At 36.9% G+C, this 144,179-nt stretch overlaps 1 protein-coding gene across 2 annotated transcripts; it reads left to right on the plus strand.

The window, feature by feature from the left end:
* The first annotated feature begins 15,399 nt into the window (after nucleotides 1-15,399).
* zbbx (zinc finger B-box domain containing) lies at nucleotides 15,400-66,018 on the plus strand. Of its 2 annotated transcripts, XM_023351007.1 has the most exons (19): nucleotides 15,400-15,528; nucleotides 16,497-16,626; nucleotides 17,117-17,230; nucleotides 21,276-21,378; nucleotides 21,620-21,671; nucleotides 22,167-22,282; nucleotides 32,565-32,786; nucleotides 34,493-34,703; nucleotides 36,913-37,066; nucleotides 41,147-41,244; nucleotides 44,510-44,631; nucleotides 44,800-44,858; nucleotides 45,390-45,520; nucleotides 48,572-48,747; nucleotides 51,868-52,036; nucleotides 56,185-56,331; nucleotides 62,951-63,097; nucleotides 63,216-63,288; nucleotides 65,807-66,018. In XM_023351007.1, the coding sequence occupies exons 2-19, from the start codon at nucleotides 16,565-16,567 to the stop codon at nucleotides 65,883-65,885; spliced, it is 2,235 nt and encodes a 744-aa protein (XP_023206775.1). In that variant the 5' UTR covers nucleotides 15,400-15,528; nucleotides 16,497-16,564; the 3' UTR covers nucleotides 65,886-66,018. The 2 variants fall into 2 exon arrangements, with proteins under 2 accessions (XP_023206775.1, XP_023206776.1); XM_023351008.1 differs by lacking the exon at nucleotides 34,493-34,703 and having other exon boundaries at nucleotides 32,565-32,640.
* Nucleotides 66,019-144,179: the final 78,161 nt, after the last annotated feature.

Here is a 144,179-nt window from a genome sequence, read left to right on the forward strand (position 1 = left end):
TTGGGGTGTGTATGCGTACTTGTTTAGCTACTGTTGTTAGGACCATTTCTGGCATATTTACTTTACTTTGAAGACCACAATCTTTATGGGAACGTAAGCCCAGTCCTAATATGGCTGATTCCCTTGTTTAGGGTTAAAAGTTAGGTTTAGAGGTACGATGTGAATTAAGATTAGGGTTAGGAACAGACTAGTAATGGTCAGGGTTAGATAAAATGTCAGGGTTAGCATAAATGCAGTTACTAAAATGAACAAGACAATGCAAACTCCTAATACGGGTAGAAATCTAAATCTGTCGGCGTGTGTGCATGTGTGTGCTGATGGAGATGAGAGGACAAAGAGTGCTCTGTTGCAGAACAGGTATGATCAGAAATATGCAGTGTTCAAAGATTTTAGACGGAATATGAATTTTTTATATCACCAAAATATTGAAAACCTCCACCTGCCTAATGCATGTATGTTTTCCAACCTTTCTGCTCCACCCCTTTCTAATTTTCTTTCCTCAGTAATCTGGAAAGTTCTAGCTTTGTTCTTTATTTAATTCTCACTTTCTTTCTCTATCTTTCATCTCCTCTCCTCTGCTCCATGTCCTTTTATTCCCGCATCGCCTCGCATCCCATCCCATCCTGTCAAAGCTGTCTTTCATCGCTTAAATAATCTCTCTCTTTACTTTGTCCCCTTCTTTCTCTGTTATCTTCCGTCCATCATTTCAATCTGCTCTCTTGGAGCAAATTGTTTCATTCTCTCTGTTTCTGTCAGTCTTTCACCTCCACCGTTTTCCCTTTTCCTGCCTGCACATCTGTTGCCTCCGCTAGTTCCCCCACTTTCTCTCCTCGTTGCTCTCTCTTTTGCAGTCTGTCTGTTCTTCCATGAAATTAAAGCGCTCTAAGCTGCTGTTTAATCAGGACTCTGTTTGGGGAACTGCTGCGATGACAGAAACTGCCCATCCCAAGTACTGTGTCAGTGTATGCATACATGCACTTTACAATGCATGACTGGATGAGTCTGTACATATTGTTCTCGATGATGAGTGTGGATAAAAGAGGAAGGATGTATGTGTCTGGATTTTTCCAGGTGTTTGCTTGCATGTGTGGTTTTTGTTTAGATGCCCATTAATCCATAAATAATCAGTATCCGAGCGGTATCATCTGATGCAGGGGATAAAATCAGGATTGTTTACTCTGTGTGTTGAGTAAATGAACACAGATTAACAAAGCTAATTAAACAGCCGACGATTTCACATCAGACTGCTGTAGTTAAGACTCCAGGGTTTGAAATGGAGGAGTTCAAAGAAGGAAGCTGGTGGTAAAATGGCTTTACTTATGCAGGTGCATCTCTGTAAACGTATATAGTTTAACTGAGAAGTTAAAGTATTTTACTAATTCAGAAAATGAAACTTGAACATTTTACAGATTGATCAAAAACAAAGTGACATATATTTATTTTAGGGTAATTATGATGACTATGGATCACTGCGAATAAAACCTCAAAAAGCAGTTCCTAAGAAAATTTTAATATTACCAGTGAACTGTAAATGCTGTATTCTTACTACAGAAGTGTTGACCTGCTGTAGAGTGTGTCTTTGCTGTCCAGCAAAGGAAAGCAGTACTTGTTCAGGGATCCTTTTGGATCAACTGTTACTGCATCAGTGCAGTAAAATGCTGTATCTACATCTATATATCCTATCTGTATATCCTTTAGCTTTTCTGCATTTCTGGCTTTGGCATTTTTCATTCTTCTCCTGACAATACCACTTTTTAAAAATTATTTGTAGCTTTGTCTAACCAGGAAGTCTCATGGGGTAAAGACATTTCTTTACAAGGAAGACCTAGCCAAGTTAGCAGCCACATAAATCAGAGTTCTATAAAACAAGTATAATACTTGTAGAACTGCAGTATTTGGTTAAATGTATAAATCTGAGTGTGCAGGTGTGTCTCCGTAATTGGTGGATCCAGAAGATGGACAAGAAAGGATTGAAGAAATTACCTTAACAAGAGTCTGGATGAGAAGAAATAAGAAATGTATTTAAGCCTTGCAAGGTGAGAACAGAATACACAACAGAAAGGAGTCTGTCAAGCCTACTCTATCAGTGGATCTCACTTCCTTTTATAAGTTCTTTTCAGAGAAGAGATATTTGATTGGACTGTAGTTGTGAATCCCTGATTGTTATGTACTAGGGATTCCGTGGAGCCCAACACAGGTGGTCTTGCCATTTGTCTGTTGTTAAGGAAAGGGGATTGTTCTTTGATGCTAAAGAGGGCAGATACGTTCTAGGTTGGGGAAGTAACACTTAGATAGTCTCCAGGATCAAGGACCTCTCCCCTGCTGTTATATGACACTGCAGAGGTCTTGAGAACAGCTTGGCCAATCTCATGATAAGACTATGCAGATAACCTAAAGCAGAAGAGGGGTGAGGAGCACATTATAAAATTTTCCATTACATTCACCTAAGAGGAGATGACCTATAAAAAGATGTTGATGGGCTGCCCATCATTCATCCTATGCTCATCCAAATTAATCACACCTTTAAATCTGTATGTTATGTCAAGGAGTTTGCATGGGCGGACTGCCTTTTATTTGCATCTTAATCCACCCCTGTTTGTCTTGGTTTAGGTGGTAAGTTGGCATTAGGTTTGCTTCATTTGAATAGGTATGTTCGGTAAATCTTTTTGATGTTTTTCTTTTGTTTATTGTCTTAGGCAGCAAGTTCATTCTGAAGTTACGTCAGCTCCCTAATAGCATCACAATCTAAAGTAAAATAACAACTTGTACTTAAATTAGTGTAAAATTGTCCAACTACATGCTGTGAGTGCTTGAGTTTGATGTGGATGGATTATTTTCATGTTGTGGTCTGACCACCCATATAAACAGGCCATAACGCCAATAACTCAAACTTACAGTTATCAAAAAATCAGTTATATTATATCCACAGAGCTGTGTGCAGGTTGTTGTTAGTCTCTCTTCTTCCTACTTTCATTACAGGTTGTGACCGGAAGGTGGAGTTTTTGCATCTGGAACTTGTTAAGACCCATTAGGAGGAGCCATGAAGTAGATGCCATATTGTTTTGGTCAGATGAGTTGTAATCAGGTTTTTATCTCCATGTGAGTTGTGACATTTGCCTTTTGTTGTCTCTCTTTGAAAGTAGCTCCTTTCCCTTGTCATGTTTAGTACATAGACCCCAGTGAATGGCTTCCTCATTCCCTGTGTTTGTTGGGCAAGTCTCCCTGAGATTACTGTCTTGAATCTTCTCACAAATCCCTTGATGGCCCTCCTGGAATCTGCTGCCCAGAATCCTTACCATTGTGTTCTTCTCACTCACCTCCATGTCCACCCACCAACATGTCACCATATCTCCACGCTGTCTTGATAGAGAAAGAAAAGGAAGACAATAAACACTAATCACCTGCCAACCACAGCCTCTTTGTTTATACTTGCCTTCTGCTGCTACTCTATTTTCTTCATCACCAGTGAGCTCTATGTTCAACTCCTTGTTAGATCACCCCTTCACTCCATCCAATTATCAAACTATAACTACTTACCTTCCCTCCTAGTCCCTCTGTGGAATGCAGTTCTACAACCAAGAAGAACTTATCACTGCACATGTTTTCCAAATAAACTTAAAACCTCTTCCATTTTGTGTAATTGTTGCTTGGGTTAGTGTCAATGTATATTCTTCCACAGCCATAATGCATGGTAGAAAAAAGCTGTTTTGCCAAAATCTATCAAACTCCTTGGGCAAGTTCCTTTTAGGACCTTGATTTTATACATATTCATCCAGTGAAACTCCTCTTTTTCCTGTTGAAGTTGAAAGTAGGTTAATGTGGTGCATTATGGGATTAATAGTTCCCGTAACAGACTCCTGTAGTCAATCCTTCCTGGCTGGAGGCTGCTCATTCTTCCAAATTTATCCTGCCTTGTTTTTGAACACTAATTCCCTTAATTTTTCCTTTGTTTCCTCACAATGTAAATTATAAAACCAATATTCCATTAGGACTCATGCCTGACCTCATTTGTCAACTTGTCCATCACCACTGCAGACAAGAGGTGGCTCAGATCTGATCTTTGATGTGAATCCACCACCACTTTGACTCCATTTTCACACACATCATCACTGCTTTCTTTATATCCATAAAGAAACACTTACACTGTTTTACACCTTCTCTGTAGAACTCTGCTAATATTTTCAAAACAGAATTTCATCTTTACCTATCTGTTGTAAGAAAACATACGGCTGGTTCACTTTTCTAAGGTAAGCAACATTATCTATTTGTGGGTTATATGTTTTCATCAGTTGTGTTTTTCTGCAATTTCTTCACATCACTTTTGTTCTTGGTATCAGTACATTTCTTCTCCACATTTTCCAGATCCTTTCAGGAGTTTTTGAAAAGACCATTTCCTTCTCTCCTTGACATCTCCACAACTTGACATGTACATCTTTACCAACTCCTTGCTACTCTACAGCCTCTTTGTTATTGGCCTAATTCTTTCTTACAAATCCTCTGCACATCCTGATTCAATAACTTGCTTTTATCTGCTCCCCTTTCTCCAACAATCTTCTCATTCAATTATGCTTGAAAGTGTACCTTCTTTTTTTGCTTTTAGTACATTTCTAATTACGTCCTTAAGATCTAACCTGCTGCCAACACCCTAACTTTATCTCACTGTTGCTACTTTTTACGTTCTCTCATGTCCGACCTTACATCCAGCTCACTATAAAACTTAACCTGTGCATTTTATAGCTCTTTTTTCCACACAACAGGCCTAGCAGTACTATATCTATCTGCCTCTCCCACTACTTCTCTGTATTTGCCTTCACTTTAACTTTCCTTCACCGAGTCAGATTGTCTTTTATAATCTGCCCAAAGGACAAATGATACAGCTTCATAGAAGTTCCCCTCACTATTTCTACTGAACTTTTTCAGCTATCTAGTAGCTTTTCCTTATATTCAAGAGCCTTCACAACCTAAATTATAGATATCCATCTCCTTCCCTCAGTTTTCATCACTAGTGTATGCTGCATTACACACCATCATCCAATGCTATCAACTGTATTCTCCCTAAGAAATCCTATCTTGTTTAGAATGCCTCTTCTGTACAGGATATAGTCTACCTGTGTGCCCTTTTTGCCACTTTTTTGCATCACCCCAGTATTCTTTTTCATTTAAGTATGTACCTTTTCCTGCCACTTACATCCCTGTGGCAAAACCAACAGCATCTGTCCTTTCATATTTCTGTCCTAAGCACCGTGCCTATCTAACACTTGCTCATGACTTCTATGCCTTTCAACACGTCCAATAAAGTTTACCTCAATCACTCTGCCCCCTGGGAACATCACTAACATTTTCTCCTGCTTGTTGCAGTATTTCTCTTCCTCCTCTGAGTTCCAAACTATTGGTCATACATACTGACAACATTTAGATCATTTTCCTTTTCAGCTTCAAACTCATGATTTTCAGACACTTTATTTTGATTATCTATACTTCATTCACTCTGGACCAGCCAAAATTTAAAAGGCTTCAAAAAGCAACTCAGAGGTGAATAGTTTACTGTTCTTGTTTCATAAATGCATTTAAATGTATTTAAATGGAGTGGAGAGAAAGTTAGAACTGAGGGTGTAAAATCCCTCATGTCCTTCAGCCACAATAACAATCATAGATTTTTTTCCACAGAGTAGACACCCTTTGCAGCTCTTAAAATGTTTTTAAAATAAAAAATGGAGAGTCGGTCTCCAAGATATTTGAGGAGATGTAGTCCAAACAAGGACTCTACTTGCCACTTATCTTGTACCTGGTCAATAAAAACAAAATCAGACCGTGGTGAGGGAGATGTATTGTCCTGTGATGGACTGACAATAAAACACATACAAATGGATGACAAATGATGAATGAATATAAGATCATTTAAGAGATACTATTTAACTAAATGTGCATGTCTTTAGACTATGGAATGAAGCTGAAAGGTTGAAGTACCCAGAGAGAACCCAAATATGCACAGGGAGAATATTCAGACCATACAGAAAGGAACTTGTTGTAAGAAAGTCCTGGGTTTCTCTAGATCAAGAGCAATGTAACAATTGCACCAGGGTGCAATCCATTCTGTTTTTAAAATTTTTATATATATATATATATAAACTTGGGGAAAAGAAGGCATTATGTACAGACTTGTTAGCTTCTGAGGCACTGGAAGCTAATGGATTTTGGAAGTCTGATGCCAGCTGGGTAATCCTTTTTCTTCCGCTTTCAGTCTTTATATTAAACGTCACACTATAAGCCTTTCGAGCCTTCTGGGTTCAAATTTGGGTTATGGACTCCTCTATGGTTACTTGTGTTATATTTTTCTGTGTGTTCAACAGCATTTACAATACAAAATGTGTATCATTATGAGGTCTTTGACAAACCCTCCTAAATACCAGGTCACATAAGATTACCAAAAATGCTACTGAAGACTAATCTATTTTAGCCACATGTACATAAACAAACCAGATACAAACAAAATGGAGTTGGTCAAGGGCTGTCAGTTATGCAGTTTGTAGTCCTACTAAGATTTGAAGTACCATACCTAACACATACATGCAAATATTGAGTAAATGGTAAATGGCCTTCATTTGAATAGCACTAGTTCAAGAACTTCAAAATGCTTTACACTCCATTTAGTCATTGACCCATTCACACACACATTCACAATGATGACTTGAGGAAGCTCCACTTTGCCTGATGTAAAGAGTTGGTGTTTTAGCTTGATTATAAAGTAAATTCACTGCTGTTTGTGTTTTCTTAAACATAATTTGTTTTAAATGCATGTCTGTTCTCCATACCATCTTAAACCTCCAGGTAGAAAATCACAAGTGCAAGGTGTTGGATTTATGGCTCTGATCTCTTTTCTGGCTCTGATCTCACAACCTCCAGATGGCAGTGGAGGAACAGTTCAACATCGGTTATGAGCTTTCACAATGGCGCATGTAGGTGTGTATGTTTGTGTCTCTGTGTAGAACTGGTTGTGTGAACAGAGAGATGAACATGGTTAGTAATATATAAGGTAATGTGGACTAATTCTACCTGTGCTATCTCTGAAAATTGTTTCAGCTGTAGAAAAATGGTATTTCTTGTTCCTGCCATTTTTTTTCTCTGTAATCTATGACAAAACAATAAGAGGATGTGATCAAACAGTTTCAGCTTGTTCCCTGGTTATTAAATGTCATGTCTGACCCAGATTTCAGCAGCATTTACTGTCACACTCATGTTTTTCTGGAGTTTTATATTGTAAAACTGAGCTTAAAAAAAGGAATGACATGATTTTGTTTTGATTCAGTCTACCTTGTTGCTGTCAAATGCTGCTTTGAAGCCTGAATTAGCAAATAATCCTTTTCCACTTTTGGACTGTGGTTTACTCCACATTTGCTTTCTTGTTTTTCTAACAACCTTCCTCTCTTCGTGGCAGTTGTGTTTCTAACTCCTGACATCTAAACGCTTTTGATCTTTTTACTATAATTTTCTCTTCTTTCTGAATAGATCACACTTTTTCTTTTACAATACCCCTTCTTTCTTTTCTGTCTTTTCTCTCTTTCATCAGCTCCCTCTGTTTCCTTTGTTACATCATGTGATCGTCAGAATCCCTGCTTGCAACCAGTGAAATTTAATCCTCCCGTTAGCTGTCATCAGATCCTCATCTGAGCTTTGCCTGATGTGTAATCTGTAGGTACACACCTTTTCTTTTTGCTTGCAGCTGCGTGAGAACCCGTCTCGGGCGTGACACAGAGTCATTGGCTCAAGCTACTTCACATGATGGAGAGGCCCTTCTGTGCACTCCACCATTCTCCTCTCCCTCCTCACCCATCTGCACTGTCGTCGTCTCTCCCAGCCATCCGTCTCTCCCACCCTTCCACACTCAACCTCTCAATTTCTCACTTGGCCTTTGCGTCCAGCCCTCTGGCCTCTCTCCGCTCCACCACAGCTCTCATTACCTCTCTGTCTCTTTTCTCAATGACACGCAATGACCGGCCATCAGCTACTGACACCTTGATATCCTCCTTGCTTCTTCACCACCTTTCTTTCCACTCACTGCAAATCTTTCCCTCTTGTTCTCTGTTCTTCTCCCTGATGTCTTTCTTTCTAATTTCCTCTTTCCTTCCTGCTGTCATTTTATCACTGTCAGTTGGTTAGACTTTTGAAAAAAAAAGAAGAAAGGTTTTTCACCTTAATATTTTTTGCTTCCCCACTCGTCTCTTTATACTATTTAAGGTTCATATGTACAATGCCTAGTTCTGCATGGTGCACAGTAGCACTGATGTCTAGTAGCATAAGGTCCTGCTTTTGAATTCCAGACTATCTTGTGTGTTTATATGTTGCTTTCCAATGAACTGGCAGCCTGTCCAGGGTGTACTCCACCTATGACCAATGACAACAGTTAGACACCAAACCACCCAGGCAATGAATGAATGTACAATGTCATACAAACCACAAACATTGATGTATTTTATTGCAATTTCATGTGAAAAGTCAAAATCATGCATGATAACAAAGTGAAAGGAAATTACTTTCATCTTGTGAAAGTAATTTCACAAAGTGAAAACAGTTTACAAAAAAGTTTCAAGTAGCCAGACTGAAATTTCTATTCAGTCCTCCTAAATCAATGCATTGTAGAATCTGTCACGAGTTGCGGTGGTGAGTGGTGAGGCAGACGCTGAGACCCAGGTAGGATGAATAGTGAAGGTTTTAATGTGGAATAATCCCAAAAAACAGAGTACAGCGATGATCAAACTAGTCCAAATCTCTAGCAGCACTGCTGAGCGGAAGCTGAGGCTCAACACAGGTAGCAATAGAGAACACGAATGGACTAACGACACACGGCAGAACAAACGCCAGAGAAGACGAGGACCCGACAAAGACACAGACACACAGGTGACACTAAATACACGAGAGGTAATCAGGGAACGAGACACACCTGGGAATAATCAAGGGGAAGACAGGACAACACGGAGACTCAGAGACAGAAAACTCGTAACACAGAGAAAAACTCAAATCATGACAGAATCACCTTTCTCTGCAATTACTCATGTATTTGGGGCATCCATCCATACTTTGCACATCCCCCAATTTTTCATTGTTATTATTATTTATTTTATTTTATTTTTTTGCAAAATAGCTTATGCTCAGTCATATAGGTTGGAGACCCTCTGTGAAGTTTATAGCTCTTGTCAAACTTTCTAAATTGGAATCAAGTCTGGACTGTGTGATTCGAACACATGCTTTGATTTGCAATATAGTTTGAATTCTGCTTTTGTATTCTTGTCTCAGTGTCTCTCAGTCTTTTGCAGACTCTAACAGGTTTGAGCTCCATCCATCTTTCCATCAAGTTTGACAAGTGTTCCTGTCTCTACTAAAGAAAAGCACTGTCACCCCTTGATGCTATCAGTGCATTGTTTCAACTTGTGAAGGGTGTATTTAAGTTCGTGCGTAGTTTGTTTTCCACTGCTCATTTTGTTTTAGATGTAGCTCAAACCAAGTTCTGTTTTGAACTTCTCTGAACAAGACACTTTCTTTGACATGTTTGTTGTTTCCAAACATGTGGGCAAACCATGAATGCAACATGTGACTTCTTATAGGTTTTTTTTATTTATTTTTTATATTTTGCTTCTCTTCTATAAAGGCAGATATATAGAGTACTGAATTGACAGCTGTCTTGTAAATGAATTATTTTGCCTGACCTGCAGATATCTGCAACTCTTCCAATGTTACTGTCAACCTCTTGTCTTCTTCTCTGATTAATTATGCCTGACCTGTCAGAATATGTGGGCAGACATGCTTTGGAAGGTTTGCGGTATTTGTTTTTGGATGTTCGATCATACAGTGCTCCTTGTAATTTTCCGAAGCTTGGGTATTTATTTATAACTGAACCTTGTCTTAAACGTCTTGATGACTTAATCCCTAATCTCTCTGCTGTATTCCTTGGTCTGTTTGTTCACTAATGTTCTATAACAAATCTCTGAGGCCTCACCTCATATATTTACACTGAGATTAAGTAAGTTGGACCCTATATTACTAATTAGGCACCTTGTGAAGGAAACTTTCTATCAGAGTACAAGGGGATTTATTTATGAGATATTTTCATATTTTAATTGTAATATATTTTGAAATCTATTGAAGATTTTCCAACCACTTTTCTTTATTGATATACGCTGCTCTCAAAATTGCACAAAAGTAATCAAAGGTTCATAGCTGTAAAAATGCTGTCACAAGGCACTTTACATTTCTTGTCACATATTTTACCATACTCCACTTTATGTGTCAGTTTACACCACTTATTCTCCATCTATCTATCCATTATCCAAATACGTTTATCCTTTCATGGTCCCAAGAAGGTCTGGCGCCTATCTCCAGCAGTCTCACTTATTTTCTTAAATATATATCTTTTTGCATCAAGGTCTTCTCCTATCATTGTGTCATGTTTGTGTGTATCCCAGTGCATACTGTACTAACTGCCCCATTCACAAAACCTCTGTGGCATACTGCACTGAACTAAAAGGAGTATAGGGACATCATTAGGAGAGTAACTGCAGTAGACTCTTCTCATTGTGTCAAGGACCTGGACAAGTATCCCTGTCCATGTTTTTCATCCCACTGTGGCATTGATGGTACCAAAACTCTCTACATTTGCTTCTCTGACTTCTCATCATCTACCTACACCGGCACCTTCATAACTATGTCTCCTCACAGTCAAAGTCTAAGAGTGTCTGTTTTTTCCAGACAAAACAATGGAACAAGCTGGATTTTTATCATTTTAAAGGCACTAAACCCACTGCAATGGTAGCCTGTTTTGTGATAACAAAGGAATATAATTTCAGTCATTAAAATTGCATATTCCACTCAAGTCACTCAAGTTCCTATGTGTGTGAAACAAAATATATTGTATTTCCTTTTAATTCCTGTAAAGCACTTTGTATTGCATTGTTGCTGAAAATGTGCTATATAAATAAAATGACCTTTACCTTACCATTACCTTTACCAGTTTAGCATAGAAATCAACATACTGGTCATACTGGTTACATGGTTTACCAATATTGTTTATTAACCCAGTGTACAATCTTAAAAAAGGTATTTGTACAGACATTTGCTGTTGAACTGTCGTACAATCCACATGTACAAACTAAATGTTCTTAATTAACTAAGAACAATGTTTTACTGAAAACATTAATTAGTGACTGGAACCAATTGGGCAAAAGTTGTTAAAATTGCTGAAAAATTGTCCTTAAAATCCACTTAAAAATTCTGTTTTTTTTTTCTTATGATCTTCTTCAGGGTTGCTACAAAATAAGTAATCAAGGTCTTTAAGATAAAACAAACAAACAAAAAAAATCCTGGCTGTTGTGTGAAACTCAAACTCATTAATATATTTCCACAAAGGCATTTCTCTGTATATGTGTCAGTAAATAATTTTGGCAGCCTAAGTTGATGCAGTTCTTATAGCTTTAGGTTTTTCTACCCTCAAGCACAACAGTTAAACCTTTGAGACACAAACATCTAAATGAGTTTTAATTGTAGGAACTATTTATGAAAATCTTGCGTAAAAGACCATTCATACAGTTGCAGAGAAAGATATCTTAGAGTCTAATTATTGCTCCTAATTTTCAGAAGAAGTTTTTTTTAGCTTAATTAGTTGGGCATCCTGCTGGGTGGCACACTAAACCATAATGGTGTCAGCTTCCTTGTTTGAAAAGACAGTTTTGCAGTATAAATGCTATAAATAAGACAAATCTACTTCAAGTTGTTGTTTAATAAGTTTCAGAGTTTCCTAGGGACTACTAGTCATGGGTGTGTTACTGTATTAAGGTATAGGATTTTATAAGGCTTTAATTTTAAAACCACTGAAATACTGTCATATTATCCCTGTGCTATGAAGTACTTTATCTGTGATGCCAGAGATAGTACTGAAGGACAGGATTTTCTTTGACTTTCTTTGAATAACATTGCTGCCCATCGACAACGTCTCATATACTGACAGAAGGATCCTCTTCTATTTTTTCTAACATAAAAAATGTAGCTGTTGGAAATATGTTTTGTCAAAATACTGCAACAAAGATGGTCATAGTTTGGTAACTTAAGAAGTGGCACTCATTATTTCCATTAATGTACAGTTATTTTAAAATAACAGTTGGCAGGTTAAGGTTCAAGCAGGCATGTTTAGTGCCTGAGCTGCTTGCCCAAGGCAACATCAGCATGTTAGACCCCCTGTACTAATTTATAAAGTGCAGAACTTAACTAATTAAACAATTGAAAACTGCTACTATACTTAGTTCATTCTATTCAGTTTTTAATCAATGCATCAAAACTAAAATAAGACTAGATATGCTATAGATACTAGCATTGCACTCAGTAGTTGATTTGCTAGATTAGTTCAACAACAGTGGAAATAGTGGTTGTTTTCCCATTTCAAATATATGCACTTATCATGCTTTAAATTTTCATCACACTGTGAATTTTTAACAGATCCAGCTTTCCATAAACATCCCATGATGTAATCAAACATTGTAAATAAAAGTAAAGCCTCATTATATACAGGCTAAATTTGAACTCTATGTGTAACCTAACTTCAAGCACTTCTAAAAAGCTGTTAAAATTCAATATTTTCAGAGCTAGGTGACTACAAAGTGTTTCAAAAATCAATAATAGAAACTCCTAAAAGCAGAAAAGAGTTGTTTTTCTTCATATTCTTCCCTTAACCTAAGGTAATTTGTTTATGTTTATTTCAGCCTATGTTATTTCTGTTGATCTATGCCGTTCAGTTAATTTGATTTGACAGTTTCACACAAACATGCCATTAGCATTCAGGGAAAGCTGCCTTTAGTCTTTGTTTCACAACAAATAAATAACTCCTGGGCTATCAAAGTCACTTGTAGAAGAAGCCTAAAGACAGCATTTACATGAAATAAAGAAAAACTGAGAAGACATAAAGTATCTTGAATATCAATAACTAAGGACACATGAAACATAATTTATCACTATTTTGATGTGCTATGTTTCTTTGGTTTTGATCCTCATAGATTCTGATGTAGATGAACTATCGACTTCAGACAAAATTGAGTGCCAATTTTTGAAATGCTAAAAAATCTTCATCCTGCATGTTCTTCTGCTCAGGACCGTCTTGAATGAGTCCATCTGGCATCCAAAAAAGTGTAATCAATTAAAAAAAGATCACAAAATAGGAAGGAAATCACAGCTGCCTGAGTAAATACATCTGCCTGACACTGTATGTCAGTATAGACAGCTGGTGTTCTTTCTTCAATTAACAGTTTGTAAGTGCAGTAAATGAATGCATGAAAAAGTCAAAATTTTCCATATTAGTTTCCAATTCTTTTTGTTAAAATGCCTAACATTATCTACTGGGAGGGTTGTAAAATTACTTTGACTACAGCTGGGTGATTACGGTACTTCCTTTCCCTTTTTGGTGCTAGGACTGTGTCTTCTTTAAAATGTTTCCAATAATTTTAAAACAGTTTCTATACAGTGTACCCAGCATTTGGATTGCCTAAAAAATATTTAACCCAACGGATGACATTCAGTGCAGCACCATGATCATTGCCTCCTAATGAATTCAATAGCCCTGACATTTCACAGTACACTGGTTGTCCTTTTCCTGCAACTGCTCAGCTGTTGCATCCTTCCCTTTCATGCATTATGTTGCTCCTTTGTTCTTTTTCTTGTGTCACTCGTTCATGTGCCTTTTGGCCCCTTACAATGCTCGCCCCCCCACACCTCACAGCCCCTTGCACCGTTCTTATACCACCCTTCCCTCTTCTCCGCTCAGTCTTTCACTCATCGGTATGCCACTACACGCCAGGCTGTCTGTTCGAGCAGATTTGACAGAGAACAGGAGAAGGAGGGAGTAACTGTTTAGGAGCACAGACAGAATCCAGCTGGAGGGTCACAACCCTAAATGACCATGCACACTAACAATCTCACAGGCACACTCAATAAGTCATATACCCACACTTCCCTGATGGCAGGAGCAATAGGTCGTATGCCAACAGTGTTGGAAGAGGGAGAGATAGACAAAGGGGAATGGAGAGAAAGCCGGATTCGGGAACGAGGCGGTCATGTGCTTGGTGGACCATTATTGTGCTCTGTTGTGGAAGAATTGTGATAAAAAAATTTCAAGGCTGACAGAAGGTGTTAAGCTTGGGGGACAATTTGACAATGCTTTCGGAATTGCCTGAGTATAACAGAGTATAATGTCCTGGAATGCAAATAAAGCCAAAACTATATATGTGCATCATTGCATGCAAGAGACAAGGCCAAAACCTGAATCATAAGTACATTTCAAATCTAACTCCTGGAATGAAATTAAAAAGTCTCAGAATACTTTTGACAATACTGCAATAGATATGTTGACTACTGCAGCAACATTATTTTTTATGTTGTTGGGTCTTTAATTTGTTGAGGTTTCTTTTTAAGAAACATTTTGAATCTCACAATTAAAATTTCAAAATATTTCAGAATAACGCTGATGAACAACTTTTAACATATCTGAAGAAAAATGACAAAATTCATTTAAAAACCCTTATCTTTTGTTCTATTGCCACAAAAAATTAATCATGTGACATCCATTATTTATAAGAAGCTTTTACAATTTTATTAATTATATATCTGTAATGTGTATAAAAAAAGCTGCTATAGTGGTACTGTGGTGTCAGCAATGACTGTATTGCCATTCTTAAATTGTAATGTAAAACAAACTGTTTCTTTGCTGATTAATAACAACTTGTTCCTTCTGTTTTTTTGTGTTTGTTTTTTAACAAACTGTAGGACAAACGGGGTCAACATTTTTAAATTTTTATCGTAAGCAAAAATGTTGCATAAAACACAAGTACATGAATTGTACCTATTTTAAATTTTATGATATATATTAGTATTGTTTCCCTACACACATACGCATCTATGGATTTCACTTTGGTCTTTTCAAATGAGTTGCTGAACATTTTTATTTGGACTTTTGGGAAATGATCTTTTCTTTGAAGGTTGTCAACACGGACTGTCTAGAGATGTTAATTTTAAATGAGTTAAAGTAACTCCAAAAAAAAAAAAAAAATGCTGAAAAAAAAGTCATGTTGAAAGCTTTAGTCAGTGCTTAAAATTTATCTTGATACTCATAGAAAGCATCATTTACAAGTAAATCCCACTAGTCTGCTCATAATTATTTAGGGAACAGGGGGATAAATGCTTTTGAACTATGTGCTTATTTATGTAACAAAGAAAGTCACGCAGTATTAATCTGTCTGAAGTTGAGGATTAGTCATCAAACACCCGCAGGGAGGTAGAAACTGATATCAACGCGCACACGGAGCGATAATATATTCAACTCCAATTAACTTCCGGCTTCGGTTGCCATAGTGACTCCGTCCCAACAGACACGTCGCTCTTGTAGGCAGCGGTTGTTCGCGAAAATCTTACTCAAATACGGTAAAGCTGTAATGAATGTAGGGAACTAACTAACACCGAGACATGTTGTGAAAAACGACATTAACGCCCGGATTCAGGGTAAGTTTAAGCTCCTCTACGTTGTGTTTGCTCACTTTAAGCGGTGTGACGCAGTGCCAAAGTTTCTTATTAGCTTCGCTTTGAACAGAGCAGCTGTTTTAGGATGTGGTTTAAGCAGTTGTTGGATAAAAGGTAAAAACACACGTGGAATTGATTATATGGTGGATGGGTCACCACAGAGATTGAACACAATTTTGTTAGAAACTACTCCCTTTTTTATTACAAGTTGTAGTACCTATTTGATGCCTTTTAATTTTTTTTTTTTTTTTTTTACAAATAGTTAATAGTCATTTTCCAATTTATCTAACAATATTAACGTCTCTTTGATGAATTTAGTTTATTTAATTTTACGGTTCTGTTTTAAAAAATGTTTTCTATGGTTCTAGCCAGAAGGTGTTGTATAGCAGCCTGCAGCGCGTACTCGGTGTGTTTGGTCAGTATGTACAAATAATATTGAATATAGGGTGGCCTGTTATGATGACAAGTGAAAAGGTAGAGTGTGGTAAAGACTCGGAACTTCTTAAAGAGACAGAGGTCAATTTCAGCATGTCTGTCAAGGATCCGGGTGCAAGCTGACAAACCAAGCAGATAGCCTTGATTGGACTGTTTATTCAGCTAATATCAGCTTGTTAAGAGCAAAATGGCAATAACGTGTATTTTGTGTATTAAGCGCTTCAGCACTAGTACCAGGTGTAGCTGGTGTTTACTTTACATGTTGCTACATATTACTAGCAGGTGTGCCTGTGTTGCTAATATATTGCAGTATTTGCAAATGTACTTTTCAATTTAAATACATAGAAAATGTCCATATCTGTCATACAATTTTTTTGGGCAAAGAACTGAAATAATATATTTTTTTTCATTAAATATTTTTCTATTTTTATTGTGGTCCGGTTTATTTATAGCAGAGTGTTATTTTGTGAGAAATACATGATTGTAAATTTAATGGCATCTCTGTATTGCTGCAGAAGAGTTTCTTTTCAAAAGTGCAGTAGAAGACCTTGGTGAAATACTGCAGCCCCTGGAAATAAGAAGCATGAATTTAAATGACTATGTGGTTCCTAATAACAAGACCAGATCTGTCAAGCTCAATGCCAGGTAAGATGAGATCAATAATGTGATTTAGGGCATTCACTAGAAGCCCACTAGCGTCCCTTCACTACAGTTCTTTTCATCTGCTAGTCATCTATAGGCATTCCAATTTTATCATGAACAAAATTGACTTCTGGCCAATCTATAGACTTTCTTGATTTTGCAGTTTTCTGTGTAGCATCTCTTTTAAGTGACCAAAGATATGTTGTCCAATTTTTGTGAGCACAGTACAAAAATCAGTTCTGTCCCTCACTACTGTTTCTCACATGCCTACAGATAATTGAGTGGGTTGATGCCTTGCTTGGCAGTACACTGATCCAGTAACTAATTGATTGAAGTATTGATTTAGTCATGGGAACAGGGATCTGCTAACGCAGAAGATGAATTGAACATATATCGATGAAAGCCTTGCCATCCAATCTGACAAAACCGGTCATTTGTGTGATTGATTGTTGATACCTGATTGCTGTATGTGCATGTGTTTTTGTTGCTATAGGAACCTGCGCAAGCTGCAACTGGACACCACATCTCTGGCCAGTGAGAGCAAGAATATGGAGGAGAAACTTAAACAGTTGAAAGAAAGCATGAGCAAAGAGAAGGAGGAAAGAAGGTGAGTTTTGGTTATACTCTTTCTAAAGAAAGCAAAGAGCAGTGCTGGGAAAGGATAAGCAAAGGGGATAAGCCAAAAATGTAAGTAAAGTAATAACATTAAATGAAATTGTGCTGTTGAGTAGACATGCCCAGAAAAATTCAGGATAGAAAAAGATAATCATAGGATTTGATAGTTATTAAATGGAATATACACTACAAAGAACAAAAAACAACATTAGCATATTCCTAAAAGTGGAATCTTGTTTTAAATAAAAGGAGATGGTCTTAATGCATTTGAAGTATTGTGTTAAACATTATGACGCTTATCTTAATTGTATGGAAATGACAACTGTGTTCTCTGAACAGTTTTATTATTTGTTTTCCAAAATTATTATTGCAGAAAGGCTTGGTACTCACTGCAGATTATCATTTTTATCATATCCTGCACATATTGATTTAAAATGGTGACTGGTTCTGAGTGGATGACACTGTTGAAACCTGCTTATATCTGGAATTGTATAACAAATAGCCTGAGTGATGTTCTGTTGAAAGAGCTGTACAGTCTTGGCTTGGGAAGAAATTGGGCCTCCATATCTTAATAAAGATATTGGATGAAAAGTAGTTGGGTTATAACCCGACCCTAAACACTATTAGTGTTTAAAAGGGCATGCATAAGGCCGAGATGCAATTGGAGATGCGATACTGGGACTAGAGAAAGTTGGAAAAGTGTGCAGCAACCATAAGACAGTTGCAAACAACATAGAAAAGACAACGAGTAATAGAGACAGAAAGACTATGACTGCAGTCTAAAGTGCAGAGACATGAGGGATTCTTCCATCTGTAAAGGTCAAGCAAAAAATCCACTTTGGAAGGAAGAGATGAGAAAACTGAAGCACCTTTTAAAATTAGGTAGGCTAATACCCATATAGTCATCTATAGTAAAGGTCAAAGGAGCAGAAATGTGGGTGCAGGTTTATGTCTAATTTTACCTGTCATTTTATTTGTGAAGACATTACTCTTGGTTTTTGGTAATTGTGAGTATATTGACAAAGAATTTCATTGGGTTGATCTGTAGAGATATAGTTCATTTATATATATACAGTACAGACCAAAAGTTTGGACACACCTTCTAATTCAATGGATTTTCTTTATTTTCATGACTATTTATAAGGCAAGAAATCCCACTTATTAACCTGACAGGGCACACCTATGAAGTGAAAACCATTTCAGGTGACTACCTCTTGAAGCTCATCAAGAAAATGCAGAGTGTGTGCAAAGCAGTAATCACAGCAAAAGGTTGCTACTTTGAAGAAACTAGAATATAAGGGGTATTTTCAGTTGTTTTACACTTTTTTGTTTAGTGCATATTTTCACATGTGTTATTCATAGTTTTGATGCCTTCAGTGTGAATCTACAATGTCAATAGTCATGAAAATAAAGGAAACTCAGTAAATTAAAAGGTGTGTCCAAACTTTTGGTCTGTACTGTATATATATACAGTATATATACTGTGTATATATATATACATTTATATATATATATATACATACACACAAAATCTTACCAGTATTCTAATCAAATATCTACATTGCTGGTTGTTTGCTTACAGGTGCATCTTAATATTTTATTGTTCATTAATTTCAATAACTAAATTCAACAAATGAAACTCATTATGTTGATCAATAACACAGAGACTGATCTTTTCATGCCTTTGTTCTGTTAATTATGATGATTTCTCAATTACAAAAAAACCATACATTTAATTTCTTAGAAGAAATTAAATGTTGAATTTATGTATTTAGCATAAATCATCGCTGAATACTCAAGTTCCCTCATAGAACCTAGGCTAAATTTTTTAGCCATTACTGTTTAGAACTATTTGTTCTCTCACACATACATGCATATGTGAGTGTAGTTCATTGTGTGTATATTTGGATTAGATGATTGGATTTTCATTAATGCAGTCCACACATAAACCCAAATAGGCATGCACACTGAGGGGGCCTCTGAGGGGACACCCTGTCATCCTGCACTGACAGGTGTGTGCTTCAACTGTCTCCTCTAGCGACAGTCCAGTTGCCGTGATGATGCTGGTAGGATGATTACCTGACGCCTTCCCTCAGTGTCAGTACAGCAAAGCAACAACATTAGGTTTCTGGATTCTCTATGTGTGTATGGATTCTCCATACACACATATTCAGATTCAAAGTCTGACTTCCTGAGCCTTGGCAGGCTGCCAGCTCAATCTAAAATAAACTTTTTCCAAAGAGAGCCCAACATCACAATAGAATAAATGTCATAAATAATTCAGCAACATGAGCATGAACAATATTTTCACCACACTTCTCTCATCCACTTTTAGAAACTTACATTTCTGTGCAGGGTTTGCACATATGCATTTCGCTGGGCATTGGTCCATTACTGACATCAATATATATTGCTTCTCTGAAAGTATAAACCAAAAACCTAAAGTAGCTACCGCTCCCCCACCAGGTGCTACACACCGTGCTTTCAGCTTTCTGAAAGGCAAAGCAATGCAAATTTATTTGCATAGCACATTTTGTGTATAAGTGCTTTACCGAAAAATGTAAAGAGTTTAAATACAGAGTTTAAAAATACAGGTATAAATTAAACATGATTTAAAAAAAATCATTGTCTAATGAAATTAGGAAAAAATAGTAGATCAAATCCTTCCATCTGTCATATGCACAGCTAAAAATAACTATTTTTAACTTGGATTTAAACATTGTCAGAGTCCAGTCCTGGCTCACTTCTCCAGAAAGACTGTTCCAGATTTTAGATTTTGCATAAAACTGTTGTGCTTAGTTCTGACTCTGGGTACCATCAGGAGACCACTACCTGCTGTTCTCAGTGTCTGAGCTGGTTCAAAAGAAGGCTTCCAAACTTTTCTGTTCTCAATAACTATAAATTGAGATGTTTGAAAGTTTTTCCAATAATAAAATATTAACAGCTTTGTTTTGGAAGGAAATTAGTTTCCAAAGTAATTATTTAAATATACAGTTGAACAGCTACAAACATCACCTGAGCAGATAGTCCTGGTAAATATCTACCTATTATCAGTTTGTTTGGCTTGTGTTACTCTGCTAAGAGCAGAATGGCAAAAAAGACTTAGTATTCTGCACAACAAGCACAGTGTTTACTGTACTAAATGTACCAGTTATGAAAAATAACTGGTATATAAACATTGTACCATTGTACCAATGTTTATATATCAATCAAGATGTACAGTAAATGTTACAGATAACATGATTTTAACTAATAAATATGATATACTAGTCGTTGTTGGGATAGTTGTTGCTTTTCTGTTTTTAACTGAATGCAATTAGATAATTTAATACACTTGTTTTAAAATATTGTGTTATTGAGATATCTACTCTTGTGACTACAGTTTAAAAAAATTCCACATTTCTGCACCCTTCTCTAAATTTGCAAAGAAAACAAAAAGCTATTCATCAAAAATGAATCTGTTTTTTCAGTCTTTAATACTCCCAATTATGTATTATATGTACATTCCACCTATCCTGAGAAATGAAATCAGTAATAATCTGTTGCAGTTAAAACCTTGAAAAATTTAATATTCCAGTGAGTTTCATTCATATTAATAGTGCTTATAATACTCAGAGGATTGTTTTTCTTCTACATGAAATGGCGCAATAAATCAAATTAGTTTAAAAACACTAACAACTGTTGCGGTGACTACTGATATAAGCTTGACAAAAGCGCTGAGAGTTGTCTGAATCATCTGAAAATGCTGCTTTGTCAGATGTCATAGTCAGTGCTGTGACAAAGGACTCATGCTGGCATCTTCAACTCCATAGAGTTCTTCACTGTCTAGTTAGTGGGTGTAGGGAAGCATCTCACTAAATCAGACTGGTGTGCCTTAATGATACTGATTTCTTGTTGTATGATCTCATTGGCATGAATGACAGAATGAGTACTTCTTCTGGAAAACTGTGGACTTTTGACAACAATTATAATCAATTATTCATTTAATCATCTTTCTTTAATTTGTAATATTTGTCTTTGTTGGTCTCTTTCTTCAGGCATTTTAGAGACATGAGGTGGAAATTTGGACAATGTATTTCTTCAATCAGTAACCCTCAACCTAACAGCTTCAAGAAAACCAATGACAACAAAGTCCAAAAAGTAAATAAAAAATCAAACTCTGCATCCTATGCCTTTGTTATTTTATGGAATTTATACAGTCACTCTGAGCTTCATTTACTTTTGTTATCAATCCTAAACATTTAATGCCACATAAAAGATGCAGGAGTTGGTATACTGTTATTATTAAAACAAACACAACATTTTGTTTTTACCAGGCTGTTTGTAAATTAAAGAATAAAACATTTTCCTCTTTTATGTGACTTATATTTCATCTTCCCAGCTTACAGCAGGGAAAATAAAGATCAAAGTTTTGAAGGATGAGCCACTGCCAGGTGAGTTAATTAGTACAAGAAAAAATAATTTACTAAGTAAATTGATCAATTAGTCAATAGCTGATTAATTAGTAATTATTCCTATTCCTATAGCACATTGATTTAGAAAGATCCAACATACAATATAAATATGCAATATAATTACAAAATCAAATGCATTCTTCTGTTTATATTCTTTGTTGTTGCAGTAATAGGTTGTATTTGCTCTCACTATGGGATGTATTTTACAACAGAAGTGAAAGACTTCAAATTATTTTTCCAGTTGTGCATTAGAAATATGCTCACTTGTTTGGTATTATTTAAGATTTAAAAATCTGTATTGAAAAACAAGTAAATGTTCAATAATATATTGTTCTGTACATTGTTTATTTATCTAATTAATATGTTCTTTTTGTCTTTTCATTCTGGTTTGATAATGATAAATTCCTATGTCGATAATAGTAATAAATAAAATCCCTGTGTCGGGTTTTAACATCTGCGTGTTTACTCTTTCAGCCTCACCGCAGTCATCATCTTCATCTTCAATCCCTAACGCTGGTCTTGGAATGACAAGAAGAACCAGAGTCAAGGGAACAATCTCCAGAAAATGTGAAGTCAAATCAACTAAATTAGTAAGAAAACAAACACATTTGATATTTACTCTGAAAGTCTTTCGAGATAGTCATTTCTTAAGGATTGTGAGAAGGCAAAGCACCATTTTGTTACTTGTATAACGACATCAGTCTGTTGAGTTTTTTCCAAATTTGTAAAAAAACATTGTCCTGTACATTGATTTAAAAATTTTATCAGATTAATCACATTTTGGCACTGTGATTAGTCATGATTAATCACTATGCCTGACTTTGTAAGCTTGGAATACAAATATGCTTGCAGTTATGCAAGTCCCCCCTGCCTCATTCCAATGGATTAAAATGCAAGCAATTATTAGACCAGAAAGTGGGTAATGTAGTCCCCAAGTACTCAACATCTACTACTAAGAGAAACTTACTCCACTACAGATGCATACGGGAAGTAGCAAACTTTTTCAGGGGACAACTGACAGATATATTTTATTTTTTCCTTATGGTGCCCCAGGCAACTGCCTATATAGATGAGGCGATGAGGTGACAGCCAGTTGACCTCATCCAACCAAGTGAAGGGCGTAATTGGTGCATGTGAAATTTCAAGCTCATACACATACTGTAGATGTGCACATGCGAAGCAACGCAAGAAACTTGAAAATGTTCAACTTTTGTTGCCGTCTGCTGTCGCAGAAAACTTTCACCCTTCACTGTCATTTGTCGCTCCCCGCGTATCAAGTCCATTTCATGCTGCTGTGAACTAGGTGACCCTAGTTAATGCATTATAATTTTCAGATTAATCACGTACATTAACGTGATTAATCTGAAATCACGTTAAGGTTAACACATTCATTTTCTTTGTTTGCAGCCAAAACACAAAGACTTACATTCAACTAAGATGGTAATAATCTCAGCTGTGGGATGTTCTTTACAACAGAAGTGAATAAAAAAATTTTCCACCTGCTCTTTCTCCATTTCTTTTTCAGCCTGGCTGTCACTCTCTATTTGTTCAGCTGTTGATTTCATTTAAACTTATCTTTTCATTGTTCTATTTTATTCCTCTTGATATATTTCTGTTCTTTGTCTCTCCTCTACATCAGCTCCTGGCTTCTGCTGTCATTCAGATACCCATTATCGCCTACTCTTTTCTTCTTGGTCATTTGGTTTATCCGTCTTTTAGTTTCCTTCACACACTTTATCTCATCACTCCTTTCCCTCACTTCCATCTGCTTTATTACAAAGTTGTCTTCACTGTGTCTTGTTTACCTGTTTTTCTTTATCTTCTCTTCTCCTTTACGATGCCTCATCTGTCCTATCCAACAGTCGATCTGAGTGTTTGTGTTTGCACTGATAACTGTTTAGTTGGATCCATTCATCGATATGGAAGACCCCTAAGGGCACCATTGTTTATTTTTTTCTCACTCATCTTCCTACAGCTCAGGAGGTGGGACAGCTACTCCCAAATGTTTGTGAATAAAAAGTGCGAGTGTGTGTAAAATGAGCAGCTTGGTTGCTATCTATCCTTTTTTTCTAATTTTACCTTGAATTTAGCTGATCTTAGGGTCAACCTTATGCTTTCAAGACACAGAGACAGAAAATGTAAGGTGGTTGGTGTGAGAGCCAGGCAGACTGACAGAAGAAATTAAGGAGGAGGAGGGGTTGAATTGGCTGAGTTGACATCCTGCCCTTTATGCTGTGGAATAGGTTATTCAAATCCAGCACACAAAATGCATTCAAATCTGTTGTGGTAATTTGTTTGAAAGTGCATGCGCTGATGATGGCACTGAACTGTCTATTAAAGTGCCCAGTGCCCCCAGTCTTCTATAGTGATGGGTTTAACATCAGCACTTATAGTAGTCTGGACAGACACATAGCCTAAATGCAAGCACAAATATACACAATGCCCTAATGGACACATATTTTAGATTGCTCTTGTACCATATAACGATTGTGATAAAGGAAAGCTTTATAACTGTCTGGACACCTCTGTCTGAAAATGCACTCATTCACACAGTTTCTCTCTACACCTGCAAATGTAAACTTCCAAAGATAAATGTGTTTAACTTTGTCTGAAGTTTTGAGTGAAACTTGGACATTATTTAATATCCTACAGGCACATAACTCTGCACCATCAATTCAATCTAGACAAAAAATGAAGAAAAAAGTGGCAAAAGCTGCTCCTTATTTTCTGCGTAGTTGCATAGCGTGTAGTGATATGCTGCTTGGAACCCAATAGGGAAGTCTCATCCCCAAGGAGAGGCTGTAATTTATCCTCAGGCCTGAGCAGGAAAATGAGGCTGTGTTTTACGGTATACTATCAAGCTACTATGAGGCTTTTGTAAGTATTAGTGTGCATCCAAATGCACATACACATTTTCTGACACGAAGCTGCAAATGAGAAGAAATATGTGCCCTTTTATTATGCATAATATTATTATTATTATTTCTTGGAAATTATAAAAAATTTTAAAAGAGAAACATAAAATGAAGGAGTGTGAAAGGGAGCAAGATTTATTGATGATTTCCAAACTGGTACAGAAAATTCACCAGGTATTCATCAACAGTAATTTTGTTGACTTATGGATTTAGAGCTAATTGTCTTCTACAATTGGCCAGGAAAAAAAAAGTACAACAAAAATTAACCATAATTATGCAATTTAGCAATGAATTGACTTTTGAAAGAAGGCTTCAGTATTTACACTATATTATTGTATATTCTTATTTCAGAGCAACTGTCTCATATAAAAGTAAACTTGTGGACTAAGCAGAATCATTATAGCGGTTTAGATGAAGGCCATTATATTGATTTTACATTGCCTTTTCTGTCAGGCAATTACTGACTTCTCAATACATGTTTCACAGAGGAAGATTCCTCATGGCTTAACCCCTCCTTTCTATAAAAATAATTGCCCAATGTAAACATAGTGGTCACATACATTTCCCCAAAGTTATTAAAACTGCAGCTGTTTTAATAAGGTAGAAGTCCACTTAAACTAGCCACTAGCGTTTGCCTGCAAGACCAACAAATCTGGAATCCTTATTTTTGGCAACATTGCTGTAGGGCTTATTGTGTCCTCAATTTCTCGCAAGATGCCAAATTTTACATTTAAGTATTTTGTACAATTGGATTGCAGAGCTCTCTCTCTCTCTCTCTTTATATATATATATATATATGCAATATATATATATATTGCATATATATATGCAATATACTTGCAATATACTACTTTGGTTTTATCCAAAAGTCCATGGTATGTATACAGTATATATATATATATATATATATATATATATATATATATATATATATATATATATATATATATATATATATATATATATATATATATATATATATATATATATATATATATATATATATATATATATATATATATATACTGTATACATACCATGGACTTTTGGATAAAACCAAAGTAGTATATTGCAAGTATATTGCAATTATGAATTATCCCTCCTCCACAGCACAACCATTTTTTAGTTACTATTTTTAAATTGCATTTGAAACAAAATTACTTCTTTTAAACGCTCCTGAATATGAGTTTGGAAAATATAGATATTTGTTTTGAGACTTTAAAAGATTTTCTTCAGTCAGTGAAAAAAAACATTACAAATAATGGGAAGAAAATGTCGTTTTGTTTAAAAACAAGGTTGTTTTGCCCTATCCTCATTCCTTCATTATGTTAGTATTCACCCTGGCATTGCCTGTGTGGTCTGTCCAGCTAGTCCATGCATATCTTCCAGACCTGCTGACACAAGGGTTTTTATTTCTCCTACAAAGACTTTGATACTTTGAGGTAGCAGTGATAATGACCTCCCTTAAGATGCTTTCAAACACCCACAAATGCATATGCAGTACTACTGCACTGTTGGTGCAATGACATAAGGTACATATACAGTACAAAAAGGCACTTCTATCTTTATCTCAAACCTACCCAAAAAGTAATTTCAGTATTCATTCTGTAAAAGTCTGCCTGGCAAAGATGAGTGTTGAAGACTGTGAGACACTTATTAAAGTTAAACTGGTTTTTACAGGTTTTTTCTGCAGGAATTTAAATGAGCATGAACATTTGCATACTTAGCCCTTTTAAAACATTTTTGGGTCATGTAATTACACAAAAGTTTAATTTTTCTCTGGTGTAGCTTCTCTGACTCTCAGTCATAGTGTACATGTATCCTCATGCACACAAACTAAAGGGACTCTTGGTCTTGAAATGTACACTGATAACTACTGCTCATAAGGTGCTTTGACAGACTTTAACAGAAGGGGGCACTGAAACTCCACAACAGGATCTTAATTTATAGAAGCAATATCACAGGTGCATCACGCCTGTTTCCTCTCTATGTTCAATCTCAGTGTTTCTCGTCTTTACTTTTCTACTTCTGTTCTCCTTTGGATTTGCTCATTCTCTGACTGTTTCTGGCTTAAGTTGAAGTCAGTTATATATCAAAACCTACGTCTACAATAAAGAAATCTGTATCTGTGAGTTGGCATGCTTTAACAATCTTCACGTTCACCTGTACCTACTTTTATGAGACTTGGCTTTTTAGTCAGCAGCTAACAGTTTAATTATGAAATACTGCAGTAAAGTAATGACACTAGTTCTAAGCTGGATAAAAACAGTATGAGGGTTGTACATAAGAAGGAGCTGCTACAAATTCAGTGTAAAATATTTGGACCCTTTGGTGATATTAAGCATACATCGTTAGAATTTTTTTTTTATTATTGTATTTAAATTCTGGCAACCACACAGATTTGTGGTTGCCAACATTTTATACGTTAACATTCTGGCAACCACAGCTGCCAAAATTTTATCTTAAATTAGAGACGGTTTTTTTTGTTACACTGTGCAATAGGTTTGTTCCTTCTAGCGTTTGTAAAAGGTTCCATGACAGTCATTCAGTTGACTTGATGAATCCGGTGGTCTGTGGTCTCTCAACACTTCTTGTTGTTTAATTTGTGATCCTTAGTCTTTTATTCATGAAACAAAAGTCCCCTGAAATCAGTTTATTTTCAAAATCTATGAAGACTATGAAAGTCATTTAGTGTTTCCCCAGCTTGATATAGGAAGTGAGAAAAACAAAACCCTAAATACAAAGACCACCAAGATAATCATGAAGCCAGAACAGAAAATAATTAATATTTTGAAAATAAAACAAAAACAAACTGCTCATATTTAGAAGGATGCAATATTATCATTAAAAGGCATGCTAAAAATGTAAGCATAAAAACCCAAAGAAATTTCTGATCCAAATCAAAACACACAAACCACAAGCATAATTATACTTTGACATTGAATGCTGACGGCTTCAGTGTGTGTGCTGAGCTGAATGGGAGAACGATAAAAAACTGCATTAACTTTACCAGAGTAAGATATCCTTTTTGTGTTTAAACTCTGCTTTGGTAATGTACAATATTCAGCTTTTATATATGCTGAAGCACATTGTTTACTATATTTTCAATACTTCAGTAGAGGTCAGGTTAACACACTAATGTGTCTTTGGGATGCAACATGGATTAAATAAACCATGCACATACATGTTTGTTTAATCAAACCTCAAGAGACCTTAAGAGACAATTGTCATTTTCTCTGTAGATTTTCACTGTTCGTTTGGGCTGTATCCTCACTTTAGCCAGCAGTAATGCAAAACTGTGTATTTTGGCAGAATATAAAGACTGGGGATTATGCTCATGCAGCTGACGCAGGCATATCTCTCTCCCCTATACTAATCCAGTTTGATTTTCTTTGGAAAGAAATTATGCCTCGCCCTTCTGATGAGGGATGAGGCAAAATGAGGTGCAAAAAGAAAGAACAAATCAATATGATAAGTTGAGTTGTTTTTTTTTTTTTACCTCATCAGATATGTCTTGTCTTTCACACACAGAGACCTGGATCAATAACGATGAATTAAGTAATCATTACTTGTAGTTCATTAAGGCAGAACCACATGAAGTGGGTGTGGTAAGCTGTGGTGTAGCAAAATATTGTCAGGTAATTTCAAAGAGCACTATATAAACAAAGCATGTTTAATTGATCTAATTTATGTCATAATGTTGTATTTCTCATTTTGTCTCTGAGATCATCCCCACCCACTTTCTATTCTTTGGTTGTGGTTCAAAGGAAAACATTCTCCAATGCAATTTGTTTTCAGTAGGTCATATTTCTGTAAGCATCCCACTTCTAGCTCCCACAGTTACACAATCTATTAGAGCATAAACAGAAAAATGGAACTGCACGCATTTACTTTGAGGTGCTTATTGTGAGACAAAGATTGATGAAATGAGAAGCACAATGACTTGTTGCAAAAGGGGTTTTTAATTTTTTCTCCATCTTATAATGTAAGTAAAAGATGCTAGTTCCATAGCTGGTTACCATTCTGGAAACTATTTAAGAAAAAGTTGGCCTGTTTTGTTACTGTTCTGCTTGGAATTTGTTTGTTTCTTCAACTAAGGAAATATTTTTGATGTATGTATATACGCATTTTGACGGACGCTGTAATTTTTGTTTAACAATATCTTTATTTTTATCAGTTCTATCAATACTACCCAATTTTAAACTATGTGGTTAAAAAAAATTACATTTATTCGTTTGATAAATTTTAAACTCATTAAACGTCACTTTAATTGGGGAAGAAATGATACTCAGCCAACTTTAAAATAAGATTTTTCATACCAGCCATGTAGTTAAGTTCCCTAAGACTGCGTTAGTCAAATGAATTTATCTTTTAAAATCAGAATTTGAACTCATGTCGTGTGTTATCAGTCATTGTGAGAACTCTACTTTTACTGTATCTGATGCAAACTTTGGTCTAACACAGGAGAGATAAGTTTCTGTTTAAGAATTGTGTTTACTTTCTCCGTTTTCTCTGCATTTGCATTTTTTATCCAACTCAACTAAAACTGTTTTGGAAAAAGTGTTAGTCTTTCTTTGATTATCTGTTCACTTGCATGTTATACAAATGCTTTGCAAATACAGTAATATGTTAGCAGCACATAGTTGTTGAGATGCTTACACTGGAAAAGGGGAAGTATTCTTTGTAGATGGTGTAAAATGGGAGTTATGAGTTTGAATTTCAAAGCTATATTTGTGAAATCCTTTACCTGTAGCTATTGTGTTTTCATTGAATGTTTGTAAGTTGGACCCATTGCTCTACAATTACACCATCACAAAGAGATGCTGATCTGACAAGTCCTTTGTTTCATATGCACTTAGACATTCAGACTCTATCTAAGTGCACCTGTGAACAGAGCTGGAAAGTGGTCAGAAAAAGGAAAAAGAGTAGCTTTAACAACCTTCTGTTTGTTCTCACTGTTTTTGATTTGCTATTAAGGGATCTTGAAAACAGTGTGTTTTGGCCCAACACATGTAAGAACTTTACACAACATTTGAACACTAAGTACAAAGATTTGATACTTGAAGATTTTATTTCCTTCCTCTTAGATTCTAAATTTAACACATAGACAGAATACACCTAAGCTGATTTTGCTTTCTTGTTTATAATGGCAAATTTTAGACAAAAAAAACTCGTGTTCTGTCTTTTCCCAGTTGTAAATGTTCTAGAATAACCATCTTTAAATCAGGATTGGAGTGTGTGAAACGCATTGAACAAATAGAGGAGTGAGTACCAAACATTATTATAGTACTCAAGACATACGGTAATTTAATCTCTGTAGAGTTTTGCTTATTATGTGATATACCAGGATGGCATGTGTCCCACACTGAAAATTAATTTAGTAAATAAAACCAAAACTTCAGTAGGTAAATTGGATATAAAAAAATGTTTAATAGGTAACTTATTAAAAAGTCAAGCCCCTCTGCTTTCTCTCTGTTGTCCTGCAGCCTTCTGCAGAAATACAGGGCTTGGTCAGAAACAATCAGTCAGAAGGAGAAGGGTCTCAGTTCTGTGTACACACTGCTCACATGCTTCTCACATGCATCTTATACACCTCCTATCTCTCTTGTTTGCTACAGATCCTACCCTTCAACAGAGCCTGCTAAGAATGTTCAGGCTTGTTAGCATGGCCTCCGATGACGGCAGATAAATGTTTATCCTATAACAAACTGTAAGTTGTTTATCTGCCATTTGCACTGCTGGCGTGCGCACACGCCATTGCTGAAACCTTCCTCCTAGCTCTTATTGATTATTTTTGACGAAAAACAATTTATTTTGTAAGTGGCAGTAGAACTAGGCTGACCATTGCCTCCTTGCGCAATTCCAAGCGAAAATTTTTTTTGCTTCCAGCACACTCTGGCCTTTTCTCCTCTCGACTCGGATTGTCTCCAGTCCACCGGGCCAATCAGCAAACAGTTTTAAAATTGTAGTCAGCCTGAAGTTTTAGCAGTGGCAGCGGTGGAAGTGAAGGAAGCCATTCAGTCAGTGTTGGTCACGCTTCCAAATATTGAATTAACATTAACAGTCTTCTTGTTCGGATCGGTTCTTCTCTCTTCACAGTGGAGAATGGTTGTTTACAGCGCAGGCTGTGAGCCCAGACCCTGTGTACAAAGCAAATAGCGTAGGACAAGAGGCTGGTTTTTACCAGGCCGCAGTAGAACCATAGGGAGATGGCAGAGAAGTTAACTTTTTCACAGTTTCTGTCTCATGTTATGCTGTCACATCATAGTGACAGTTTTAAGAAATATCCAAAAAACATATTTTTGTGAAAGTTACCTACTAAAGCTTTAATGCAAAGGTCACCCAATTCTTTTTCTTTCTTGCTCAGTTTATTTGATTGGACTCCATAGATAGCTTTAGGCATGATGTATATCTGTAAAGCTGTTACATGTCCAATTTTAGGTGTTTCAGAACTAGTCATTATAACACACTGCAGGGCTTCAAACTGGTTCCATGCTGCCTGGATGAAGTAGATGCTATTTTATCAGATGGTTGAACTTATCAGTGACTAGCTAAACTTTATAAGAGCTACTGAATTATGCCACTTACTAGTTATAATAATGTCATTACTGTCCAGTTGTAAAATCTGCTGATGAAAAGCATCGTCAGCAGGTGTGTGGACATACGATAGAAGGTTATGTGGGATAGCATAGAACTATGCAACAGTAAGAGGTGATGAGTGTGTAAATCTTTTTGTATTAGATTTATGAAGTTATTATTTGATTCACATATATATATATATATATATATATATATACAAAAATGGACTTTTCTGTGTTGGGTTTCAAGGGTAGACTAGGGATGTAAGTGTGAGCACTTAAAATGATTAGGAGTTACCCTCTAAATGGGGTCAAGAGAGCTGTCTGGCATCATCCCTTTTGCTTTATGCCATCAGTGTACTTTAAATAGGGCTTGCTTGGTATTTACTACTTCAATTTGAGTAAAAGTTGTGAGTGCTAAATCTCTTGTCTAAAATTTAACAAAAAGAATGGTTGCAGGTGTTTGGCACATCATGCTGCAGTAGTTATTATGCTTCATGGCAAAAAAAAGTATATATTCACCCTTTGATCTCACTTAATATGTTTTGAGAGGTGACCTTTAACCTGTCAGTGAGGGGACAGGTTAAGGGTCCCCTCACTGACAAGTCAAAGGTCACCTGTCAAAATGTATTAAGTTTGATTGAAAAGTATATACCTTTTTCATTGCACTACCTTAGCTTGTAGCAATATTGTTAACTAATTGGTCATCTGTTGTGATTGTTTAAACACAATTTCTTGTTTTTAAGTTACGTCAGATTCATGTAAATATATACCAGCCTCTTTGCAGTTTTTTTTTAACACAAATAGAAAAGCAGTCAATCACCTGGCATTCAGTGTATTTAGGCATTTCTATGTGTTGAAGACGACTTGCTGAAGTTCAAACTAATCACCAAAATCAGGAAGAAAGGGAAATTAAGTAGCCTTGATAGTGACATAGGTCTTATGTCTTACGTCCTATGAATAACATCAATTAGGGTTTCTGTTAAATAATCAGGATAGGGATTTCTAAATGTTTACTCATGTAGAAAATAGTTCCTTAGTTAGCTGTGTCTGCTGATAGATCCAGAATTATCCATACACCTGGATTTGGATATAAAGTTATATTTTAATTCAACCAACACATTTCTTCTAAATTAAGCCGACTAGCTCAGTTGTAGCAAGGTTCTTTCATGTATTCCTCTCTTCTATAAAGGTTTTCTTACTCATTTGTCACTGCTTGATGGGTTGAAGCGGTCTTCATTTTGGTAATATAAACTCTCAATAGGTGCGTGAGCTTATCGTAATGATGTTTCAATAGAATTTAGATAAGAGCAGTAATTCCAGCCTCTTAAACTAAGCAATACTGATCTGGTGTCATAAACTATGGTCTTCTGTTGCAGACAGACGCACAGCCTCAAGTGATCAGCCAAGGCGTCAGCTGCTTCCAGAGAAAGATTAACCCTGGCTCTTTTCCCGGTATCTATAATCCTGATTCCAGTAGAAGCCCTGATTCCAATCACAGCCTCACATTCAATGCAATAACCACAAGTGAAGATGAGTGGCCAAAGAATGGAACAAAGCTGAAGCAAAAACAAATGAAAGTTTTTCATAATTGCAGCCAGGTATGTGCTGCAATTATCCTGCTTTAAAGTATAATATATAAGTAAATAGAGGACAACTTTATGCTCACTTCAATTCCAACATTATGAATCATAACTATGTGTACACGGCACATTCTGTTTATGACATTTAGATTTCTCTAAAAATAAATATTTGAGAAAGTTTTACTTGGTATTGTTTCATTATCATATGTCAATTCTTTCATTTTAAATTACACTGTTTAAAACTATTCACTATTTCAGCAGTCTTGCTTTATTTCACTTATTGATATTTTGTTCCAGCAAAATATGAAGCCTCTATCCATGAATGGATACAGCATAAAAAATAAATTTGCCAGTGGGTAAAATTACACTCCATTTGCAGTTTACATGATGTGACAATTCACTAAAAAGATATCCAACAAGCGTCTACGTGGTGTGAGTTCTACCTCTGCACCATGTGAGTCAATTGAAGGAACTTCAAACAAACCCTAATTGACGCCAAATCCACAAGCTGTATCTAAAGGCAAACTTGTGAACTGCATGTACCTTTGGACTGAAAGGAGCCCTCCAGCAGCGTGGGTCTGGCAGGAACAGTTAGATTGACATTTCATACTCTTTACACCACAGAGTGCAGTTGACCCCATTCTGACAGTAGTCTTTTCAAACAACTGAGGTCACAAGGTAGAGAAAAAAATTTGCTCCATGTCCAGCTGGTGTACATCTTGCAAATTTGTATTTAGTTACAAGTTTAAAAACAAACAAGATAAAATAATTTGCATGTGCTCGACAACAGAGCTTGCATTAAAGTTTGGATTATGCAGCTATTAATATGATTGATAATTTATTATTAATAAAATTATTAACAGAGTTGAAGTTTCTTTTGGACAGAGTTGGGGCTCCACCAAGGTATCCAGAATAGTCAGTCAACCATCTTTGGTTTCTCATGAAATGAAAATCTCAACGCTACAGGAAACAGGACACACTTCACACATAATACTGGAATAATAACAAACACTTTTTTTTTAATAAAGTTTGAGAATTTATTAACTAAATAGCTCAACCTTACAGTCAAAATATTCAGCCAGCAAGCTTCTATGCCAAACTACATAATAATAAAAAAGAAAAATCAGCAGAAGTAATTATGCAATAATACATTAGAAAAACAAAAATGCATAAATCTCAGAGATGTGAATATATCTATACCAGAACATGCAATACTGGAGGGGGAGTTTTCCTTGTTACCCGAAGCTACTAAGGCACCAGCTACCAGGGAACCAGCTAGCTTAGCTAGGCTTCATAACTTAACTATAGCTTAGCTAGCTTAGCTATGAAACTAAGCTAACTAGCTAGTCAGCCAGTAGTTAGGTAGATAGTGTGACCATGTGGGAAACTGATGCCAAATAAGAACAAAGGAACAATGACTAAAACTAGCTTTAGAACCCAGATAAAGCAGAAAATGAGCTTTAGTGGTTCCTCAAGATTTACACTCGCTACACATCAGTCTTCCAAGAATTGGAACTGAAAGATAAAAGGAAAAAGAAAAAGGAACTGAAACATTTAGTATACATTGTACTGACAAAAGAATCTGTATTCATTACATCAGAAGAGCAGATTTCGAGGTGCAGATCATTAGTAGTGGCCACCTTTAGTAATGAGAATATGTATGGGAACTTACATCACATTTTGACCATCACATAAAAGCTCATGGGATATTCTTTATGTTCTAGGTGCTGGTTGTAAAACATGGACAGGAGAAAGCAGGGGGAGTAATTGAAGATGATAAAAGTGAATTGGCCAACTCCATTTTTACAGGGCAGTATAGTGAGGAGGAGTCTGCAAGATCTTTTCAGGAGGCTCTGATACAGTGGAGGAATGAAAGGAGTGAAGGAAAAGAAAACCTTGATACAACCGATGTACTGGAGACACCCACGACAGCAGGTGAAATATATAGAAATGGTTGGTAGGCATACATACTCATTATTTTTTAAAATGGACAAATGAATTGTTGAGGGTAGCAATTGTAGCAGTTCTGAATACAAAGTGTTTTTTTTTTTTTGTTTGATATGACTGCACGTTCAGCATTCAGGCTATATTATTTCTAGAACTTAGGCTGCCTCAAATGTGCAAATACTTCTTTGAAAAAAAGATTTTGATTTTGGTGCACCGTAAAATTCTTCAAAACCTGTATACAAAGAAACCTCCTTTTTTACGTGAAAAATGACACCAAAAGAAACCTCTCTCTCTTTTATGTCATGACTTTCTGTGTCGTAAGTCATAGAACCAACGACAGAAAATTATTTATTGCATATCAAAAGTCAACAAGTAAAGTGAGAAATTAAAAAAAAATCTTCACTTTGTTTGAAGTGTCAAGAAGACAAATACAAATCCAGCTAAAAACAAAACATTTCACTTTTAAAATGTGACCTCACCACATACCAAATAAGTGTGCTGAAATTAAAAGTGTTCTTTTCTTTAAATTTATTGTTGTAAGATTTTGCTTGTATCTTACAGATACTAAATTTATTTTAAGGCTTTTTACATATCTTAATAGGTGTGTCAATAAATTAAATTTGTGTGGAAGAAGCAGTATATCAAACGGTTCTGAAGGTTACTCATTACATGTTCTGTAGTTCACCTACATCCAAACTCAGCTAAAGTATTTGAACTGTGTTACCAAAATGAATTTTCTATCTCCTCTTAAGGCTCGGGGACATGGCATCCATTATTTAAAAAAAATGCATTTCATATTTTGATTCAGCTGGCCACAGGGCAGTTTTCCACTTTGCCTCAGTCCGTCTTTAATGAGCTCAGTCCCAGAGGCTACAATGTTTCCTGATATTTTCTGATAAAATTTGAATGAGTAGGTATGCTTGGTGTGTATCTTTCGAGGAATGCTGAACTTTTTGCTTTTATAATTGAAGAGTTTGTGTTGAATGGTTTTTATTCTCGTTTCTGAACTGATGCAGAAATTTCCTCCTCAGAACAATTTGTTTTTAATTCTGAATAAACTGACCTTTTCAAATGGAGGCACATCAAAAAATGTGAAAAAAGTTTGTTGCACACTTGCTTTTTTATACATTCCACATTATTTATTAATGTGTTGGCCCTCAGGCCATATGAATGCTCTTAAAAATGCTCTGGTCTGAAACGTCAACAAGTAAAATGGAATTTAAATGAAGATCAACTGTGCACAACAATTTTGAAAAAGCGAGTGTTAATGCTGTAACAATTGCAATATATTGACAATTAAATACATACAATGTATATAAAAATGTTTTTTTTTTATCATCCAGCTATCGGAGCCATTTCTCTCTCCTTATCTCGTTTTCTTTTCCTGCTTTCTTTCTGTTCGTAGTCTGATCAGTTAATTAAGTAAAATCTTCACTATTATTTGAAGATCCAGGGCTGAATATGGTGTTAGTCGAGTATAGCTGTTGCATCATGTCGTAATAAACATGGGATTATAAGGACAGGGATGCACAAAAAAAGCAGCACTGCCTTTCCTGAGACTATGGATAAAACTATGTTAGCTAATTTTTGTGACTTTTCATCAAAACTGTATCTACATTTGTTTAAATTCATATTGTGTGTTTAAGGTTCAAATAAGGTGTGTTATTAGCACAATTTATATTCTGGGTTGTTGTTTGTGTGTGCATCTGACCAGATGTTTGTGTTCATCCTATTTTTTCTGCTCTACTGCTAGGACGAACTCAGGTTCTGTCTATTCATTCTGCTCTGCAAATTGCGGCTAGTCCCTCTGGCGCTAATCATTTCTGCAAGGCCAATGGACCCAAGCCCCAATTTAAAGCTGACACTGTGTGAACTCCCAATGCGAAACAATCACCAAATTTCCTTTACTTCTGTATTTTCTTTTCTCATGTGTGATCACTATGTTTCTGTGTTATTGTTTGAAACTTTATTCTTGCTCTGATATGGTTAGCTTTTGTCTTTCATTGCTTTGGCACTTTTGGCTTGTTTTGGGTGTGTTTTCAGTATTTTTTTATAGAAAGGTGCGTTCAAAAGGCTGCTCAAAATACTATCCTGCCTTATTCTCTGATTTTGATTCACTTTTCTGTTACTTTATGCTGTGTATTTCTTCTCTTATTTCATTGTATTATGCCATGTCCCCCACCCCATATTTTCCCAGTATTGGTGTCAGCCATGTCGACCCAGACTGACATCCCTCCAGGCAGAGAAGCTGATGGACTAAAAAGAGAAGGAGCAGAAGGGAAGCTAAATGTGAAGTTTTCTGAAAACAGCCTCACCTACATGGATAGGTTGCTTCTCAAGAAGCACCGCAGGTACAAATAACAATACAAATGCAAATCACAACAACTATTTTTAAATAGGTCCTAACGATCCAAAATATTCTATAATCATAATTTTCAAACTGTAATACAAATACCACTGTATTTAGTGGTACCACAATTTGGCAAGCTAAATGCTAGTTAATTAACTTTGATAAAAGTAAGTTTTTCAAGGATGTTGATCTTTGATGCTTTAGGGAGTTTTCAAATAAGAAGTACAATGTAAACTGTTTTTAGAACTCTGTATCAGAAGCAGCTAACTTTGTGTCTTCTTCTTTTAAGTCAGATAAGCTGTGTGTTTTCAAAGCCATATCCAAGTTCTAAGTTTCAGAACTTAGATATGGCGTTAAGCAACCAGTAGGATTTAATTTATATAGTCAATGATCAGGCTATTACTAGAAATGCACATGCTGTGTATTTCCCATCGAAAGTTATATGGTATTTTGTATTTAAAAGAGTTAAAGAGGGAGTATTATGTAGAATAAAAATTTTTTAGCATCATGGCATAGTGACAACTTGTTAAGGTCAGTACAGCAGTAGTTAACATAATATAACACATATGCAACTTTCAGGAACACACACATTCTCTTTCCTTCTATGTAAATTAATCATGCAACTCCTTATATGCACCAAAACACATACTTACTGTATGCAAACATTTTTACTGTTAGATCTTTTGTTGCCATAGCATATGTCTCACCTGCATCTCCATAGTCAGCCCTTATAAGGCACTACTGAACAAAGCAATTTCTTTGTACTTATTGTGCAGTTCATTGCCTGCAGGTTGGGCTTTTGCAGGTCCCGTTATTATAACCTTTATTTAAGCAGTTTTTTTTGGCCTTAGTAGTCAGCTTGAGAGCAGGTCAGCAGGAAAGAGAGCTGAGTGGAGTTTTGGGCATTCTCTCTGCTGGAGCAGGAATGCTCTACATCCCAAACTGTAGCAGCCTTTAACTGTGGAATAGACCAGAGAGCCAATCTGGAGTGCAATAACCCTGAAGCAGTGGTGGTAGCAGAGCTTAATGGAGAGACAGAGAGTCTTACCGGCTGGAGGGAAGAAAGAAGGAGAGGTTGAATTTTAACAAGCTTTAATAATAATGGGAAAAGGAGGGGGTAGAGAGCAGGAGAGAGCTTTAAAGAATCAGCTAAAAGTGCTCAGCTATATTAGAGTCGTAAAGTCTATCACCCTAGTAGATTTGTGCGCGGCCTGCAGGTTATAGAAAGCGAGCTTTTGACCGCGCTGACTGAGCTATGTTGCAGGGGTAAGTGAGTGCTCATCCCTCCTCTGAGAACCAGACTTTTAACAGGTCCTGAAAACTAAACTATAATAAACCCACATGGTGATAGTCCTCTACTAGACATGTCCACTTCTACAAAGCAATTTTAGGATGAGGTTTAACAAATATTAGAGAAAATATTTGATTAACATTCCTTTATCTCTGACTATAGAGCATGAAAAAAGCAAATGTGTGACATCTGTGTTAGCTTGAAATATTGTTCATGACTTTTACCAATGAGGTTTACAAGCATCTGAAACAACACATGCTAAAACACAAAGTTAATCTGACATTAAATAATACAGGCCCATGATATGTCTAAAAAACTGCTAGTGTTTTTTGTAGCAATTTGTAGCTCATTTGCTACTTCATTTTTTTTTTACATGCAAGTATTATTTTCCAAAATCTCAGAGATGTTTTGCCTTAAGACAATTCTTCATCATGCACCATATTTACACTTTTTTGCAACCTTTTTCCAGGAATAGTAAGACATCTATTCAACTACCTACAACAGAGGTCAATATGCCTAGGTCAAAAATCAAATATGCTTTCTACAGATGGGCAATCTGGTGTCAAAAAATAATTATTTATAGGAATATAACAAACAAGTACCAGGAAGGATACAAACAAAACAAAAAAACATTAATTAACAAGATGTTGGTAGCACTGGTATCATTAATTTTAATAAATTAGGGTCAGCCATTTTTCTTTTTTTACATACATTTTTTTTAATTAAATGCATTGAATATGCAGATAATCATTTTTGGTAAAAAGAAAGCACACATTTAAAATAAATGGGTTCATGTATTTTGAGTATGTAGGATTTTTAATTGTACTGCTTAATTTCCATATATAGTATCATTCACAGATAATAATAAAATGCTAAAGAATAAAACTAAATTGTTGTAGTTGTTCTAGCACAACTGTTTGTGTTTCTTCATTTCCTTTTTTATGCTGCTTTGTTTTTCTTTTAAAGGTGGATCAAGTTTTTGTTGTTAACCTTTTAGATATTTATATTTTTTTTTACACATTATAACAAAGGGCTCTTTGCACGTCAGCTTCTGTGTTCGGGGAAAAGCGGCTTGGTCGCTTCCGGTCTCTTGAAAGTGGCATTTGGTGCTTGCAGTGCTTGGCCAAGGTAACAATTAATGATGTACATGAATCCGAAGCCCCACCAAGTAAGCTGGAGAAAGGTTTTAAGATGGACGCCTCGTTATACATTCACAGATACGAAGCTGCCTTTTACTTTCTTTAAACTTTGCGGCTAACATTAACTTTAGCTTATGCTAGTAGGCAATATCCTCGGACATTTTTCTTATAAAAATGTTCTATTTAAATATCTAAACATTTTAATCCATTCTAAAGGACAATGGTTTTACCTTATTTTCAAGTATATTTTGTGTTTATGTTGTCGTTAGTGTCAAACAGACACCAAGTAACGGGGGAGATTACGGTTTGGGCTTTTTGCTTTCGATGCATGAGGAAGCACAACAAGCCCCATAGCTTAAAAGTAGGGCAGCAATGGTGTCAGAGTTCGACTTTGACTGTTCAGGTTCAAAGTTGTTGCTTTTAGAAAAATGTGGCCATGTTCTTTAAGGTCTCCGTGTTATTTTGTTTTATTATTTTTGCATGTTTCTTGTGAAGAGCTTAAATAGGACTGTGTTTACAGCAGTGTGTACAGGCGGATCAGTTGCTCAGCGATCTGGCTCTAGTCTGATCACTTGTTCCCATACACTTGGTCTTTCCGGCTGAATACAGAAGTGATTCCATGAAAATAACACAGGGATGGCTCCTTTATTTACCATCCATCTCCCTCGGTAGTTTTAGGCTGAAGAAGCTGATCCGGAGTGAAGTGAAGGCTGCGAACTTTGCTGGTCGGCATTAGCTTTAACTTGTAGCGACAAATATTTACAAGCCACCGTCTTCTTAATTCAAGATTGCTTGGAAATCCATGAAAACGTAAAAGCCCATTATATTTAGAAAATAACTATGTTCATAGTATCGCTTTATTTGGTTCTAATTTGTCCTTTCTAGCTGTCATGGTACTTCAAAGCAGAAGCAAGAATGTGACAGATGTGAGGTCAGCGTCTTAGGGGCAAAGAGCCCATAACAGTTTGTTGGTAGTCTATATTGATTTGTGTTTATGTTCCTAAAGACTTTTCCAGAGGTGAACTTCTTTCTTTAACCCTCACCAAATTTATGTGAGCTTACCAGGACCAAGAAATGTTGGTGACGTTGGACAGGGAATCTTGAGCAAATGAAGCCTTTTTACTTGGTGCACTGGAATATGGCTTTCAATAAATTATGAGAGACAGTTGTCAAATACTGTGTTGTGATTGTTTTCAGTTGTTAAGGCTTGTATTATTGTCTCCAACTGGACTGAAATATAATTTTTTTCTGTGAATTCTTTTTTTTGTGACGTCATAATATTGAGATCCAGTACCACAGATGGTATGATACAGTGGGTATGGAAACACATCATTCTTTGTTTCGTAGCAGTTGTTTGCTAAAATTAAAAAAATAATAGTAAAAATATTAAGTCTCATTAATGTACATTCAGGATTCTATCTTGAAAGAACCCCCCCCCAGAAATGTAGAAATCTTTTTACATTTCTGAATACTTTCTGCTGCATGTCAGCACCCAGAACTCTATACCAGGATATGAAAACTGTCTGTTTGTCCATCTTTCCATCCAGCCATTCATCCAAAGGCAGATAGTTTGAGGGAAATAACAAAAGTACATATTATCTGCTTACATTTATTGTTATGTTTTAATTCAAAGTTGACTTTCTGTTTTCAGAACACCAGTTGAAAGTCCACCGTCACTGGCATTTGGCATGGGTTTAAAACCACCACCTACCACAGACACAGAGGAAGAGATGGCCACCATCCTAACTGGTAACACAAGCACATCCACACATCTATCCTTCTCTGTGTGATATACATCTTTTGACACAGAAAATTAGACTGATACCGTGAGATCTTGATACTTTTGCTGTACATCTAACCTTTCTGATACACACATTTTCAGAACAGGCTCTCAAATTAACCTAACGTCTCTTCAGAAAAGTAGATCGACAGATGACTTACCCAAGCACACATCCACACATATCACATTCAGATATACAAACACACAATTGGAAAATCTCTTTCTCTCAGCGGGTCAGACATATCGGTCCTTGGCCATTCATCCATAACATTGTGACAGGTAATCACTGGCTGTGATTGTACAGGTAGAGTGCTGTTATAGATGGCTCAAGCTTGACAGAGTAAGGGATGGGGCATTCAAGGGGAGGTAGGGTTCAGCCAGTCATCTGCAACTCACTGTCTGTAGCTTATCAGTCAATGAAGTGTTTTCATTTTTTAACTACAACCAAGGGTTAAAAGGAAATGGTAGACCAGCATTACAACCACCCCTCAATACCTTTCGATTCTAGGGCATTCAACTGCTTCTTGTTGCAATAAAGGGCCATCTCTTGTTAATTTTTTAAATGTTATAGGTCAGAAACACTTTCTAGATCACACTGTTTTCTATTAAATAGTCTAAACAAATTGGGAGTCATTTTAGATTGTGCTGACGTAAGGATAACCTTAATTGGACTAATTTAGTTGAGGGTTGAATATAAAAATGAACTCCTGACCAATTTTAGGTCTGTGAGTTTCAGCTAGTGTAAGTATATTTCACACATCCAAATGGTGCTTTTGAGAAAGTTGGTTTTGTCCCTGTTCTCCATGTAACGAAAGCCCTCAATCAAACACAACACAACACCTATTTGGTTAGCTTCAAAATTCCAGGAGATTGGCAGTTTCTGAAATACTCAGATAAGGCCGTCTGACACCAACAACTATGCCATATTCAAAATTCTGGTGATGATGAACTTCAACAAGTTATCTTCACCACTCCTAAATGCTTATGTCCTTTTCTATTTGTTCGGCTAATTCAATATTTGTGTTAACAAGCACAAACAGGCGGCTCTAGCAAAGTGGTCTGTGAAGGTAAATTCCCCTAGTGAGGCTAAACACAAACATGTTAGCACAAACTTTTTTTTGTTATTAGTGACCTTTGACAATAACTTGACAGAACGGAGGTGGGGAGAGGTGGAGGAAGACATGTGGCAAAGAAACTATGGACAGGGAGAGTGCCCGCTCTAACAACTGAGCCAGGCGACGCACAAACTTTGGTGCACTCACAAACTGCTGTCACTCCACCACGTTGGTCTGTCAGCATAAGAAAATTAAAATTTTAGATGAAGGGTTTCTTCCTACATGTAGGAAGTAAACAGCTTCTATTATTCATTGACATACTCATTTCTGCCCCTTTTATATTTAAAGATTGATGAGGGGGAGAGGCTCTGCAACCTGTTGTAACGAGCATGGATTAGAATAAAGGTTTGAAGCAGGTGGTAGGAATAGGTTATCAACCTCTGTACATCTCTACATTTCCAAAAGACACTTCTGTTTTTGTCTTATCTGCATAAAGTTACAAGAAAGAATAATCTATTATTTAATTCTCAGTCATGAAATCAAAGTTGTGGAGTGTATTTTTTTTTAAATAAGCTGCTGAAGAAATTTTGAGCACAGTAAACACTTGAATGTGGATGGTTCACCTCTAAACAGTTTAAAATCCCTAATTTAATGCTAAAATGTGACCCTTTTTGTGGTTATAACAGAAGATAGTTTCTATACCATTTTGATTATATTTTTTTACAAAAATAAAAGATGTATGGTATGGAACAGTGGCAACCTACTTTGGACCATGTTAGGTTTCCACATTAGGAATGCAGACCATAAGACCAATGTCTTAGTTAATGCCATGATAAAATGAAACTTAACAGAACAGTGTGTAAAAAGTGTCTGTTGGAGCAATTTGTTGAAATACATGATTTATTTTCAGCATTTCTAATTTTAAGAATATATTTTTAACTTGAATTGTGCCTGATGTATTATTAGAAAATACATTTTAATTGGGTATGAACACTTTATGGAGGCATTATACAGTATGTGCTGAATTTAGATTTAGTTTGCAAGAAGAATTCTTAACCAAAGTTTATAATGGGAATGCCTACCTCATCATGTAAACTGTTTGAAAACAAAGCACTTCATACTTTTCAAACAACTCTACATGCTCATACTCATATTGCAGGTTCCATCTTTAGTCATCAAGACTTTTAAATCTTTGAAAATATGTTTTAGCATGACATTTTTTTGAGGGCAGCAACAAAAAATACATAATTGCTGTATCTCCACTTTCTCAACTAAATGCTTTTTGTCTATCATGATTATTTACTGCAAAGAGCCTTCAGGTTTAGTATTTACCATGACAAAATGTTAGATTTTGTTAATGCAGGAGTGATGTTGATGAGCAGATTTGCACATTGGGGCATACTGGATTACAATGAAGAATTATTTACAGTGAATATGGATGATAGGAAATACGGAAATAGTGTGTTCTGGAAGTCTGGAGGCTGGCCTGGCTCAGGCTCTGTGAGGAATGGGAAGAAATTAGCTGAGAACCAGAGAAATGGAAACTGAAACACCAATTCTGGTGGAATTCTGAAGGAGAGGCATGGATCCAGGTAAGTGTTGTGGAGGCTCCACAGCCATACTGGAGGTAGAGTGAACAGATTATGGAGTCCAGGGTCAGGTTAGGCGTGGAACAGTCATGGGACAACATGAATCAAATTCTATGGCAAGGCAAGGTGTGATTCCGCTTGACCTGAGAAAGGATAAAACATGGATGAGTCCAGGTCGAACCGTGAAAGACATTCGTAGCATTTGCTTTGCAGAACTTAACAACATGGCATGAAATTGATGCAAGATACTACCAGCAAGTGGGTCCAACCAGCGATGAGTGACTGCTCAGCAGCTTCTTAAGACTCCAACAGCTAATTTCGGGAATCAGTAATCAGTCAGACTCTTTCACAACAATCTTCTCTGCTAGAAGAGCACTCATACGAACACAGAAACTGAATTCTTCCATACTGCCCATTTGATCATTTTGGATTTCTGAACATTTTTGTAAACATTTAAACTTTATACTTGAAATCATTTCAACTTAATTCCCCAAATTTTAAATTTTATTCTGCTAAATCACAAAGAATGCTACATAAATATGGCTCATAGCTTATTTTCTCAAGTCTACTTTGTGTTTTTATATTTTTAGCTGAAGAGGAAGATTTTCGGGAGTACTGTTCTTCACTGCTCAAAGTCCCTGTCAGCAAGGACAGCACTGAGTCACAAGTTTCCACACCTGAATTCTATCTTGAAATAGAAATCTTGGATGAGGTAAAAAAAAAAAAAGGACCACTTTTATCCAAGACCTTTTTTTTATAGTTAACATATCACATCAAGACACAAAAACTTACAAGTGTACTGAGAGGGTTACAATATGAACATGTTGCCTATTAACATTTATGTCTCACTCATCCTCATGTGTTTCTTTTTTCACCACAGGAATCCACAGATATGAAGATGGTGCCTTTGACTGGGCAAAAGTTAGATAGCAACACAGTGTAAGGCTTTGTTTAAAGCATTTCTTAGCATGGCTTATAATATAATAGCCAGGTTTAGATTATTTCTAATAAAATATGCACATGTTTTTACCAGCAGAGCAATATCTGTCAATAACAAAAAGGGAGCAGACATGTAAAAGTTTAAAGAGCCACTCATGACAAATTCTTAGTTGCTGGTAAATAGATGTAGAGCAGATGTTCTCTTGATTGAAAGCATGCGTAGTTTCTTTAAGACAACAGAGAAAAAGGATGATTATTGTCTGTTCACCCTCAGTTCTGATGTGTACATCTAGATGAATAAGCTGCATTGTTGTTAAAGCTGGACTCAGTAGTTAAGTGAGTTGAGATTAATTGCTTTACTTTCAAGTCTTATTCCAATTGATTACATTGAAGAAAAAGGGGTTATAATGAATTAGAATGTATTTATTGTCCCATTTGGCCATCAACAGGCAGATGATTTGAGAAGGTGCTTTATTTTTCACTCAGAGTTTCAGCTGTTCAACTATCCCAAACAGCCTTGTTTGTTCACAGGAGTTCACAAGCTGTTTTCTCCTCTACCCATTCAACTCAACCGTCCACACCATCTAACGCATCAGTTCAACAAAAAGCCAAGGAGCCACATTGCCTTCGTGATCAGATTTTAAAAAATGACTCAGTGAAAGGTAAGCTGTGTTTGACTATAAAACCGGAATAAGGCTTGAGATTAAGTCAATTCTAATTTTTTTTTTTCTTGATGGCAGCAATGCTTCTAAATTAGTCTTTGAAGGGGACATATTATGTAAAATTCACTTTTTGCACATGTTTGTACCTCCATATGAGTCTCTACTTTCTTCTAAAACAGTCCAAGTGCATAAAAAACACCCATCCTTTCCTGGCAATAAGTTAATATCTTTTGGGTCAAAAACTCATAATTATTAAGTAACAATCAGCGGGCACTACCCTGTTTCCTAGCATCCCTAGCCAAGCCCACTCCTTCACTTTGCTCGAGCACTTTTGGTCAGCTGGTTTTACTGCTGTCCAATAGCTGCTAGAAAAGATAAGTGTTTTGTTTGTTGACTTACCATTCATAAACCGCCCCTGCATCCTTGGTGGTTGTGCAGGATGCTCCAATTCCTCTGCTTCAGGGTCAAAAATGTACTGTTGTACAGTTGAGCATCTGTTTTCCATTGTCAAGTGTATTAGTGCAAGTGTAAATGTTGTGTTGAGGGGTGTGCCCAGCAGCTTATGTCAATTTAAAGTGACAAAAGGCTCTAAAACAGCTAATTCTGAAAGGAGCTAAAAATTGGCTGAACTGACCAGGTGAAGTCATATCATCTGACAATAATTTTGTGCAAAATATTTAATGAAGAAGTTTTTATAACCCATAGATCTTTTCTAACCTGTTCAAGGGTGCATAGTAGGACCCTTCTAAAATTGTTCTTGTACAGCTAAACATGAATTTATCTTATTCCTGTCTGTGGATTATTTGACTAGCATAACCTTCAGATTGTAGGGCATCCACTCATTCTTCTGTCAGAACATCTAACATCTGCTAAAACACCAACTTCATGTTAATCAAGAACCATTAACTCTCCTACAGTAAGTAAATCTAACTTGGATCACCACAATGCTTCCCCTTCCTACCAGAATCAAAATTTAAAACTCACAAACCCTCCCAGCCTCCTGTTTTATTTTTAACTGATGTTTCAATTTTGGATGGTGCGACGTCAGTTATCCCAGAGGAGCATCTTTCCCCTTCTTCATCAACATTATTTTCCCCTGAGGTTTATGATCAGTGTCTCTCCATCAGCCTCTACTCAGAGCGTCTTATTGCCAAAGGTTTACCACTCAACCCCACAACAAAATGGTACAGAAAAAGCCCGATCTTGCCAATTATTTGCAGAAGCAATCTCATCTCTGAACCCTTATGAAACACCAAGAGGCAATCTAATCTCCCCACAGCAATTCCAGCTTCCCAGCAGTGACCCAGATTGTCTTCTATTAGACAATCAACTCACACACTCTTTATCACCTGGTACTGTAACACCACAGCTAACGTCTAAGGCCTTGGAAACGATTATTTCAATAGCCAAGCCTGTGCCAAACAATTGTCCTCCATTATGAAAATGCTCCAGTTCTAATGTCATTAGTATGTGGTGACCACAAATTAACACCATCATGTAAAAAGACATATTGTATCTCATCATATCTTGTCTCAAATGACACTGACAATCCTGGGGATATGAATACTTCTGCGCTATTCAGCAGAAAGTCTAATGTAGATCGACTTTTTGGGGAATAGCTTAATTTTGCAGATAACGTTTGATGCAGTCAGAATGATATATGATTTAGATGCCTATCTGCCATAACATTTCTGTCATTCCATTGCATTAATACACTTTATTTTCACATTGAATAATTATAGGGTGTAGTCTTGAAATTAAAAACAGGCCTCCAGAAAACTATTCTCCATTTATGGATGACACATTAAAATTCTTTGCAGTAAAGAAACCTCAAGAAAATAACAATTTCATGCACAGCTTAAACACAGTTAACAGTCAATGGCTTATAAATATCACAGTAATAGTTTATTTTATTCTCTTTGGCTATCAAAACAAATTTAGATCCAACTTTTAAGCATGTTCTATTTTTTTCTTTTTGTTAAAACTGATTAGTTTATTTCTAATTGCACCTCACACTTAAACATGTAACAAACAGAAAGGTAAATTAATGTACTAATGGATAAAACACATTTATTGCTGAATCACCATGGCAGCATTACATAGCACAGTGAAATTTGTGGCCTCTCACTCTAACCTTTGTTTCTATCACAATAGAATGCCCCAAATCAAACCTTAATCCTCTGACCAATTTATATGTAAAATCTTTAAAATTGAAAGGCAGACATGTTTACAGGAGGTGTTGCTAGTTATGTGTAAAATCACATCATGGCACAAAACTCTCACATGCAAACACAGAGAGTTTCTTTTAGCAGTTACATTCAGTAAAAAAGTTAGCATGTTGTCTGGATGTACATTGTGAAGTCTCACTTGATTAGGCCCATGTTTTAAAATGTACAAGAACTGATAAGTGATGGTAAAACTGTAGACAAGGGGAAAGCAGTTAATATTTAGCACCTTTAATGCATTCAGATGAACGAGACCTGATTTGGCTATCCACCACTTACATTAGAAAAGAGAAGTCTGCTACAGTGACAGCTAAAAGGGTCTATTCTTTCACAACTTTCTCAAACCTTTTTTTACTTTAACTTTCCTTCCCTTGCTTCACGTCTACAAATATTTCTGTGTTCATCCATCATCTCTGTGTTCTCCTTCATCTTTTTCATCTTTTATTTCCACTACTTACTTCAGCTCTTTGACCAAGGAGACACTGAATGCCAGCTTTATCAGCTTATTAGAGCTTTAAAGTGTCAAGGACACTTATATCACACATTACCATTTTACTGGAATATTGAATGTAAAAATGTTTTCTCCATCAGTTGAAAACATTACAAACAAGGATAGTCTGTTTTTACTGTTCACCTTGACATTTTACCATGTTCTAAACCACATAAAGACAATTGTATTATGTTTATTAATACTCTTGGAAAACAAGTGTTATTCTTTTTAGCTACAACACATTGGCAACTTTTATTTTAATGTTGGGTGTTTATATGTTTTGTAAAGACAGTGGGGATATAATGACCAGTTACAGTCTTTACCCGACTCCAACAGAAGAAGACTCCTGTGCAGAGAAAGCAAGAATACATGGACAATTACCAAGGGAGAAATCAAGAGAAATGGCCAATAATCTGGAAATGTCTTATCGAGAGGACTTAAGACCTGCAAAGAAAAAAACAGAGAAAGATTTGCAAACTGAAGGCACAAGACAGCGGCCAGAAACACACATGGTAATATATAGTATTTACTTATTATAAAGTTATGCTGAAAAGAATATCTCTTTGTTTTGTACAAATGTTTTCTATGTTGCTATCTTTGTTTAATGAAAGCCCTATGATGGACTGTCACTCAAACCAGTTCCCCTTCCCTCCCTGCAACCCACTTGGAGATGGATGGATAGATGGATACATGCATGCATGAGTGGATTTAAATGACATAGTTTTGTAAAAAGTTAGGGGTAGTTTTATACAAGTTTAGAAACTCAACCTTCAATGCCTAAAATTGAACAGAGGTGGGTAAAGTACCCCAAAATTGTACTCTAATAAGAGTAGTGGTACTTCAGCATATGTTTACTAAGTAAAAGTAAGAATTTACTCAACTAAGAGTAAAAAAAATAAACAAAAAACTATTTGGTAAAATGACAACTCAAGTACCGAGTAACTGATCAGAACATCTGATTTAATATTTACAAAAGTTTTCAGATAAATGGAAAGTAGAAAGCTGTGTGTACGTTTAGTATTTCAAAGACAAATACAAAAATAATTACACAAATAAATAACATAATTACATAATAACAAATTAAGGCAGAGGAATCTAAGTTCAATATAAAACTTATTTAACAGAATGTAATGAATATGTATGTTAGAACAGGGTAAAGTATTTCCACTGTCACTATGGTGTACTGTATTTTTTTTTCTATCAAATGTCTCAGTAGATGGAAACTTTAATGAAAAGTGTAGGCATGTGGCTGTATCTTGGGCATTTTTGGTTAAAACATGTTTATTGTTCATCTAGTGAAGTTACTCACAGTGAGTAAAGTATCTAGAAATTTCATTATAGTAAGAGTTGTGATACTTCATAGAAATATCACTCAAAAAAAGATCAAAAGGATGAGACAGTAAGGCTACTCCTAAAGGTACATCTTTTCCAAAATATTATTCAAGAAAATGTAGATATTTACTACCCACCTCTGGAACCGGCAGGAGGAATGTTCTCTTTTTATCAGGACTAGGACCAACATCAGCTCCCATCCTGTAAAGCAGGGGTCTCAAACTCCAGTCCTCGAGGGCCGCTGTCCTGCAAAATCTGTGAAATTAGCTCACCGTCAAAGCTAAGCAGTCAGTACAGACCATTTCTTTCTATACACACATTTCTAAACACATCCCACAGTGTTAAGTGTTATCACTGTTATTATGAATTTCTTGCCCAGCTTTGTGACCTCTTTGCTGCTATTGTTGTAAGCTACAGTTATCATCCTCTGGTATCAAGGGCTAATTGACGAGCAGGTCCATTATGCACTTAATGCATAAAGCATAATTTGCAAAATGCTCTATAAAAAAAACTGTGGTTCTGTTTATCAGCAGCAGTTGTTAAAGGTGACACTATAAAAGCAACATACAACAGTGAAATGAGAATAAGCCTTGGTAATATGCACAGCACAATTCAGAATTAAGGAGGCAGTGCTTTTGTCAAATGCTTGTGTCAGTGTTTTTGTCAAGTATGAAAAACTGGTACTGACACACTGGAATGTCTTTAGATTACTCTAAGGTTTTTGTGGCCTTTTGTAGAAAATCTCTTGGATGGTAAACTGAGCAGAAAGAGAAAGACATGCAACGGCCAAGGTCACTTGCTGTTGGAGTTGTTTTTAAGAATGATATTGATTTGGTTTGTTGTGATTAGTTGATGTCATGGGTATAAATGCGACTTAAATATTTGTATCCTTGTAAAAAAAAAAATTGTAACCTTGTGTCAGAGAAGATATAAGCTTTAGACGTTTATAATGTTTGATATATTCACTGATTAAAATAAAGGAACTTCAGTGACCCATAGCTAACTAGTTAGTTTTTATAGCTGCTACCGTGTTCTATTAGACAGTGTCAGTATCAATGTAATTAGACTACATCATTTATCTATAACTTAGAGATATACGATTCTGTGGTATTAAAAGTGAAATTCATTGATAAAAAAAACAGAACAGAGTGGATTAAAAAAGACCTATCTGAATGGTCTCAAATGAGTAATCTAACATTTAATGACATGAATCCTTCGTACCGTGGCAAAGGAATGAAAAGAAAAAAAAGAGGAGCAGCCAACGCTTTATTAAAAAGCTTGAATAAAATGATGTTCATGATTGTAAAGATGGTGGTTATCTGGACTCTCTGGACCTAAATCAAACTGCTGCTGGAGTGATTAGATAGTATTTTCTTTTTCTAATTCTCTTTCTCTCTTTGCACAAGACTTTTTCTGGTCTCTTTTCCTGTTAATTTCTTTTACTCTCACTCCTTTTCATGTCTCTTGATAAATCTTTTGTTCATTTTTTATAGGTTTCTTCTTCTATTTCTGTATTTTTTTTCGTACATTTACACTGTACATGAGGCAGCTAGTCATTATTAGAAAATATTCTGCATTAAGAAACATCATTCCTTCCCGGTTGCTCACTATCACTGTTTGGTCTCTTGCCATTTAATTGTTTATCTTTTAGCCTGACTTCCTCCTTTCTTTCCTCATCCCTGCTCCTTTCTTACTCTGAGCATTTCTATTCCCACTTGCCTTTCTCCCTACATTCTCCCAGCCCATCTGCAGTGTCATGCAAGGCTAGCATGCTAATGTATCAGATCTAATCTTAACTAAACAGAGCTTGCTCACTTTACTCCTATCTCACAGGAGGACACTTGCATGGGAGGAACGGCAAACACACCACACAATTGTGAGATGTTCTTGCCAGCTCCAGGGGTTAATTAAAAATCAATTCATCAAGTGGAAACAAAGGAAACGGGGAGAGCTGGGAATAATCTTCATTAAAAGACTTTGTCTTATTAATATGTATTTACATGCTCGACATTGAAAAATACAAATTCAGTTACTTGGGTTCATAAAAGTTACAATGATGGTAGATTTTACTTTAGCCCATACTCTGCTGGGTTATGTGCTATATTTTCATGGTTTGTTTCATTATTGTTGTGTCATCCCTCCTTTTAATAAGCTCCAATATATATTTACTCTTTTTTTTGTCTTGTCTTGCTCTCCTTCTTTGTGTGCCATCTCTCTTTCTCATTCTAACACGAAATGTTTGAAACTATTTCTGTCCCTCATTCTCCTCTGTCTTCCCATCTGTTTTCATATCCCCTTAGGTGATGCAAAACCAGACTGCTGGGTTTGGATCAGAGCAGTTCTGTGATCTGGATGGGTTTTTGCCTTTAGGTTTGGACACGGATACCGGTCACCCAGACTCATCAGAGCAGACACACTGTGACAGACTTCCCACATGCCAATTTTCAGTGCGTGCCTCAGACCCAACAGGTTGGTTAAAAAGGGGAAAGTGTTTTGATATGCATAAGGGGTGTTTTTGAATATTAATGCATCACTTTCAGAGGGTTTCATCAATCTGGATCATGTTTTTTTCTGTGAGCTGCATCAGGAAGTGTCACTGCTGTTTTTGTACTTCAAGAGATTAGATTGTAAAGATTACCTCTGTGTCCAACTTTTGCTTGAAGATACTTTCCAATTTGCAAGCATTATTCATATCACAAAGGCCTCATAATGGGGTTTTCAACAAATATGTAAAATTTGTGGAGCTTACAAGAGAGATGAAAATGAGTTTTAGACCCAAAGGAGTTCTGGCTGCTTGGCGAAACAAGAGAGATGGGTGGGGGAGCAACAGACAATTTACTTCTTGCTGGTCCAAAGGGAGGTTTTCTCAGATGTGCTTTTTATTATGTATGTGAACGTGTGTATGCCAATGCTTCTGAGTCAGTGTGCATCTTTTTACCTGTGTTTAGTTCTTGGTGAAACAGGCACTCACAGACCTAGGCATACTGTAGGTCCTGTGGTTTAACAAACACTTCTGTCCCCCCATTGACACTGAATATCTGCATTCTATAAAAATAACTCCTAGATATGACACATCTTTTCACTCTTGTTTCTCTTTTAGTTGGGAAGTAGATAGTAAAAATGCTGTTCTTAATTTAGATAAAAAAACAATCTATAAATAATTTTTTTCTAGGTACAGTTTATCTAATCATTGTCTTGTTTTCTTCTTTTCTTTTTAGTTTTTTAAATCCATAGCAAAAAAGCTTGTGCTAACAAAATTGCTAATATACAACTGTTACCTCTTGGTCAAATGGTCAAATAACCGTTAAGACAAACAAACAAACAAAAAACCTAACATCTATCTTTGCATTCTTATTTCTTATATTTAGGTGAAATTCTGTTGCATTTGTGAGCCATGGACAAAATCTGTTTTGCAAGGTTGTCTTGACCAGTGACCAATACCTTTATGTATTTTAGTTCAAGTGAACATTTGTACCATGCTTAATAAATATCCTGCGGATATTTATTGAATTTTGCATTCGTGGCATTGCACTATGTAAACAAACAAATTGACGAACAACCTGAGAAGAGTGTGTTTAGACATTTAAAGCTGTAGGGGTGCTGTAGTCTTGTTTTTGGAAATGGATATACTGTGACCTTCACCCCTTATTCTCAGATTGCAACAGATACTTGTGACTGCAAATATCATATCATAATATCACACATTCAAAATAAGGTCTCGAGACCAGGACTGCTATAGAGTACTGCTACACTAGGAGTTCGTTCTGTGGGTTGCCAACTCAAACCCCTACTCCGTCTGTCTCAGTCGTTGTGTCCTCGGGCAAGACACTAAACATGCCTTTCCTTCTGGCGGTGTATGACAGTCTCACATCTGTCATACTGTGAATGTAAGTGTGAGTTGCTGAATATAGTGAGTTTGGAGTCCTCTAGATAACACTACAAGTCATTTACCATTGGTCAGTTATATTAGCTTATGGTCAATGGTCAAACTAATATAACTGACCAATATACAAGTCTCACTTTGGGAATTTGATTTTGTCATATATTGGGATGGGCCTATGTTTATTTATTCCTCAATGTAATTTTATTTAATCTAACCTCGTAGTTTATTTTTTCTCTTCTGGTGGCTCTTTTTAGAGTCAAATTTGGTTTTTATCTACATTGCAGGTGATTTTGCAGCTGGATCATTGTTTGTATGTTTGGTAAACCTTCCTTTGCCTCATTAAGAGCAGATTTCTTGTATTAGTGATATATTTTTTGGAAAATGGTGGCAACGGTGGTAAGAGTTCATCCCCCAGTCGGTTGGTTGCTGCTCCATTTTCCTCTATCGTTGTTTCTTTGGGCCTTTCCTTTCGGTGGAGGGCCTGGTGGAGCCGGTCCATGGCAGCCTCACCTCTGTCAGTGTGCCCCAGGACAGCTATGACTACCATCTGGTAGCTTGCCACCATCGGTACATGAATGGGTAAATGACTGAAAGTAGTGTGAAGTGCTTTGGGGTCCTCTGGACTTCATAAAGTTCTATACAATTTCAGGTCATTTACCATGTATGTACCACTTAGTTATATTCAGAAACTCGCTCACTCCTTAAAAATTATTCTTACTCGATTTGTGCATAGCATGATACCTGAACATATTACATGAGGACTGAATCGTACATAATAATTTAACCAGCCAAATGGTTCATATTAGATGTTTCTTCTTTTGTATGAATCTGTCAATTTTAAAAATATATTTAAATTATTTAAATTCTGAGACAGAAAGAGATGTTTGTTTGTTTGTCTTTTTTTAAGAAGACTTTCTATAGGGCAATTGCTACCCTTGCTGCACAGTGCAGCCAACTACTGATCAAATCTTATACTGTCTCTGCTACCATTGTTACAGCTCCAAAGATAATGGAACAGAAAAGTAACAGGAGAGCAGTATCACCCTGACAACACTTTACGAGTCTTTATAGCCCTCCATCTGTTTTCTTTATTTCTTTTTATTTACTGAGATTTAACACATCTCATGTCTCCAACTCTACCTTTTCTACATTCCTTCTTCCTTAGGGCTCTGGGCTGTCATTGGTTTGGACACAACGTTGTCAGTATGCAGTTTCTTGTTGCATTTAGATCTAGTAAAACAAGAACTAGAGGGAGACAGAAACATAGCACAGAAAAAAATAAAGGTCTCAGAAAAAGCTTTAGAAAATAATTAGATGTAAGTAAAAATATCTATAAGACCATATACACTTTCTGCACATTAAAATATGCTAAATACTAAGACATGAGATGACAAAATTGCCAGCAAGATATGTACAGGTACAGGAAAAACTGCTAGATGTACAAAAAAAAACCCTTAGCTGACCAGAAATGACTGTCTTCTTATATTTTGCTGATTTAGACTAGTTAGAAGCTTCTCGGTGCAGTCAATAACATTAATTAATTGGCTGACCACTAGAGAGAATGAAGGAAAAAGCAGTAATTGCTTTGCAGCTATCGTGATTGGCTGAAAAGTCTTGTTGAGCATTACTGCCTTGGTCCTAATACTGCTGAATGGTGAAATATAATAAACAAATAACTAAATTCACCTGAATGTTTCTATGTAATTATTGACAATATCCTGATCTACAATAATAAAACTGGAAGCTGTTGGTGCATAGAAAAGATACTGTGCAGGATTTGATAATTGACCTTTGTTACTCCTGTTTGTTGTTTTAGTTGGTCGATGCTCTGTCAGCCTGAATGAATGCCTAATATTGCAGAAATCATAGGGGAGCTTTGCTTCTTTTAGTGGTTCAACCATTTTACCCTAAAGCCTTGTTTTATTGATTTGTTGTCAACCCCAGCAAGTAACTATACTGCAATTATCATGTTGACTGATAAAGGAAACCTTAAATATTATGATCTGAAAACATAACCTTTTGGTTAAAATGATTTGTTTTAACTTTGGGATAATTAGTATCCCCAAAGCGTTGCGAGACTCATTTCTGGGATTTTATTTATGTTTTTTTATGCCATTTATGTAAAGGCAAAGTAAAGGCATTGCTACTTGTAATAATATTCTAAAACAGTACATACCGTAAATTTGTCAGATATTTGTCAATTAATTATATTTAATCTTGTCAAAGCTATAGCAAACAAAATAAGTATATTTCATTCCAGAAACGGGTGGATGCCTCAGATTTGATACAGATATTATTATATAGCCTGACTATATAAGATATTGTAGTAAGTTCGGTAGACTGTATCTGGGGGAGAAAAAACGCACAAATACTAGGAGTTACTAACTGAGATTGTAGATTTGTATAGATGAAGATGTTTATGCTTGTTAAAGATAAAGGTATAAGCAATAACCAAATGACTTAAAAGTTTCAAAAAACCTGTTACAGTTGTAAGTGCTTAATGGTAAGTTTGATTATATTAATCATCAAAAAGGTGAATGTATGTTACACGACAAGAACTAAGAGATCTAAATGTTATGTCATTCAAAGCTGCATATTTCAGTCTGAATAATTAACATCGAGTATTTCGAGGTATTTCTTAGCAGATCTGTCATTTATGTCAGATTAATATATGTCTTGGTCGGATTTGTCTTTGCCTCTTTCTTACTTTTTCTATTCATTTTTGTAACTTCAGTGCATCGTTCACACAGCAGCCTTGGATGTCACTCTGAGGAATACCTGCTTTGCGAAGTGATGAAGGACAGATATGAAGAGCCAACGGGAATTCAAATTCATTCAACCCAGAGAGAAGAAATGTCAGCAAATGAACTCGGAACATCTGGTAAACATCTGCACACGTTCTTCTAACACTCTTCTGTGTATTTTTATGTGTATCCTTGAACAGTTTAAGGAAGCTGGTTGCCACCTGTTACTGCTCTGTATTCCTTTACACTGAATTCAATTTTGTACACAATTAATCCACCAGATTCCTCTTATAGACAAAAGTTCATGACAGTGACCATGGAAATTTTTTAAACAGATTATACCTTATCGCTGTTAGACACAAAATGGCGCACCAGCCATGGTTATGCTGCAAGTACTGTTTGAAAATATATGCATGTCTGGACATTAGTCCAACAAAGTATTTTATCACGTGCGAGTCAGATCTGTCCTTATTAAACACTGATATATTCTACCCACCTATATGAACCTACAGTGGTTCATATACAGTACAGACCAAAGGTTTGGACACAACTATGTGTCCAAACTGTTGGTCTGTACTCAATACAGACCAACAGTTTGGACACACTTTCTAATTGAATTCAATGAGAAGGTGTGTCCAAACTTTTGGTCTGTACTGTAGGTCACTCTAAAAAGTGACTGAATTTGCAATCTCTTTTTTTTCCAAAGTGCTTTGAGATTATATTTGTTGCAAATCAGAGCTACGTAGAAATACTGAATGTAACAGAAAAATTGACAAAATTTTTGCTGAATACAAAAACTGCAATCGTTACGCTGCATAATGGGCTCAACACATGGGAGGTGACGTTGCTCTCTTCTCCCGTCATTTTCTGTGGCACTTGTGCGATAAGGTGAAAAGTGCTTGCCTTCCTCCAGCTAAGTGACCCGTGAAATTGGTGCATGTAAAAATTTTGAGCTCATGTATGTAGATGTGCACATGGACCATATATGCCAGCTAACAACGCGACACAAGTAAGTTGAAAAATGTTCTATTTTTGTTGCTGTCACGTCCCATGTTGGATTCACCTGTGGGAGCTTTCGCTGCCATATGTCGCTCCTTATATGTTGAGCCCACACATGTGCAGATATTTAAAGATTTGGTTTTTTTTAAGTACCTTCTGATGTAGCTTCCACATTCAGTTATCTTGAGACCGCAATTATCATCAATTATACAGAATTTGATTAACTTAAAATAAATTTAAACTTTCTCATCAGTTTCCCTGACACTGCTCATTTGCATTCTTAAGTTGACATCATAGTTTGTAGAGAGGGAAACACAAATTAAAAAGTGATAGTTTTACGAAGAAATCAGGTAGCAAAAATTCAACATTGTTGTTTAAATGCAATCAGCAACAATCTGAGAAAATGTAAGGCAAAAGGGACTAAAACTGAATTTTTCCTGAATTGATCAGGTATGAAACTTCCAAGAGACTCACAGCAACACTGAAATTTCTGACAAGTTTCTGATGTGTTCTATGGGACATCAATTGGTATTTTTCATTAACCTGATTAAGAGATAAACTTGAAGGACAGATGCCTGCTCTCCCTGCTGTCAGACTCCAACCAAAGAAGACTAAAACCTGAAATAAAGTCAAAAGGTGTTTGAACAAACAATGCACACTTGTTCATACTGTGTTATTGCACCTTTTTATTTCTATTTTTACTCCATTATCACATTTCAGCTAAATTGTGCAGGATAATTATACGTTTTTAAATTGTCATTCTCTAATTTTTCTATTTCAAAACACTGACATTTTAACAGGGTAGTTTCTTTGACTGATTCAGAGTTTACAGGTTTGTTATTAAATACTTTATGAGGTTAATTTCCAAATGTTAGAATATAATATAAATTTCAAAGATGTATTTTAAAATCTCTGTAATCTTTCTACCTGCAAAATAGTTTGAGTGATGATAAAATTGCAAATTTCCTACACAAGGTAACCATTTTTGTCTTCTAGAAGAATCATTTCAAGTCAGCGAGGCTTCCCTTAGAAAGCATCCATTCTGTGCTTCTAATTTAGGCTTAATAGAGAAGTGAATTCAGCTGCTATACTCATTAACACTTCACTGAGCTAATGATAAAATCATTGCAATAAAGCCAGTAGGTTATTGAAAGAGCTAACATATCGTGTGAAAGAGGTTTTTGTGATTTAGTTCATTAAAATTTTCAATTTTAACTTTGCAATTAACTGCATTCTCTTTGATCACTGATTATAGTTACTATTAAAACAGAGAGGGCAAAACTTCTAATAAAAACAGGATTTCTTTCAGTTTCAATTATATTCTACACAATGGTCATCAAGATTTAATCCCCATACACCAGTGCAGATTTACTGGCCAAAAACACTTTAGCAGCAAAATTTATTAAATTACTTCTCTTCACACTTATGTTTTCAGTCTTTTGTCAATAAACTTAATATGTATAAAATCTTTAAAGTTTCACCCAAGCTAGATATGTCAGAATACTTTGCCATTATGTTGTATCTCTCAAACACTCAATTTATTTGATGACATTGTCAATTTAACAGAAGCCCTTAACATGTTTTTCAAGTTCCTTCATTTGCGCTAACAAAACTATCCATGAATGACTATTTTAAACATTTTTTGAAACTATTTTCGAATGGGGAACTCGTAGATGTTTTCATTTTTTGGTTTACCATTTTTTGAGTCTCTTTTTATGTGTGTAGTTGACACTGATGTTATACCAACATGTAGGTTTATGACAAGAAAAAATATATCAATAGAATGTGACTCAAAGATATAGATATGTACAACTATACTGTTAGGAGGGTATAAATATTGCATTGACTTTCTTTGCCATGGAAGTTTTCAGTACAAAATAAACTTGGTTCAGACTTGCACTACCTTGCAATATCCGTGGAAAGTCTGTCACATTGCAAATATGACTTGTTAAAAAGGTCAGATTTGTAGATTGCATGACTTTTAGATCTTTATGTTCTCTAATGTTATCCAACAAACTTCTAAGGTTAGAGGTTAAATTACATACAGCTTGACATTTTTGTACTAATTAGGTGATTTCTGAATGCAAGTGGTTCCACTGGATTTTATTTCATGAGTGGTTAAATAAGTGCTGAAGGAAAACGCAATGCCGCTTCTCTTTCCACTTACAAATTATCCACTATTTTGAGGTTGTTTATCAAACCGAATACAAATAAAATTCATTCTAGTTTGTGGTCATATCATAACAAAAACCTTGAGAAATGTGGGAAAGTTTAATGGGCGTGACACTCTATCAGCAGCAGGAAACTGAACATTTATTCTAAATTGAAATGAATTTAGTCCAGAAGTATCTATGTTCAGATGCGTTTTCAGCTCTTCATTTTGTGCGTCTTTCCTCTCGTGCCATTTACTCTGACAGTGCAGGCGGCAGTGATGCTTTAAGTGGAGGTTCTAAGCCAGCCTGAAGACAGGAACAACAGCAGAGAGGGAGGAGAGAAGGTGGGGTGAGGAGACAATAGAAGATTGAAAGAGTGAAATCTTTAACACAAGAGCTGAAACTGGTTAGACAGCAAGCGGCATGAGGAATCAGTGTGCTACAGACATACACATGCTCAGCCACACCATCATAGCTTCTCAGTGGGGGCCTCAATGTAATTTACAGTGAGCAGGTGGGGATGGATGTTCAATCTGATTCAATTTGATGTGGCTCGCAGTGGAGTGGGATGAGACACCACTCATTCCACTAACTGTTGTGATCATGTTTGTATCTCTCACTCTTTCTTTGTAGCCAGAGCTACATTCCTTTTACCTTTGCCTTTCTTCCACTACGCCTCCCCTTATCTCTGTCTAACACTCACTCCTTCTGTAGGTATTTTCAAAGAATTCCTTTTGCCACATTCTTACGTTTGTCATTGCATCCGTCAATCAACAGAACATCTACCAAAACAAGAGCTGAAACTCTTGAGTGATCAGAAAAACACTATTTACAAATCATATCAAATCTCCTCTTAAAGGAAAGCTCCCTCAACAGCAGTATAGTATAAGTTGTTATTAAGGCATTTTTGGAACATATGCACTTGAATTTCCATCCAATCATTTAGAAAACAAATCTGTCTTTATCTTTTCCCATTGCATGATTTCAAGCCCCTGCAGTTTTGCTTCTTTGAACTTTCTATGCATGAGTACATACTATTACTCATCTTTGTAGATCATTAAATATAATATCTGTTGTTTATTCCTTCATTGATATGGACCACAAAAACTCCCATGCCTACTTGCTCAAGAAAAAAAGGTTAAGACTACATTTTAACTCTTTGAAGAACCTTGACTTAATCCCACAGGAAAATTAAATATTAGTTGAGGTTCTTCAAATAGTTGTTGTAGACGCTGATGGCTTTGGGCTGAAAGATCTCCTGGAGCATTTTGTATTACAGCAGTTCTGAAGAAGCCTCTGACTAAAAACTCTGTTGTTTCAGTGCAGTCTCTTAAAGAGAATGCTCAGGATTGTTCATAATTTTCTGGATTTTCTGAAGAATTCTTCATTGCATTGTCATCTCCAAAAGTTCCAGAGTCATTCCCATAACAGAACCTGCCTTCTTCACCAGATTGTTTAGCCTTTTTAAGTCCCTGGCTTTGCTTCTACCCCAGCAAATGATGGCAGAAAATATTACACTCTCCACAACAGACTTATAGAGATACAGTATGTAGCATGTTGCGGTTTACACTCCTTCCTTGTAAACTGTTTCACTGTTGTATTTCTTGTTCAGCCTACTGTCCAGATGAACACCAAGGTTTTTTTATTCTCCTCAACCACTTCCACTACACTTTCTCTCCTCCATAAAAAGCCTTGCTGTATTTTAGATTATTTAAGTTATCTGAATCTTCAGTAATGGGGAAGAGATCTCCAGTAAACAACATGATGTCAAAAGCAAACAATAGTCTGGCACAAGAGAGTTTTGGATTTTAGTATATGGGAAAAGTTGCCGTCCGGTGCTACTGTCAAAGACGTGTTGTGTGGGGGAGGGAACTAACATAAAAGCAGAGGGTGTATCGCCATAATATGGGATATTTACAGGAAAATTCTAATACAGCAGCATGGCAGGAAAGGGGGTAAAAAAACAAAATAAAAACGGTAGTTTCCCGGCCAAAACGGGAGACTTGACAGGTCTGCTCCTGTGAAAGAGGTTTGACTGATAGACTGGCCCACCAGGTCATGTCTGCACAGTTGCAGTTAACAATAGTCACCCCACTGTTGCCAACTCAGCAACATTTTTGCTATATTTAGCGACATTTCAGGCAAAAATAATTGGTATAAACCAAAATCTGAACCGGCAGGTCAGACTTTTTTAAAGGTCATCGGCCAACAGGCAGAAAAATGCAGTCAATGCACCCCTAGCTACCACCTGTGTCTTCTGGAGTTTTTGACAAAGTAAATTAGGCTCAGTTGCGTTAAATGCATTGGAGAAATCAAACAATGTGAGCCTCTCAGTGCTGCCTTGTTTGTCCAGAGATGTTTTTCTTGAATGATAAACCAGAGCTCTCAATCCAAGAGAATTTGAGTTAGTAGGGAAACATTGGTCACTATTCTGGGGCAAATAGTAAAAAAGATTTTACTGTACATGTACTTTCCTTTTTCAAAGATTCAAAATCATTAACCAGAAAGCTATAAATATTTTTAATGTTTCATTTGTCAGCATGTTGACTAGAAAGACTAACAAATACTCTGTGTCATAAGCAAAACACTACAATGCCTTTTACAAACACAATGACTGGTTCAGCCAGGAAAAAGCAAGCTGAAAAGTGAAGGAATGTAACAGATAAAATCTGATTTCATACAGTTTAGAAGGTGAGTGTTGTTCTTGCAGCATGTGTGCAGCAGTCACCAACCTGTGTGGGTTTTTTTGTGAGGCAGTGAATGACTAAAATCAGTGTAGTAAATGGGGTAATCAGATTTCTTTCAATTTAGTTTTAATTGAGAAGCCCGCAGCCACCTGATGCCAGTGATTAAGACTGATCTGGTGCATTAACTTATTATGGTGAACAAGCAGTTTCCTTGAAAATATTAAGTAGCTGTCCTTTATTAGGAGATAATAAATGCTCTGCAGCCAGTCAGAGCTCAGTATTAACAAAGACTTTGCTTCCTTTTCTGAGTAAAATAGGCTTTGAACTAACTAACCATGTACATTTTATAGCCATATCATTTTATTTTTGTGTGTACTGTATGTGTGTGTTATTGTTAGCTGTTTATTTTTTCCAGTTGACATATTTGAGTGTGAAATTTGTGCTAATCATGTGGACCAAAACTCTCAAGCAGAAAATGTGCATTTCAATGAAGATTCAAAGTTAAATTAAATGAAGTAACATTTCTTAACATTTCTTAATGAAGTTTTCATTTCTGCCTTCAAATACTTAAAAATGTCCAGATTCTCTTCATATTTCAGCTAGATTTTGTCTTTGAGATTGTGAAATTATGTATGTAAGTTGATAATGGGTGACTAATTAGTAAACTATTGTGTTAGTTATCTCATGACACTATACAGGAAAAGAAGTAGGAGCAGTTCAATCAAAATAGAAAACTAATAATTTTAATTGAAACATCCATATTTCTATCTCAAACTTAAAGATGCATTGGTTTTTCTGGACATTTTATGAGTTTATTTTTAAATAAAGTTTTCATCATTATATCAAACTCATCATGCTTTCTTCTTTCCCCTCACCTCTTCTTCCCACCTGTTTGTCTTTAAAATTTGCTCTGGCAGGTTCTCAACTTTCTCAAGTGATCATGGAGATCTGTGGTGTGGACCAGACTGGCTGTGAGGACCCTGATTTGGACACAGACATGACCGCACGAATGCTGCACATTATGGAGCAGGAACTACAACTTGTGGCAAACACACAGTGCATACGTAAATAAATCTACAAATATATAAAGAAATAAACAATTTATGACCAGCATGTTACCTTATTACAAAATTGACTTGTAAAAATTCAGTAATCTTCTTTAATATCTGTTTTTTTAAAAAGCTTTCCAAGTTTTCAGTTTGGAGTCAGAAGACAGTGGAGGGGAAAACGAAGATGAGAGTCAACACTTGAAATGGTGCATAACATTCAGCTGGTTACTTTTACTGCATAAGCAGGATATGCATCCCTGTGTCCTTGTTTTTACAGTTATTATGTGTATCAGCATGTAACAGTGCAGAGAGATTTGTCATCACAACATTGTGCTTCCTTAAACTCAACCATTCTGATTCCTTAAAGAACCAAGCCACATTGACTGAACATTTTCTGACATTGATTACTAGTGAATATTAGTCTGTTATGTTTAAACACTGATGGAAATCTGATCAAAGCCTCAAAATCAGAGTTTTGCGACCCAGAAGCATTCCTATTTTTCTGGAATGCTGTACATCTTCAGCCAAATTCAACCACAGTACTAAAATTCTTGTCACAATCTTAGTCATAAACTGTAGCAATTAATGAAAAAATTGTTTCATCCTAAAGAGTTAATGAATATTTAAGAAGGTATGTGTGTTTCAATCTAAAAAGAAAAGTTTTTGCCTCTGCCCTGACAGAGGCAAACACATGTACGTGTATTTTTGCTTTTCCAACCTTAAATCTTTCTACTTTTCCTGGTTCTCCCTCCTTGTGGTGCTTGTCAGTCTCTCTCTGTCTGATATATGAAATGTGTAATGGATCATTAGCCAGCACAACGACTTTAGCTCTGACATCCTGTTAGGTACTAAGTCCTAATATGCTGTTCAATGTTTATATGTCTGAAAAAAAGTGAGAGGGCGTGTGTGTGTCAGCATGTTTCCTTGTATTTTAAAAATAATTTTAAGAGTCTAGATACTTCAGTATATAGAGGGTATTTTCTGCTCTAGAGGCCTGGTACTGAAAGGACTCTAAGTTTATTCCACCCATAGATTTGAATTGAACAGAGTAATTCATAAAAACAAGTTTTATGAAATCAGTGATGTTGCTTGATCAGCAATATATCCTCTCCAGTATGTTTTCAGGCTCTTTGGCAACTGGTTAAGGATGTTTCCACCACTTTCATTACAGTGTTTGTTTTTTTATCAGACATTTTCCACATCCTCTCAGTATGCCACTGCAGTCACACTGCTTTGTTTTCTGGCAGAAAAATCCTAAATGCCAGAAACTCTTGTATGTACCATTTTGCAGCCAATGAAACACACAAAAACATGTGTCTCCTAATTGCAGGTTTACATGCTGCATGTGTGCCTTCAGTGGTAAATGATCTATCCTGTTATCAGGGACAAAGATTAGCAGAAAAACAGTGCTGTAGTTGCTAAGATGTAGACAGCCAAATCCATTTCTGCCTAGCAAAACTCTGTTTAGGGCATCCTCACTTGTTCAGGTGGATACTTTGTCAACTGTTAGTCATGCTCTCTCTCCTACCTTAAAAAAATTGCTGTATTTTAGATCATTTAATGCTATCCCAATCTTCAGTGAACAACATGGAGTCAAAAACAAACAGTATTCTGGTTCAGGAGAGGTTGCTGTAACCATTGAATTTGTACAAGCAACGTGGATTTTATGTTGTAATACACAGCTCAGATTGACCCACTAAAAAAAAAATCTAATCTTTGAAAAGCTCAGGATAGAAATCTGTTAACACAACAAAAGTTTTATTATATGAAAATCAACATACTTTTATAAATTCTTGAGACATGTAGCACTCTGTTGTAAAAGGCCTTTGAGTCACCTAAAATATTTAGAGTATTTAAGGGCATTGCTGCAAGTGGTTTACTTAATAACATACTAATTTACAGTACAACTCTTACGCACCACCACTGTTATCTGACATCTACAGAGGAGCTCATTAAGTAACAGTATTATCAGAATGTGTGGGTGAAGTGACATTAATATGCCTGCTGTTTTTTAGTACTTCCAGTTATACTTGGCTGCATAAACACAGTCAAAGATGCTTTCTCAAATCTTTTAGCATGTACGGAGACCAAAGATTAATTCTTGCCCCTGTTCTGTTTCAGTTACATTCAGTGCTTTCTTACTCACAAAATGTATTTTTTCTCCCATTTCCTATTTAAACATTTTAAAACTTTTTGTCAAACCAAATGCTTGTGATCATTTAATAGTTTTCCAATTGCAAATATGTCTGATGACAAAGGGGTCTGCTGGTTTCAAATGTGACCTAATACTCTCTTATGGCACCACTAACAACAGATAAACTGTACCTCCAGCTGGTACACCCTATGGACATTTATCATCAAAGGTCTCTTCAAGGGACAATATTATATAAAATCTACTTTTTGACCTCTACATCATATTATAATGTTATCCCCTCATCAAAAACATACATAAAGTGTTGCCTTGATTCTTTAATGCATGTTTGAGAAATCCTTGAATCTGCCATGGCAACCATTCAGTTGTGCAAAACTGAAGGTAACATAGTTACGTGATTGTTCCATAAAATGTCACTATATGCCTGGAAAATACATATTACTGCCCCTTCAAGATTAATTACTGGAATATTTAGAAAATTTGCGGCACCTGTATTTATTGATTATAGGCCACAATTTGAGTATTGTGTGTGTATAACATTCAACCTTTAATTTGTGGGTTTGGTCTTGTAGGGATGGCCCCAGCAGTGAGCAACACGAAGAGGAGAATACTACAGAGAGAGACCGACGAAGTGTCTTCTTACTGCCATGAGTCATGTACTGACGGAGACAAGCAAATGAAATTTACAATTGGTTTAAATTGTGTTTATGTGGTGTGCAGATGCGTTTTACCCACATTTATATAAATGTAGCAGTTATAATAAATGCTGTTTTGATTTGCCTTCTTTTATCTGTGACTCTGGTTACTGTGCACCATGTTTAAATTAGTCATATGGGAGGACTGTGCCTTGCTGTGAGATGCATGCCTGTGGAAGGATTAACTGAAGAAATAAAACAATTTGACATGCAGGGGACAGCAATGGGACAGGAGGTGACGGGAAGACAAATGGTGTCTTTTCCTTTATTCTCAGCAAGAGCCTGCCTGGAACCCTTTGCGTGTGTGTTTGTCAGAATGTGTGTGTGTGTCTTTGAGACATGAGTTAAAGGACAGACATTGAGGGACAGTTGCTGTTGGTGCCAGTTTTCTTTTTTTTCTACAGGGGTTAGGGAGAACATTTTTTTCCTCTGTTGTCACCATTTTGTTCTTTAATAAGGTTAAGGTGGCACTAGATTAGGTCAGACTGTCTACACATACGCGTGCATGCACTGAGTAAGCTCCTGTAGGTGATAAATTATGTTTGTGAGGGAAGGAAAAGGAAACTGTGCCAGTGGTTGCTGCTTCTGCCATCTCTCTGTACGCTTCTGCAGGAGTGGAGGAAGATAAACACCAGGCACGGAAACAGGTTTGTCATCTCTGAGGCGAATGTGCAGATGCTCTAGTGCTGTGTTGCTAGCGTGTATGTTCCTCACTTCTGTTGTTTTCCATTATTCCCTGCAGCCAGTCCTAATCTATCATGGCCGCCACTGTCCTCTGCTGAGATCACTACCCCACATCCACCACTTTATCTCCAGCTGATATGCATTTGAGAATCAAACAAGGACAAACAGGCGGGAAATCACGCTTGCATTACAAAGCCAAACACACACACTGAAACTGGAATTCAATAGATGCTAACTTCGTGATGGAATTGCAGATTAGTTTGCGAACTGTTGTGTGTGGTGAATGTGAACGCACATGGCCCCGCTCTTAACTCAGTAACTGTGGAGGTATATAAGGGGCATTTTTTTTGCCTGACGTTAATCGCTAGAAGCAGACAGCAAAAGCCCCGTAATCCAACAGCAATTACCACAAGGCTGATTGATAGCGCAGGGACAGAAGGAGACAGACAGAGCGACCAAGAGATAGACAAGGAGAGAGAGGTGAAAAGGTAGATCTTTGTTATTGTGTCCTTCACCGAGTTTATCACTTAATGTTTAGGAGAGGAAAATAACAGAGACATAAATCTGATGGATATCGAACCAGTAGGCTGAGCCTAAACAACTCTGAGATCTATGCAGTCCATTTCTCTCTTCTTTTTTTTTTCCCTGTCTCTTCACAAACAGAATCACACACAGACCCACAACTGCATGCATAGAAACATGAAACAAGATCAGTGAATCAGAGACCTTTGTTAGATCTGGAGCTGTTGATGCTGTCAGAGTGACAGTGAAACTGCAGATGTTGACATTTAAGTCTACTGTATTAACTGACCCTTTCACCGTACTAAAGCCAAGACTGATTGTGTCATAAAAACACAAAATTATCCACCACACACAGCCTGCTTCAAGCTTCTTTTCATATTCCTGAGTAAATTTAGAAAACTGCTTATTTTCAAACTAAATTCTAGCAAACCTTGCGAGATTGAACAGAACAAATATCACAGCTGGGACGTATTGTTGAATTTCTGTTTCTGCTGTTGTATCCTCAAGAATTGCTGTGATGATTCGATAGATGGGATTTGTTTTCCTTTCCTTCTGAACTATTTCTCTTTCCTGATCAAAGAAAGATCAGTGAAGAATAACTTCACCATTGTCACCATTTAACTTTCTGGTTTTTCTTTAGTTTACCTGAAACCATTCTATTTGTCACCAATAGCTAATGGTGGGCAACAATTAATAGGTGAATATTTACAACCAAGTCTTTCACTCACAATTTCAATATAGACCAAATACTTTTATTTAGATTTGAAACTCAAGGATGGCGGTGGCCAAAATTTGAGGGTTTTTTTTTTTAACACTTTTTCTTACATTTTCTAAAAAATATTCTATATATGTCATCAAAATAATTCACCAAAATAATATATTCAGTGCTATTGAACATAAAATTACTGCTTGATCATTTCATAATCTGCCTGTCTTCTAGGTATATAACGCCAATATTTATTGTAAATCAAATGACACTGAGGTGCTATAATTTCTGCAAGCATAACAAAAACAACTCTCATTAAGGTGATCATTTTTGTCTTGATATCTGTAACTCTGCAGTACTTGTCTCTCTTGAGTGTACAGTATGTTTTATGACTCATTGGTGAATCGACAGCAGTTGCTTGGCATGCTATACCCAAGATCATTTAACGTGCAGTTTCTGGATTTCTTCTCTAAAAGGTGGATTGTTAAAAAGCTTTGTAAACATTATGCAGCTCTGATCTGATGTGTATTTTTCAATTTAGAAAAAAAACCCAATAAAAGAGATTATACACCTACTGAAAAAGGTTCTTTACTCAGACATGTAACACACCACTTATATCATGAGAGTATGATTAGACCATGGTAGCTTTAACTTCAATTTATTCTATCACTGTTTGCATGGTTGGTAATGCAGGAAATGATCAATTAAACCATCCCCACCCCCAGCCTCAACGGCGCACAAACACTGTAGCATATACCATCAGTCTTTTGAAATTTCACTCATAAATCTCTTCAAGTATGCAAACTACATCATCCCAGTATGAATAAGTGGCTCTTTTTCTTTTTGGCTTTCAGGTTGGAGGCATATTTGCTGCAAGTGCAGCCATCTAATCATGCCCCATGTTGTCTGTTTCAGCCATGCTGCCTCATTATAGAAAAAGGAAGCAATGCCTTGTCTGTCTTTGTGAAATATAAAAAAGCCTCATAGCTACTTAGTTTGTGCTAGCTGCTTTCTGTGGGTCTACCTTATTATTCCCAGGTTGTGAATAGACATAGCGGCATAGTGCAACACAGGTGTGGGATAATGGGCAATCTTGTTTTGAACATGCAGGATGAACACCAGAATGATTTGCAGGTATCTTAGAGAATGCACAGCCAGGCATTAGGTTTCCTCTATTCACGAAGCACAAATCCATGGTTCGTGTACTGCATTTTTTTTTTTTTTTGTCTTTGCTGCATCATGCCTACTGTGTTTTCTCATGTTGCAACCTGCCCAGCTTTAACTTAGTTGTCAGTAACTTTCAAGGTTACAGCCTCATCTATGCCTAAATGACCCCCCATATGGGAGTACTTTATGCCCTGGACAGAAAGTTCAGGCAGACTAAGTTATAATAGAAGGAGGGGAGAGGGAGTGAGAAAATGTAAAGAACAGAGAGGTTGTGGTGGTAGAGGGGAGAAATTAAAGAAAGGTCAACAGAGGACAGGAGAGAAATGGAGTGACATTAAGGGAGGGAGAATGCTAGTTTGATAAGGAAAGGTATTTTCCCCTCTACTCTCCCTACCTGCGTTTTACAGGTCTACATTTATCTCTGCTCCACTCCTGATGTTGTCCTTTTACACCTATTCAATCACTCCGCCTAAATCCATTCTTTCCTTACCACTCTTCCTCAGTACTCCCCACCTTCACACCGTCTCCATGGTTTCCTCTGCTCGCCAATGCTTGTTTCCTTTTCCCCTGTGCATATCTTTCTGTCTTTTCCTATGGCATCCCTCTCCTCTCTGAATCCCTGCATTCCCTTCAGGCCTGTGGCAGTCTAGGTGCTATTGTCGAATCGCCAGGACCAGCTGACAAATCGATACATCACTGTAATTGATTTTGTCAGGTCTCAAAGTGTTTAATGAGAGCGAGCATCCTCCCCCCCTTCCCCACCTCCTCCCTATGGCACGTGGGCTTTATCGAAGTCCAGTTTAACGGTTAATGGAGGCATCCATGTGCAACGAAGTGCTAAAAGTGGTGGGTGAGTAAAGAGAGCTGGGGGGATGAGACAGGTGAGGTGAGGCAGTGGTAGTGGAGGGGTGGGGGTGTGTTGAGGGTTAATTAGAGGATTTCTCAAGGTGATGGATTGGTTCAGCTGGTTAATTAGGACAGGTAAAGGCTACAGGAGATCTAAAATGTGTGTGGCCTTGGGAGAGTAGCACTTTGTGGGAAGGAAGTGTGTTTAAATTTATGTGTGCTTGGAATGGTATTTCCTCATGGTTTTAATGCTTATAATTGCTTACAACCTTTCTAAATCAATATGTGTTTTGGATAGTCAGTCATTCATAAATTCTTTGCCTACTTTGCTTGGTCATTTTGACAATTGATGTTTATAATAAGTGAAATGAGGGACGCGAGGGGGGTGTCAGATAATGCTTCTGCATGTTGGCTAAAGCCTTTTCTTTTCTTTTTGCGCCGATTTTCCCTTTATGACAATCTTACTACATCCTGCAGTGTGTGATGTGTTATGTGGTGTCATGTCTTGGCCCGATTATAGCAGCCTGGAGTTTTCCCTGACTGGGAGCGAGAACTCAACCTGATGTGACAGGTAGCCAATCAGAAAGCGCGGTGACGTAAGAACGGAGGGGAATCCCAAACAGCTGGCATGGCGCAACTGAGATTTCGGTGGACATAGGAGGTGAAATGTGAAAATGTTTATTACTATATAAATGTGATTATATTTATTCAGTTAAAATGTTAACTACGAAAAAACATAACTCACCTCCAAATCATACAGCGCGGCTGCTCCCGCCGTCCTTTATCAAACGCCTTTTCTTTTTGTTTTGTCTTTTATCGCTTAAAATGAGCCACAAACTATCACTACTGCTTCTACATAGTCGTCCGTGTTTGATTAGTCTAAATTCACGTATGTTGGGGGTTTTACTGGATTTTCTGCTGGAGTGCGATGTTCGTGAGTGGAATCGGTTCGTGTTGTGGTGTGTTGCTCCTGCAGTGTGAACCGATCGAACCTGTTGGACTTTTATCGGCTCTCTGTCGTCACAGAAGTTTGGAAAATCGGCCGACAATCCTTAAATCCTGCCGTGTGAACCAGACCTAAAACTCACAAGCTCCACTCCTCTCATCTCGTCTCGACCACTGCCCTAACGCGCTGACTCTGGTCGCTATGGTAACGTTTACACATCCCTTCAAAATAAGATACAGATGCGCCACAAAAACGAACATTTTACTTTCGTGAACATTTTAACTCACGATAACGACCAATGGGAGCCCTGAGCTTGTTTCTCTGCAACGAGACGGTCCATCTGGGAGTGATGAGAGACAATGACACCCGAAGTGTTGCTTATGCACAGGATGCTTGGTCTCTACGTGGCGAAGCAGTTTAAAGCTTCATTGCCTCATAAACAGCCGGTCACCATAAATCACCTACCGGGATAAATCCACTCTCCTGTCTCTTCTCTGGGGTCTTTTACTCTTTGCAAAGAAACTTTCCAAAGAATCTGATCTGTTTCTTACTCATTTTGCTGCTTGTGGGCTCAATGCTGGCGCAAGACGTAACCGAGGGAATCCGGTTAAAGGATTTTCAAAATAAAAGATCCTCCAGACTCAAATAATACATAAAACGGAAATATTAAATTAAAGATGCTTTTCAGTCTTAAAAAGCCCACACTGTTAGACCTTTTATTGTAATTTTACAGTAACTTACTGGCAACACTGTTGCCAGCAAGTTACTGTAATTACCATTCTACAGTACCCTTACTGGCAACACTGTTGCCAGTAAGGCAACAGTACCCTTACTGGCAACAGTGTTGCCAGTAAGTTACTGTAATTACCATTCTACAGTACCTTTACTGTTATGATATTTCACAGTTAATTTTTACTGTGAGTGTGCTTTACAGTTATAACTGCATTACTGTAAATGTAGTTTCTAGTATAATACAGTAATTGTATTTTATGGTAAAGCTGGTCTACTGTAAACTTGTTTCACAACATAATGTCAGAGTTTTACTGTAAATTAAAGTTTACATTTCTTTAAGATAAGATTATTTTACCATAAACCGAAAAATTTCATAAAAGAAATTTTAGTCCAAGTACTGTGAATAACAGGTATTTATTTTCAGCAGATTTGTAGAAATAAAATCCATTTACATATTCGCAATGTCATAAAAAACAATGTCACAATACAATATAATGTGCTGTAAAACAACAAAACCATAGAACACATTTCCTACATCAGAAGAACTTTTATTCCATTTGTCAAACAAAATCAGTGGGATCCATCTTGTGGAAGGTGAACTGTAAAGAATAAGACAGACAATGTGGGAGGTCATGAGATGGTCAGGAAGTTATCTACATTTTCAAATCGACAGGAAGTTGACAAATTAAGCTGAAGTGACAATGTTCACATGCATAAAATCTTTGTCATAAAGCAGCATTAAGTTGATAATTTGTTTTAAAAAAATCAATTGGACTGAAGTGATAATAGAAGCTGCATAAAGAATGAGCAGAACTGGCTTCACTTCAGGTTTTTGGATTGTTTATGGCAAAAGCAGTCAGTCAGTCTTCAGTAATTCAAAAGATTGCGTACTACAAATGTCCCCAAGGGGACGATGAAGTACAACAATCTTTTTAGTCATTTTGTTGGTGCTGACGGATTACTGCAAAGGTGTGCCAAATAAACTGAAAACTGCATACTATAAAAATACACCACACTTAAACGACTACACACTTATACATTTCTGTGATTTATTAAGAGATGCAGCGACATCCACTTTTTACCACGGACACAGAAAAGATGCAGGCTACTCTAAAGGGCTATTGTGTAGGAATCACATGGCATTTATAAATAATCATTAAAATCAGATTAAAAAGGCTAAAGTAAAGTCAGAGCATGCAAGATAGGAGGAAAAGACAACAAAATAATAAACATTTACATTTGGTAAAATACTTACCTAGTTGGAAGTCCTCCATTCAAATTCAGCAAGTCGTTGGAAGAAGGTGGTGATCTGGGAGTTGACACTGACTACTTTCCTCTTGACAAGACTTCCCGTCTTGCGGCTTGTACCGACTTTGGCTGTGCATTTGGTACCAACATCTGGATTGATCCTCACAAAGAATCTTTTAACAGAAATAAAATAGATTAATTGTATTTTTTAATGAAGACGTACAATACAGCAATCAGCTATGGTTCTTCACCATCAGTCAAACTGTCATTAAATTTAATTCATAAATGGCTTGGTGTAGAGTACTTGCCATTGTATCATCTCCAGCGTGGTGGATGCTGATTCCTGATACTCCAGATTGAAGACAGAATATGACCCAAAAAAGACAGCAAGGACGCTGGCAAAGTCATGTAGCTGCTCAGGCTGGAAAAATACCTTCTCCTCCATACTGACCATCCACCGGGTTGCAGACATCAAGCTATTTCCTAAAATAGACAAACCCTTGTCAGGCTAACGCTAGTGAGTAAAAGTACAGACTACCATAACAATTACATACATTGCTACGAAAAAATTATAGTGATAGAAAATATTCCTCTTACCAAGCATGATTACCCTTGGTGTAGTGGGTAAGGTCATTTCCATTTCAACAGACATCTTGGTGGAAGATACCTTTAAAACATAAAAGGAATACTCTCTTAAATATGAATTACTGGTAGTAATTTATATTTAAAGGGCCAGTTCACCCAGATTACAACAGGTTTTTGAGAACCTCATCCCAGAGACTAGACTAGATTTTACCCCTACATCCTGCTACCACTCTGAAACAGCGGATGTGAATGACAGTTTGTGGGGCTAAATGCATTTTTTAAAGCATTACATTCCACAAGTGTTCAGTCTGACTTCTGCAATGGCGGTGACTCCTGTGCATGTGGGACCTGAATGCAGAAAATGTTCTGAAGGAAGCAGGACATTGCTCTATTCCACATGCAAACCGATAATTAGCTGTGTGTTGATGTTTCTTCACATGACTACAAAATTCTGTAAATTCTGAAGTACAAATGCTGCAGAATTTACACCTGTACATAGTTGCACCTGTTAGTACTGACTTAACTTTAAATTTACAGGAGCATGGTTTAAACATGTGAACAGTCCTTATATGTAACCAGGGTTGGAAATTAACTTTTTTGTCCACCTGCCACTGTGGTTGAACAAACTCAAAAAATAACAGAAACTACTTTAATTTTTTTCACCTTTGTCCTCATTTACAGACTCTTATACACTATGTTGGAGATGTAATGGTACTTTTGCAGGCTAACCAGCTGTAGAAAGCTCAAAGTTATAGATTAGGTTAGCTGCTCCTCTACATTTCCAGACTATTTTGTGGATTCAAATATGTTTGAAGAGCTGTGTTTTTACCTGTTGTCTTGTCTTTTGAAGAGATGAAGCTATGTTAGCAGTCAGCAGGACAGAACTGCACAGCCACTTGGAGGGAAAAAGCTTGGGAGTTAAAACAAAAAGTCATCTGAAGAAAAGAAAAAAAAAGAACAATGTTAGAAATTCATCCTTGCTGACCTACGTAGCTAATCTGCACTTTTAACATTTGCAAGATCATGGTTTAAACAAATGAACAGTCATTACATGTAAAATAAAGAAAAGGGGGGGAGGATCAATTATCAGTTAAGGTTATATTGTTCCACAAAGGATGTAACAACAATGCTAACAGACACTCAGCACTGAGCTCATCTCAACCTAAAGCCGCCCGAGGAAGATAAAGCGGCAAAAGTCCAGCTAAAACCTTCAACGGTAAAATTAGCACCTTAGTTAACGTTAATTCCGAACCAGCTCAAAAAATAACAACATCATATTTTCCTTTCTTTCACCTCATTTACAGACACGTAACTTATAACGTTGCAATATGCCTGATATATAATGCACCAGACGTAAAGGTAACGTTATTTTACCAGGCTAACCAGCACAAACCAGCTCATGCTACAATTCTAAGTTATAGCATTATAGCATGATGCTATAAGCTACGTTAACTCCATCTAAAATGTACATTTCCAGACTAGGTTTTGGCTTCAAACAGTTTTCTAAGAAGTGTTTTTTTTACCTGTCTTGAAGAGCTGAAGCAGTGTGAGCCCACAGCACGGAGACAGAGCTGCACTTGCACTTGGAGAGAAAAAGCTTCGGAGTTTAAAACAAACGTCATCAGAAAACAGTTGGAAGCGAAGCCACTCTTGATGACGTAGCTAGATAAACTGCATGTTAATGTTAGCTAGGATGTGAAAAAAACAAAAGTACATTCTCTCTTTCTGCCTTAAAAATATGTTAACCACTAAAGGAGTAAAAATACAGAAACAGGGAACCACGATGAAGCAGCTATGATGACGGTTGGAAATCAAATATAATTCTTACTGTATATTATAAGTACAGAACCACTACTGTAATGTGTAAACAGTAAATTACTGCAACTTCAAAACATACAGTAAGTTACTGTAATACTATGTACTATACCCATAATGCAATGCAAATTACAGTAACTACTTGTAAAGACGTCTTATGGTAGTTTTACTGGGCATTTTGTGGTATTTAGCTGTAGAAAATACGGCAAAGGATAACAGTGCAGTGGTAGAGGAGAAAGCAGGCCCTGATGATAAAGTGCGCATGTCAGCCTCAGCTTTTTTTTGCTTGTGCGCATGTTTACATGTTGAGGATGGAGAACCTCACGGACAGTGAATCATTAATATCAGCAGCCTGTTAGACACTAATGAATAACAGGAATGTATTGCTGCTCTGCTCTCTACTCGTCACACACTCGTCCTTTTCTCCTCTCTGCGCTATTTGTTCCCTCCGTCTTTAATGAGAAACACCTGTTGGAGCTCCTCGTTACGACCAAGCCTCCCCCCCAAACACACGCACCCCCTCCCACACACACACACACACACACACACACACACACACACACACACACACACACACACACACACACACACACACACACTTCCATCATGTTTAGGACGATTAAACACTAGTTCCTCTGTGTCTGTTTTTGTGCATGAATGATTACTTATCTGTTTATATAGAAATATGTACACTACCTTCAACGTTTTGAAAATAGCCTCCCACTATATATTTGCTTTCGGTGCCTTGCAAAAGTATTCATACCTCTTGCAAATTTTCCCATTTAAAAGCATGTTTAAAAGCATAGCCTGCAATGTAACCCTCCCACCCCCCAAAAAGAAACAAAAATTGAAAATTGGGTGATACCTATGCATTTAGCTCTCTTCAATCTTAAGAGATCCTATGCAGGCAGTTGCCATCATTCATACACACTATCAGTAGGAATCTTGAGTTCAGTGTCATGCTCAGTGGCACTTGAACATACGGTGGAACCGGGGATAAAATGGAGCTCATAGCCTCCCAAGTGCTAGACAACATCTCTTACAGCTGATTGAAACGTACCATTTAGCTCTGATTTTGCTTTCAAATTAATAGCTAATTATAAAAGCTCACAGTCTCTGGATTGCTGCTTTTATGCACTGTGTCTTGTGGCAGAAGGTCTCTTCAGTTAGAAATATACCAATATAATGTCACTTCTGCAGCACTTCTAAACACTCCCAGGAAGGGAAATATGTGCAATGTTTTGTTTCACTGAACTGTCATTCATCCACATGCTTTACGCATCGATGAAGTGCATCTGAAATTTCTGTTTCTTCATCTGCTTTCTTTGTTTGAGCAGCATGCTTCTTTACTTTGAGCTTTAATAGCTTTAATAGCTCTGACTTGCTGTGGCAATTTTGTAATCCTGATTACTTCTATATTTTGTTAATCTGGATATCTAGGTAACTTTGAAGTGACCTGTATTTGCACAATTTATTGCTGTTTGGCTTTTGCACTGCTACTAGCTTATAGTTTTTTATTTATTTATTAGCCTTGGCCTTTTAATCAAGTTTTTTTTGGTATTAAGAGCACTGGGTTACAGTTCAGTTAAAAGACCTGAATTTAGTTTTGTGATTTTTGCTTTATTCAGTGTTTTGTTTTTTTCAGATTCTGTTTGACTTTTGATTATAAATTTTTACTTTTGATTTAAAAAAGAAAGAAAGAAAGAAAATGAAACAATAAACCACTCAGCTTTTAAACTGTTAAAATCTGGTTTTGAATGTTCCTTCCCCTGGTTGCGCCAGGGCATGGGCAGGAAGCTGCAACTGCACCTGCACTAAAACAGAATAGGAAAAGAAAAATAGACAAGGCTACTGGATGTAACATCATGACTACAACTGTGAAAAAATCTGTAGCTCAGTGCAGTGTTTCCACATCTCCCGATATATTTTCCTACGACATGTATTTCTACACCAAACATGGAAAACTCAACAAGTCCAAACAGAAAAGTGTTGGCCAGCCTGTTTGAACCATTTCTTGCTGCACAGCAGGGGTGTTAAGCACTGACCCACCATACCAACAACTTCAAAACAGAGCAGTCAAAACGCACCCAGAGGCAGTGGGGTAGCTGAATATTAAGCAGAGATGTCTTTTTAGTTTTCCGATTGCAGTATAGTTGAACATTAAATGGTTTTGTGTGTGTGTTTTAACTGAGAAGGTGTGTACACCAGCTGGCTCTAGCTCTGTAATAACCTGTGCATCTATGTTGTGTGCATCCACATATGTTTAGTACCGCACTGTGTTAAGGCTAAACACACTGAAGGCCAAGCAATCAACGAATATAGTTTCCCCGTTGCCGTCATTAAAGCTCCACATAAAAGCTTAAGCTGCTTTTATCCTTTCAAGGAATAAAGGGAAAATGTCAGTGCATAATTAAATTAGATGAAAGGAGGGGAATTAGAGGCTTCCTCCTCTTTAAACACAAACGACTTAATCAGAACCTTGGGCTAAATGAAAGACAGACGGCTACATGATCACACGGAGGATAAACATTTTTCTCCCTGCTTCTACGATTTTCTCTCTCACTTTTATTCATTTCTATATTAGCTCTCTTACAGTCAAAAAAAGTCCAAAACACTTAAATAGTTGAACCTCCAGCCATGAAGGACTAAATACAGGACTCTGGTATAACTATTTGATTCAACAATCACTGCATTAACCTACTCCCAGCCTCAACAGGAAGAGAAGGAGCTGTGATGTCATGGGAACCTTTGTAACCCAAGACTAGGACAACACCTGTACTCTTCTTGCTGCGCTGCTACTTTGGAAATGAAAAAGTGTGTGAACTGAAGCCTTCCTTTGCTGGCGGGGGAAGGCTGCTCTATGTCCCCGAACAATGGAAAATGAAGAACAAAATGGTACTAGAACCTTGAATTCACCATCTACTTCACAATTAGTTTCAACAGTTTCACATCGAAGCTGTTGAAAGTAATGATTTTGTATTTCATTGATTGGGAATGGGAATTCCGTCATATCTGACATTGATTTGTTGCGTCACATTTACCCTCAGTGAATGGCAGTTTATTTTTGAATGATTCATTTTGAAGGAGGCTGTGATGCAAGCAAGTGCATCAGATGAAAAAAGTAAGAACTCCTTTAAGAACTACTGCCAATTCCTTCAATGCCTAGGAAGGAATCTATTTTGAATCAGGTCTACCAAAAGAGCCTAATGACCATAAATGCCAAAGACATTATTAGTTTAAAGCAGAACACTTTTATCTGAAACATGAAAAGCATCCACAAATACAGTTCATGTGATATTTTAAAAAAAAAAAAAAAAGCTCTTTTTTTTATTCATGTGATGTGCATTCCAAAAAAGGACAATTTAAAATATTTACAGTATGGTTTCCATGCTAATAATATTTTCAAAAATGAATATTAATTTTGATTGCTACAAAGACCGTTTGTGTCAAGGAACAATATTTTCTGCCAGTAACTGAAGTAGGAAAACAGAAACATTTTGAAATAATTCCTCAGTCTCCTCCTAGTGCATGAATCACTTCAAAAGGGAGTCACGTCCTGCCCTAGATTTAAAGGAACTCTTTGTTTTGGCTATTTTGCAGTTTTATGGAAGTTTGTTTGAGCATAAAAATTGAATTCTGCTTCTCCAAGCTTTGTTTTGATTCTGGGGATACAAAGTAGACCAGAACCAGAAGATCTAAGATGTCTGGAAGGTTGATACCACAACAGCAGGTCTTTAATGTATTGTGTGGTAAAGCCATTCACTGATTTATAAAGTAACAGAAGTATTTTAAAGTCTATTCTCTGAACTACAGAGAGACGGTGTAAGGACATTAGACCTGGGGTGATGTGCTCTATTTTCCCAGTTTCAGCTGACGCTTCTTGATGCGGTGAAGCAGCAGATCCTCTTTGCTCAACTGGGCTCAGACCCAGCTAGCCTAATGAGGAAGATTATGTCAGCGGCTTGTACAAAGGATATTATGCTTTAAGTCATGATCCAATTCTAATGAGAACAGGTGAGGGTCAGAACAGAGACGGATTGGTAAATCGAGACCTTCCTTTTTGACTCAATTCTTTTTTTCTTCACCATGACGGATCGAAGCTGTGCCCATATTACTGCAGCCAATGCTCCAATCTCTTTCTAGCTCTTGCTCCTATAATCCTATAGTTTCTTGTTAAAAAAGACTTTTGTGAGATGCTTGCAATGTTGTTTACATACACCTGCATCTAATGTAGTCTTCTCTGTAAGAGTATGTAAAAACATTGAAGCCCAAGTCTCCTGACATAGCAATATTGTTATCTGTCCATGACTATTTTTAGCCTCTTTAATTTACTGATCAAAGTCTGTTTAACAGTGCCATCTTCCAATAAATATTTCTGTTTGATTTTGCTAATTCGAGTGAAATATGAGATAGAATATAGATGCATTCAAATCCTGTGTTTGTATTTTCTGTGTGAACGTTAATTCTGTATGAAAGTCTGTTTTTCTATCAACTTCACTGCAAACCGTAGGGAAGCCATGAGAGTGCTAATTAGCAGCACAGGGGGAAGCAACCCCAACGGCGAATCCAATGCTTTTGAAACTGGTCCCCCTTGAGATGCCGTGGACACAGGGTGGCTGAGTTACCACGGCAATGAAAGATGATGTCATTTAGTTTGAAGTGTTTAGAAAACAGATTTTTTTTTAGTAAGAAGAAAGACATTGTTTTTGTTTGTAAATGTTGCAATATTTGTATCCTTGACAATTATAGCTGGAAATTTTTCAAAGGGGGAAACGTTAAGTGAGCAACTTAAGCATGGAGACAGGTTTATACCGGGGCCACATTATAGATGAACTCCTTCAGTTTTATGTGATTCAAGAAAGACGTCAACAAAGTTGAAACAAGTCTCTTGATTTAAAGAGTTATGTGTGATTATTCAAATACACCCTTTTTAAACAGTTTTCTTACTCAGGGTTGCAAAGATTGCACAGCTTGATTCTTAACGGAGGGGGGGAAAAATCATTCATAACAGATCTTTTTTTAAAAACATTTCTTAAAAGGTAGCAATTATACATAAAAAAAGTAGAAATAAATTGACTTATTTTGTTAGTCAATTGTGGTGAAAGCCTGACATTTTCTTGAACTCTACAAGGCCTCACAGTTTGCAGTGATTTGGATTGACAGCAGTTGATAACCTCCTTGTACCTTTTAAAAGGGTTTTGCCTGACAGCAATCATTCAATTGAACAAGATGCTGTAGTGTAAGTCAGTCAAGAGAGTTCATTAGAGAGATCAGAAAAGTGGATTGATTTCTTAGCAAATTGAGCTTCAGAGACCAACTATACTACTGATGGAAAGAGTTATAAAGGATTGGGAACATGGTTGGGAAAATGGGTTACTTAGGTGAGATTAAAACCAAAAACGGTTCGCGACGTCTGATGGCTTTTTTCATCTGAGGCCGTTGGTTCTAATGTGTGAGAATGTTTTCCAGAGGATTCCCTAAAAGGTTCACTGTAAAAAAGAGAGAAACTTAATAATACAGCATTCATCTTTCCTAATTTTCCCTATACGAATGTACTGTATGTTACTTCCCACAATTTTGAACTGTTGTGAAACTTTTCACTTTGCCATGAAGCACGAAACCCAGACTTTTAATCTGGACAGTCCCTTAAGCGGCTTCTCATACCTACTGAGGTATTTGGGGAGAAAAAGTACCTGACATTTACTGTCAAACTGAAACTTACTTTTCATCATTACACCTTCTGACGAATGATGGATATAACAGGTGAATTGAAGTGCTTGTAGGCATATGCACTGTAAGCTGTGAAATGAGTTAAACTTGCAAAATGTCTTATAAATGTTTGGTGGACTGTACAACAGACTTCCCAATTTAAAAATGTCTTTTAATTACAAAAGTAAATTCAATACCCAAAATTTCCAGATATATTTTTGGACTATCTTTTATAGGTCTTTGCTTTCAAAAGCATAATGTTTGAAGCACCAAATTTCACATTTACCAATATCTAATCTTTTTTCTGGGACTTTCACATAATGTATTCTTTTGTTGTTTTTTGACAATAGATTCAAATCATTGCTGATTAATGCATACTTAAAAAGTTGCACAAGTACATCAGCCCCACAGACATAAACCAATGAAAATCTGAAAACTTGCATACCACCGAGCGGCGCCGCATAGGGGGGGAAAAGTGATGACAATTCTAAGGGCCGTTGACCACAGGGGGCCCCCCACAAAAAAATACAAAATAAAAAATTTACAGAAATAGAAAAAAAATCAGGGTCAAATACTGTTATTGTGTTTTTTTTAATTGTTTTTAGCAGTAAAAATTAAATGTTACCCCTCCCAGACCAAAAAGCACACATCCATATTTGCAGTGAACTCCCCCCTTATCTGCGTTAAATGGTTTGTTCCTGCTTAGCGAGCTTGACTGTGATGTTTTCAGCATCAGTCAGTAGAAGACAAGAACGACTGTGTTCTTGTCTAGGCAATTTTCTAGGCAGCAAAATTTTGCTGCCTAGAAAATTAATAAAGTCAAGTTTTCAAAAAAATAGAAATACCACCTCAAATCTTCTGTATATATATTTTTATTATCACACTCTGAAAAAGAAGTTATAAAGTTTGTAGAAAGCCCTATGCTGTCACAACATTACCAGCAATAAAGACCCAGAGTAAACCTCTTTCCACTTATGCTTCTTTATAGCACAGACAGGATGTGTTAGGGGTTGGGATTTTTCACGCTACTGAACAGGTATATGACTGTACAACCCACTTGGGAACCATGGCAGCAAGCAATACAGTGTTACATCTTCCTTCTGGGAATGATATTGTAACAGAAAACAAACGAATATAGAACTGCATGTAGTGAGAATAAGAGGACAGTGGGGACATAGTAGTAATACAACTCAAGACTCGTGAATTCCTTCAACTTATTCTCCTCATCAAATGCTATATTAACGTATGTAAACAAGAATTGAAATACGTAATCCCTGCATATATGTTCAGTTGGGATACAAATAATCAAGAAAGTTTCTTATTCTCTATTATTCGCCCAAGCTGCTAAGCACCAAGTGTTCTTGAAACAGTTTGCTGCCAAAAAATCAACTCATACAGACAAAACGTCGATGCCACAGGAAATATTTACAAGGTGTTCCACCTATCAGTATTTTAAAGACTTATTGGGTCTTGAGTTTTTAACATTCAACTGTCTATCCCAGGGAAAAAAGAACAAATTATTTTGTGTTATTGTATGAAATTATTCCCATATTTCGACGTTTGTCTGTTTCTTTATGTTGTTTTCTTTCGCTCATTTCTGGGCTGAAATTACTGCAGTTAAAAATAATTGAAGCTTTTCCAGAGAGAGCCTGATGACTAGATTCATTCATCTGGTAAACAGAGACCAATTTAGAGAAAGCAGCGTAATGAGCTCACAAGATGAGATCATAAATGATACTGGGTTCACATAAGATGAGATTTTTGAATATTTTTAATAGAAAAGAACACTGAGTTTGTGTGTCAATTTACAAAATGTAAAAACTGCTCTAATTAGTGGGGGCGTGAGGAGATTATGCAAAAACAACCTTTTCAGCTTTATATCATAATGTTGTTCCTCCATCAAACACACAAAGTGTTGCTTTGAGTCATTCGTGCATGTTTGAGAGTCCCTTGAAAGTCCAGTGGGGGCCTTAACGTCTGTTCATACAATGTGCTGCCTATTTACCCAAAGCTCTGCCTTAGTGGTTCAGTCCCCAGCCGAGCATCCACCCCACAGAGTACCTCTCCCCAGCACTCCCACACACAGCTCCACCAGACTAGCAGCAGCGATTAGCGAACACCTGGTGGAACTGTGTGTCTAAACTACAATGCTGAAAGAACAGTCAACAACGAACAATTGGAAAGCCATCAATGGACATGGATGGAGAAGCTGTGACGCTGTCACTATTTCTCCCAAAATGAACATTCCTAGCAGTGCATTTTTAACAGAGTTGCTCTCTTTATAGTTGTCTGCTGTGCTTTATTTAAATTTTTGAAACAACAAAACATGCACATATATCTCCTACTATGTTGTGTGCCCTCACATATCTTATAAATAATCATTGTCGGCCTCGATGGGCAAAAATGCCAGGTCCAATTTTTGGTCCTGGTGAAGACTGGCTGAAGACCTTGATGTGTGGTGTTGCGTATGTTAGGGAGCAGACGATGGTGCCAAGGCGCTAACACAAATCCCCCTGGGGGCCAGCTCCCTGACTGGCCCCTGCTTTCCCACCCATACAATTTTAAAAATTATTTTCTGCTAATTTCCAGAAGAACTGAATTTGGGTTTAGAAATAATTAGAATCATACTTGGTGTCTAGTTTTGAGTTAAATTATTTGAATAAATAAATGTTTTGATAAAATCTGAATATATGGAGGCCCACCTGTGCCTACATGTTGTCATGTGTCAGGTAACAGAGACATTGAGTTATCATGGATTCAAATGATCCAAATCCACCACTTTCTTACTGCTGTCACCAAGAAAAAATGAAATGATCCCACAAAGCAGACTGAATTGATGCAGGTGCTGGTATATTCTTGAACTACAGTATGTTTCTTCTTTGTTCTTATATCTTGCTACTTTTGTCTGACCTGGCTGCCTCGCTTTCACTGTTGCTGAAGCAAGTTTTATTTTGCAAAGTGGTTCTTTAAGTATCTCAACATTTGTTGCAAACATTTGTAAAAAATAATTTTCCTTGAATAGATAAATTCTTACTCAATGGAATTGTAACCTGTACCTGATTGCATTTTTTATACCCGGGATTAATTTTGATACATTTTTTATATCAGAACTAGTTGCGATAAAAGTAACTGCTATTGTTGCTATATTTTCAAATTGAGTAGCATTTACTGAGATTTTCATCTAAGGTTGCTCTTTATATGTCTAGAAAGTTGGATATTTGTGAAAACAAATTGCTCCAAGTTTATGCACATTTATTTACATCTCCTAGGTTGCTATTATTTTCCTTATAGAATGACATTCTTGTCAGAAACAATGCTCTGTGTGGTTTCTTTTAATGTGACATCAGTTCAGAAATGGCTGCCAGCGAGAAATTATACTTCCTCTAGCCAATGCTAATTCAATCCTGGGGTATTATTGTCCCAGCAATCTAATAAGTGAAAGCGCATTAAACTGAAAGCATATCTTTACTGACTCCACTAAGACATAAATAGGGCACAGGTGTCTGTGTAACAATGTTATTGTCTCCATATGCATCTGTCATATTTAACATAACTACATCATCTTCCAATTTGACAGTGGATGCTGCTTCTGGACAATTTATGGTATAACAGCTTTCAATGTCAAGGTTCAGATATTGATTAGCAGTCATGATTCAATGTTTATGGTGCAGTGACAATAGTATCCAGCGAGTTCAGAGTAATAGATAATGTTAGTTTAGCACCTATAGTATTTTGCATGTAAATATGTTTTCATCATAAACACTTTGGATTGCCTTGTTGCTCAAATGTGCTGTTCAAACAAACTTACCTTGCCATTTGTAGACAATATAGAGTTTAATGTTCTGGAAGCCTTAAATGTGGAGAAACTCTTAATTATTTTCAAATTATGACTAAAAACAATGTTGTTTTTTAGGGTTTTCTCACAAAGACCAAAGCTTGCTTTATCATGCCTGTTACATTTAAGCTTTTACTTGTTTAATTATTATTTTAAGGTGCTTTTTTTGTGTGTGTTACAAATTTGAAACACTCCCATGAGTGTATTTTATGTATTTGTGTATTTATGTATTTATACATAATACCTTATATATAAATACAAATAAACTTCCCATTCCTTCTAAATTTTTGCTGTGTCTCCACCATGACTTGTGGCAGAAGGCAAATGAGATCTATAATGGCTTTCGTTCAACAATGGCTTTCAGTCTACCACTTCCCCATAACGACCAGATTTGTGGTATCCAACTGATAGTTGTGCTGTCCCACATAAACTGAGGATTTGTGCATCTTCTTGTTTACAGTTATGTAGACGTTTCCTCTTTTTTTGCATGATGCATTGCTCCATGAGACGTTCAATGCTTGGGATTTTGTTTGCAAAGCTCTAAACATTTGTTTGCTAATGTTCTCTAGCAAAACTCTGAGGCTTTACTGAGATGAAATTACACAGAAGTGTAACTTATTATGTGAATTCTGAAGACAATTGGCTGAACTAAATTTAATTGGCTGTTGTAACAAAAACACAGAGAACTAAATACAAGATTAAAGATTTATGTTTGTTAAAAACATTGACAACCATGTATTATATTCCAGTCTACAATTATGTGCTGCATTGTATTGGTCAGTCACATAAAACTACAGTAAAGTTCATATGTACGTTATTGCAGTAGTAACTTGACAGAATATGAAAAGGTTTCTTGGATATGCGTATTTGTGTGAGATACTGTATTATAAACGGACAGATAACATATGCCAGGTATTGCAAGCTCTTTGTTTTGTTTAGGAATTAATGTACATCAGTTTTGTGATATTTGTCAGATGGCATTTAATGAAAAACAGATGACTGACAGCTCAAAAATAGTCATCTCAGACACCTTTTAAAATTATTGATATAGTAATATTCTCACTAGTGTAGAGAATACAATAGTGAGAATAAACCACTGAACACATTTTTTTAACATTGTTTACCCTTCCTCTTGAAAAATATATTGTCAAAAAGAAGCTAATATTCCTGGCTGAATTTATTCCTAAATCCATCTATGCCAGATCGCAGCTGATTGTCTGTCAGTTCTGCCCCACTTTTAATTTTCCACACGCATTCTCCATCACTGTTGTTTGAATGTCTCTCAGTCTGTTGTTTCGCTCCAGGGTTTCGCTCCAGACCTACAGCCGTTATCAGAGATGCTCCACATAGTTTACCACAGAATGGTCCCCTCCTGCTAATGAACATGTCTCCCTGAGTATGTGTTAAGCAGCGGACCTGATGCAGTGTTTGATGTTTTGATGCATATGTCTCAAACACAAATCGAATGGTTCAAACATTTCTACACAAGAGGCTTAGTCTGACTAGTAAAGGCTTTTTACTAGTTTAGCTTTTTACTAGCAAGTGAATGCTGTGTTCAAGCCAAGGTTTAGTGAATTCCAGGGTTTGTATTTCTTCATCGTTCATCCATGAAACACAAACAGTTGTGCAGCATTTGAGGGCACAATATTACAACTTTACAATAATTTCAAAATATTACAATGAGGTCTAAGTCACAGCCTCTTTGTAACTAATCACTGTACTTCTACGTGATGCTAACAATACCATTTTATTACATCTATATTTATAGATTACTGTATCAACGTGGAATCACCACTTAACATGCTTGGCTAATAAGAAAATTACATAAATAAGTTTAAGTTTTTAAACTATTAGATTAGAAGTTACCATGTTGTCTAAAGAAGCTGGATGTGATTTTCTGCAGTTGTTATATTTTGCCATCGACATAAAGTTTTAACCTTGGTGTTTTTCTTTTTTTTATCCAGTCAGGTGGTTTTCAGCAGGCACTCTAACATAGCTGATTCTGTGTACATTAGCCAAAGTGGTTTATGTAATTATGATCTTTGCAGGGACACAGAGAGAGCTGCTATTTACCTTGAGGCTTCAACACCATAAAAATAACACCTTATAAATGCACTCGCAAGTAATCATTTCGCAACTTTTTTCTTGAATAAGTTGTGCTGTGGGTGGAGAGCTCTTTAAATATCCTGCATGTTCTAGTTCTGCATCGTCCAACTCACCACAATTTAGTTATAAAATCTTAAATTATTTGGGAAAGTTCACCACTAGTTTTGAAAGGACTCTTTATACATGTTGCTTTATAAATGCATTTAGTGAAATTAATTTTACAAAAGTTTCTCTGCTGTGTTTAACACTTCATTAAATGCCTGAGGGGGAAAAATGCAGACAGTAGTGTTAATGTGACTCTGAAAATAAATAATTCATGTTTAGTGTTTGATTTTTGTCTAGTTTCAGGGGGATACCTATTGTTTCAACGAGACTGCCAAATCAAAACTAATGAAAACTATTTTTTAAAAGACAAAAAAGGAAATATATCCTTAGTAATACTTCACAAAAACCTAGTCTTTTAGACAATAAATAAAGCTTATATGTACCAAATGTATCACTGAGCAGCCTCTCCAAAAGAATAAGCTGTGCTACTTCAATCCCAACGTGGTCAATTAACATACAGTCAGATGTGTATAAAAATGTGCGTGTGTGTGGGAGAGAGGGAGAGAGGTATTATAAATATTTGATGTTATGAGTCTCAATACATGTTCCTCTTTCAGCTCATGACAAGTTGGGACCAGATATAGTCTAAATAAATCATGAGGCCACTTGCTTATCAAATCAAACCACTTACCATTTATTCAACCTCCTGTCTTTTCCAGATTTTTTCTGGCTGTAGTTAATTTTTTTCTTATTTTAATCTAACACTGAATCTATAAAATTTCAGATCTGCCTTATTTACCAGTCAAGCAAAAGAAAGATAAAATTATAAATAGTGAAGTAGACAGGTAGTTGCCTCCTGACAGATTTCCTATGTTTGTGTGTTTTTTTCACATTAGGCTGCCAGATAACATATACTGGCAACATAAAGTAGTCTGAATGATGCTGAAACGCAAACCATTTTGCCCCTTTCTAGAACAGAAAAAGTGATAAGAACAAAGTCCCTGTGATGCATCAGTCTAGAAGGAGTCATAAAAAGCCATTTTCAAGGCTTTGGGACTCCAGCAAATCACAGTGGAAACATCATCTGCAAATGGAGAAAACATGGAACAGGACTGTTCCTTTCCAGATGTGGCCAGCCAACCAAAAGGCTGCATTGAGAACTCGTCTAGGATTTCACAGAAGACTGCAGGCCTCTCTTGCCTCATTTAAGGATTACACTTATGAAAGATGGTGTGTTTATACAACACAGTTCAGCAAGACAATTCAAAGTGCTTTATCAGATGAAAACATTAAGATTATACTGCAGTGACATAATAAGGAAAAGTAACGTTTTACTAAAGACTAAAATGAATGATATTTCAGTTAGTGCTATAAATTGAACAGTCAAAGGCAACTCTAAACCTTGATTTGATAGAACTTTGTGTTTCATCATTTTGTAGTTTTCTATAATTGTGTTCCAGGTTAGAAGAGAAAAACAAATGAATGCTGTTTCTCCCAGGTTCTGATTCTGGAAATACACAGGACACAAGAGATCTGGAAGATTGATACTACAACAACAACAACAACAACAACAGGTCTTTAATGGATTTTGGTGCTAGAACTTTCAGAGCTTGTATGTTAAAAAAAAGTATCTTGAAATCTATGTTTTCTGAGATACATGGAGTTTAAATCAGGACCTTAGAATGGGCTGATGTGGTCTACTTTCTTACTTTTAATGAGGATTTGAGAAGTAGTGTTCTGGATCAGCTGCAGCTGTCTGATTGATTTTCTTTTTTTTTTTTCTTTTTTGCCAGTAGGAAAGAAACTGAGCAACAATGTTGAAGTGTACCAACAACCGGTGCTGAGCAAAAATAACAAAGGCTTGCCTCACATTCTCTAAAAAAAACAACTTGGTAATCACCAAGATATCTGTATAATATAATGAGAGAATTATTATTCTGCTGAAAATTGTAATTTTTAGTTTATATTATTTGGCAAGGCCTTACGCAGTCTACTCTTACTTGGAAACCACTGTAGCCGAATTAAAACAATTTTGTGAAGAACTTTGAGCCACAATATTCCACAGAAATGTAAAAGAGTCATTGTCAGAAGAGTGGCAGAACAAGCTATTAAGTTTAGGGGGCACTTCCTTTTTCACGACAGGTTTGTTTAATTCTTTTTTGTCTGGTATTAAAATCCATTTAATAGTCTGAAACAAAAATAAGCAACAACAGAAGCGATCTAAGTCTAGTTAAGTGTTTACCTTCATCAAGCACTGCTGATACAAATGCTCTCTTTTTAAAGTATTTATGTAATTAAGAGCACAGAAAAAAAAGCACATGAAACCTTTGGATAAACTGTACGTAGATGCATTTTTCATTAAAATGACATTCCCCAAAGCCATAATCACTTGTTACAGAGAGACCAACAAGCAGACGCAGTGCACTGAAACAAAATTTGTACAAACTTGAGCACAGATAGAAATGTGTCACACAGAGATCAACAAGGCAGATTAAAAAGTCAGGCACCCCTGTTGGTATGTTCAAAGCATTGCACAGTTGCATTTTATCGTAGGGGACATACAAAACCTCAGCTCTGGTGACCTTAGACTTTTTAAGCTGCTTCGGAATACAATAAAAATCCAGCTTTTTGACTTTCAACAATAACTGATGTGCTTAGACTGAGCCAACACAAAGTTTCCAGGTTATTCTCATGTTCAGCTTGTGCCCTTTGGAGCATTCAACCTGTTCACAGGACAGCAAATACAAACATCTGATGCATCTCCTTTCATCTGTAAGAGGACTCCAAAGAGAAAGCTACACTCATGCTCACATTCTGACCTTATGAATGACCTTAGTTTATTATCTAAATAATCTAGTTTGATCAATATTTGAAGACTTACTTGTGTTGGCATTAAGTCTGTTCAACTGGTCTCAAACGTAGCCCCTCTCTTTTATTGAACCTTTGAATATCTAAGGTATAACAGAGAGGTGGAAGACTTCTCACAATATTTACTGTCAACCACGTGCAGTGAAAGGTTTTTGTAAAAAAAAAAAAAAAATCATAAGAAATTTTATAGTGACTAGCTTTTGTGATTTCAAGCTAAAGTAAAACTGAGGCCAAGTCACCCGAATTGCCCCAGTTGAAGTACAGAGTGTCTGCACCCTCATTAGCATAAGCATCATAGACTTATAGCAGTCAGTGATATAAGTTCTGTATATTATTTTGATTATGGCTTACAGCTTATGAAACCCAAAATTCAGTTCCTCAGAAAATAGATACTTGCATAAGATCAACAAAAAGGTTTTTTTTTTTAAAAATACCAAAATAATATGGCGTGGTTAGATGAAAAGAGGTAATTGCTACAGAAGCAGGTTGTTTACAGATTGTTGTTTTCAAAGTTTCTTTTTATAGGACGTTTAGTTCAAGGAAAAAAATGTCTGGTAAAAGGAAAAACTTAATCTATTGGAGTGACTGCAGCCGTAGGAAGATTGTGAAACAAAGTCCTTTCAAATGTTTGGAAAAAATGGAAATTCAGAAAGTGTGGACTGAAGCCACACTTTCAAAAACCACCACACATGGGACTTGAACTCCAGCTGTTGCCTTACTTGTGTTAAGGATGTCCAGAGACATTATAATCATCGAAGCTGAGAAAAGGGTGCTTAGTGATCCTAGTTTCTCTTTTCAACTGAAATTAAAACTTTTCATTTGAAACTCTGAGTTGCAGAATCTGAGAAGAAGTGAAGACATACTGAGTCCAAGTTGCTTGACGTCCCATGCGAAGTTTCTATAGTTATGATTGTAGGAAGCTGTTATATCTCTGTGTTAGACGCTATCCATTCCCACAGTGACAATCAAAACAAGACATCCACCCAGCACAAAGCTCCATCTAAGGCTCCATTGAAATAAATGGGGATTTAACAGGACTTGGAAGCACCCCACATTGCCCAAACTGTAAATACTTTGTTCAATGACCATAAGATGACTGTGCAAAAGGACAATAAAATATTAAAGAATATTTATCTGATTCTGTGTGAAATATTTTCAGTTTTTGAATTAAATTCCTGAAATAAACTTTTGATGATAGTGTTACATATTTAAAAGGCACCTTTAAGGACATAACAAATCTTAGCATGATTTGTTCTTCAAATAGTACATTTCGAGCTATGATGTGAATGAGTTAAGGTTGAAATGAAAACAGTTGTGAATGTGTGTGAATGGTTTTAACTTAACCGTCTGCCTCTGTGGCCACAGTTATGCATTGAAGAATGAAAGGGATTGCTGATTTGTTGTTGAAATACAGTTCCAGGAGTGAGAGTTATGCCTGTAATGTTTCCAGTTCATGCCTAGTCTTTGTAGCCTTCATAGCTCCGACCCACAAAGAAAGCGGTTCAATAGACGGCAAAACAAGCAATTTCACAGAGTCAAGAAACTAAAACAGAAGCCTGAAAGAAGTGGATATTTGTAATTATGTGTGTGTTTCCTTGTTTGCGTGGGAAGCAGATTGGTGGCAAAGACCTCCAGCAGAGAGACAGAGATGACTTTGTGAAGGCATCCTGACTTCTTCCTCACCACATATTGCTCCAAACAACTGGCGAGACTCAAGCTGTGCAACAGTGTGAGGATGCTGAGGGAAGGAAAAAGGAAGAAAGCATGAGGGAGACACAGAACAAGAGAAAAGGATGGTGGGAGGGAGATTGGGAGGGGGGGCATCAAACACAATATAATAACTGTCTCTAATTAAGACCAGGAGGAATAGGGGAGTTATTAGCTGTCATAAGCAAGTTTATCACACAGAGAATGAGGAGATACAGGGGTGCGTGCGTTTGCGTGTGTTACAGTCTAAGGCAGAGGGAAAAAACTCAGATGGTTAGTTAATGCACTCCTAATGCGTGTCGATGAATGTGCTAGATGTAGAGACAGAGAAGAAATGATGCCTGTACTCGGCCTCTTGTGCCCTCGTTCATGCAAGCAAGCTGTAATAGCCGAACAGTGGTATTTCCCCCAAACACCACAGATGTTATTAATATGCATGCAGCTGAGAAAGGAATATCTCCTAGCTCATCAAAACTCACTCACAAACGCATCATTATCAATCCCCATTAAACAGCCGCTCACACTCAGATACAGAAGAAGAAACTCAGACATCTATCAGCAAACAAATGATAAGAAATTTACATTTTAGTACTTTTCCATTAAGACTGGTCTCTTTAACGGATTGTAGGACTTTTATATGGGTGGGAGCGCAGGCCTCCACAGGGGGTTGGAACATAAGGAAAACTGTGTTTGTTTCTGTCAAAGAAAAAATTAACATGTCAAACAAAAGTAGTTTTTTTAATCTTTCTCTATGTCTTGGCATGCTGATCTATGGCTGCTGTATGAGTCATGCAGTGTTTGGACAAAGTATTTGTTTTCTACACTGCAAATGCAAACATATTGTTCACTTGAAAATAGTTTACTTAAGTCACCAAATTTCTATCAACACTCAATTTTAGTGAGTTACTTTGTGGTTGAAAAGTCTCTCTGGCTCACTCTGCTTGAACTGGATTAATTTATGAAAAGTAAGTTTTTGATAATTGTGTTTTTTTTTCTGTGTTGGAAAGTAGTTTGACTCAATACTGCACACATCCAAGTACACATGCTTTACTTCAGTGATTTTCTTCTTTTCTGAAACCAGTAATGTCTCTCTGACTTTATATATATTTACATAATTGATATATTTACATATCATTAATGTAATTTCTAAGAAATACATACAGTATATACATAAACATGCAATGGCATACCTCATTATTTTTTCCTTTATATTTTCTGCAAATAAGCTCAACACATTTTAATATCCCATGATGTTTTCCTTCTTTGGTTTTCTTTCTGTTTTCTTTTCTTAATTGTCAATTTTCCTCTTATTGGAGCCAATTTCCCTGCGCTGCTTTCCTGAACCCTCACAGGGGGTTTAAACAGGCTCACTGAGGAAGCATGCTAACACAAGAATTTGCCTACACTGATAAATGCCACTGTACGTTTCCTCCATCACACCTAATTATTTTACACTCCTTCCTTTTTTGTCTACCACCATGGACTCATATTACTTTATTTTATGTTTCAAGCTTTCTCTTTAATTCAGTTAATGCAATTTTAATCCAGTAATATTTCTTTTCACATTTTCCCACCTCTTTCATCTCTCTTGGCTGGCGTTCACATCTTTTTGTGTTTGTTTTCGCTCTCACCACTCAGCCATCCCCTCTGCCTCTCCCTTGACCATGCATTCCATTACAGTGCAGCCTCCATTGATTTGCTCTCTGGTTGAAGTGCTATTGATTACAATACATGCTCCACTGCTACTGAGCTCAGGCAGTACCACTGGGCAAAAACTGTACATACACACACAAGAGCACACGTCAATCTCACACATACATTTCCTCCTTTCTTCAGCTTTTTGCCTTATACTCATATCGACATTAGAACATCCTGCAGTCTGCTAGATCACTGCTTTATGCTCTTCTGGAGTCGATCTAAACCTCCAGTAGGCATTATTGGCTCATTGTATACACGCTTCAAAAACAAGTATTTCAAATGGCAATTCTTCAACTACTGTTTTTGGTTTTAGTATTGTAAGAAAAAATACCTAGAATTTGTAGTGATGGGAAGTTCGTCTTTTTTTCAGAGCCAGTTGTTGTGGCGTGGCGCCCAAAGAAGAGCCAATTCGTCCGGCTTCCCAAATGATTCTTTTAATTTATCTTCATCTGTAGCTTTATATTTTAGTTCAACTTAGAAAAAGTGAATGTTTTGTATAATAAATGCATTTGCATTCAGTATTTTCAAGAGAAACCTCATACTTGATTAATTTGGTGTGACACAAGAGTTGTAGGAAAAAATCGGTAGAGCAGAAATTGAAAAAAAAGATCAAAGCTACTAATTTCTAAGAAAATAGTGATTTTATTTTTAGTTTTTTTTCAAAATAGTTGAAGTTGTGAAACTACCCCATGCTTTAAATAGCAGTGTAGGAGGTTTGTGTTTGAATTCAACTAGCTTAACAGCTGTATTGAAGTCTAAAGTCCAAGCTGTTTTGGAGTGTGGGGTAACTCACAGCTTTTTAAAATAGCTTAACTTCACTGGCTATTCACTTTTGTTACTGGTTTTGGAAAATAAGTTGCATGTCTGAAGTAAACACATGGCTCATTAACGTCGCCAACACTTTACTCTCAACCCACTCTGGCCATTGGGGAAAATAGATTCAGAGGTCAGAGACGATAATTTTGAGTGAGATGGCTTTATACACAGGGCTGTGATGAAGACATCAATCTGACTTTCCTGTTTGTTATAAACAAGAAAAATCAACTGCAGTAGCCACCCTCCAACTCCAAGAGGGCAGCACTAAGCCAGTTTAAGGCCAAATACTGCTGGATTAAACAAGTTTACAAAAAATGGCAAACTGTGATCAGTAACAACAGATGAAGCCCAATTTATCTAACTTATCTACAGAAAAAGCTTATTTGGGGTTTAGTTACTCTTTATCTTTCTGTTATCTGATTTGTTTAACCAATCGATTTTAACTGCTTTGCGACTGTGACTCTGTCCAAGGTTTGAGGTTTGTGTTTATTTGACAGACATAAAGTCAGTCTTCATAAAAAGTATTCATCCACAGATGTCATTTGAAGTTTTTCTTGTCAAACTATATGACTTACAGACATGTTTTGTCTTCAGTTTGACAATGTGTGATATATAGATTGTCTTTTAAACTCAATTTGGCATTAACAAATGATATTTTCCCAGCTATATTTTCTGAGGTTAAGTATACCAAAGTGTTGCTCTGCAGCACAGAAAAGATGTAAACCATTTTGACAGTTTTTTAATAAGTGTCTGGAAATTTGAATCGCTAACCTTTTTAACAATAGGCAATCAATAACTTGTAAATGAACTGCAGGCTCCAGTGCATAAAATCTGTCTAATATAGTAATCTGAATGCAGGGCTGTATAATTAATAGCTTTCACTTTATGTTATTTTCAGTGATTACTGGCCTTTCAAACAGCTGACTGATCAGTCAGATGAGATTATTGGGCATGTAGTCCCTATCATCATGTCTGGGTTTTGGCTGATTTTCATATCTGTCAGACAATTAATTCAGGAGAGGGAAGTAGTTTGAGGTGCAGCTATCAGATTTGAGCATTGCATAAATGATGTAGAACCATCTTATTATACTTTTAAAATGCGTTTTGTGTAATATATTTATTGGGTACTGTTTGGGCAGGGAGATTTCTTAGCAGAAAGCATAACATGTAATTTATTTCCCAATTAGCTGTTAAGATTTACATTGCATCCTATATGTTTTCCTTCATTTCCAAAATAAACATGTGTGAATCTAAATACAATTAAGTGCAAACACTAAAAATGTGACTAATCTTAAATTGCAGTCATTTTGAGTTTATCAATATAATGAGATGGAAATATTTAATATGACTTCCCAGCAACAGCACAATAAATTTTAATAGCTGGATCGGGTGAATGATGTAAAATAAACTTTTGTGCCACTGAAAAGTGACTCCAACCTGATATATTGGAAAAGAACACATCTATAAATGAGGGGCAGTGAGCCCCAAACATCAGATTTGGAAATATATTAATTTTCTAATATGGCATAACTTTGTTTGCTTCAGTTCCACTAAGGTTTTGTTTAGATAGTGAATAATCTTTATCATTGTTTCTTGTTTCATCCATCAGTTTCTTCCTTGGCTTAAGTTCCTCTCTCCCGCACACCTGGTCCTGTTTTATGATTTTTCCCACCTGCATCACCAGAATCATTACCTTCCTCAGTATATATAGTACCTAATGTTCCTTAGTTCCATGACTCTAGTTCCATGATTTTTTTTTTTCGTAGGACACCTGGCTTTTGCGTTAAGCTTTGTTTTGCTTCACAAATGATAGTTATGTCATCGCCTGACTGCAAGCCTATATTTATTATGTCTTTCTGTATGATTCAGTGTGACAGGGGTAACTAGGCATTTGAGAGAAAAGTGCTGAAAAGTAAAAAAAACCCCAAGAAAACAGCCCTATTTGTGCTAGTGGGTAATTTAGGTCATCTGTCGTGAGTTCTTTCTGCCTCTTAAAACAGAGAGTATGCTGACCATTGTTTTCTGCAGCTAATGGCCTGCTTCTCTCCAGACCGTGAGACAATAAATAACCAGCCATACTGTGGATGTTCTCTGCATGGCTTCAAAGCGCTATTCTTTGCGTCTATGTATTGTGCTCCCTCTTACATGTCAAGAAATTTAAAAGCTCCCCTACTGTTTTGAGCATGGAGAAAACTTCTGCAGTGAGATTGTGATGCTTCATCGTTGTGGTGGCATCATTTCTGGGTCACTATATCTTTATGGAGGAGTCTGGTAACGGCATAACGCTTGCGTTGCTTTGTCATCAGAGAATTCAAAAGAGTGGCTCTAGGTTGACCTTATGCCAAGGCAAACTCATCACACTCACATGTATCTTACAGTACTCTAAGGAGCCTAATTTATTGTTACTTTTAGACCTGCAGTTGCTATGTGTAATTGGTTATCACACAACTGAAATGAGCAATTCAGTCGATCAAAAATAAAGATAACTTGTGCTATGTTCAAACACAGATTGATAAATGCCTCGCTCTCTGTGGATAGGGAGAAAAGGGCACACCTACAATAAATACTGAAATTAGGCTTTATAAATTTGTCATAAGGTTTAAACAGCTTATGGGACCCTAGAGGCAGCAGGGCACTTTTATTGCTTTATGAAAGTGACCCTAAGATACTGACTACTCACACCTACTTCATGTAATCCCTTAAACCTCTTACCATTTCAACCTGTATTTAAACCATACCTCAATCTAGAAGACATTACTTCATCCAGGCACCTGAAGAACAAATTATATCAAACTCACACAGGACAATAATAATGAAGAAATGACTCAAAAATATCAAACTAACAACTGTTGACTCAGCTAAACTAGATTAAAAAAAATACAACTTATTCACTGCAGATTTTGCATCTTGGGACTTCAAATATTTTTAATCTTCTTTAAGTTTGGATAAATAATTCTTGTGCCTCTGAAGTGAAATGAGGCTTTTCCCAAAGCATCACAGTCTCTCACAGATTCCAAACAGATGCAGGCAGCATCACACACACTGACACACTCTCGCACAACAGACATACAAAATGCACACTTATCGTAGGGCAATCAATAGGAGTGCTGATGGATAACGCATACTGATGTACGAGCTGCCCTATGACCCGTAATTGAATGTGCAGGTTTCAGACACTTTATCATGATAGGGCCTTTCACTCCACAGCACATCAGCTGCTAAATGGTTGATAAGCCTGCGCACTCTGTCTCTGCTGCTCATATGTCTGCTGTCAAAGCATTGGGTTTGTAGAGTGATTTTCAGAAAGTGCTAAAATGCCTGAGTTTGTACTTCAGAAAAACTGAATCAGTGTAAAACGCCGCACATGGGTGGGGGTGCACATGTCATGAGTCAGACATTTACAAAGGCTGATTTTCTTTGTTATTTCTCAATGAAAATGTCTGTGATACAAAAACAAAGAATGAAATATAACATCAATGTGATATCAAATCCTTGAACCAATTTATGACCCAGGAGTTCATAGAACCGACACCTTCCCGAGGTTTTATTCTCTTTAAGACACCTTCTGCTCTGCTTTAGCAAAAAGTTACTTGCACAAAAGTTGTACAAGTTCTTACACAAACTATAATCTTTTTAAAACTTCCCATAAAATAGCACCACGAATGTATTCAACGTGGGATACAAATTATGAACATAAAACACAGCGGAATTAAACTCATTAAAGTTCGATCTCATGTTTCAGTCACATTTTCCAGCCTTGGTTGAGAAATTCTATTCAGCAAACTCACATTTCTGCCATAAAGAGGGTAATTGGTAATATCTCTCTGCATTAGGAGCATTTCAACTAATCAGCTCAAAATCACTCAGCGAGAAGATGAGACAATGCAAACAGTCGGTGCTATTAAACAGGTAAATTAAAAAATGAAATTAGAAAATAAGAATGAAAATAAATGTATAGTCATGAACCCTTTCCCACTTATGTTTGCATCAGTGATTGAAAGATGTGGTTTTGATTATTGGAGTCAGCTTTTTTCTTTCAACATCTTTCTGAGCTTTTAATGGAGAAAGCCATATTAATTCATTACAGGTACATCTCAATAAATTAGGATATCATCAACAAAGTTACTCATTCAGTTGTCCAATTTAAAATGTGAAACTAATCATCTTTGCTAAGGGCTAACTTTATATAAACTCCTTACACTCAGAGTCATGAATTTCAACCTTTTCTTTCTATTAACACAGGACATTTACTTACAGTTGAAAATTCAGTTTCTTGGATCATAGATATTAAATAGGACCAATAAAATAAGGCTTTTTAACACATAAGTTTGATCTTCTCAGTAAAAACACAAAGTACTTTAGGTCTAATTTCTTGTGCAAATATCTTTGTACACTTGAAATAAGGTAACTAACTTACAAGTAACTTTACAGCAAGATAGTGGAGCCTGTTTTAAGTCAATAATTCCTGAATATTGATTTTAAAAAAGTACTAGTTCCACTGGCTGATGATTTCACTTTTTCTTTTTTCCCATTTTTTTCTCCGAAGAGTTTTTGCGGCGCTAGTGGCTCGTATTTTTTGTACAGTAGGCAGACAGGAAGGAGGTTGAGGAGAAGGGGGAAGACATGCTGTAAAAGTCGTCGGGACCGGGAGTCAAACCCGCGATGTCTGCGTCGAGGACTAAGGCCTCCAAACGTGGGGCATGCTAACCCCCTGCGCCACCACAGCACGCCCCGATGATTTCACTTTTAACAAGGCATTTTTACCATCTAATATGTGAAATCATCTGCTAGTGAAATAGTACTTTTTCTAATTCATGTGCTAATTTTTAGTGGTTTTGGCACCTTGATAAGTCTAAAGCTTGGCAGCTCCGCTCACATGAAAGTGCCAAGTCCTGTGGACTGTAACATTTCAGAACCAACTTGAGCCTCTTCTACTGGATCAGACTTCCCGGTCAAGCCTTTGTTTCTGACTTGGGTCAATGAGCCTTGGCTGCAGATGACACCGTCTCTTGACTCATCAAAGCTACTTCTTTGGACTGCTGCTTCTGATTGGTACAGACCATTGCAGGCTGGGAAAACCCCACAAACCCGGCAACTCTGGAGATGCACTGTCCCTGTTTGTCTAGTCATCCTAATCTGGCCGTAGTTAATCGTTAATATCCTTACACTTCCCTGTTTTTCCTGCTTCCAAACCCATCAACTCTATAAAACAGAGTGTATACCTGCTTCTTGATATACCTCACTGTGTTATTTACCTTACTTGCAAGTGGGAATAATGATATAACTGTGTGTATGTGTCATAACATTCCAGAACACAAGAATGGCTGGGATGCCTGCATGGCTATACACCAGCACCATTCCAATCAATATCAAAACACTTTCCTGCCAACTGACAGATCCACTCAGAAAGTCCTTCCTTGATGTGATTCCAGACAGGTCGCTCCTTGCGGACTGCTTTCTCCTCAGTCAGGCTTAAAAGGGCTGAATTCAGCTTTAAATCACTGCTTCTGTTTGTCTGCCAACAGTGTCATTATCTTTTAAGTAAATCATTCTTTTTCCTGAGGACTGAGTGATGCAAGTTCATTGAAAGACAGCAACAAAAAAAATAAATAAATAAAAAAGTACAACTTAACGTTGCATTAGCAGATCTGATTTACATTTTTAATTTAGCAAGCAGTATGGCGAGATTTCTTATCAATAGATTACCAGAGGTAACAAAGGCTAGTACTGAGCTCCCAATCAGATTCTCAGCATGAGAACAAATTTATAAAATTAGCATTTTTAAGTCACCAGCCTGATGTATTCATGCCCCTTCAATCATACTGATTGCTTGTTTTAACTTGTCTGCAAGGCAAGCCAGCTTGAATTGTTGGATATTATGATTAGTTTCACTGTACCACACAAGATCAATTAATCAAAAGAAACTTAACACAGGAAACAGAGCCAATCTTTTTAGACATATCCATCTATTTTACTATGTCTTGAAGAGATTTTAGCTAGCATAATTTAATATTAATGTTCCTTTCAAAAAGTTAGGAACTTCACAATTGGAAATAGGTTCTGGACTTGCATCAGCCTGATGTCAACAGAAAAAGAGTAAAAATGAAAAAAGCACAATTCTTAATGCATTATTCTAAAACAAAATGAAAAATCAGTCTTGGCCTTGAATGAGGCTGCCTGTCCTTGGTTTTATATTTACAGAGGAAACAGCCAGTAGAGATCATATTAATCATGTTATGGTTTCCCCCACCGTTGGTATGTTTGCTTGTATTTTTGTGTTAGTCTAAATGCTGTGCAACCCTGGGTAGCATGGCCTTCGCTGTGTTGTGACGCATTACAGACCAACACAAATACACACTCATAGGATTTAGCAGGACATTTGGAGGAGAGTAAACAGAGAATATTTCATCAGCTGTGTGAGTTGGCAACATTTGGGCCTGCGGTAACACTGTTGCAGTCTATTTGTTCGAGGCCGTGAGTGTGTGTGAGCTGGAATGTGTGTGTACATCAGCGGTGCCAAAGCCCATGGTGGTGTGGGACGCAGACTCACCTTAGCTGGTTTGTTTTGAATAATAAGCCTGCATATAGCCTTTCTAATGCTCAAAAATATACAGTAGATGCAAGAAAAATTCCCATGCAGGAATGTCTGTTCACAGTGAAGGTATAATAAATTCAGGTGAAAACTATAATGGGTTTTTCCAGCATGCTGTTTGCATCATACACACACACACACGCACACGCACACACACACACACACACACACACACACACACACACACACACACACACACACACACACACACACACACACACACACACACACACACACACACACACACACATATATAGTAGTTGTATATAGTTTACAAGTTTTTGTAGCTGTCCTGTAATTAAAGGTGATTTCAAATAAGTTGGATTCATCTGCCAAGATAGTGATGATGTGCAGTAGGTCTTTCTTTTGGAAATATCTACTTAAAAATGCTACTATTTTGCATGTCCTGTTTTTTATAATTGAGATAAAAAGCTGCAGAATATTCATCAGAATAAGCATATTAAATTTATCAGAATAAGCATATTGCATTTATTCTTACATATCCACATCAATATAAGAATAGTGAAATGTATCTAGGAATTCACACTTTTCTCCTCATAGTCAAAAGTAAATCAAACTAAACTTTCATTATTAATGTCAGTTAGATTTGTCAAAATTATTTCTGGTAATTTTTCTTGTATTACTTACCATAAATACAGCAATGGATATTTTTTTTTATTATATTTTTCGAAGCCAGATATTTAGAGACATTTACTTAGCATTAAGTAGAATTACCTTTTGAACTCTACGACTTTAGTCAAATGTTTTGTGTAACCTTCCACAAGTCTTTCATCATAGTCTCCTAAAAAATGACTAATTTCTCCTTACAGAACTGGTATAACTGAATCAGGTTTGGAGGCTGGGATAAGGGTTTGGTATCCAACCATATAAACCTAATATTGTAACATAATATAGAATGAGGTATGTCTCACTCTAAGGGGTTTGGTTTTGGTTATTCTGAGTTATCTCTGTTGCTATAGGCTTAAGCTGATGGAGACAAAACTAAACACTTTTCAACGCTCTTATTTTGTAATTTGCATTATTTATTGTTTTTTTTTTTTTACAGCTAACTTTATGTTTTCCCTCAGTTTTTTTCCTCTCCATAGAAGCTACATCTGGTCTGGCATTCTGTCTGATGCCTTCCTAGAGAGGAGCATCAACTGAGATATTGCTGCCAACAACTAAATGTTCTCCCTCTCCTGCTATTAAATTTTTACTTTTCACTAACATAAAAAGTACCCCTACATCATTTCTTTTTGTGTATCTGCTCTGCCTTCTCAAACCCCAAGCTGATTGTGGCAGATGCCTGTTTGTGCTGAGCCAGGTTCTGCTGGAGGTTTGTTTCTGTCAGGACACAAATGTTGCTTCGTGTGATGTATGTGGATGTGTGGCTCACGTCTTTCAAATTGAACCGCATAACATTCAAAGAAAAGTCTTTCAATGAATTGTGGTTCAATTCAATATTTGAATGAATTGTCAAAAACAGCAAATTGATCTCATACTCAAATCACCTGCAGGTGTTTAAAAAAAAGTTCTGCAAAGCCTTAATGCTCATACTGTTTTGCAAGGTGTTTTCTCTCTTCTCCAATGGAGTTAGAAATGGCAAAAATAATTAAATAAAATAAACATTGCTTTATTTTGGAGGCATGCTATGAAGGATTTGAATTTAGGTCAATTAGAAATCCCTAAAGTGGGCCAAAGTAGAGTTTTATGTAGAGATACATTATTGTTTAAGTTATAGATTTGTCATTTCTAACTCCAAAGAGAAGTAAAACTGTGTTCAAGTTAAACATTGTGCATTGCTTGCAACACTCATATCATAAAATATTTAGCAATAATCAAACCTGATTATGTTTTAACTGACAACAGTTGATTTGGAAGGGGTCATTGCTTGACGAAGTATAAAAACGCCATTGCTGGTTGGTTAGCTATACATGGAAGGAATCCATTAAAACAACAAACCAAACACTATTTAAAACAGCAAAAAATGCTTTTGGAGTGATGCACTAGTAGTTTTGCACTTTTCTTACTTCTACATTTTGCTTTACTATTGAAAGTAAGTCCATCTTTTAGGCTGTTTGTGATAGTTGGAGCTAATACACTACAAGGTGTGTTGTGTACAGACATACAGTACATCCCGTTATGACGGGTCAACTTGAGAGTAGTAAATACCACCTTTTCTGAGTAGCATTTTCATTGTTTCCATTCTTTGAGCCTTTGATTGCCTTGATTGCCTTTCTCCTTCACCTCAAAGTTATACACTGTTAGATTTCAGTTTTGTTCCTAATTAGTTCCCCTGACACTATCCTCGCTGTCCAGCTTTTAGTATATGCATGTGTCCTTGTGACATTAATAAGAAACTTGTGCTCCATTTATCATATCAGAAGTAGAATTCCCTTTTGAATTAAAGGTTTATGTGTCCTATTTTATTTTTTGTTTTGTTTTTTTTTGTGGATGAGGATGTGAGTTTGTGTTTTGAGGTTTTTAATGATGATGATTCCTCACTGTAGTGAAATCTGTGGCTCCAACAATGTGAGACGTACTGCAGATTTATTTTTGCTTAATTTTTCACATCCGTATTCTAAGGCAGATGTCTATCAGAGATGTCATCTGGAAAGAGGAGCAGTACACTTTAAAAAGTCAATCCGCAATTAGCAAAGAAAAATAATAGGCTATTAACCACAGCAAGCATACAGAGACACAATTACAGCAATAATTTACAATTCCCAATTAACAAAAAATTTATGATATTTCAGTTCTGCTTTCAGTTGATAGCACAAAATGTGTGTCATTTGGGTGACTTTATTCATTTGAACTAAACTTGTATGGACAGATAGGAACTTACCAGGAAGGTGAGAGACAGATGTTGGGCAGCAAAGATGTTAAAGCTGAGTTGCAAGTTTCCAGATGAACAACAAGAAAAATATTGAAGCAAAACACACAAGTCATAACTGTTTTGTGAAATGCCAAATATTTCAAACATGTAATATGCTTTAGTCAGTGGGAATATAGTACAAAATAGGTTAACATGCTGGGAATTTCAAAATAACTTCAAAAGAATTTAAAATAGTATTTTCAGTGCATTTGTTTTTAGCTTGGGGAGACAAAGCAAGCGACACACCCCGCTGCTGGAGTGACGCAATGTCACAGCTTGAATGGATCATGTGCGGATTGTGATGGAAGAGGTTCTGTTCTGCATGAATTAACTACGTGATCTGAACAGATCTTGTGAGCGGATCATTTTAAATGAATAACCCAAATGACTCAAATTAATGTTATTTCTATCGCTAACGGTGCGGTATGTCTTACAACAGCAAATACAGTTTCTCAAAACCATTATTTGGCATAAAAGTACAGATGGAAAAGAGTTTTAAATGAATAAAATGTATAAGGGTTAATATATCTAAGAAAAAGTGCAAATCTTACAGTTGACATTTTATTTGGCATGTGGGACCTCCTGATTTCAAACAACTGATAAATAAGAGGCAGAGGAGGAAACAGATGCATGAGACAGCGATCTTGTCTGTCTGGTCACAACTAAGGAAACTATCTTAACTGTTTTTCCATTAAACTACTTAGAGAGAGAGACACTTTGAGCTCTCAATAAAATTTACTGTCACAAAGCAATGAGCAAACATTACAACAATAATCACATAAATTATGACATATTATTCTAAGACTTATTGAGGCATTTGTTGACAAACTGCAACAACAAATATCAATATTTATTCAGTAATTTGAGTGTCTTTTAGGATCTACTTCAGCAGTTTCAAATATTAGGCACGCGAGGCAGTAATAACAAACAAAAACCATTATTTGCCATAAAAATACAGATTATTTTTCCTTCTCTAATTGGTTTTCTAAGAATAAGAATAGGATTGCTATAATGTTTCCTTACTCTCTGTTTAATTTTATCCTGAGCTAAGTCTTGTATCAAAACGTCCTCTAAGGCTCTCCCATAATATCTTATATTGATACATGTGAGCATATATGACATATAAAATAACATATTTTCATGGTCTAGCCTAAATTAATTAAGTAATTTTCTATAGTACCCAAAAAATTATTAAAATGCTTTCCTTTCAGCTTGTCATGCTTCTCTCATCGTAAGAGACCGGATCAGACAAAGCACCGTGTCCACCCAGCTCTCAGTGATGAATCTTCATACGATGATGGAGGAATCGGAGTGTGGCCTTGAGGCAAAGAGATCCACTCCTCCCCACTGCCCCTAACCCTCTTTTGAATTCGGTACAGACTTCAGTGTCTCTTAGTGGATACCTCAAAATTGCCAGCAGCAATCCCTCTGGGTGCAGTGTTGTTTTATTTATTTATTTTTTTGCTTTATTTGTTGTGTGTTTGACAGCTTTTGAAGCAAAGTCTTGTGGATGACCACTTTTTTTTTTTTACTCACATCAGTGGGCTCAGACCAGTAGTCCTATTACGTGGACTTGTTATGAGCAACTACTGCTGACATTTGCATTGGGAATAAGATTAGGTACACTGTAGGTCCAGTAGGAAAGCAGTGAGTCAGAGAAGGCAAGCAAAGAGAAATAAATTAAAACGTCTCATGATCCCTGCACAACCGCATGTTGTCCTATTTATCATCATTATCATTAAAGGAACTGAGCAGCAGTAGACGCAGAGTCTTGGCAGCCTCATTGATCCCGCATTACTGTGAAGGGTGAGCTTTGAAGATGTCTTAAGATACAAATGTCCCTTTTTTCTGCTGCTTCTTTGAGATAAAATGCCTAACACAGAGAATTAGATGACAACGTATGCATGTTTTTATGTGTCTCTCCTAAAACTTACAAAGTGCACATGCACATGTCAAATCAGCAAGAGAATAAAAATAAATCAATTCTGAATTGGAGCCTGGAAACATACAATACAGCATGTGAAATCCCAGCTCCAGCAAAATTATAGAGTAAAACAGAAATATACAGATTTCCTTACACACGAAATGTTAGTGTATCTGTACTGACTGACACAGATAGAGGATATGGGTTTATAAGACTCTGAGATGTTAAAAGAATAATGTATCATATTTAACAATTAATATTGGGAGATTAGAGAATACTGTTTCGTAGCACAAAAACCATTAAGTACTGTTCCCACCAGTGATGTTTAATTTCATTGCACTTTAAAATGTTCTTTTAACATCACAAGCTACTTAGTTATGGTTGGATATTAAAATTCAAATAGCTAAGGTTTAGGAATGAATTATTAATCTGGACTTTTAGACTAAAAACGGCCTGATAATCAGGTAAAAGTCAAGCACATCCTAAAATAATTTGCTGAACAACCTTTTGATTAAACTTCAGTCATCTTGAATGAGCATCGCACACTTGATTTGGTAACAATTAACCATTCCCCTTCCTTAAAATCAAGACACATAGGTGGACCTTATCTTCCAGATTTAGTTTTGTTATTGTCGTGCTTCCTTAAGCCATTTTTGAACCTCTATGGATTTGTTGTAGGGCACATTATCCTGCTTAAAATTGCCACAGCAATCAAGGAAAATAATTTCCATCACAGTGCGTACATGGAGCATACCTTTGGATGGCAAAAGTTTTGCTAAAGTACCGTACAACCTTTGCCGGCTTGCCTTCGTGTTACTCATCGTGGTGCTCTGAGTCCATGTAAGTAATACATGTGCAGCTATGATGTAACAGAAAACATGATTTGAAAGGCCATGCTACCCTCGTCCATTGCTCTATGATCCATTTTTGATGCCATCATTGTTGCTTTATGGTGGTGGAGAGCGGTCAGCATTGGGGCTACGACTGGTCTGTGGGCATCTCCTTGGGCAACAAACTGTAACGCAGTGAGGCCTTACTATCAAGATGATGACTTGATAGTAAAAGAGAACATCTTCAATACTTTCATTGTTGATAAATACTAACCACAGCAGACTGGGCACACCCCACACAAGCAGTTCTGACCCAGTTATTTAGTCATCACAGTTTATGTAAAGACCTCCAGCTGAGCTGCATGAGTTGCACACCAGGAGGTTCTTTTAACAAAGAGGAGGGAGCAAGTTGATTTTAATGTTTTTTGTCAGTTAATTTATTGAAATGGTTTACTGGCTAACAAATGTTAGGACATACTGTTTTCATAATTGCATTTATTGTCATATAAACATCACATATTTTACACCTTTGTATGCTGTATGCCCATAAAAGTCATGTGGAAGTCACTTGAAGTATTCACATGTATTTCCATACTGTGGGAGGCACTTCACCTCAGACCTGAACCTTTCAACTGTCTGTTTGGCAGCTGATAGGTCACTCCAGGGCACAGCCACTGCTCACCATGTGCCTATGTCCACCACCATGGACATAGGCAGTCTTTAACCAGACTGCCTATGTCCAATGAGTCATGTGGATCAACATGCAAGAAAAATGTCCAAATAACAATAAGCTCATGCAAATAAAATCTAAACTGGACATAAAAAATGACAATAAATAAGTAAAGCAATACAAATATCTAATGTGACATTTACCTTTGCCCATTTTATTTTTGCTATGAACACAAAAACCTGGAGTCAAAACATTCATGTATTGCCACATGTAATCCTTGGAGATGCCATGATGAAAAGATCATCCATGTCACTCACTTTAGTTGTCAATGGTCATAATATTATGCCTGATCAGAGTATGCATAATCTGATTACTTTGGCAGCTGGGATGTGCTCATCTAATAGGCAGCTATCTTCTTAGTGATAAAGTAATGTGGCGTTGCATGAAAATGTAAATTTCTATGATTAAAATGTGATGGTTTAAATAGGTGGAACAAATGCAAAAATCTATATAGGTGGTTTGTTAAACAAACACAACAAAGGAGATGGAGAAACAAAAGGAGGAAAAATGCCTCTATAGTATTTTGGGTGTGCCACCATATTATTCTTTGTACCTCATGGGAGACAACCTTTGTGATTGCTTCATTGCTCTCATAAATCCCCTCGATTTAAGTGTCTGCATTTCAAATGCTTCTCTCTGAAGCACTCTGATTCTACAAGCCCCATAGCCTTGGGGCTAGAACTATTGCGCTCTAACTGGGGATTATAGGCGAGTATTTGCCATTTACTCCTTGTTATGGGTCTTCAGTGAAAGGCTCCATTTTCAATGTATAATAGCCTTCCAACTATAAGGAACTCAGCTAGATTATCTTTATGCAGTGATGCAACAGGAAACATGGTAAACAACTGATTGGCTTTGATGCAAGAAGATGAATATGATAATGATGACGATGATAAGATTTTGCAGTTTGCAGGGCTATCACAGGGAGAGATGCCCTCTTTTAGACGCAGACAGAGATGGAGACAGAGAAGATAAAGATGAGGAAGTGAGAAATGTGGTACATCTATCAGTAAAAAACAATAGCAAATGCTTCCAACAGAGGGTGGGAGAAAAAATCCGGGGGAATGCAGGAAACTGTCAAAAAGACTAAAAGAGAGATAAAGGGAAACGCAATACAAACAGAAAAAAACACAGTGGAGGCAGTAAATGTCTTTCAGTCCAGCCCTACCTGGGTTCACTAACTGGGGACTCAGTCAATATTTTGATGATGTAACCTGTCCTAGGCTGATGTTGAACCATCACAACAATGACTATTGTTGGCTTTTAAGGTCAAGCTCTGTTTTGCCAGTGAACTAAAGCTCTGAAGTTCCTACATAAAATCATCCTCTACTTGTGATAGTTTTAGGCAGCCTCAGTATAATCCCATAGCCTTATAAATACTGCGTTATAGTCGCTCTTTTGAGAATTCACATTGAGCACGTACAAGCCCAGACAGCAGCATGGCAGCCACATCACCTTTCTTAGTTTTGTTGAACAATATGGAGCTTTGTAGGGGTAAACTGCCGGTTCTTGTTATATTAAGTTTTATCCTGTTTAATTGGTTAGGTAAGTTGGTGACATGTGGTTTGTCTGTTTTTTTGTTAAGTTAAATGTGTTCAAAGTGGATAGTTCCTTTGGTTTGTTGTTTTGGCATTACAGTTCATCCTGAAGTCCCTCTTCTGCTCCCCTGGTAGTGATTTGTAATGTTACATCTTTTTCTTTACATTGAATTACCAGATAAAATATAATCTATTGTCTCTTGTGTAGACAGATCGCAGGATGAATTGGGGGCTGATCCGACCCTTTTCTCATGTTTTTAGTAAGTGATTAATTCTGGGTGGCAAAAAGAGAGCAAATGTTTATAAAGCACATTGGTGGAAAACACAGTTACAGCTTCATCCGAATAATCAACTTTTCCAAGTGCCGCTGGCAATAATGCATTTAATAATGCAGCAGAAAATTCAAGAGAAAGTGTTTTAAAACATTAAAAACACTAATTTAGCACATATAGTAACATGTTTCTACAAGTAACTAAAAAAGAAAATATACAGTAAATCTCAAAATACTCAAATAAAATAAAATAAAAAGAACAATAATGTTAACATTTTATGATGGCTTTAAATTCAACCATTGCTCAGACAAACCATGTAATGTGTACAGGCAGTATTTGATTCTGGACAACAGTTTCATTTTAGGGCAGCAGACTTCCAGACTTGGCCTTTACTGTCCACTTTGGCTTTATTTGTCTAACATGGAGTTCTCCAAACTCCTTGTAGATCTTCCTACTCTTGGAAAATCTGAGCCACATGGACTTTTGTCTTGTACTTGCCTCTCCCTGAGGCTTTGTACTACAAAATGTGGGATATTCAGTTGTAGGAAACTTTAAATATGGTTGACTGTTTAGCAGGGACTTCTATGCAATACCCAGCACCTGCTATAGACTATCCTATGACAATACAAAACACATATGTTCTTGTTTAACACACTTAATGAGTTACTCTTTCATTTATTACATTGATATCCAGAATCTGAACAGTGACTTGCTGTTCAGAATATCTTATATAAAGCATGGAATATGACACAAACCCTCTCAATAGGTTTATCATCAAATTACATAACAATAAGAAACATTATTAATGAAGGGGAAAATTAAAAGACAAACAGAGCTATCATAAAGATCATCCCACTACCACAGCAGAATGAGCTACGCAGTCATATTCAGTAAATTAGAATGTTAAAAGTTCATTTGCTTTAGTAACTTAATTCATTAAGTGAAGCACATAAAATAGGTGATGATCATTATGATGATTTTTGAGTTTTGGGGTAATGAAAACATGACATTTAACGCTAGAATATTACATCAGACCATTAAAAAGTTAGAAAGGAAGTGTTTTCCTGCTTTTTTGCCCTGCTCTGTTTGTCTTTTATACTTGTAGTGCTCTTCAGGCTGTATGAAAACTTTTGCGAGAAAAGAACTGAACAGACATTTTTAAATTGCTTGGTTGCATTTTGGGTACTTGGTAGAAAAAACTATCAAAAATTTGACAGTTAGCACACAAACTATTAGCTGCTAACTATGCTAAAATAGCTGAAGGTGTCCATCACTCTATAAGAAAAGGCTATTTTAACTCTAAAATGGTACCAATTTTATTGAGATAGTTTTGTAATTATTCCTATGTAGAACAAAAATTAAAATACTTACTGGATGATTCTACTCTGAACACAGGCTACTTAATACAATGTTAGAAATTAATAAGAAATGTAATCTACTTGTGAAAGCCGAAAAGGGAAAACTGTTAATGCTTTAAAACTTGACTGAGTTAGTGTACATTGACAGCAAATTCTGTTAAAAAACATTTTGTGTGTAAAAGGTTTATTCATGTGAGCAAAAAATGGGATTTTGTTTTCCCCCATTATACTGCTATGACCTTGTTTTTTTCTCATTATCAAATGAATATTTTCTATCGTCTCATGAGCGAGGCGCATCGCTGAGGAAGATTCACTCAGCTTGCTCATCCAAATGCTTGAAATGGTTGATATGGTAGGAAACCCAGTTGTATGTTTGTACTTAAAAATATATTTGATCACTTCTCATTACCTAGCAAGCTAAAACTACTGAAAAATACTTTGAATACATCTAACAATTCCTCTTCACTGTCCATTTAGACTCTACCTTGTGGCCTTTTGCAATAATCTACCTTAATTCATTTTGAGGTCAGATAGCACATCTTAGTAATTTGGGCTGCTATATATTGTCAGTTCTGTAAACTCCTCTCAGTAAGGCTATGAAACTAAAACCCCCCTTCAGGTTCTCTCTAAATAAACCACAAGCCGTATTTTTAAACTAAAGAGATCATGTCAGCATGTGCAGGAGTATGATTCATTGATCTGTTTTTAATAGTTTTTGGAAAGTACAGTGCTCTGGCACAAATGACTAAACTGAATCAGGTGGGATAGAATTTATCTGCTTTTTTATGGGGATTTTTAGGATGTGTTGGCCATAAAAAATATAGAAGATCAAAAGCCATAATTTTTACACAAAAATCAATCCAGACCAACCACCGTATTTTTCTTGCTGCACTTGCTTCGCATTCAGACAGTCTTCTGAAATGTGAATAAGATTTTAAATATTTATCTTTTCGTTCTGAAAAGATTGCTTGCAAGAAATCAGCAAGAAAGCTAGAGGACACAATCCTCACACACAGCAAAACTATGCTGACTCACATATCTCCCCCCAACCGCACATGAAGTGTGAATGTGGCCTCTCATCGTAGAAGCTGACCTTTGCTGCAGTACAGCACCTCTGGCTTTTATTGTGTACCAGATTTTCTGTTTATGTGCCTGATTCTGCAAACGTCATTTTTGCACATGACTCACATGATCCACGTGTGCACATGCAGGAATAAGTTATGATGAATTGTAGTATACCTGGAAGCTTTGATTAACTGCCTCTGAGGTCTGACTGCAGTGGTCAGGCCATGACCAAAAGGTGCTCAGGCTTTTACAAATTATAACACTGCCTCACATGTTCACTCAAGGGAAAAGTTGTTTTCTTCAACGCTGGATTGTGTAACAGGTTTTTATTAGATTTTGTAGTTCATTTTTACACTGCAAGTGTTTATACTTGCATTTTAGGTGTGAAGTTAGATCTTGTCTATATAACACAAATATAAAAGGGAATCTCATTCAGATTTCATCAGAATCAATTCCCTGTGAAACTGATATATTAAATGCAGCGCACATAAAGTTACATATTTCAAATGGGTACAACGTATTGGCTGAAAAGAATGTCCTTGAATTCTACAGTATATGAATTTAACACTTGGTGGGGGTCCTTTTGGATAAATTGCTGTATCAATCTGGCATAGTTTGGCCAGAAGCTATTAAAACAACCAGACGCCTGGTTGTTTTAATAGCTTTAATAGACCTCTCCTCATTGCCGGGTCTCGGGTCACTCATCTGTCTCTTCATAATACTCCATGGGTTTAGGTCAGCCAAGTACACTGATCAATCAAGCACAGATGCTCATCAACACCTGACTCTGCTAAGTCTTGCTGGAAAACAAAATGAGCATCTCCATTTTGGTTGTTACTATAAATATGCATGAAATAAAAATGTATATAAATTTTCTTTTAGCTAAAATCAGGACTTTGGACCACCGGAGCATCAGTCCAGCTCCTCTCTTGTGTACGTCTGATGATGGTTCAGGATGGGCTTAACAACGAATGCAGTGGTTGAAGTTCATGTTCTGACACGTCTGTGTTGTGGCTCTTGAAGTAATGACATCAACCTGTCTTGCCTTCTGAAACTTCTTGAATTGGCTTCAGTTCATAATCTTCTCAAAGCTGCTGTTATGTCTGTTGCTTGTGGACCTTTTTCTGTCACACTTTTTCTTTAATGTCAACTTCCCAGTAACATGTTTGGAAGCAGAACTCTGTGAAGAGAAGGTATCTTTAGCAATCACTCTTTCTGGCTTAGCATTTACAATGCTGTCTGTAAAGAATATTTTTGAAATTAACTTTTTGAATTGAATAATTAAAATAAAATTACTTTTTGGATCTGATCAAATTCATTGAGTTGCACTTGAAAACATGTTTTTGATTTAGAATTGATTTTATCATAAGAAAAGGGGTCAAATAATGTTTTTAATTTAAAGGTTATTTTAATGAATAGCATTTCTGAACATTAAAGAGAACGTTGATATGTGTAAATTAAAAATCAAGGAGACTGGTTTAAACATGAGGTGGAAACATTTTCACAGTATATGGTTGCTAAAGAAAAATATCTTAAGGTGATGGTAAAACAAATTCAGGAGAATTAAGAGCATGAAGATTAAAAAATGTTCATTTCTATCTTTTCATAACATTCCTCATTAAAGTGCTCTCCTTTCTTACTCTTGCGTTTTCTGACTGTACAGTGGAAAAGGAAAGCATGGCTCTTTATCCACATGTAAATTGTGCACGAGTAAATTGATAGCAATTGTCATTGTATCTGTCTATCAAGACTTCAACAATACCTTCTAATATGCAACTTAAAAAAAGAATAGAATCCGAAAAGCAGTAGCAGCTATTATGAAAATTGAATATAGCCCATTTTGACTTGCATTACCTGCTGCTACTATAGCATGAGTCACACATTGCTTACATGAGAGACGCACATAGAGTATATTTCTAGGCATAGTCTGATTAAGAATCCACTTGTGTAATCAGTAATCAAAGATCAAAAATAAAACCTCGTCTTAGATTATCATCTCTTATGTGCGTTCACGTCTCACTGAGCCACTGATGTAATTTCAACCACATTTCGTCCTTATTTAGGTCTAATAACACCAGTTAGGAATTTGTTAGTGAATGAAAACAGTTGAATCATCTTGATTTGAGTATCTAAGTCATGCTTTTCATTTGGCTTTTAGAAACCAGGAAAGTGTTTACAATCTTTGTTTGTCTAATAATTTTTTGACTAGCAGATGAAAATGTAAAAAAAAAGAAAAAAAAAAAGAGTTTCTTAGCTCATTTGTTATCCTGGAAAATGTGTGTAAAAAGCTATAAATAAATGAATCTTTTCAGCTTTTCAGTTAATGTAGGTAGTAACAAATGTTCACACTAGAGGTAGAAAAAAATACAACTTGGGTATATAGTATTTCTTCAGAGGGGATCATTAAGACATTTCTTTGACAACATTCAAGCATTTATTTATGACTTACCAAGTTGCACAGCACAGAAAATGGTAAGGGAGGTAAGAAACAAACATCTCCAAAGTTCCCTAACAGAGAACTGCAGCAGGTAGTGGCATCTCGGGGTCACCAAGTCTCCTTAACAATTAGAGCTATTTCTGTCCTAACATCATAAAACTCAATTTTTGCTGCCAAATAATAAGGAAATGTATATTTCTGAATTTGAATAACGTATCTTGCTTCTTGTCCACTGAATACTGGTGTAAACCAGGTGTCTCACTGTCAAACCATTCTATCAACCATTGTGATCACAACTCAGGCATCTTACATGGAGCATTTTAGCTGCAATATTGCATTTTCTTCATTTATGTAGATTTTAGAGTGTCTCCACCAAAAATATACAGGCACACATTTTTTTTTTTATATAGATTATTAGTTTTTTCTTTTGCTATTTTCCTTCATACTCAGCTAAGTTACTTGCAGATGCAGTTCCATTAATTTTTTACATTTATTAGTTTACCAGTTTGTCTTATTCTTTTCTGCCTTCAGTCAGCCTAGCATCAGTTGCTCAAAATGATTTGCTTTGGGTCTAAATGTGTCTGTTTGAGGTCAGTTCATACCAGTTCACTCTCACAGACATGCAGGACTGTTTGACTGCCCTTAGGTGTAAATGTCAGCCTTAATTGTCGTCTGTCCCTCTGTGTTAGCACTGGTGACGTGTTCGTTGAGTAGCATGATGTTTGGTCCCAGAACCCAGCTTCGTTTTCTGTCTCCCACTTCATGTTGAGTAGTATTTCATCCCTGTGGAGCTAAAGGATTTCGTAAGTGATGTTCAATGTTCCTGAATTTGATTAGTTAGATAAATTGTTTATTAAGATAAATTCTAATTCAGCAACTGTGTGTTAAATGCATAGTAAATAGTCCAAAGCAATAAACAAACATTGCTTCTCAAAGGTTAGAGAAAATATCTGAAGGTTTTGAAAGCAAATATTAAGTTTCCACATTCTCGTTGCTTTCTTGTCACTCTCCCACTGCTTTGTAACCACTTTGTCTAGTCACATTTCCACAACTTATTACAGCAATGGAATGTTTTGATTGTAATTTCCGTATGATTTACCAGAACATTCATTCTTCTCTTCTGTGCTTTCCTTTCAACTATGGTGTCTGCCTTGGCCATCACACATAAAGCCCAGCAGCTCAGTATGTAGCTTATGAAAGAGTCTCAGAAGAGCCTGGGGCTCCCTGGAGCCTTGAGTTTTCAGTGGATAAATCAACATACATGTTTCTTTGTTTTTTTGTCCATTCTTTTTCATGCCACACCTTCAATATCTCTTTACGGCTTACAGCAGTAACATTTATTTGGCAACACTCAATACTTTGAAAAGTGGATTTTAAAATTGCTGACAATTCTCTCTGCCCTACAAAATACTGCGTTTTGTAATGTTTGCAGTCTTTACATTGTCTGACAAAACCCACAGAAGAAAACAAACTAAAAAGGAAGGTCATACGCTGAAATTCACCACTAACAATTTTTGTTATGTGAAATTTACATTTTGCAATGTTTCTTGGGTTTTTATTCAGAACCTGAAGATATTTAATCTTTCTATTTAAGTAGATTAATAGCTTTGAATCACAAAAATATTTTAACTTGATGGTCAATTGAGAAATTTTTGATACATCCATGATGCATTCTTTTTAAAATGATTCATATTTCAGTCCAACTATCTTAATGGTGGATTTACTTTTCATGACAGATTTGCAAGCTTGTCCTTTTTAAAGAATGTGTAAAATATAAAATTTTTTACATTTTGAACTAGAGTTTAGAGTTACTCTACTCTCTGAAAGTATTTAGTCTCTCGTTTACTGAGAAAGGTTGTTACCACGTCTACAGATTACACAGAAACCTCAACAAACTTGAGTTGATGTTTGTGGAAAATTACCAAAGCAGCAAAAATAAAAAAATCCCCTATAAACAACTTTGTCATAAGATGATGTTATAGTGTAGATATGATTGTCCTAAACAACATTTTCCTGTACACTCAATAATATATATTTTTTGTTTGCAGACTCTTGTTCAATTCCAGATTTTTAAATATGGATATGTTGAAAATTAAGTAAAGTTAATACTGTTAAACTCTATTTTGTTAAGTGAACAAAACACTTGATTCAACACAGTGATTAATCAAGCAAATTATTTAAACAGATCAAACAACAGCTGTGTGTGAAAGACTAAAAACACTGTTGCTGCTTCTGTAAGATTTAAAGACAGAAAGTAGCAGCCAATCAAATGCACTTGTTTAATTTACCAGCAGGTGTAAGCACTTTTCATAAAACTGATTCTGCAAGTTTAATGTCAATATAGGTGTGTGTTACACTTAGATAAAATATGAAAGACATTTAATTTTAGCATTAAAGTCATTTTTACATGAATGTTGATCCTTTTAATTGGACATTTTAAGTCTCTTATTTAATTTGAACATGTCATTGCATGTTGTGTTTTGATTATCCTGAGATCTCTGGGACAATTTGGGAAATGTTAAGCTGAATAGTAAAATATAGTAATTTTAAAACATTACCAAACTACATGTGGTGTTATAAATGAAGCTTTTATTATCTCAGCTACTGTAATAAATTTAATTGCCTGACAGAGAATGTGTTAATATTTTTTAAAGTGACTGGCTTGAGCTGTGCTTTGGTCAAACATGACTGATATTTTTCTGTCGTTAAAAACATTTTTGGTACTTAAACCTCAGTTCATGAATCAGGCAGGTTCCTCCTCCGCATGTTGAATCCTAATTTGGGGTGTATGCAGAGTGGAGAACAAAGGTGAGAGGGTCGCATCTGCTCAGGTAATCTTTTTAGTATCAAACAGGCTCTACGTTTATTTTCGGAAGCCAAGAGGAAATGGGGGGTAGGGCAAAACACCACCAGCCAGGATGAAAAGCCAAATATCTCATCAACGTTTTTGTTAGAGAGACATGGAAGAACATGCTGAACTAGTTAGAACTAATGTTCAAAAATATAAAACACTTTGTAACAAGACAGAAAATATGGTATTATTTGTACGATTGTGGCTGTTTAGGAACATAACTGGGGGATGACTGAGAATTTTAAGATATGCAACAAAGCCGAAGTATACAATTAAAAATGGGAAATAAGTGAAGAACCAGAGAATGTGTCGGTTATTAGATTCATTTACATCTACTGGTCAGCACAGAAAGATCCAATTCATATTTCTAACATCAGCTACATTAATTAGAAGCGGTATCTGTTCTATTGTGCCCTTCCCCAGTGTCATTCAACCTTCATTACAGCCACTTTGATACTGAAATGAAACAGCCTTCAGTCGAATTGTGGCCATTATACTGCACAGACTTCCTGCTATTCAGCTGCAATTACATAGTCAAGCTCCTTTTGGGTTTAGCTTGTCTGTCTGGCTTGTTAATTTGTTATTCTGAATGTGTGTCTTTGTGTCTCTCTGTGCATTTGTGCATGAGGATGTGTGTCTTGCATGCTGATGCTTAGTAGTAGATTTGCTTACATGTTGGTGTGTTCATGTAGATTTGATGATGTGGTCAGTAGTGGCTAAAATACATACATTTCAATGACATAATGTATGTATTGTCTCATTTAAATGTTTTTCCCGTTTGTTGTTGGACTGGGACAGAGGTGCTCCTGTCCTTGAGAGCTACCATCCTGCAACTTTCAGATGCTTCCCTGCTCCAACACACCTGAATCAGATGAATGGTTCGTTACCTGTTCAGCGCTGATCCCAGTCTGTTGGAGTGAGCACCTCTCCAGTGGGATGTAACAATGTGTTTGGATTTATGTTTGCATTATTTGATCACTATTAAATAACTGTAACATTAAGAAAATCCTTGTGAAAATGTTCCGTGTAACACATTGACACCAACAATATTTCCCTCCTGAATCCAACAATATTCTTACATTTGGTTAAAAAGAAAAAATAAATTCAAATGCACTTCATGTCAGTTGATTAAATATTCCTCCCTTCATGAAATTGTGACTTTATAAATGCAGGTGGCATGTGTAGCAATATTGGTCATTATTACATTATTTGCTGTTTCTAGAAAGATAATGTGGCATTATATAGTCTGACAGCAGCTTTTGTTTACAGGAACTTGAAAGTATTTTATGAAAATACAGCATAATCAACATAAAGTGGCTCAACATTTGCTGCAGATTTTTGTTGCTTATTCCATCACCCACAGAATCATTTCTGCTCTAGCGTTTTTTTTTTCCTCTTGACATTTTCTGTGAATGAATTTAGTTATACAGGAGCTCTTGGGTGAAAAAAGTTCTATCAGGCCTCCTAAGTGTTTTCAAATACTGGATGGTGAAAAATGGAGAGAGATCAGTGGCAATTTTGCTTTTGTTTCATAGATATTCATCGTGCTGAGCTGTGAAACTATTATGAGCTCCTTTTGAATAGGAGTCATAACATTGTAACTTCGTGCCACTGCTGAGTATGAATAATTCACTGAAACAGGAAAATCCACCAATATGATGAAATGGCGCATTAAAAAAAAATGGGAAGACAGGCCTTTTATTTGGCATAACTTTGATTAATTTGGTTGGAAATTTAAATTTGTTTCAGAACTAAGGATAGCAGAGGTATATTTTTCATTTATGAAATATTACAATCTCTTTAATATGTCAAAGACTATCTCTCTAGACACACAAGTCTATTACTATTTTCTTACTGACTGTGTTCCAAGGGGTGACACTGTTAATCCACTTTTATTCAAACGCTACACCTCATCTTCCCTGTTTCATTGTCTTTTATCAATTTGTGAACATCCCTGCTCCTAAAAGAAATCACTTAATTTCAGACTCACTACTTAAGCTCACATCTTAAGTGCTGTAGTCTCATATACTGTATATAGCCTTGTTTTTTTTTTTAACAAGACAAAATTTCTCAGGGAAGGTTATGTTCTTTACACAATTACTAATTTGAAACTATATATGTTATCTTTAATACGTGGTATTAAAGAAAAAAGTATTTTCTCCAGTGAAAGGAAAAAAGTATTTTATCCTTCAGAGATTTGATTTTGACTTTTTAGTTATGCTTAATGTATGAGAACCATATTTGCTTTGAAACACAATTTATTTTAGAATGATCATTTATTTGTAGTAAATTGTATTTGTATAAATTGGAATGTATACATTTTCCGTCAATCATCAAATGGACATACAAATGGAGGCACGTGCTGCTACACTAAAGATAAGCAATTGTAATAAAATAATGTCACTGTTGAATCAAATGTGAAATGTCGTAAATTACTGAATTGTCCTCTGCATAAAGGTTTAGCTATAATCGAAGGTAGTAATTGTAATTAATCATTCTTTCTGCTCTTTATGAAGGCTATTCCTCCAAAAAATGTTGTCAAGGTATCAAAAGTGGTCTTGTATGTCTAATTTCTTCTCTTGCCATCAAATGAGAGCGTTAAATTTTAGTATTGTAACAACCCTGCTCCAGGCAGAAAAATTTTAATACCTTTGACTAAAAGAATTACATATTTTGCTTAAATAAACTGATATTATTTTTAATACATACTGTTACTATCAAGGCATTGTGTGTGAGGTTAAATAGGGAGATATTTATCCAACTATCTCCACTTCACACTATTTTACCATTGATAGCACAAATGTTACAGCAGAGCAATCTATGTCTATTGCAAATGAAGAGTGAACCCTCTGCAGACCCAAAAATGTCTACACTTTAGCTTTGTTGTTTTTTATTCCCCCAGTGGGCTTCCAATGAATTTTTTTTTTTTTTTTTACCGTATGTTAATGCTACTGTGAAAATAGATGGGTAGACATTCTGTGATCAGTGACTGCTTACTGTGACAATTTAGTTTACTTGAGGGAACAAAAACAAAAAGAAAGCTAATTTTGGATTCCTCGCCTCCTTTGTAAATGAGTAGCGAGTTGCTTGGACCAGAGGTAAGTGGCAAATTAAAATTCAAATGACTCACTAACACGGCAATCCTCACAAATTCTTTAGAGGAACAAAAGTCATTATTGACTATGAAGCCTTTCATTTTTTTTAAATTACTTATGAACTGTTCAAACAAATGCAATAACTCGGTAATAAATGTGCCCTTACTTATACTTTACCAGTTACTAACTTTGACTTCAACTAATGCATCTAGAGATGTAAAACGCTCACAGTCGTTGCTACTATTACAGTTTAAAATGATCTGTTGTAGGAATGGTATTAGTTGTGGTAGTATTATTAATATTTTTAGAATTTTGTTCAATACAGATTAAGTCTATATTACATTACATGCATTTTTAAGCATGCATTCATTTTGAAAATAAAACCTATGGTTTTCAGTGATATAACTTGTGCAAGTAATTGAGAAATAATAGAAAAAAGGACTGCAATATTTGTAAAATTTGCAAATCCGCACTCTATACAGTGATAATAATTCCAGTGCAAAAATATTGGAAACCAGAAAAGATTTGAAGTCTTTGCTGAATTTGTTTGACTTTTTTTTTTTTTAAATGACCGTCATTTAGCTCTTGTCATTCTGCACATTTTTTTTTCACTAAGCTTTTGTCCAACTTAAAGATCTTTGACAGAAACGATAGAAAATTAAACAATAACACCAATTGTTAAAAACATTAGAACCTAAACATGACTTGAAATCTCTCCACACATCCTTTAATTCCTTAAATGTTACAGAATTTTTGTCCTTCTCCTCCTTCATAATCCACTGCTGCTGGAATGAGCCTATCCGTCTTCTCTCATGCTCCTGCTTGTCCATGTAGCCCCTCCTCGCTCCGTGTACTGATTGTCAGGTCCGCACAGTGCGACAACCTGACATCGCTTATACACAGCTATCCAAGCAGAGAAAATCCTATTGCCTCCTCAAGCGTTTGTCCCATTGCACTCCGTACTGTAGATAGCAGCAAACACAGATAGCAGCAATCTGCTGGAAGCTCCCTCCACTTCTCTAATCCACAATCTGTCAATAACAGGGTGATGCCTGACAAGATGCGGCAGAGAGAAACAGGAAGCCCATATAAATGTTACTAAGGTTTGATGTGTGATGTCAGGTAGTCCCCCTCCTTAAACATGACACCCTTTTCAAGCTCGGACTGCTGAGCAGAGAAATGCAATCTCTTATCTTGTCACTCTTATTGCAGCTTGGCTGTGCAGTGGAGAGGGTGGCTGAGGCTAGAAAAATGTAAAAGAAAAGGGGTTGACAGACTAGGTATGCAATGCAACAAGAGGTGTGTGATGAGGAAAAATTATTTTAAGAGGAGAAAAGTAGGTTAGCAAAAAAAATATAGAAAATGTTGTGTTTTTTCAGTAAACCTGACAACAGCCATGATGCTGTGCAACAATTCAGTGTGATCATCTAGAGTCCTGGAGCAGGAAGAGAAGGAGGGAGGCAGAGATGATACATAATGCAGAGGTGTGAGGGGTATGAGGTTTAAGAGAGGGAGGTGGACTGTAACTTAGAGAAATAGAGGGAGAGAAAGCAGAAGCTTGACATGTACACAAGTTTTTCTTTTTCTCACCCGGTTTGTTTCAAAGGTGTCACATCACAGCCAATACAGATCTTGGGGTATGTCAAAAAAAGATAACAGGGGGGAGGGGGATACTGTGGTGGCGCAGGTGTTAAGCACAACCCACATAAGGAGGCCTTAGTCCTCGGCGCGACCGTCGCAGGTTTGATTCCCGGCCTGGTGACCTTTGCCGCATGTCTACCCTCTTTCCCATTACCCTACTTTCCTGTTGTAGCACTTTCAAATAAAGACCACTTGAGCAAATAAAACCTAAAAACAAAAAAAAGATAACATGGTAACTCCCATCCTTAACCACACTGTATGGGATTGTTCATAATGCACCAGACACCCAGAGCTGGAGTTGCCGCAGATTCATGTCGGTGAAACATGTAGAAACAAAATGTGACAAATTTAAATAATATTAAAACTCTCATTAGCAGCCTTCTCCTGACATTTGTATTACACGGACGGCCTGAAACTTAACATGCCAAGCAAATACACCATGTTACCTCCTGCTCTGTTTCCTCAAAGTGAAGCTGAGCTGCAGTGTGAACGTAAAGCGTTTGACAGGCAGCGCCAAATTATATAGTGTCTTGTAATGAATTTGATTTCATCCCGCCATCTCAGGCAAGAAACATACAGGCTTAAGATGCATAGGGTTGTAAATTTTAGGCAAGACGCTTGTTTCAGCTGGTGATGGGAAGATTGTTTTGTGAGGCGTGTGACAAGGCTGGACAACAGACTTGCGTGTGCAAGTTTGTATATTTGTTTGGTGAATGTTTTTACGAGCACACTTCCTTTAAGCATAAACAGTACTATGAAAAAGCTCTGCCCATACAGATTTTGTCTGTTACTCTGATTGGCTTTAAGTCATCTAATAAATGTTTATATGAAAAAAAGACACTATGAGTCAATGCAAAACAAGATTTAAAATCCCAATTTTGTTCAATAAGAAAAAAGGTGGGCTGCACACCAAAGTGTTACTTTGCAGCAAGAACTTTTTGAGTTTGTGCATGGTTGTTTATTCTGTGCGTTGAACTGTGATGGACCCTATAAGGATAAACTGGTACAAAGGAAGGATGGATGGGAAAAAAAAGCTATCCTGTAAGCTATTTGTGTATGTAAAAAGTAATTCGATTCTTCTTAAATTTCTTTATTTACTCCCAGACTTATGGAATAAAGGAATCACTTATTCTTTATCCCATTAAAAGTAAAGAATATTCTTTATAGATTATACCTCAACACCACATGAGATAAGCTAATTCGTCTGACAAAGCAACACACCATGCCATAATATAAAGAAATTTCAAGAACAGATGGGAAACAAAGTCAGTGACTTTTATCTCTTTGGAAAGGGATACAAACACATTTCGAATTTTTTGGAACTGCAGAGGAACGCACAGGGAGCCACTATTCACAAATACTAAAAACAAAGAACAGTGCTAAACCCGGCAGACCAAAATTAATTCAAAAGGGCAACGACAACTCATCCAGGAGGTCACAATAGAGTTCATGTTCATGATTTAACACTTCGAAAGACACTGTAAATAAATAACATTCACGTGAGGCTTGCTCACCACAAAGAGTAAAAAGGGCCATCTCAAAAAATCACTAGAAAGATCTCCAAAACATTTAAGAAAATATTATTTTGACTGATAAGTCATTTGAGCAAGTTATCTTTGTCTTATATGAAGTTTTGTTTGATGATCCAAAGTCTTTAAGAACATATTATCACATTTTACTTTGATGGCCAATGTTTCTTATGTAACATTGGCTAAGCCAAACTGTTCAGTTCCTTACAAATGGATGGTACCACTATTTTTTTTTTTTTGGTTGAGGACATAAAAAAGTCAACTTAGACACGATCAAAATCTTCTGGTAAGGAAATAAAGAGGTAGACAGTAAACCTTGTGGAAGGAAAGTGAGAGAGTCAAACTGGCAGAAGGGTTTGAAACATTCAGTTTATCAGCAGTCATGAGGAAAGGGATTAGAAGCAGATTTTCATCTATAAGATGTGGATGTCAGCAGAATATTGTTAACAGTAAAAGAGATTCGTTTCTGCAAATTTAGAGAGCTTTTATAGATCTTTGTTTGGCTTTGTGGATGAGATCTACATAACTTTTTTAACATTAAATCTTGTATTTCATATATTTTAGTTGGCAAATTGTTTCTCCTGTTTCTTATCTGCCCATATTTTCTCATTCAGCTATTCAAAACGTAAGTAATTCATGTCAAGTCTCAGGGCTAGACCTAATTCTAACCTCAAAATATCCCTGCATAAGTACTTTGACTACCGGTATCCCCAAGAGATAAGAGTAACCCATCACAGCGCATCAGAGTTAAAATGCTTCAAATGTCCAAACTGTTTAATATCCAGGCTGGAGATAAGTAGGCCATGCCAATGGTGCCACTTAGTCAAAGACAGAATGGTGGACATCTGAGATGCATCATCACTGCAGTTGCACAAAATGATTGAATTCTGAAGGCAAAGTGGTGACATCGTAAAAAGAGATTGGACATTGCACATCAGTCACAGTACTGATGACAGAATAGGCCCTCAGTGCACAGTTAGGCTGAGGGATATTTTTGGGAAAGGGCATTGGTGAAGAAAATAGAACCCTAATAGACACAGCACCCTTACTGCTCTCTGTAAGCCTCGTCTTTCCACCGTGTTTATGCGGAAAACGGTAAACTCCTCAACTTCCACAGACCGGTTTTTCCGCCAAAGAGTAGGATGAATAGTTTTGAGGAGCCATTGTCCAAGGCTCTGAGGAAGTATTTACCGTTGGACCAAAACACTGAAGTGCCCCAACTCTGTTCTGGTCTGATGCAGTGGGCGAACGTCCCACCAACACCTTCTGTTCTTTTGTTTGACTTCCAATAACATAGAAATTAAAATAAAATCTTGCAGCTCGTCAATCATCACTTCTTTCTCGTACGTATTCATGCACTTTGATAAAACATGGGATGGCCAATCGTAATTTATTCATGTTCTCATGGACAGATGGATTTTCTGGGTCTAAACTATGAGAGTATTGGCCAAGAAGTGTAGAATATGCTGCTTCGGACAGGTAAAAAAACCAGCAGTCAAAAGAGACAATGAATGTAAAGTGTGGCTGTGCTGGATTAAACATAGAAACAACCAGAAGAACATATTTCCATTTCAAGTTAAGGAAAATGTAAGACATGTGATATTTATACACTAAGACCATCTCAGAACTTTAATGTTCTGAGATGGTCAGAACTGATGTGGAAAAAAGAGAGGTTTTAATGTTGTTTTTTTATTTATTGAATTTTGTACAATGATGGGAATACTACTAAAAATTGGTTTACTCCTGCCTATTCCCTTGTGCTATAAAGTCAAACTGTACATCACCTTTTCTTTATGGTGATGTAAAGCATTATATGCATCTTGTTGAAATAGTCTGATCAAAACATTTATGATCAGACTATTTCACACAAGTTTGCAGTCAATGTTTTATGAAGTTTTATGGTGGGAGGCACAAACCTAAGAAACCTAGAGTCAGTGACTGGTTAGGACAGAAATTGAAAAGAGTAATATGACTTCTTTGGGTGAATATGGTGGTGAAATGTTAATAAAGATGCACATTATGCCAAATCCTTATTTCAGTCAATATGAGCACCTCTCAAAGCAGAGAAATTCTGAGAAATTGTTTTTGTATCCTGTCTTCTGTGTTCATGTTGCTTAGTTGTTTGGATAGCTGGGGATCTACACAGACAACATTGTGACCAAAGTGCACTGCAGTTGTGTTGGTCTTGGAACAGGGACTTTAGATGACGGATGAGATCTGAATCATTTAGGATTTAAATCTATTTCCATGGGGCAGCTTTCCTCAACAAGTCTCTGTGAGACTTCACGTTACGACACACTTTGCGCCCAAGAAAATCCGAGCTCATCCCACTTCCCCATGCTGGAGATTTTAGTTTAACAGTAATAATAAATAAAGTTATCTTTAAAATGAATCACTCAAGTGACATCAAGGCCCAACAGTAGACTTAAGTGTCAATAAAGTTAGTTTAACAGTAATAATAAATAAAGTTATCTTTAAAATGAATCACTCAAGTGATATCTAGGCCCAACAGTAGACTTAAGTGTCAATAAAATAAATCTGGTTGTGTGTGTTGTTTTTGTCTCATGCAAACTTTGCTTTAATTCTACTTTTCTCTATTTAATCATAAGAAATCATAGTCAGTCAGAGAGAGTCATGAAGCAAGAAAAGCAGGTTTCCTGGAAAAAGAGGAAGTAAGTTCCAGCCTGCAGATTTATAAAAATAGCTGAGACTATTCCTTATTTTAAAGCATGAAAGTTTTAAAGAATGAAATCTAAAACATTTTGAGTAATTTGATAAGATTCAAAGTAAAATACTTATATTAATATTGGTTTACTTGTAATAATATTTACACGAACATTTGTGGGAACAGTTACAAGAAAAACAAGTAACTGTAACTTTGGCATCAAATAATTAGAATCATGTATTATTCTTGGTTTCTTTTCAGAAAAACATCTGTAATAACTCACATTAGGATTATAATAAGTATAATTAATAAGTTATGGTTATAAAATCATAAATGAATGCTAAATCAGAGAAGCTAAAGAAAATAAATGTGATATAAATGTGATTTTGACATTGAACTTGAAATGGTGTAAAAGGTGTAACTGCAATTAAACATCACTGATATGTTGGAGGTAGAGAGTAGGTGAAAGGTGAAAGGCAAGGAACTAACAGGAGAGCAGAGATGATCAACGCCTTATTTAGAGAGTAGGTGAAAGGTTGTGCAGGCAATGGACATAGGAGGTTGAGCAACCCTGAGACATTAGCACAGACATCAGGAAATGTCTGTAAGACAGTGATGGATATGAGATCATCTGTCTAAGCAGTCAGAAACCCTATAAAAGGTGAGTGCAAAAGAGGAACCGTTCGTTGGATCCTCCGGGCAGCTTCGAGCCAAGATCGAGATGGACAAAGAACTCTGCAGCTGAAGAAGAGCCGGGGCCACGGAGCCGAAGACTGTCCTGCTCATGCATGGGGACCAACCCGTCTGGCCCACAACCTGTGGCTTCGAATCGCACTTCTCTCATCGGCTGGGTTCAGACCCCAAAGACAAAGATGAAGACAAAGGCAAAGACAAAGAAGAAGAACTGGTGCCTTCCTTCCTGCCAGCACCAAGTCCTGTGTGACCTCACCATCCATGCGGAGAGGAGGCTCATCAGACCTACAGAGATTCCTGCCTTCGCTGATCAACATCTTCCTCCTGCTGCAACACCTTCTTCATCATCAGACCTGCGGAGATCCTGGCCTTCATCGATCGGCGTCTTCCTCCTGCTGCAACACCTTCTTCATCATCAGACCTGCGGAGATCCTGGCCTTCATCGATCGGCGTCTTCCTCCTGCTGCAGCACCTTCTTCGTCGTCGTGCCAGGTCTGGGGTTCGAGGCGCCAGGCTCCGTCCGTCTCTCTCAAAGGTTCCTTTTTTAGTTTTCAGTGTCAGCAGTAGGGAAAGATAGACTAGATGATTGATTTTACTTATTTGATTATTTCTGCTACTGAATTAAGCTGTACTGACCCTTGCAAAAATGCCTTACTAATAAAATATTTAGCATAAAGAAAATCTAAAAGATGTTGTGGACATTCAGTTAATGAGTCACCTTAAAGTTCTTTGATGGTTGTAAAATAGCTGTGATGTTTGATTCTGGAGAGGAAGAGGGGGAAAATGTTTTATAGGTTGCTGGTAGCCCAAATTTAAAACAACATCCTTGGGACTCGCCCGAGTCACTAAAACCTACCTGGTTCAATAACAAATGCAAGTTGTAAAATAAGAGAACGAGCGACCGTTAACAGGTGTGCTCTGTGAAACTAGTTGGCTGTAGGCTGCTCAGTCTGGCTAATTCACAGGGGGAAGAAGGGTGAGACACCTGGATGTAGGCCGTTAAAAATCAGGTGAATCGTTTCTCGAAACCAGCTTAAACAGAGTTTACTTCAGTTCTGGACAGGGTAAATCCCGGCAGATTTAGGAAACTCAATTAACCCGTTAGATGGAGAGCTGGTAGCACATCTCCCCTCTCAGAAGAGGAAGCAGAGAGTGAGAGAGTAGAGACAGAAAGGAGGGGGGGGGTGTTGCGCAACAACAAGTGGCGCCCGAACAGGGACACGACTAACGGAGTAGGAGGGCCCTATGCCAAGTCAGTAAAAACAGATGTGAGGATCTGAATAGCTCACTTGGTTTGTTAACTCTTAGGGAATAGAGTTAATGGTGACTGATAAGGCCGTCGGTCACAACCCTTGCAGTAACTGTATGGCATACAGGTGAGGGAAAGCTTCTACTGAGGATAAATGACCGGATCCAGACAGTGAAGCTAGTAGCCAACATAGTCTAGACCCATCCCTGCTCAAGAGCGCAAAGAGAGGCTTTGGGGGATAGACAACTCGAACCGACAGAGAGACGGAGTGATGGATGATCACTTCGAGGAGGAAAATCTGGGGAAGAAACCGGAGGAAGCCGGCCGTCCAGATCGTTTGGAAAAGGAGGAGACCTCAACAGAACTGCATCAACTTTCTGCACAGCTACCCAGGGCACCCAGGACAGCGGATGGAAGGTTTGTTCATCAAGAGCACAGTCCCATGGGGTTCAGTCTGCATGGATGTAGCAGAGCCAATGGGGATAACAGGAAAGAGAGGTGAGAAGTACCTCTTGGTGCTGATGGACACAGTGACAACTGCTAGAAGAGCAGGTCTTCCCCTGCAGAGGAACTCCGTTCACGTCACAGAAAGCAGGGAGGCGAAGACACTTCTCCTTTTTGCTCAGAGAAGGAAAAGGGAAGTTGCAGCTCAAAGTGTCACTGAAAACAGGGCAGAGAGTTTGGATTAAAGCTCAAGATCGGCCTGCAGCTACGGGGATCAAGCTGAGATTCAACGCCCAAGATTTTGTAAAGTAAGTACTGAACTTCAACACAGTACTACTGATGAAGAAAGGGGTCCATGAGGAAGCAGTGCTCAAGCCAGTTCTTAGCTACAGCGAACCAGAACATTACGAGAAGATGGCCAGAGAATCAAGCACCATGCCATCCTACAGTAGACTGGCCACTATTACGGGAAGGTTGCCGTTCAAAGAACAACTTCAAGGCTTTGGACTGGGAGGGCCGTGAAGAAATTGGATTATGCTAAAGAAGAACTCCTGTCACAACCTGATGGATTAAAATGGAAAAGGATCATGATTACGTATAAAGCATCATGATGCTTATGCTTTTTGCTTTGCTCTGCTGAACAGCCAGAATTTTTTTTTTTTGAGGCCTTCTGTCTCAGCCCATCTTCCCTTCCCTAAAGAATCATCCCACATCCTGAAGAGCTGACAGTTCATCCAGCGAAGGTTCCTGTAGAAGAATCAGAGCGATCCAAGTTTTCTTCGACATTCATCACCTCATGGGGGAAATCAAAACTCCAAGGAGGGGGTGTCAAGAGAAGTGGAGTTTTGATGACTACACTGAGCCCTCTGTGACAACTGAGGATGAAGAATCTGCATCTTCACATCCCAGACGAACATCTTCTCTTTCCAGGGGATGAGGACGGCGAACTGCAGGAGGGTGATGGACTCCCAGCATGTGAAAGGTCTGACCTCGTGGAGGGGGTGTCAAGAAAATCCGAGCTCATCCCACTTCCCCATGCTGGAGATTTTAGTTTAACAGTAATAATAAATAAAGTTATCTTTAAAATGAATCACTCAAGTGACATCAAGGCCCAACAGTAGACTTAAGTGTCAATAAAGTTAGTTTAACAGTAATAATAAATAAAGTTATCTTTAAAATGAATCACTCAAGTGATATCTAGGCCCAACAGTAGACTTAAGTGTCAATAAAATAAATCTGGTTGTGTGTGTTGTTTTTGTCTCATGCAAACTTTGCTTTAATTCTACTTTTCTCTATTTAATCATAAGAAATCATAGTCAGTCAGAGAGAGTCATGAAGCAAGAAAAGCAGGTTTCCTGGAAAAAGAGGAAGTAAGTTCCAGCCTGCAGATTTATAAAAATAGCTGAGACTATTCCTTATTTTAAAGCATGAAAGTTTTAAAGAATGAAATCTAAAACATTTTGAGTAATTTGATAAGATTCAAAGTAAAATACTTATATTAATATTGGTTTACTTGTAATAATATTTACACGAACATTTGTGGGAACAGTTACAAGAAAAACAAGTAACTGTAACTTTGGCATCAAATAATTAGAATCATGTATTATTCTTGGTTTCTTTTCAGAAAAACATCTGTAATAACTCACATTAGGATTATAATAAGTATAATTAATAAGTTATGGTTATAAAATCATAAATGAATGCTAAATCAGAGAAGCTAAAGAAAATAAATGTGATATAAATGTGATTTTGACATTGAACTTGAAATGGTGTAAAAGGTGTAACTGCAATTAAACATCACTGATATGTTGGAGGTAGAGAGTAGGTGAAAGGTGAAAGGCAAGGAACTAACAGGAGAGCAGAGATGATCAACGCCTTATTTAGAGAGTAGGTGAAAGGTTGTGCAGGCAATGGACATAGGAGGTTGAGCAACCCTGAGACATTAGCACAGACATCAGGAAATGTCTGTAAGACAGTGATGGATATGAGATCATCTGTCTAAGCAGTCAGAAACCCTATAAAAGGTGAGTGCAAAAGAGGAACCGTTCGTTGGATCCTCCGGGCAGCTTCGAGCCAAGATCGAGATGGACAAAGAACTCTGCAGCTGAAGAAGAGCCGGGGCCACGGAGCCGAAGACTGTCCTGCTCATGCATGGGGACCAACCCGTCTGGCCCACAACCTGTGGCTTCGAATCGCACTTCTCTCATCGGCTGGGTTCAGACCCCAAAGACAAAGATGAAGACAAAGGCAAAGACAAAGAAGAAGAACTGGTGCCTTCCTTCCTGCCAGCACCAAGTCCTGTGTGACCTCACCATCCATGCGGAGAGGAGGCTCATCAGACCTACAGAGATTCCTGCCTTCGCTGATCAACATCTTCCTCCTGCTGCAACACCTTCTTCATCATCAGACCTGCGGAGATCCTGGCCTTCATCGATCGGCGTCTTCCTCCTGCTGCAACACCTTCTTCATCATCAGACCTGCGGAGATCCTGGCCTTCATCGATCGGCGTCTTCCTCCTGCTGCAGCACCTTCTTCGTCGTCGTGCCAGGTCTGGGGTTCGAGGCGCCAGGCTCCGTCCGTCTCTCTCAAAGGTTCCTTTTTTAGTTTTCAGTGTCAGCAGTAGGGAAAGATAGACTAGATGATTGATTTTACTTATTTGATTATTTCTGCTACTGAATTAAGCTGTACTGACCCTTGCAAAAATGCCTTACTAATAAAATATTTAGCATAAAGAAAATCTAAAAGATGTTGTGGACATTCAGTTAATGAGTCACCTTAAAGTTCTTTGATGGTTGTAAAATAGCTGTGATGTTTGATTCTGGAGAGGAAGAGGGGGAAAATGTTTTATAGGTTGCTGGTAGCCCAAATTTAAAACAACATCCTTGGGACTCGCCCGAGTCACTAAAACCTACCTGGTTCAATAACAAATGCAAGTTGTAAAATAAGAGAACGAGCGACCGTTAACAGGTGTGCTCTGTGAAACTAGTTGGCTGTAGGCTGCTCAGTCTGGCTAATTCACAGGGGGAAGAAGGGTGAGACACCTGGATGTAGGCCGTTAAAAATCAGGTGAATCGTTTCTCGAAACCAGCTTAAACAGAGTTTACTTCAGTTCTGGACAGGGTAAATCCCGGCAGATTTAGGAAACTCAATTAACCCGTTAGATGGAGAGCTGGTAGCACATCTCCCCTCTCAGAAGAGGAAGCAGAGAGTGAGAGAGTAGAGACAGAAAGGAGGGGGGGGGTGTTGCGCAACAACAGCCCCAGCTGAGAGGAATGATGCCACAGAGGTGGGAGAGAAGCAGAACTTAGCCAAGACTGCTGCACGCAATAAAATACAAGCGAACATATTTCAGAGCTCGGTGCAGCAGGTTCTGGTGCCGCTAAGGGAAAAGCAAACCAGTCCAGATTATATTAACACACTCAATGCTGTGCACACCACTGTGACACACTGAGTAGCAAGTTCATGGACTTTAACTATGAAGAGATTTTTCAGCAACAAAACAGAACAAAGGGGAGAAAAATCAGAAACAGAGACACTTTTGAGAAAGTTTGAATTAACAATATTTATTAACTTGCATTAGACCCTCTGTTTTTGACACGTAAGTGAGTTTTAACTTTGTTAAATGTTTAAAGGTATTAGTGCTTGGATATTGATGTCTATGTAAAATGTCTCCTTAAGACAGCAGGATGTTTTTAAAGAGGAATTAAAGGGGCCCAGTGATAATACTGAGGTGTCAAACCAAAATAAAATCCCAATCAGGAAGCAGAGGCGCAATACAAAGTTAATGACAGATATCAAACGAATAACATGACGGCCAAAGACTAACATAAACATTAAATATAAAACTCATTGATAATTCTAATGAAAACTATTTATCTTCTTTTTGAAGTTATGTTCATTAAAAATATTATCCACATGAGACTCTCATTAGGGAGGATTAGTGGAGGAACCTAAATGCGGTTTAGTTTATTTGTCTGAGCAGAGTGACTGTCCAAACCTCATGGTAGAAAATGTTTTGCATTTAAAATAAAATCACATTGATGTTTTTTTCCCACATTATTCCAGTACTGGGAAGATATAGTTGTTGGGCATATATCACTGCCCCCTTCAGAAGCTGTAACAATAACAGCAGCATCACCCATCTCCAGTTATCTTCGAGCTCCGCAGAGGCCTGATAACAAGTCATTCATTTGAATCAGCAGGTTTGGAGCATGGATGCATCCAAGGCTTGTAGGATACAGGTTCTTCAAGACTGGGCTTGGGCAACCCTTCTTTTGGATCTTCTGGATGAGATAAAGTGCTATACAAGTACAGGCCATTTAATGTTTTCCAGGCGTTTTTATTTTCTGCACTGTCTATTTTAATAAGGTCCAAATCTATAAATTAAAAAAGTGTAGAGACAGTCACTGTTCACTGAGGCCTGCTTCAAATCCCTGCTGTGTCTTGTGTGGAGATGCCAAGGGTCTAATTTAGCAAAATATCTGTGAAGAGAGCTGCCATAACTCACTACCCTGGTGAGCGTGAGTGTGTACAACTTATATCCTCTCAGCACTGAAACATTTAAATAAGGTGTTTCTTGAATGTCAGTCTGAAGTTCCCCTGAGTTTGTTGTCATTGTGAATGATGTTCTCTGCAGTTAATCTCTCAAAGGCCCTGTATTGTTCTTTGGACATCTGAACTGGGTTTAAATGTCTGTGGTGTCCTGTACTGCACAAAAGATCAAAACATTAAGTCCCATGTACCTTGTGGCTTTTCTGCCTGCTCACATTATGCACATTCAGATTCCCTGTAATAAAAACACATCCAGTGCTTAAAACCACAATTATTAGTGCAGGAGAATGACTGACTCAAAGTTTTGTACTGTCTTTAAAGTTTGAGATTCAACACAAGAAATTTCAGATCAGAACAAGAAAACCTAAATATGACAATTCTGTCATTGGTCATTTCTGTATGTTTCCACTTTTGTAATGTAAACCTTTCAATAAATATATCGAGCCAAAAAGAATGAAATAAAATTATACTTTCTATAATTCTAGGAATAAGAAAGTACTCTGAGTCCCTGTATACACAGAGGAGCACAGTATATTTTTATTATAAACGATTAAGAAAAAATGTGTGTCCACACAACAAGATGCAGCACCACTGAAAAGGATGCAGTAGGTATGCCAGACTGATAGGCGGAGCTGTGACACTGCCAGAGAATGAGACAAACAACAACAGTTGTGAGAGTGAGGCACATGCAGGCTAGAAAGACGGAGCGTTCAAAAATAAAGACCCTTCTCGCATGGCCACACGGCCTTGTACCATGTTATAATGTTTCCTCATCAAAAGCCTAACTGGAGTGTTTCTTTCTTGCATGTTTGAGAAATCCTTGAATTTCCCATGGCAGCCATTCGGGGGCGCCTAAATGCTTGCTTATGTGCTTATTTATACAAAGCTGCTCCTTGGCGCTGTAGTTCCACGATGAGCTTCCGCTTCACACAGCTCCCCTCCCCCATACTTTCCCCTCACATCTCCTCCAGTCTAGCAGCAGTAGCAATTAGCAAACACCTGACAGACCTGTTCGTCTGCTGAGCTTATCATAGGAATTACTTCTCAGCCCAACGTTCCTAAGTATGGTGGTAAACAGCATAATGGAAAGGCATTGCCATGCTGAAGTACTGAAGTACTGAAGCCTGAAAGAGGAGGAGATTCTTAAAGAGACAGATGCCAATTTCAAGATGTCAAATTGAAAAGTTACATTTCTTTTAAATCATGTTTAACATATACAACTTTTTTATAACAACTGAAGGTAACAGTTACTTCATTGTGCTATAAAATGGCACTTTGTTCATACATAGTGTAAGTGTTTCAGTCTCCCCTTTAAGTCTCAGCTACAGCTCACAAACAAGACCTCTCATGACTTCATCTTCAGTTGATACATCACCAAATAAACCTTTGGCTCCTGAAATCCTATTCTTATTGGAGACGTTGCCATCACTACTATTTGCGTGGCTGTTGTGTCATACAGCAATGTCCAAGTTCGGTTTTTAGTATGCAACATCCCTCTTTTTCAGTTTTTTTAGCTGCCTCCTCTGCTGATATGGTCATAGTTTATTGTTAATACTTTTTAATAAAAGTTGTAGAAGTTATTGAGGACGGAAAAACAAGTAACACAACAGTAGTTTGCGTACCTAGCAGGTGCAGGGAGAAAGAAAGCAAATTGACATGCAAGTGAAAAACAGAGACAGCACAAATAACATGTTGTGTACGTGCTAAGAAGATTTTTTTTCCCCTTTGGCTTTACAGACCTTTTGATTTTGTTTATTCATTGCATATAAAGTAAATTATCTAAATTTTTTTGTTCAAATTTCACACTTCCAACAGATCTTGTGGTAATGCTGAATTTTATCACCCTTGAAACTCCCTGTATCCACCCAAGGTGAGTCATTTGGAGAATTTCCTGCTTTTTCTAAGACCATAGGAGAAAAAATATCCACATGAAGCATGTGTCAGGAATGACCAGTAGCTGTTGATTTAAAAATATCTTGAAGCTGCAGTACATGTGGCATGACTCACACTCGACTGTATTTAATTGACAGCAAATATCAGCAATGGCCTCCACATCCCGCTGACTTTAACAGATGGCTTAAAACATGGTGTTTCACTGTGTGTGTGCGAGGCATGCTTCCTCTCAGCTGCTCTTTTTTCTCTCTGAACCTTTGCAAGGATTCACCACAGGTCTGTCACCTTCAGCGTGACATGCTGGGACATGGAAAGGAAGAGCTTATGAAGCAACATGGCCTAAGTCTAATCAGTTTTGTGGTCATGTTCACAAGCTTGACAGTTAAAGATTATAGGATTACAGCATCGGGGTCGTAATGTGGCAGGTCATGTTGTGCTACTTATGAAATTTCCATCCTTACAAATCTAAAGGACATAGCTTGTGTGCATTTGTACCTACTGTGCATAAATAATTTTTGCAAACATAGTTGAAATTTAGTGGGAATATTTCCCTCAGCAGGAACATACAAATATATCAATCTAATTTTTTAAAAGAATTGTCTAGTGACAGCATTAATTTGCATTTGGTTGCATGAATGAGTGTGTTTTCATAAACGATGAGGTAAACAATCAGGGAAAAACTGAGGTCTTGGCTTTGTCGTAAATCATTTTGAAACCCTGCTGTCATTCACACACACACGCACACACACTCACACGCACACTAATCAAGTTCTCCCTGTATCAAGCAGGGGCAGGCTGTGTATGAGGGCCCAAATAAGTAATGATGGAAGTGGCATCACCTTTTAAAATTAAGTTGTTAGTGCTGGATGGGAAGATTAATGTAAGTTTTTAAAGTCAACTTTTCCTCTGAGTGCAGAAAGTTTTAACATTCTGTCCTGTTGTAACCACAAACATCAACATATTAGGATTTCAACCAAAAGTAATATATCACTATAAAGTAAAAGGAAAATTACATAATTTTTCAAATGTTCTTTAAATACAAAAAAAATGAAAATGGGGATCTGCTTTTGCTTTCAGTCTCTTTTACTCTTGCAAACAACTGCATTCAAATCACTTAGATGTTACAAATAGTTCACCTTCATGGAATATAATCTTAATTCAATCTGGAGAGACTCAGACGGAGATAAGAAGACAATTAGAAGAGTTTATTGACAAACAGAATTTAAAGTCTTTGGCGCTCGGGCCCCGGCTGGGGATAACGGTTATCGCAGCGTTAGCGATAGGCTTCAGATGAGCATCCCCGATGCTGGTAGGAACGTCATCCCCCAGGGCCCGGCACTGGTGGTGGAGGTTGAAGAAGGGTGCGGGCCTCAGGACCGGGCGAATGGAGGAGAAGGGGTGGTGGTGGGTTGAGCTCGGCTGGAGAGCGAAGGACGCCATGAATGAAGGTCCTTATCAGCTGGGACTTGGTCGATGATTGGGCGTGACGTGGCTTGGTCCGGCGTTGATAGGTCGACGATTGTGGGCAGGTCGCTTCAATTAACGGGTCCCGGTGGGGATAAAAGAGTCTTCCAGTTTGAATTTGCGCCTAGGCTTCATTACAACCGAAATTATGGTTGCAGCATCATGCTGTGGGGAGGATTTTCTTCAGCTGGTCAGTGCTTCAGCTGGAAGAAAGATGGAACAAAATTCGGGGCAAACCTGGGAGAAAAGCCAAAAGCTGTGGCTAAGATTCACCTTTCAGCTGAACAACCAAACATGCAGCCAGAGCAACTAATTTCACATTTCCAACAGATCTTGGAAACAGATCTTTGCTCAATCTGTTTATGGGTTCGGAACTAAATTAATTTGGAAATGTTTCAGCAGACTTGAACATTTCATTATAGATGTCTTCTGTCAAATTTAACAGAAATGAAAAGTTTTTAAAACTATGTATTATTTTTCCTTTAAATTTATACTATACATTAATCAGTTAAAATTTCCAAAACATAAAAAATTAAATAAAGTCACAATAAAATGTGTTATAGATTGTTGTTGTAATATTGTAAAGTTTGACAAGTCTAGGAGTATCAGTGCTTTTGGAAATACCTGTAGCTATAACCACAGTATAAGATTTGTATGTGCACTCAGATATGTGAGATCATTTTAATGTAGAACCAAGAAAAGTAGGAAAAAGCAAATAAATCAAATAAATGGAGAAAAAGCGCAACAGCTCTTCTTCAAAATTTGTTTCATCTCTCATTAATCTATGTTAGTCTTTTCCTCACCTCAGTCAGGATGCATAAAGAAATATGGCTTCTGACTGCAGTTTGAGCTGTTCTCAAGGACATGGCAATCTGGGGTTTTTTTTCTCTGACAATATTTCCAAATTGGACAAACGTTCAAGATAAATGATAAGTAGGTCATAGAAATAACATTTCTAACACCACTTTTTGACAGAACACATGCGGTTTTAAGTCTTTCAGCACATGCATGGAGCTTAGCTTTATACCGAACTTGAATAGGTAAAACAAAAAATGAATGATGAAACACAAGGGCAAGAGTGAACTGAAAGCGTGGAGGGAAGGGCAGGGACTGGGAGAGGTAAAAAAAAAAAGCAAAACATTACAGAAAGAAATGTATGAATAATGCAGCAAAAACAGCAAAGCTAATTGTACTCACAGTTTTACTAATCACGTTTATTTAAAAACTAATAATAGAAACAATGCTAAATATTTATTCAGATTCCATATAAAAGTCACTTTTGAGGCATTCCAGCTGACACTGTCATCTGCACAGCTTAGATATCACAGTGCTGTTTCTCAAGGTCTTTGAAATCACAAAGGAAGAAGTTACCTGAAAGTCACCGATCTACTGATGAAGGAGGTTCTCATTTAATATTAATGGAAACACAGAGCTGTTTTCTCTACCTTTGGGGTTACTGAAGCTAAAGGTAAGCACAGTTACAGAGTTCAGCTGCAGTTCAAGCAGGTTTGACTTCTCTCTCTGAGGGAAATCCACGAACAAAAGAACAGAAGATTTCCTCAGGAAGTTCAAACAAGACCTGTGCTGCTAAAACCTCAGTACTTTTTAAAACTTACCTCCTTATCTCCTTCTTTCTCATCTTTTTTCTCTCTCTGATACAGTTATCACTAAAAGAGTCATTGAATCATAGCTGTATCATAGCCTTTTTCAAAGGAGTGTGTGTTTTTACAATGCATGCAGTCTTGCACTATTCTTATCTGTGACACTCCCTATTGAAAAGAGGTGGGTTTAATTTGTGAGTATTATGTAATCACACTGACCAAATATAAAATGATGTGCAGATTCTAGAGCTAAAACAAAAAAATGGGTAAAAAAAATATATCAAGACAAGATACGTAAATTTAGGCTGAAGAAATACATATTTTCATATCTCAGTTTTTCACAACGCAAAGCTTTTAGAAACCAATACTTACGGATGGTTAAGTATATATTTTCCTTCATCCATGTGTGTTTCCTCTGTTAGCTCAGTTATTTTAATCTGATCAGCCTTGTCATGTTTTAGTCTGCTCTCAGTTTTATTCTTTGTGATAGTTACAGGTAGAGTAATTTCCCAGTTCTCCTACTTGTCCCCTCCTGCTGCCTTGCCTTGTTACCAGTCTGCCATTTACTCCTCGTTCCCAGCTGCTAGTCATTTACCTCATGAAGCCTCACTCGCTCCCATCCTCGCTGTAGTCAGTTTTCCTATTGGTTCCTCTCTCTGCCTCCTCAGTCCACTGCTCCGGTCTCATCTCACATCTGTAAAATGTTAGCTAATCAGCCCAGGTCTTTTGTTCTATCATTCACCCTCACAGTATTTAAACCTTACCCTGCTCACACTCCTTTCTGGTTCTTCATGTTAAATCCTACCTAATCCCATTACTTTCCTGTTGTTGCTGGTATTTTTGTTCTGCTCTGGCTCCCTGCATTCCCCATGTTATTTTGTTGTAAGTTTTTGTTTTTTCATTCATTGTTTAATCTTCAAAATCAACTACAAGTCTCAGCCGGCTGCATTTGTTTCCAACACCAACACACATTATGACAGGTATAGCAAGGAGAGAGGACTGGCAATTTGGAGCCCAAAAAGTAAGGTAGAAATGTGTTAAAAATATGAATATGAATGTAGATGAGGTAATGCAGTTAGACAATTGACTGAGTAAGAAATGCTTTAAAGGGGAAAGTGAAACCACACAGTGAAATAATGTATTCATTGAAGAATGGGGTGAGGGCAAATAGAAACATAATGCAAGAGTGGTTAGAATGGTCTGTGCAGGATGCTCTGTCTTCAGGCAAAGCAGTACATCAATCAACTGATGTGTCAGTCAGGCCGCCCACATTTCTCATCAATAAGATGAGAAACATGAAACGCAGCATCTGTGTGTGAACTTCCTGGAAGGCATGAGCATGTTTTAGGTGAAGGTGAATCAGCTGGGTAATAACAAAAATCCAGAATTTTATATGTGTGCATGTGTACTTGTATTTGCCACATTCAGAGGACCACTTTCACCATATTTACCTTCAAAGGGAAGTCATTTGTGGAGGTTTCCAGGTCCTCACTTCTTTGCAGTTCTACTGTTCTCAACTTGTTAGATTTTGAGGTATTGTGTGAATTTGGAAAATAAATAGGGGAATGAGAGAGAGAAGACATCCAGCAAATGGCCTGAGACTGGGAATCAAACCTAGGACAACTGCACTGAATACTACAGACTGCACATGGTGTGCATGTGCACCATCTGAGCCACGACGCCCCCCCCCTCTCTCTCCATTGTACAATTTTGAGCTCCAGCACATCATTCTATCACAGTTAAAGTGATACTGTAGTTGTGCAAAGTGCTTAGCCAAAAAAGTTAATGAAGCATTCATGGAAGGATGTTTGTACAGAAACCTGGCTATCAAGTTAGCTGGCAAGCTTCTTATCCTTGTTAGGCTGTAATTTTAAACTAGATGATTATGGTGGAATTTAGAAACTGGATTGAGGGGAAAAAAATGAGTGTTTGTGTCTCTGCAGAAGTTCAACAGACACACTATGATTAGGCTCCAGTTTCTGTTCGCTGTTTATCCACATTGCCACTGCCAAGGAGCTTACCAGCTAATTTAGGCAAATCATGGTCCCCTAAACAAATTACTTGCTCTATTTGAGGAGAGAAATCAAATTAAGAAATTAGCACACATCCAGCATTGTACTACAACCACTAATACCAATGGTTCTTTGTAAATTTTTTTCTTCCTCAAAAAACTTTGTTTACAAAGCTGTAAAAAAAGTGTACTTTCACTGCCCTATTTGTGCTTAAACATACTAATAGAAACCTGCTCTAAAATAAAACCACACTTTAATCTATAACTTTGATTTTAAATCTGTTAGTCCTGTTAGCAGGCTGCAATACAATACCTAACTACATGTTGAATGTCGGTGAACAAATGCATAGACTGTTTTAATATCCTCCACTGAATATGTGTTTACAATATTTACACAGAGATTATATTCAGGTCCCACAGGGATGCTTTTGATTCTGACATTTTGGTTCGTTGGACAGCTACAATGCTTTTTTTTTTAAGAAAAGATTAGGGTGTTGCAGCCTATTCAGGCGTAAAGGATTCAGGCAGTAAGTAAAGGAAGGCCTACAATGCAGTCTATGTGAAGAAAAGGAAAACAATAAAATTAAACACTTATCTGTTTGTCCATAATAAAAGTATGGCACAACACGGTGTGGTGTTCACAGGGATAACTGGTCCAGGAAGGGAACCTTGAGTTTCCCTTCCCTAGCAAACGATTGTACTTCCAATTGTCTCTAAAACTAGACTGAATTGGTTTATATTTAATTTGATTTGCTAAGTAAACAAAGAGTCATTGAAGTTTAAAAGACTGAATTGCATCAAGATAATGGAAACTTGCTCATTCTGTCAAAGGTGTGACAATGTTGTCGACTCAGTGGTACAGACCAATCAAACAAACACACGAACACAGACACTTGAAAATTACAATGTAGCACCGACAAAGCTATTAAACACAACTATTGCCCGGTGTAGTGGAGTATAAACTTGCACAAAAGGCCCTACAGACAACAGCAAAGCTAAACGCGCTCAACAAATTGTTTAAGAGGACTTGCCAAAGCAGAGATGGGTGCCATACATCATGAAGGTCTTTCCACAAGTCTTCGAAACTATTTACAAGCGTTGGAGAAGAAGGTGTAACAGTAAAGGAGCTGAATTAAATGAAACAACTGGATAACACTGAAAAAAAGCGAGAGGGCGATTCAGGAGAAATCATCAACCATACGTCACCTGCTTCCCTCCCTTCCCTTCTTTTTTCTTTTACTGACTTACTTTCAAGCTACCATTCCTGGCCATCTCCCCTCTCGCTGTTGCCCTCCCTGTTGCTCCCATTGCACTCTCACCTGAGCAAGATTAATCGTTCCAGTCGAATCACATTACCTCCGAGCCCAACTCCATACGCTCTACTCACGCACGCACACACACAAACGTACCTGGATATTGAGGGAGGGGAGAGGAGAGAGGAGAGAGGCGAGAGACACAAGGAGATGGAGGGTGGAGGGTATTGAGGGACTTAAATGCATGGATGGTCTGCTCATTTAACTCATCACATTATTTTAGCCCTGTACTTTATTACACTTAACTGGGACACTAGGCACTCAGTCAAACACACATACACATTCACATATATCCCTGCCCACACATCCATCCTGAGCTGCAGCTTTGCCATAATGTGTTTATGACGTTACATGTTTAATTTGGGGAAGAAGATGATTCATGGCCCCTGATAACAATGCTTCATCATCCCAGAGCACCTATGTCATAAAGGGAGGCTGTGCAAGGCAGGAAAACTCTTGTTAATGGGATGCTAATCATCTCATAACCCAGGAAATGGGCTAACAGGTACGAACCCCTCATGCAAATGCATTTAGATGTGCCTGTTTGTTGATGTTTATGTGCATTCCTTTCACTGTGTAGCTGTGTGCAGGTGTGGTCTCTACGTTTTAGTGCTTGAGTGGTGTGTATGTGTGCATGAGGGTGAATATTGATCTATTACTATGTGCTCTATCACCCTGACAAGCCTAATTCGGAAAAATGGGACACTAAGCAGGTGCTATCCTCCTGCTGATTTATAAAACATATGCACAGCAGTAAACACCTCAATCACTCTGGGGGGCAAGACTTTGGGGATTAATAACATTTACATGCTGTGAGGGTACAGGATTCATAATTTTTATGTCTGTGACCTCTTTAGTTATTTAAAATACAGTAATCTTCAATCTCAAGGTTCAGTTATTACATTCAGGAATAATCTCTTCAAGGAGAGAAAAAAAATCAATTAGAGGTCAAAATGGCCAAGAGTGAACTTGGTTAAACTTTGATATGAATGAGTCTGTCAGTGCTGTGCATTTGGGGATACATTTATGCTATTGCGCAAAAATCTTGAGTCATCCCTCCTTTTTTCTGTTTTCCCTCCAAGAAGCCAGACGTTTTTGTATTTTTTAAAGTGACATTGAGCCATATTTCTTCAGGCTTCCTAAAAGTCTTTCAAACATTCTTTATGTGTCTTTTTGCTATGCTACTTAAGTCTGGCCTATGAATAATTCAGGATGAAACTATGTTGTGTTCACACAACAACACATTTGACCTTTATCTCCTGCTACTTGTACCTTGCCACAATCACTTTTTGTTTTGTTAAGTCTAAAAAATATATATCAAAGATAAAACTGACTGAAAGACAATGACATATGTGTCCCTTGGTCCTACACACAAATCAAATGGTGAAACTGCTTCACTAGTGTGCAGTCAAGCGCTGTAGAGCTCCGCTAATGAGCTAATATTGGAGTCAGGTGTACTAAAGCAGAGAGATATCTAAACGCTGCAGGACACAGGCTCATACGGACTGCAGTTTAAGACCACTGATCTAAAAGCTTCTCTAAGCTCTGATAAAGGATTATTTCAACACCTTACTATGCTTATGACATACAGCTTTATGAGTCATAGTCTTCATGACCCCAAATTGTGTTATTGAAGTTATAAGAAGTTGAATGTTTGTGCATTCATATAAGGGTCACACAACGCAAACAAACAACAAAAAAAAAAACACTGTGCTCCTCTGCTTTGGAACAAACTGACTGAAAACCTCAAATGTGCAGAAACTTGTGGCTCCTTTAAATAAGTCTGAAAATATCCCTATTTACTGTAGCATTCCTATACAAATCAGACATTGAAATGTTAGTTTATTTGCATTTTTTGGTTGTCTATAATTTGTATATGTAATGCCTACAGTTTATCATTGTTCTTTTGAGGTATTTCTTGTTATTAATGTATTTTCTTTACCTTCGCTCCTTTAATTTGCTGTAATGCTTGAAATACAGGACCTTCTAAGCCTTTCAACCTAATACTCAAAGTAACATGGAGTTATTTAGCTCTAATATCTACCGTCCTCTTTGTGGCCTCCACTGCTCTGTTATTATCTCAGTTGCAAACCTTAAACAAACACCTTCATCTTTCTCACTGTGCCTCACACTCTACTCTGTCCAAGCCGTTTTATCTCTTGCCTCTGTTTTGTCATTCCTGCCTTTGCTTTCCAACCCAGGCTTTTTTTTTCTCTGTGCCATGTGTCAGCATTCATTTTCAATTTTCTCCTTTACAGCTGCCATTGCTTTTGTTTACTTCACTTCTGTCATCACTTTTTTTCCCTTTCTCCTCTCTCTGCATCAGAAACACGCATCACTCAACTTCTCTGTCTCTTCTCTCTCTCGTGTTCCACCTTTGACATTGCTGTCCATCTCTGCTGTGAGAGTTGAAAACCTGTCAACCAATCAAAATGAACACAGTTTTATTTGACATGTGTCTTTGTGTCGGTGGCCTTTCATAGATAGGGCTACACCCACCACAGTCACTTTGTAAAATGAGCTAGCCCTTCAGGACAGAAATAGTTAATAAAGTGATTATAGTATGGCATGCCACTGTTGGCAAATACAAACAATTCTGCAGATGTTGAAATTCTAAAAAGGATTTATTTTAGAAATGTTATTCTGTCTTAAAAAGCATCAGTTGAATGTGGTCTTTATGTAAGGTAAAAAAAAAAATTTGTAACAAAGCATCACTGTGTAGGCATTACCTGTGAGTCTAAGCAATAATATTGGTTTATTTGTGTCGAGGATAACCCCTTGAGATATAGCATCTCATTTTCAAGGGGATTCTTAAACAATATAAAATAAACAACAATGATGAACACTTCAGTAGAGGGTGTGTACGTAGGAAACTCTTCACCAAACTAATGCAATAGATGGTAATCATGAAAGACAGGAGGTAGTTCCTTTTCCTTTTCTGAGCACAGAGTTTGGGTTTTCAGAGACAGAAGGAGAAAAGGTGTGGTGATTTTACAGCCACAGTGGTCACAAAATGGCTGACCACCTTTTCATTTTTTTTCATACCCTTTATCCGATCTCGCTTTTTCACCCTCCCATGTAGAATCACCAAAGTTTATTTTCTGTTAAAGTACATGTAGACACTCAAAAGTAGGTAGTTCAAGTATATTGGTGCTTTCAAATATGTGAAATACTGAATCTGTCTGTCTGTCATTTTCTCTTCCTACACCTAGCCCTCCACACTTTGCCATGCCTGACAGCAGTATCAGATGTACCATAAGGTAATTCATAAACAGTGCTAGGTTCCATTCTCATACCAAACTGTGACCTTTACACCCTGACAGTCAAGCCAAATGTAGCAGCTGTGAAACTGTTAGCACCAAATTTCTGCAAAAACAACCTGAACTTAAATGAATTATATAAGAACATACGTAGTAAATATAGCAACAGTTTATTTGAATTTTATTCAGTTTGACAAACAACTGCATTTTGTTACAGCAGACGCATAAGAAAATTACTGTTTTTTTCTACAACATATACCTGTTTTAATGTCAGAAATTCACGTTTTACCTCTGGAAATGCACAACATGTTTCTTTGAGACATTCTCTTTTTTC

This window comes from Xiphophorus maculatus, chromosome 18, assembly GCF_002775205.1.
Source record: "Xiphophorus maculatus strain JP 163 A chromosome 18, X_maculatus-5.0-male, whole genome shotgun sequence".
Lineage (NCBI taxonomy): Eukaryota > Metazoa > Chordata > Actinopteri > Cyprinodontiformes > Poeciliidae > Xiphophorus > Xiphophorus maculatus.

Coding starts and splice junctions, on each gene's coding strand:
- zbbx (XM_023351007.1), top strand. CDS start 16,565: ATGAATTTAAATGACTATGTGGTTCCTAATAACAAGACCAGATCTGTC. Junction 32,787..34,492: donor TTTTTCATAATTGCAGCCAG/GTATGTGCTGCA, acceptor TTTATGTTCTAG/GTGCTGGTTGTAAAACATGG. Junction 45,521..48,571: donor AAAAAATGACTCAGTGAAAG/GTAAGCTGTGTT, acceptor CGACTCCAACAG/AAGAAGACTCCTGTGCAGAG.